Below are 144,179 nucleotides of genomic sequence, written 5' to 3' on the forward strand. Positions count from 1 at the left end.
TATGGACCTCAGCTGGGCAGTGAGGGTCAGGAGGGGAAGACAGGAGTGGCCCTGTGTTCCCCTCCTGTGACGACAGGACCTGTCACAGAGCAGCTTCTGCCTAAGACCTCGGAGGCCGCAGGAATGGCTATAAGTCAAGTGCAGCCAACCCGGGAGTTCAAAGTTCCCCTTCCTAAGATCTGGGGCCAAGCTTCCACCTGAGCTGTGGACAGGGCTTACAGCTAATGGCAGGTGTGGGTGGGTGGCCATGGCTGTGGGCAGGAGAGAGAGAAGAAGGAAGCCCAAGATCACTGTCCTTTGGAGATGGTGCCGCACCGCCCACACCGGCAGCAATGGAAGTGACTGGGGACCTTCAGTTTCAGGGCTTCCATGGCGTCACCAGCCCCTAATACCCTTAGTCTCAGAAAATGGTTGGGGCAGGAAAGGGGACAGGGACAGGGGAGAGAAAGCACAGAATACTGGGCTAGAAGCAAGAGAAGGAGACTTCTGGGTGTTCCCCGACGGTGAGCTGGAGTGGACTCTGGGCATGTCATGCCTGGTCTTGGCCTCTGTCTGGGTCCCTAGATGGTACCCCCCAAATGAGGAAATCCTACACCCTGACACATACATAATCCCAACTGCACCCTCATCCAGGAAAAAATCCTTTCTCCCAAACCAAACTCCAGCTCTATTCCCTAACCTGACGTCTCTCCTAAGCTCCCGTGGAAGCCTCTCTTGACCCCTGACCTGAATCCAGCCTTACGTCCAGCCTACCCTGACTGAGCACAGACCCAACTGGAAACCTCACTCTTGCTCTGCCCCGACCTTGAACATCCTCCACGAGCCTACGACCTCGGTCCTGACAGCTCCACGCTTGCCTTGGCCTGTGCACGTCCAGGGACGCAGCTTTGTTACGGTAAGCCCCCTACATACGAAAGAGTTCCATTCCATTCTGAGAGCGCATTTGTAAGTCCAATTTGTTCGTAAGTCCAACAAAGTTAGCCTAGGTACCCAACCAACACAACTGGCTATACTGTCCTGTACTGTAATAAGTTTATAACACTTTTCACACGCATAATACATAAAAAAGAAACACAAAAAATAAAGAAAACATTTTCAATCTTACATACAGTACCTTGAAAAGTACAGTACAACAGGTGGCATCCAGGGGCTGGCATCGAGTGAACGGGCAAGAGGAGTTACTGACTGGAGGAGGGAGAGGAAGTGGGAGATGGTAGAGCTGAAGGATCATCCGTAGGGGACTTACTGTAGTTTAAAAGGACCGTGCCCGGCACCTGGCGGCTGCCAGCCTCTGCCCGCCCCACCCTGAGCGCCGCAGGGAACCACCTTAGAGTGGTCGGGGCTCTGAATTTTTCCGGCCATGCCTGCGCGTGATGGATGAGCCCTGGCATCACCAGCACCACGGGAGGGATTCACCCATTTCCCCGCCTGTCACCTCGTCATACTTTCTAAAGCACAGTAAGCTGACGCCATCTCTCAACATCACTTGACTCCGTCCCTGCCCCAGAGGGCTTCCTTGGGGCCAGGACCTAGAAGGGATAGCCTGGTGCGATTATTTCGCAGACACGGACAGGCAGGCTGCATCAGCTGTCACACATTCTGCTGGCCTCCTGGACGGATGTCACTCCAGGCCCCCTCTGCCTCAGCCCCAGCACTCCCGGCTCATCTGAGGCCTCCGTGTCACCATGAGCATCCCCATTGCCTTGGAGCGTGAAGGAGGCAGGTGAAGCAGAGACCTTTGTGGCCCCTCTCCCATCGCCTTCCCCACCTGCAACTGTCCCAACAGACTGACGTGAGCTGCCCCTACCGCTGTCACGGGACCCCACAGGCAGTGGGTGGTTAGTGGCTGCATGACCCATTGCAGAGTTGGGTGCTGGTGTGGCGGAAAGTGGTTCAGGAAGAAGCCTGCAGGTAACAGGGAGGAGGGATGCTGTGGCAGAGCCTGATAGGATCACCCCCTGGGACCTGAAAATGTTGAAGGCACAGCCCCCCGGAAGATTGGTGTTAACCACAGACAGAACGCTAGGGTTGCAGCCCAGGGCTCAGAGGCAGAACCCTCCCAGGGGGAGACGGAGAAGCATTTCCAGACCTGGGGCCCCAGCCTGTGGGGTTGTCCGGTGGTGTAACCCCCAAGGTGCAAGGTAGGTGCTAGGGTGCCCCCCCAGCCGCACTGGGTCCACAGGCTCTCACAGGGCCCTGTGCCTGACCGGACCACGTGCCCCAGCCTGGCATAGTGGGAGGAAAGTAGGGTGTTGACGGGAAGGTTTCTCCTCAATATAAGAAATGACTTCCTAACCATCACAGTATCCAATTTAAAAGAAAATCTAAAAAGAAGACATGACATCAACTCTCTGATTGTTTGTGGGCTTTGAAGACTGACTGTAAAACCTCCTCGGTAATTAAGTAGAATGACTCCATTTTGCCACATAAGTATGGTTATTGCTCCTGGGTGGCTGCAGTTAATATAAAAGCAGCTTAAGGAAGCCATCATCAAGGCATAATGAGTTTTAAAATATTAATTCATATGTTAATAACCATTCTAGGTTAAGGGTGCGGTTTTGTGCTGTTAGCTTACTGCCAGGGACCCAGGAATGCCTGCATCCTACCCTACGGTAACCTCCACTTCCTGGCGGGACTCCTGGGGGAGCGAGAGCACAGCACAGATCAGAGCCCTGCTTTGTTCATAGCTACGTGACGTGTGATGCCTAATGCCCAGCACAGCGCTCTGAGTGGCCAGAACCCGGAACATGGAGCATCGGCTTCAGTGGGCCCGAGCACTTCCCCAAAACTAAATGTGGCATCAACACCTCCCAAGGAAAGAGAGTGAGTCCCCGGGAGAGGTTCTCAGTCCACTTCTCCTCCCAGGATGTACAATCAGAGGGGATGCTGAGGAGGGGTGGTCGCAGGACCCAGGGCTCATGCCCTGCCTGGGTCAGCGAGATGCCGTGAACTTAAATCAGGGTCCACTAAGGCCATGACCTTGGCCCAGCCGACGTCCTGAGTTCTGACCATGCAAGTTGGCAGAGCCCTCCTTCGGTGGGAGGTCAGTAGTCAGAGGAAGGTCTAGGAAGGGGAAAGTGGAGGGGTGAAGCACCCTGTTTTTATTCTCTCTTGACTTTCTGGTCTACCTAGTGGAGGGCATGACTGCCTCCTAAGGGAGGGGGCCACAACCAGTAGCCCATTGGTACAGTTCCATTCCCAGCTCACGAAGGCCCCTTGGTCAATACCTACTGGAGGGATTTCCCTGGCGGTCCAGTGGTTAAGACTCTGCGCTTCCACTGCAGGGGGCACGGGTTCGATCCCTGATCTCACATGCCGTGAGGCACAGTGTGGCCAAAAAAAAAAAAAAACCTACGGGAGAGCTGCAGGTCCAGAGGTCTCTGAATAGGTTAGAACAGGACATTAATTGATAATTGAATAACCCAAGGTTGTCCCACACACTTAAGTCAAAAATTCACACACCCTTCTATTTCCCTACCTTAAGTTCTGACCAGACCCACTGCCCCAGCTAGTTCAACAAAGGGGGCGCCACAGACAGCACAGGCGGCAGAAGTCTAAGAGGCAGCAGAAAAGTCCCCCCAAGTCTGAGCCTCACCTCCTCATTAAGTTCTTACAGAGAAACTAACGCCCAAAATGAAATCCCTTTCTATGTGTTAATCCATATTCAAAATTCTCCCTTCCTATCGTTTTCCGGCTGTCTCAGAGAGAGGGGGCCTTCCTCGGAGGCCTGGGGGGTGTTGAGGGTACCTCTTTACCGTTGCAGCCTTGACCAAATTTCTTGGGAGTGGTTTTCAAAGTTATGTAGAGCGAATTCAAACTCTCTCATCTGTGCCATTTTTCCTAAAACTCCTAAAAAACTTCAGCCACAGCCCCAATTCCAGGCCATCTGGAAACAAATGCAGCCACTTCAGCAATAAATAACATTCCCCAAGGTAAGTGAAGTGAAGGTCTGACATTTCTATAGTCAGCCATGGACCACAGCCCACATTGGAGCCCTGGGCTGGGGAGTGAGAGGACAAAGGTCAGCTTTCAACTCCAGCTCTGACCCTGTGTGGCCTTGAGCAAATCAATTCCCCACTGTGGGCCTCAGTTTTCCCCTTCTGCAGAATGGGAATGACAGTCCCACCTCACTTCTTTCCCAGAGCTGTGGGGATAAACCAAGAGGAAGCATTTTGGAACTGTAAAAGGAGATGCAAGATGAGGATGGTCTGTAAATGTATCCCCTCCTCCCTTCCTTGGCTTTCCTCCATGTGGATCAGCTCCAAGGACATGGTGGCATCAGTGAGGAAAAACCCCTGCCAGGCCCAGCCTGAGCCAACTCCCAGAGGCTTCCCACCCCTGCCCCCATCTCCACTCTCACCCTCAGGCCTTATCTCCCTTCCTAATCCACCCCCACCCCCCATCTTTGCTTTCCCTGATAGAGTATCCTAAGGCACAGGCCTAAGGATACCTAGTTGTCAGGGTCTGAACTCAAACACAGAAGCACACCCCTCAGATGCCCACATCGAACCCAGCCCCGCCCAGGGCAGTGCAGGTTACATCTTGTCAAGGAGCTTTCTCTCCCAGCAATCTGCCCGGGGGCGTGAAGAAGTCCTGAATGCTGTGAACACGGGTCTCCCACCTTCTGTCCAGATGGTTTCAAACTTGCTGGGACAGAGGGCTGAGCCCCTTTCTGGGGAGGAGCGGCAGCTGGGCCCACGGAGCAAGGGGAGCACTGCCGAGCAACCCCTGCGTCAATTAGGACCTGATTAGCTGGGAGGGGGCCAGGTGGGCTGCTGGCTGGGCGCCGGCCCCTCTGTGGCCGCAGCCTAGCTTCCCTAATTAGAAGCGGAGCCTGGCAGGGCTGGGCAGGCTTCACGCCGAGAGAGAGGAGAGCGCCAGGCAAGGCCTGAATGCTTCTGTTTCTGATCTCTTCTTGCAGGTAAAAGAGCAAAGCTGCTGCAAGCTGCTTGCCTTTGGGAGGAGGGGAACGAATGGCAGGTTTAAGCAGGGGCCCCTGTCTGCTAATTGCAGCTCCTGATGCTTGCCTGGGGGCTGCAGAGGCAGGTGTAAGGGTAGGGCTCTCATGCTTTCCCACACAGCCCATTCCCACTCTGTCCCTGCCAGGTGTTCATGCTCTGAGTCCCTGACGGGCACCCGGGAGAAGATTCCTGAAGGTTGCTGACTCTGAGTTCTACCCCCAAGCTAGGAAGGCCACTGGCATTCTGTATGGGGTGACTGATAACAGGGGAGGTTAATATTCCACATCTGACTACTGAACACCGAAATGCGGCTGGCATGACTGAGGAACCCAATTTGTAATTTTATTTGAGTTCATTTAAATAGCCACATGGGGTTAGAGGCTACAGCACTGGACAGCACAGATCTAGACTGAAGAGAGGAAAATGTTGCCCAAATTCCTCCCAGGTTGCTTGGGGAACCTGAGGAATGGCATGACTGTCCCCCGACCCCATCTTCTCCACCCGCCAAAGGACTTTCTTTTCTCTCCACGTCAGCCTGGGTCCCTGCCCCAGGAGCTCCAGGCCCTGCTGGCTGGGCTTCCAGGAGCAGTTGAGGATTGAGGTTAGAAGCACAGGCTTTGGGGCCAAACAGACTGGAGTTCAAATCCATCCCTGCTCTGCCACTTACGAACAAACCACCAAGCTTTCCTGAACCTCGATTTCCTCATCTGTAAAATGGGTATCATAAACAATACTAATATCCACTTCGGTTACTGTGAGGATTGAATGAGTTAATACATGTGAAGCACCGAGACTAGTGCCTAGCACACAGGAAGCACTCAAACAAGTGGGAGTTTTTGTTGCTATTACCACCACCACAATCATCACTAGTTAGCATGCAAAGCAGCAGCTGGAATTAGAAGGAAGTACGGACAACGACCTTCTGGAGGGAGACCACAGACCTTAAAAACGCAGCTTGTGGGCTTCCCTGGTGGCGCAGTGGTTGAGGGTCCGCCTGCCGATGCGGGGGACATGGGTTCGTGTCACGGTCCGGGAGGATTCCACATGCCGTGGAGCGGCTGGGCCCATGAGATATGGCCGCTGAGCCTGCGGGTCCGGAGCCTGTGTTCCGCAGCGAGAGAGGCCACAGCGGTGAGAGGCCCGCATACTACAAAAAAAGAAAAAGAAAAACGCAGCTTGAGTCACAAGCTTCTCCTTGAGCAACAGAGAGTAAAGGCCGTCCGGAAAAAAACCCAAACACCCAATAATGGGGAGAGGGGCCAACACCTCTTGCTAGTTGAGGAAGTGGTCAGAGTATGGATTCAGACCTAACAATTGCTACCACCTGGGTGGGGCTGGGGGCGGGATGCACCAGCTGAATGGGATCTGTCAGATGTTATAGGTACAGTCAGGCCTGAAGCTCACCCTGGTGGGGACAGAGACAGGACAATGCTCCCAGAGCTCCCACGGCCACTTTTAACCATGGGCCTAGCGCTCTTCCTGCCCACAGCTGTCCTGGGAGACCTGGGTGGCACTGGACCTTAAAGGGGAGGGTGGGGGTGGAGGAGTGTCTCTTCCCCCTCCCCCGCAGGTGCTCTGAAATGCATGACTGATGTGAGACTCTGCCCCGGGCCACAAGGACAGACGCCAGCTGGTAGTGGTGAGGCTTCCCTGAGAGAGGTGGGTGGGATTTCAGGCAGAGGTTTGCAGAAGACCCCTGGTGGCGCCGTGGCCTTGGAGCTGGGGGAGGCAGATGAGGACTGAAGGGCACCCAGGCATCAACGCCTCCTCTTAGGGTCTGAGGCCTGCGGTGACACGCCTGGGAAATTCTGGAGGAAGTCCTGTTGGCAAGGGCTCTAAACCGCGGCCCCCCCACCTCCATGTGGCACAGCTCCTGTCAGTGCCAGGCCGGGTGTCTGGGGGAGCCTGAAGCCCTCCATCTCCTCTGGCTCCGGGAAAGAGCGACAACAGCTGTCAGGTGGCTGGATCGTTGACCCACCGTTCTGGGCTGGCTGTCGGGGAGAGCCAAGGCCCTGGGTGGCGCTGGGAGCGCCCAGGGACGACCCGCCAGGCCAGGGGAGCACTCTGGAGAGACAGGAGCCCGAGCCCAAGGTGACCCCGAGGGAGAGGAAGCTGTCCCGGGAGGGGGAGGGCGAGCGCGCACAGCTTGATTGCGTTGAACAAAATGAGGGCGGCGCCCCGCCTCCTGGGCACTGCGGAGGTTTGGGCCAGCGGCTCGCTTCTCCCTCCCTCCCACCCCCGCCGCCCCCGCCCGCCTCCGGGCAGGGCTGTCATCAGACTCATTGGCTCCCAAGTTCTGAAATGAACTCTGCTCCAAGTAATTACAGCTCTTCAAGTTTCCCGTCCTCTGTTTAAAGAATTCGTCCTCTCGCCCTCAATGCCCCATCGGCTCCCTAATTAGCAGCGCGCGGCGCGATTACACATTCTCCGCAGCTCGCTGGGTCCGGCCCCTAATGAGTGTTTGTGGACAGCTGGGAGCCGGGCCGCCACCGCCGCCCCGCCGAGCCAGGAGTCAGGGCCCAGGAGTGCGAGCTGTCAGCTCCGTGATGGGGCTGGAGCTGGTCGCAGCCCCGCGGGCCTCCGGGAGGAAAGGCCTTGAAATATAAATGAAGATGAATATTCATATTTGGTTCAATAAGTGCCAACTATTAATATACATGTCTGTCGGGAAGAGGCGGCAGCGCGGAGCCAATTCTGCCGGGCATAATTGGGCTCCTAATTCACAATTAGCCTGGAGCTCCAGGCCTGTGCACCGCGGGAGCCCGGGCTCTAACGGTGACAGGGGCAGGGACCGGCCTGCAGGGAAGACCCTGCACACTCCAGGGTGCTTCTGCCCCGAGACCCCTCCCCGCTAGAAGAAGGCAGCCTGCAATCCCCTCCAGGAATCCCACAGGAATTAACGCGAACTGCGATCTTCAGGTGGACCCCAGAGTCACATTTGAACCACACACACTGCTCCTCTGTGAGGCTGTCAGCCCAGAGGGCTCACGCCCAGTCTGTAACCAGAGCTCCACACCAGGAAATGTCTAGAGATGCATGAGAATTGAAGCCAGAAAATTGTAGGGACTCAGCCCAGCATGGCTGTTGTTCACCCTAAAGGCTGGCTTTCTGGGGGTCCAGCCTATGTAGCCAGAGGGACTCCAGGCACCGCCCCACCCAGGCTCCTGGTGTCACTCAGCCTCTCTTCTTCACCCTCTCTCGTTTCCCCAGACTCTGCTCAGATGTCCTCCATTATGACACAGTTGCCACCAGGCCTTCTCTGCATCCTAAAAAATCATAGACCGCCTGCAGGTGGCCGCAGAGCCATGCTGAGCATTACCCTCGCCTGCAAAGTATCCTCAACTCGGAGACAACAGGGAAGAAGACCTCAGGGCCAGGGACTGGGCGGAGTCACAGCCCAGGAGGAGGGCATGTCTGAGCCCTGGGAATGAGCCCACACCAGCGGCAGCTGTGCAGAACCCCTTTGAGCCAATAGCCCATCCTGCCTCCAGCACACTGGTGGGTGGGGTGCCAGGAGGTCCCTGGCTCAGCCCCAGATCTGCTTCAGCCAGGGTCAGGGGCTGAGGTCTGCCACCGGGCTAAGGGCCTGCCTCTGCCCTCCAGCCAAGATCCAAACCTGCCCAGATTCAGCTCCAGTGGGGGTGAAAGATGGGCGCTCATCATGCCAGCCTGGGAGTGAATGCAGGAGGGCGGAAGCTTGGGCTTCAAGCTTGTCCAGGGACATCCTGGGCAACAGCCAGGAACAGGTTGGAACAGTGAGGGGGAGGTGGGAGCTGTGACAAGGCCCTGGGGCAGGCCCCCCAGAAGGTCCGGTGTGATCAGGGCCTGGAGCATTGCATCCTCTCAACAGCGTGTGAGGTGGATGCTGCTGTAATCTGCATTCTCCGCGTGAGAAGGCTGAGGCCCAGAGAAGTTAAATAGAGGGAGTAGAGAGGAAGGCTGAGCACAAGCAAAGCCGCTCACCAGTCTGATTCCCAAGGTCTGCAAAATGGCAACGCCACATGGAGCCTGCGGGGAAGGGGGTGGTTTCCCGTGGCAGGCAAAGGAGAATGATTTTAAATGGATTTTCTACTCTTTCTCTTCTTCCTCTTCCTCTTTCCTCCCTTCCCCTCCCTCCCCTGCCCACCCCTTCCCTTTCCTTCCTTTTATGAACAACTCTGCCCCAAAGCCATTAGGTGAGGCCAAGCAAGGTCACTGTCTGCACCGAAGGCCAGGGGAGGCCACAGTGGCCCAGAGCAGGATGTCATGTTGGAGCCTGAGCAGATGAGCCGGACTCCCATGTGAAGGGGAGTGTCTACCTCGGTGGGTCAGAACACAGGGTGAGGAAGTCACCTGGGAGAGTGGTGCAACAGGGGGAGCCTGACTACATACAGGGTATCAAATGCATAAATATACGGAGGCTAATGGGATCCATGTTTCACGCTATGGGGGAAGGGAGTTACAAATAAGGAAAGAGAGAAAACTAGAATGATCCTGGGTCGGAGTTGGAGTTGGCAATGGGAACTCACAGTTCTCGGTAAAAACAGATGAGACAGATAGATGATAGATAGATTGATAGATAGAAGCAAAAACATAGACATAAACATGATCTGTCAATCAATTGACCTATATTCATCTATTCCTCTGCTCAGTCCACCAGGAGGACCTGCGAACAGTGACACACCAATAGCAAAGAGCATACCTTGCACCCAGTTGTTGCATTCTAAATATACTTGTCCCCTAAAATGAACCAGGATTTCTTGGAGGAATGCCCGACTCCAGGGTGAGAGCAGGGAAAGTACCAGATGAACCTAGGACATCTTATTGTGCCAAAAAGCCAGTGTACTCAAATCCTGATGTGCATATATCAAAAGGAAACAGAAATCAGCTTGAAGGGGCTCCCATGGGCCAAATCTGGGGCAATTTGAACATCAAAATAAATAATGATGGTAGCAGTTTACAGCCCATTGAATAAAATAGGAAACCATGAATCCATACTGACATGAATAAATGAATAAATGGAAAATTTAATGCGGAATGGGATATTTACATAGTCTCAAAGTACCTTCCCACATAGTTATTAATTACAAAGGGAAAAAGAGTGATTTTGCAATGGAGGAGTCCAGCAGACACCATCTTAAACAAGTGATCAAAGTGAATGTCAGTAATGGAACAAATCAAAACTAGGCACCACCTGACTGGAGACAATGAGAAGAACCTTACATCACGTCTGTCGTATTTCTGCCAAAAATGCTCCGTCTGAACTGAATCTTGAAAAACGTTGTACAAACCCAAACTGAGGGACATTCTACCAAAGAACTAGCCTGTAGTCTCAAAAGTGACAATGCAAGCAGAGGTTGAGGAACTGTTTCTAGATTGAAGTAGACAAAAGAAATATGACAACTAAATGAGACGTGATCCCCAAAACCTGGATCCTTTTGCTATAAAGAGCATTACTGGGACAACTGGTGAAGCTTGAGTGGGATCTGAAGACTAAATGGTAGTTAGGTGTTGATGTTAACTTACCGATTTTGCTGGCTGGCTGGTGGTTATGTAGGAGAATGTCCCTCTTGGTAGGAAATGTACTGTAACCCATGGGGATGGGAGGTGATGGGGCATAATGTAAGGAACTTATTTTCAAATGGTTCAGGGAAAAAGACAGTCATGTGTTCTGTAGTTGCCACTTTTCTGTAAAGTTGAGGTTATTTCAAAATAAGAATTAAACTTTATAACAAATGCTGGAGAGGGTGTGGAGAAAAGGGAACCCTCCCACACTGTTGGTGGGAATGTAAATCGGTGCAGCCACTAGGAAAAACAGTATGGACTTTCCTTAAAAAAAGCAAAAACAAAAAATAGAGCTACCATATGATACAGCAATCCCACTCCTGGGCATATATCTGGAGAAAACCATACTTTGAAAATATACTTGCACCCCTATGTTCATAGCAGCACTGTTCACAACAGCCAAGACATGGAAACAACCTAAGTGTCCACTGACAGAGGAATGGATAAAGAAGATGTGGAATATACATACAATGGAATACTACTCAGCCATAAAAAAGAATGAAATAATGCCGTTTGCAGCAACATGGATGGACCTAGAGATTATCATACTAAGTGAAGTAAGTCAGAAAGAGAAAGACAAATACCGTATGATATCACTTATATGTGGAATCTAAAAAATAGGACACAAATGAACTTATCTACAAAACAGAAATAGACTCACAGATAGAACAAACTTGTGGCTGCTGGGTGGGCATGTTGCAGAAGGGAAGGTCTGGGAGTGCGGACTTAGCAGATGCAAACTAGTATATATAGGATGGATAAACAACAAGGTCCTACTGTATAGCACAGGGAACTATATTCAATCTCCTGTGATACACCATAATGGAAAAGAATATGAAAAAGAATATATATGCATGTATAACTGAATCACTTTGCTGTACAGCAGAAATAAACGCAACATTGTAAATCAACTATACTTTGGTAAAATAAATTTTTTTAAAAAGAATTAAATTTGAAAAATGTGGGGGAGGTCCTGCTCTGGGCTGAGGCCCAAAGCTGGACGAAACAAGACCACAGTTGCCCATGTTCTAGGGGAGGTGCTAGATGCTCCAGGCAAGGCTTGCCAAGGGGAGGCCCAAATCGGCCCAGGTGCCTCACCCAGTCACTTGCTTCCAGATGGTCGGAGGGAGAAGCCAGAGACCAAAGAATGATTTGGGAGCCAGGAATTCTCTGGAGAGATCGCGTATTGCTGCTTACCTTCCACCCGCCCCAACGGTGGGAAAGGGCTGCCAGGCCATCGAGGGGGTTCTTGAGGGAACATGGCCTGTCCCCTGAGTTTGAGGGCAGGTTTCTGACATCTTCCAGGAAAGTTTGAAGGTCAGAGGTCAGCTGCAGCCATCTGTGCTGCAGAGAGAAGAGAACTCACCACCCCGGGTGGTCCAGGCACGCTGGTGGAGTTTGGCTGGACGAAGGTGAGGGTGTCCCTAGGAGCAAGGGAAAGGTCACAGGGCTCAGCTTTCTTGGAAGAATCCTCCCCAAGGAGACTGTCTGGCAGGGCACAGCACGGTGACTTCAGGAGGTGACTCCAACAGGAAGGGCACACAGAAGCCCAGGGTGGTTGAAAGGACACAGTGAGCTGAGTTCTGAGTGCCCTAAGTCCATGGGTCAAAGTGAGCGCTTACTCAGCACCGGTCCGCAGCCTCCAGGGCTCATTTTGCATGAGAGTCCTGCTCCAGAACCTTAACACAGCCCCTGCCTCCTACCCCAGCTTGTTCCAGCTGCTGCTCAGATACAGATGCTTGTAACAGCCAACAACTGCTGTGACATCACTGTGACAAACCCCTCCAGAAGTGCACGGAGACAGCAGCATTTCTTTCCTCTCTCTCAGGTCGACAGGTGAGGTGGGTGGCTACTTCAGGATGCAGACTGGCTGGGTTGGCTGCAGGTCGTTGTTGGCTTTAAGCCTGCTCCTTGGGCCCAGCAGAAGGGGTAATAGCTCCCTAGGCATGTGCTTGTTACCCCATCAAAGGAAACAGGAGGCTGAGCAGAAACACAGGGCCCTGTCCCAGAGCCCACACACTGTCGCTTCCACTGTCCAGACAACTCACAGGATGTGTTAGTCTTCTACTGCTGTGTAACAAACTACCATAAACCCAGCCACCTAAAACAACATCCGTTTATTAGCTCGCAGCCTGTAGGTCAGAAGCCAGGCTTGGCGTGACGGGTTCTCTGCTCAGGCTGATATCAGGGTGTGAGCTGACTGTGTTCTCATCTAGAGCCCGGGATCCTCTTCCAAGCTCATTCCTGCTATTGTGGTTGTAGGATGGTTCCTTGAGCCTATTGAAGTCCCCACCTCCTTGCTGGCTGGCAGCCAGAGCTGTTCTCTGTTTCTGGAGGCCGCCCACATTCCTTGTCACATGGCCTTCTCCATCCTCAATATAGCAACGTTGCAGCAAATTCATCTCGCGCTTTGAACCTTTCTGACTTCCCTTTCTGCTGCTGACCAGAGAAACTGCTCTGCTTTTAAAGGGCTCACTTGACTGGGTCAGGCCCACCTGCATAATCTCTGCCTTGTAAGATCAGCTGACCTGGGACTTTAATTACATCTGCAAAATCCCTCCATAGCAGCACCTAGATTCATGTTTCATTGCATAACTCGTGGTCAGGGAACTCGGGGGTTGGAGGGCATCTTTAGAATCCTGCTTAGCACACGTGGCCAAGTCCAGCATCTATGGGTGGGAGAACATGCACCTCCCCAGAGAGGCAAGTGAAATGTTACTGAACCATTCTCATCTATCACGTGTTCCGGAAAAACCTTCTCCAAATCCACTCATCTGACCACTAGACAATCTTCAGCAGTACCTGGGCAGAACCCCACAGAAAGGGAGGGCCCCAGGCCTGTCCCCAAGATGCTCCATCACTGTTCTCTTCCCAGGATGGACTTGGGTGTCTGAGCCCCACGCAGGCCCCGGGACCCTTCTGAACCCCCTTCCTCTGGCCCCCTATCCTGTCTCACTGCGGGCAGTTGTCCAGCCTTCACTTCACCTGGGTGAGCCAGGCCCTCCAGTCCTGACTAGGCCCCTTGATCTCCCAAGACACTCCCCCCATGCTGGGACAGAGGCTGAGGTCCAGTCCCTTCCTCCTGGTCCCCAGGCCATCTGCCTCTCTCCAGCCTTTGCTCTCTGCAGTGCCCTTGTGCACCAGGCTCGTGCAACCTCCAGGCCTTTCATCACGCTGGCTGCCCCTCCTGCTGAGTTTCAGGGCTTTTCCTCTTTGATCCCTTTACCCACATCCTTCCAATCCTTCAAGGCCTAGTTTACTCACTCTTTCAGGAAGCCCTACCAGACTACCCCCTGGACCCTGTCTTACTCTGCTCCAGGGCTGGGTGGAACTCCTTCTGGAAGGGTCAGGACAGGGTAGGGGGAGCCCTGCCCAGTGGTAGCACAGTTACATATGGGGGTTGTTCCTTGGAAGGGAGTAAGCACCCTAAAATGCCGGTGTTGCCCTACGTGATACTCTGCCCTTCACGAGGGGGTGTCCAGCAGGGGCAGCTGCCCCCAAGCCCACACGGCCCCATAACCACCCCCCTCCAGTGTCCCACACCACCCTCTCACATGCCTGCCCGGGCTGCTGTGCTCTCTGTCACACACTCTGGGACCCCCGCCCAGAATGGTTCAGTATTTGGGCTGCCTCTGTTTCCCTAGGTGTGACGTGTTTTTGAAGAGTGTCTATACCTCCTGGGACTCAGGACCTGGACTCAGTTTGAACAGAGAGGGTGAGCTAGCTCCCTGGGCTCTGGCTCTGACCATTCTCTGGCTGGCAGAGTCTTGGGAAGGGAGGGCCTGGTGGAGCGGCTGAGGGGCCTTGAGCACAAGGTCACAACTTGGCAACCGAAAGCCAGTCGAGCGCCTTCCATCAAGTTTTTAACTAGAAAAATAGTGTGCCCATTTCTCTGTAATACACCTCTGGGCCTTTTTATTATGACTTCATTTCCCCTTGTAATATTGGAACGTCTCTATAATTGTAAAAGTGTAATAGAATCTAATAGAATTTCATTTGGCGCCCGGAATGCTCTGTGCCATGGCCGCTCATTCAGAGTGAAATAATGATGTCTAATGCCCACACATGGCTCCCCGTGACCTTATTCAATCTTGGGGCTGATCGGGAAATACATTGATTCAATTATACACTCATGACAAATGAACTCAAAGAAAGAGGAAAAAAAGGTCAGCATATATTTGAAAATGTAAATCTTAGCAATGTCTTTGGGGTTCGCCCCCAAAAAAGAAAAAAGCCATTTCAAAATGCCATTTGTGGCTAATAGTGTGGAGTTCCAGGCTCAATCAGTGAGACGCATTGGGTGGCTGAAAAGGCATTAAGGGGGTGCTGCTTCTTTAGAGCAGGGATCAGGCCCAAATCCACCTTGAGCAGCTCTGCCTGCACAACCTCTCCCGGCACTCCCTCTTCCCCCAGAGCCAGACCTCCCTTCCTCCCTCCCTCCTCCCTCCCTTCCTCCCTCCTCCCTCTCTCCTCCCTCTCTCCTCCCTCCTCCCTACTCCCTCTCTCCTCCCTCTCTCCTTCCTCCCTCCTCCCTCCCTTCCTCCCTCCTCCCACCCTTCTTCCCTCCTCCCTTCCTCCTTCCTCCCTCTCTCCCCCCTCCTTCCTCCCTCCTCCCTCCCTCCCTCCCTCCTCCTGCCCTTTCTCCCTCCTCCCTCCCTCCCTCCTTTCCTCCTCCCTCCTCCCTCCCTCCTTTCCTCCTCCCTCCCTCCTCCCTCCCTTCCTCCCTCCCTCTGGGGAGAGGGTGAGGAGGCAGGGTGGCAGGGTCAAACCACCGGCCATCTGGACAGAGTGAGGGCAGGGAGGGTTCTGGGTGTGCTTGGGCTCCAAGGTGGAGGGTGGTGCCCCCCAGCAGGGCAGCACAGCAGACGAAGAACAACACCCACAGCCAGGTAGTGGTGGACAAGGAGTGCCCAGAGGAAGGAGGAACACCAGGAGAGCTGGATCACACGAGTCAGGCAAGGGAAGAGTTTGAAGCAGGAGAAAAAGACCAGTCATGTCAAATACTGTCAAATTCTAGAAGATGGAGACACATAAAACTCCAAGGCTTTCACAGAATTTCTCCAATCAAAAAAATTTTAAATTACGACTGTCTTACAGCAAAGTACATAAATATGAAGTGTGCAGCTCGATGAGAGTTTTAGAAATTTATATATGCCTGTAACCACCACCCAGATGGACATATGGAATACAGTTGGCCCTCCGTATCCATGGCTTCTGCATCCGCAGATTCAGAATATTTGTGCATTGACAATATTTGGAAAAAATAATTCCAGAAAGTTTCAAAGAGCAAAATTTGAATTTGCCACATGCTGACAACTATTTATATAGCATTTACATTGTATTTGCAACTGCTTACATAGCATTTACATTGTATTAGGTATTATAAGTAATCTAGAGACAATTTAAAGTATACGGGAGAATGTACATAGGTTTTATACAAATACTGCACCATTTTATATAAGGGACTTGAGCACCCTCGGATTTTGGTGTCCAAGGGAGGGCCCTGGAACAAATCCCCCACGGATACCGAAGGACGACCGTATTTCCAGCACCCCAGCGGCCTTCCTCATGACTCCTCAGAATTAATAACCCTGCATCCCCCTAGGTAAACACCATTCTGGCTTCTATCCCCATATGTTAGTTTTGCCTGCCTTTGCACTTCTTATAAATGGAATCATAAAGTATGTACTTTTCTGCCACTGGCTTCTTTCCTTCAACGTTGTATCTGTGAGATTCATCCACGCTGTACGTACCAGCAGTCCTTGCTTTGCACAGCAGGACTGTGAAATGAATATGCAGGCTGAAACCATGCAAAGCAATCTTGATGATCAATGGGGAATATTATGATTGCTCTGTGACTTTTAAAAATTTTCATCAAAACATTAAAAACTCTCTTCCTGTTGGTTATAAATGTATAGGGAAATGAAAAAATAGGAACACTAATATTTAGTAACCTGTCGTTTAAAGCATTAAAAATTAAAGTGTTGTATTTCTTTGTAAAAAAACTTATCAAGAGCCGTTTGAACAGTCCTCGCCTCCTTCTGCTCGCGTTATGTAACTTACAATACAGAGCGAGCGTCTTTTCTGTGCCTTGGCAGACTGTCCTGCTGTTTTCTAAGTCTGGATCAGCTTCCAACGTTGTGCCTTTGTGCTTTCAGTGTGGTGAAATATCTCTGAAAGTTCCTTTAATTCGAAGTTTTGTGTGAGCTTCACTTTCTCTGGGCCATCTTCATCCTTTCAGTCACAATCAGGTTCCAACAGTGGCTATGTCAGCATTCTCATGATCAGCTATTTCTTCTGTAGCTCCACTTAACATCTGATTCAAATTTCAATTCCATCATTATCGATTTTCGTTTCTTTGTTGCACTTTCATCTTTGTGACTAATTCCTTCTTTCACTTAACGAGTTTTGTAAAGTGTTGCATGTATTTATAACTTGGAGATGAGGAGGCAACACAATGGCACACTTTGCTGTCTGTTCGTGAAATAAACAGCAGATGCCCAGTGGCTAGTCACCCGCAGACGCCCAAAGAAGTGACATGGCTGGTCACAGATCGTGATTTGCAGACTGAAGACCAGGTAGGGAAGTTTGTATTCTACGCGGTTACAGTTAATATACCATGGTAACTAAAATTTGAACTGTGTTATTGGGAAACTGGTATTATCTAACTAAACTGTGGCAACTGAAATTTGTGCATATTGGAACCGTGTCAAAGGAAACCTGCTTGTATAAATAGCTGGTTCTTTTTCACTGCTGTGTACTACTCCATTGTATGACTATGTCCCAATTTATTTGTTCCTCTCGCTGTTGATGGACACTTGGGTTGTTTCCAGTTTGCCTCTATTATGAATAAAGCTGCTATGAATATCCTTGCACCTGTCTCTGTCAACATATGAACTCATTTTGGTTGGTTAAAGATTTTTCTACCCAATTATTTCATGTGTCCCCAGGCAAGTCCCCATCCCCACAGAGCTGGGGCATCTGAGCAACATCTGTAAAGAAAGAGGAATCACAGGGTCATAATTGCACTGAGATGGGAGGTCCTTCCCCTCTTCCAGACCCATTTTACAGATAGGAAGATAGACTCTAGATCCAGAGGGACTTGCTTGAGGTCACACAGAGTCAGATCTATGGGGCCCCATTCAACCTGCCCTCCAGGAGGCCGGCCTGCCTGCCCTGCCGAGGGCTGCCCTTGAGGGTCAGCCGTCCCAGCTGTGGAGCTAGAGTTTGCCTTATTCTGGGGCTAGTGGGACTCTCTCTATCTCAATGGGAAAATACCTTCATCCCATCCGCATGGGGCTGATGTCAAATCAGGTGTATGGGGCCGGGAGGCCCAAAACGGGAACCTTACCTTCTCCTGATACCCCAGAAGCTCTCAGTAAAAGCTCAGCCGGCCTGGCTGCCCCATTTAATTTTCATAATTAGCTGACAGCTCATTAGCAGCTCATTAGAAGCCCTGAATGCAGTGACAGTAACAAATTCGGTGCAACCAGGCAGTCCGGGGGGTGTCCCCAGGGGCGTGACCCAGGCTGGGCTTCAGAGTGGGGGGCCACTGGGAATGAGCTCAGCCACTGTGCCCATGTCTGAATCCTCAGTCTGAATCCTAGTCCTTGGATACCATTAAAATATTCCCTCCCCCAACCACCTGCCCACTGACACTTTCCAGCCCTGCCCCCAGCTTCAGGACCCTTAGCTACCCTCCCCTGCGCTCCTCTCCTGTGAGGACCACATAGGAGAAGGCAGTCTGGCTCCAAGATAGGAAGGGGGACCCCAAAGCTGTGAGGGACCCCAGAGAGCCCAGACTCTCTGCCCAACACTGGGCACCAGGCCAAGCCTGGGAGACTCAAGTGCCCCCCGTCCACTCACTGAGTCCTGGGGCGCATGCTCTCTAAACCCTTCTCCACTCGTCCCTCCAGCTCCGGTCGCAGCTCTGTCTGTTGGTCTGTCTCAGTCTATCTCCATTCATTCAACATTCACTAGGCACCTATGATTTGCCTGTTCTGGGCTAAGTCTGAAGCAGCTACAAAGCTAGGTTACGTCAAGTCCCTAATAAAGGACTCATGACACAGCGGGAAGGAGAGGAGTAAACAGACATTACAATCCTGTGAGGTAAAGGCTGGATAAAGGCTGGAGTAAAAACTGCAGACGCATCAGAAGAGGGGATTCCAGGACCCCAGGGGTTGGACCTGTCAGGGGAGGCTGCCTGGAGGAGGCAGCATCTGAACCAGGAGCAGGAGTTTGCTGCTTGCTCTTCAGACCACCACCTCTGTGCCTTCACCCTTCTCGCTGCAGCCCAGGCCTCCCCTCCTTACAGCTGAGCCCCTCCACCACAGGGTCTCGGACCCACTGAAGGCTCCAGGGGCAGAGGCCAGAGACTGGGGATGGAGCCAGCCCCATGGGAGACAGCTAGAGCCTGGAAGGGGCAAGGAGAGACAGAGTGACTTTTCCTATGGAGAGCATGGGAGAAAGAGAAGAGAAAACGGGGTGGGAGGGGGCGGGAGGGGGGAGGAAAGTCAGAGGGGAAGAGCCCAGATGGTCCCAGGCTCCCACAGCCCTGTGACCTTGGGCAAGTTGCTTCTCTCCCCTGGATTTCAGTTCTGTCTCCCCACTGCGCTCCAAGGGAACCTTGCAAGGTAGGGCCTCACCATGGCCTGGGTGAGGCCAGGGCTGCCTGGTGTGGCCACCAAAGGTCAGGGCTCTGCACGGCCGGCCTGCCTCCCGATCCTGAGTTCCCAACTCCACCTCAGGGTGGCCATACGTCTGCCACTGGGATCAATGGGAAGCCATTATCATCACCACGTCTTAATGACACCAATTAATTCCCCATCTGTGGGTCCCCTGCAGCCTTCAGTGCTGAAGGTTAAAGGGAGGGGCACTGGCTCAGGGTGGCTCTTCTCCAGGATGAGTTACAGGCTGGTCTGTGTGGCATGTGTGTATAAGCATGTGTGTTCATTATCCTTGCGTTGCCTGTGTATAAAGGCAATGTTCATCTTTTACTGGTTTATGTGTGTACACGTGTGCACTCTGTATGTGTGCATTGTCTGTATACAAAATGTTTATGGGTACAAAGTGTAAATCGTTATATATGTGCAAAGTACGGTATGTTGTTATGTGTACAACGTATGTGCATATAAATTATGCCTCTATATTACGTTTGTACATAATGTAAGGTTTATCTGTGTGCATTGTGTGTGTGTGAAGTTTCTGTGTGTGAGTCCTATGTTGGTGAACACCAAGAACACAAAGGATTTGCACCTCTGTATCCATTCGGATTGTGTGTAAGGGTGCATTCTGTGTCTGCCTGCCTCACTGTACACGTGCCTGTGAATGTGTGCTTGTACATTCGTGTGCTGACTGTGAGGGGCCCTGGCCAGCAGATCCCCCCTCTGCTGCATGGGCGTGGGGTAGGGGGCAGAGGCTCCTCTCTGCTTCTTTGGGGACTGGGGTTCTGCTCTTGAGCCCAGGGTTCTCAAGGGTAGATCTTCTTGCACTCTGACATGGACCTGATGCTGCCTGAGCTTCGTCTGTGTTTTGAAGGATGAATAGGAGTTCACCAAGTAGTAGAGAAGGGAAGGGGGTTCCAGGCTAAATGTTCTAAGTGTGTTACACACACATTCATATAATCTTCACAGCAACCCTATGGAGTGAGCACTATCATTATTTCCATTTTACAGATGTGGAAAATGAGGCAAAGAGATGTTTAGTAGCTTGCCCAAAGACACATAGCTTAAAAGTGGGACAATCAGGATTCGAACAGACACACACTCACACCCACATTGGCACATATACACAATGCTCATGTAGACAAGACAATGGACACACACTCATGATCACACACACATGCTGGGCACACACTTATGCACCTACACACATTGCACACGCCCATATCCAGGCCGTGTCCAGTGTCCCCAGCTGTCCAGAGTGACCCAGACCAGAGCAGAGCTCTAGCTCAGCCCTGGCTTTGCTGGGGTGGGCATCTGGGGGGAGGAAGGCAGTGAGCATGAGATGAAGGAGGACCAGAGGGAGGTGCCTGGGGGTTTTCTCTGCCTTGTAACCCTACCCATGCAGCCCAAGAATGGAGGGCAGGGTCCTCGCCACGCAGCACACCCGAACAAACACACCTGCTTTGCAGATCTCAGCATGGCCTCACTTTCTCCAGCAGCCATGGGGGAAGAACGCTGCCCACCCTGTCCCTGCCCAAGCCTGTGGAAAGGACTCTCTGGGAAATGGGAACCCCCATCCCACCCAAGCCTCACATGTCCCCAGTCCCCTCAAGGGCCAGCAGCCACCTAGGTTCAAAAAGATAAAAACTAAAGCTGCTGCCTGCCCCGTGCACGATGCTTTCTCTGGCCCAAGGAGGCTCCCTGAGGGCCAGGCTGTCCCTAGCCTGTGCCCTCAAGGTCAAGCAGTGCCCCGGCTGCACCCTCACACCCAGAAGGCCCCGGACAGCTTGCCCTGCCTGCCTGTGCCAGAAAGCCGGCTTGCCATCCCTCCCCTGGGCTCTCTCTCTTCTTAATTAACAGGAAGCCATTGTGAATACTAAAGAAGAAATTAGCACCTGTCAGTCATTTCTGGGTGTTTTTAGATTTCTCAAGCCCTCTTTAATTAACCCCTCCAGTTCCAAAGCCCTGCCCCCCCTTGGATGGGAGCCAGGCCCCTGCCCTTAAGGACCCCAGGCTAGCTGGTCTTGACTCCCTGTTTAACAGCAGCTTCCCATTCATCTCAGGCCCCCAGTGGGGGCCCGAGCCACCCCAAGATGTCGGGCAGTCAGATCAAGACGTGAAATATACATGACCTTTCACCTTCCACTCCACATCCGGGAATTTATGGAAAGGAGCTGATCACACAAATGAGCAACATGTAGAAGGAGCTCCATCACAGAGCTGATTGTCACAACCCAAAGTCACAACTACGTCCATGGGTATGGGATGGCTTCTTATGGGCAAACAGTCCTGTAGACAGTGACACAATAACAGTGACATAAATCCGTAGTTACTGCCATGGAAACTGTCCTTTATACACTGTTTTGGCAAAGCTGTAGGTTACTAAAGTGCGTTGATAATATGACATTTACAGAAAATCTTATTCTTTGAGAGAGAGTGAGAGAAAGGAAGAAGGCTCAAGAGATGGATGTTTTGAAGTTCCCAAAATGTTAACAGATATTATCTCTCAGTGGTGAAATCAGGTTGTTTTTTTTTTAATTTCCTTTTTTTCCATTTCTTTGTGGTGAAATATATATTTGAACATGTCTATTTCTATATATACATATATATATTCAAATCATAAAGTCCCGCAGAGGTGCACTGATTTGATGGAGGGCGCTGACTGAAAGGCTGCATGCAGACAGGCAGGCACTCGGGGCCCCAGGGGCGGTTGGTGGGATCTGCTAACTGAAGAGGGCCCGGGAGGAGCCTCCAGAGGGCAGGGGAGCTGAGCAAGTCCTGCCAGAAGAAACTTCTTCATTTGCGTGGAAAGCAAGACTATTTGGGACAGAGGGTGGGGTGGGGGACGGGAGGGGCCTGGAGGAGAGGTCTGGAGCTGGCAAATAGGCCCAGCCTCTCTTTTCCTGTCCCTCCTCTCCCCCACTCCAGCAGGGGAGAGAGTACTGCTGGCTTGTGCAGGGAGGGAAAGCCCCGGGGCTGGAGCTCGCAGGCCTTGGTTCCCATTCTGTTGACCTCAGTTTCTTAATTGGAAAATTCTGAACTCTCAGAGCGTGGAGACTCCTTAGAGGCTGGCCTAGCAAGGCCCCAGGACTTGGGGAGAAGCAGACGGCCCCCTGAACAGCTGAGGGTTTGGGTCAAGCCTGGTCCACCTTGCTCTGGAGGCCTCAAGGGTCATTTAGGCCTGAGAGGCTGGAGCTTTATTTAACCTCAAGGCCAAGCCCGAGGAATGCCATGGGCAGACTTGCAGACCAAGCACCCAATCCTGTGTGTCTGTTTTCTTCAATGAGGACTCAGAGCCCTGGGTGGGTGGGGGGGGGGGACCCCAAGCAGAGGCAGGTGTCTGTTATCTCTGAATTTCTGACTGGGGTCCTTCAGCTTTAGGAACAGAATAGCCCACGGGCTCCAGCTGCAGCTGTGGCCAGTGAAGGCAGGAGGAGGCCAGCCCAGGCCACCTGCCCCTCCCATAGGCCAGGTCTGAGTTTGGACTGGCTTGGGGATGCCTGGAGCAGAGTTAAGGGTCCGGAGGGGAGAAAAAACAGCCTATTCAGGCCCAAGGCATGAAAAGCTGAGCGTTTAGACAACTCTCCTCAGTGCTTTCCCCAAGCGAGGCCTTAAGGGAGAAGCACAGGGCAACACCAGGCCAAAATTCTCCATTCTTGAGGCCGAAGTACCACATCCAGACCTTCAAGATGGGACCTCACAGGGGCAAATGCAACATCCTGAATTTCTGGTCAAAAAATTAACTGCTGGAGGCACATGAAAAGATGCTCAACATAGCTAATCATCAGGGAAATGCAGTTCAAAGCCACAATGAGATATCACTTCACACCGGTCAGAATGGCTACCATCAAAAAGAACACAAAAAGTGTTGGCGAGGATGTGGAGAAAAGGGAAACCTAGTACACTGTTGGTAGAAATGTAAACTGGTGCAGTCACTGTGGAAAACAGTATGGAAGTTCCTCAAAAAACTAAAAATAGGACTAGCATATGACCCAGCAATTCCACTCCTGGGTATTAAAAAAAAAACAACAACCCAAAACACTAATTCCAAAAGATACGTGCACCCCAATGTTCATAGCAGCATTATTTATAATTCCCAAGATATAGAAGAAACCTAAGCATCCATGAACAGATGAATGAATAAAGAAGATATATATACACACACACAATGGAATACTACTCAGCCACAAAAAAGAATGACATTTTGCCATTGGCAGCAACATGGATGGACTTGGAGGGCATTATGCTAAGTGAAAGAAGTCAGACAGAGAAAGACAAATACTGTATGATATCACATATGTGGAATCTAAAATATACAACAAACTAATGAATAACAAAAAGGAAGCAGACTCACGGATATAGAGGACAAACTCGTGGTTACCAGTGGGGAGAGGGAAGGAGGGAGGGATAAAGTAGGGGGAGGGGATTAAGAGGTACAAACTATTAGGTATAAAATAAGCTACAAGGATATATTGCACAACATGGGGAATGTAGCTGATATTTCATAATAACTATAAATGGAGTATAACCTTTAAAAATTGTGAGTCATTATATTGTATACCTGTAACTCATAATATTGTAGAGCAACGATACTTCAATTAAAAAAAATGAACTGCTGGAGTTGAAGACGGAGGAGACCAGGCAGCTCACGTGAAAAACGGGGCTGGAGAAAGACCCTAGAAGCCCCGGGCAAGTGTGCCGTGGCCACAGGCATCCAGTGCCAGAGTGCGCCCAGCCACGAGGAGTGGCCAGGAGGTTTGCTTCGGTCCCACTGTTCAGCCGTGGCTTCAATGATGGGCTCAGTTTCAAGGACCATATTTTCAAAGGCTTTGACACCCTGGGTGGTCCAGAGTGGGATGAACAGGAGAGTGATGGGTCTGGAGACCATGAACTGGGATGAGGAGAGGAGACAGTGAGAGAAGCAGTGGGGCAGCTTGTTGTGAAACAAAGCCAGGGGCATGGCTGATGTTGTCAGATCTCTGTTGGGCTGACAGGGGCAGAGGATGGACCACGGGGTTGAATTGTGCCCCCCCCACCCCTGAAATTCATGTCCACCTGGAACCTTAGAATGTGACCATATTTGGAAATAGGGAGGGTCTTTGCAATGTAATTAATGAAGGCTCTCTAGATTAAACCATAGCCCTCAATCCTATAAGAAAAGGAGAGGACACACAGAGTCTCAGGGAGGAGGCCAAGTGAAGAGGGAGGCAGAGATTGGAGTGATGCTGCCACAAGCCAAGAAGCACCAGGAGCCACCAGAAGCCAGAGGGCGCAAGGAAGCATCCTCCTCTAGAGACAGCATGGCCCTACCAACACCTTGATTTGGACTCCTGGCCTCCTGAACCGTGAGAATTCTGTCGTTTTAAGCTACCGACTTTGTGGTCATTTGCTTCGGCCGCCCTAGGAAACTGATACAGGAAGAATGGATGGGAGGAAGATTTTAGAGTAATAAGGCGGCTTTTCTGCCCTGCAAACCGGTTCATCTGTACCAGTTTTCTGGGTTCCACATATATGCATTAGTATATGATATTTGTTTTTCTCTTTCTGACTTACTTCACTCTGTATGACAGTCTCTAGAAATAGAGACACAGATGTAGAGAACAAACGTATGGACACCAAGGGGAAAGTGGCAGGGGAGGTGGTGGTGGTGGGATGAATTGGGAGATTGGGATTGACATGTATACACTAATATGGATAAAATAGATAAGTAATAAGAACCTGCTGTATAGAAAAATAAATTAAATTAAATTAAAAAAAAAAAGTCTTTTCTAACAGCTGGAATCACACAGAAAAGCAGATTGTCCTGTAAGGTAATGAGCTCCCTGTTGCCGTAAGGGCTCAGGCCAAGTTCTGTGAACACCATCAGGCCATTGTAGGGGTGGAGGAGCCCACTCTGGAAAGGGTGGGGGCTTCTGGTGACCCACATAGGTTAATTAGACCAAGATCCGGTATTTCTGACCTGGGCTGATGCTTGGCCTGGGAAGGAGTGGGTGGGAGTGGGGCAGGGGAAGCTTGCCCATACTTTGCATTCTCACTACGCCTGGGCTCCAACGCGAGCAGTAGACACCACGGTCTGTCAGGAAGACCCTTGCCACCCAGTTAGAAACTAGTAGAAATGCAGGCACTCAGAAGAGGGGCCTGGAGACAGTGTGCCTTTCTTTGGTGCCGGGCATTGGGGTTTGAGGCCTGCTCCTCACGCAGCCCGGTCGCTGGCAACCCCACAGGCCTGGGCGAAGGTCAGCCGGTCTTGCGCCCACGGTCTGCACGACTCAGACAGGCGCCATCTCCCCCACTGCCCTAAGCTGCACTCAGGGTCACCCACTGCAGGCTCTTACGATGGCCTCTCACAGCCAAGAGCACCTCTTCACTTTTAACACCTTCCTCTGGAAAAGGCGCACCAAGATCACATCTAACTGAGCTTGCTCTGGTAACTGCAGAGAGCGTGCAGGCCAACCGGCCAGAGAGGCGGAGACCGTGCCAGACCAGCCTGGGTGCCGGCCCCTCCACATGCTCTGGGACCCTCTCACCGGCCAGTCACTCTGGGAAGCCCTGCATGGCCCTTGGGAAGATGAGGGCCGGCATGGAGGCAGCCAGGAGGGCTCACCAGGAAACTGAAGGTCAGCGGGAAAGATGGCCCCAGAGCAGGGGGTTTGCACAACAAGTGCTCTGACAGCGGCAGAGTCTGTGTGTCACTCCCCCCGCCAAGAGCCCCATAGGCAGGCCCAAGTCTGAGGGCCTCCACTGACCTTGACTGGGCCCTCGGCTTAGATGACTGGGCTCCATGCCGCGTGGTCTCTCATCCTCCAGGAGGCTGATCTGGGCTCGTTCTGATGGGAAGGCAGGGGAGCAAGAGTGTGAATGGAAGCACACGAGGCCTCTGGAAGCTTCAGCTCAGAAATGACAGGAGTCACTTCCAGCCACATTCGACTGGCTGAAGCACGTCACAGGCCAGCCCGGGCTCAGGGGCGGGGAGATAGACAGTAAAGCCACGCTGCGAGGGTGCGGCTACACGTGGAGAGCCCAGCCACACATGGATGCTGAGAAAGCTTCCCAGGTGATGTTGGTAAGACATCCCTGCTGCCACCCTCCCGGGAACCCCGGGGATAAAGGCACAGGGATGGAGGGGGGGCAGTGCCTGGCAGAGGATGGCAGTGACAGTGTGAGGGCCGGGCTGAGGCCAGGCATGGCTGGGAAGAATACGAGGGAAGAAAGGTAGGGAACGGGCGGGGGGTGGGCTTGCCACAAGGAGCCTAGGATGGCCTCAGGTCCGATGGCTCAAAGCATCACCAGGTCACACTGGCTCCACTGCCACTGGGACAGACCCTCTTCGCAGGTGGCTCATCCCAACGGCAGAGGCCCAGGCAGAAGGAAGTGGGGCCTGGAGCCCCTGGAAAAGCACAACTGTCCTGAGCTGGAAGAGCCCAAGCTGCTTCCCTCCTAGGTACATCCCGGGACTCCTACCTTCCAGCCGTGGTTGTCAAGCGGGGCTGTGACTGCAGCCTCGGGAGCTCACGGTCCTCCTCTTGCCACCAGTCCAAGCGCGCAGGCCCTTTTCTGGCTCTTAGCCACGAATCACATGCATTCCCCTCCTCCCTGTCTTCCTTCACCCCAGGCTTCTTTACCAATGCGAAGCGTTGTAAGCCTTCGAGGTTGTTAATGCTAATACTTATGTGTGCCTCCTGGCTCCCACCTGAGCTCCCAGCTGCCTCACATTTCAGTTACATGGCCTGTGGGAGGGATTCCAGAGCCCTCTCCAAGTTCCCATGCCTCTCTCTGCCTCTGGGCTCCCATCACCTCTCACTCTGCTCTTGGGTCTACCTGAGCCCACCTCAGGGGCGCTCAGAGCACAGAGCCCAGCCCATCTGGCTCCATCCCCACCCCTTGCACTAAGGCACTTTGCAAGTTGAGAGGAGGGAGAGATGAATAGAGGCAGGGGATTGAATTAGTCTGCTTGGGCTACCATAATGAAATAACACAGACCATGTAACCCAAACAACAGAAATTTATTTTCTCACCGTTCTGGAGGCTGGGAAGTCTAAGATCAAGGCCCAGCAGGGTTGGTTCCCAGTGAGGGCCCTCTTCCTGGCTTGCAGACTGTGCCTTCTCACTGTGGCCTCATACAGCAGGGAGAGACAGGGAGTTCTCCTATGTCTCCTCTTATAAGGACCTCCATCCCATTGGATCAGGGCCCACCCGTATGACCTCATTTAACCTAATTACCTCCCTCCAGACCCCACAACCACATACAGTCGCATTAGGGATTGGGGCTTCAATATATGAATTGGGAGGGGGGATACAATTCAGTCCATAACAGGGATGTTGACGCAGAGGTCACGTTACAAATGGAGGGTTTCGACCATCTCGTGCTCCTCTCACTTCCTTTCTCAGAGCGATGGGCACGCCTCCCCGACCTCATATCTCCCTCAACACTTCCCCCTGATTCAGGCCTGTCGCTCTCTTCTAGTCAAGGACCCACCAAGCAGTGTTTTGCAAACAAGTGGAGGACTTTCAGTGAATAACATCTTCCCCATCACGTAGCCTAAATGAAATTTCTTAGTGTGTTTCCAGAGTCTGTGAAAGATCCTGATGCCCAGCCCCGCTGAGAGTCCACGGCACCTGAGTGCACTTGCAGGGTCCGAGCTTTCCTGAGTGGTTGTGGTTTTAATTAGCTACAGGCTACTCTTAATTTAGCTTCATCATTATCCATTCAGTTGCTTGTTGGTTAACCCTGCAATGTGTAGGGATATACAGTTGCAAAAACAGGGTTCCCGGCATAAAACTTCCCACTGCCGAGGGCTGGAGGTGGGCATTCACGCTGGTGCAAACATGGAACATTTCCGTCCTGTTCCTACCTTGGAGGTACATGTTACTCACCATCCCTCGCCACATTGCTGCACAGAAAGAAACTCATCACTGGTAATGAACCCCTAGAATCTGTATTAGTTGAATAACTAGCAGTGCACCATCAAGGTAAGAATAATAGAACTACCGCATGATTTTCAAGTTCACAGAGAATTGTTTTATAATCTGTTTAAGCTTATATTCATTAATAGTAAATATGCAGTTCATACATGCTGCCAGCAGCCAGTTGTCTGCAACTTACTTACTTGAGAATTCTCTTTGCCTACAAAATGGAAGCAGGTGGGTGAGCCTTGGAGGGAAATTCAGCTTGGAGAACACAGTCCACTGCCTGGGCACTCGGGCTACTGAAATTTCCAGACTTCCATCAGGACACGTGCACCCCCTTGCTTCCTTCCCAAGCCAGCCACCCATAAAAGTGTCCAGAGAGGCCCCAGGGGGATGAGCAGGGTCAGTGCTGTGGTTCCAGCCCAGGCATCACTGAGTGATACCCAGCTGGGGCAGGGCTCTTGGGAACGGGAGTCTCGGCTGAGCCTCGGGCACCTGGGTCCTGGGCAGGTGGGGCAGACAGTGAATGTGAGCCATCTGTGTCTAAGCCTGTCATGTGAGCAGCTCAAACCCGTTCCCCGAGGCAGTGAGGGTCAGAGATCGCACACGAGTGTGTGTGTTTGTGGGGTGTTAGGTAAAACCCTTAGCCCGGGCCAGGAGAAGGCAGGAAGTTGAGGCACAGTTGGGAGCTCCTTCCTCCCACCTGGGTGCTTACGTCATCAGCTGGGATCTCTGCAAGTGGACGAGGTCTGCCCTAACGCCTTGTCTGGCAGCCTTGCTTTTCATCTCTTTTAAATGAGCCACATCACGTCTTCTGGCTGCCACACACTGGCTCCTACAGTCCTTGAAGTTCCCAACACTCTGCCCGGGTAGGAAAGGCCCCTCCGTGGCAGAATCTGAAGCTGTTCTGCTAGCGTCTGTTCTCTCCTCCTTGGTGTCCCATATCCCTCGGAAGGTGGTCCATTCATCAAAATTAGTGACCTGACTGTGCCCTTTCACACCCTGTAAAATCCTCCATTTTCCTTTAAACATGTCAAAGCCAAAGCAAAACCTGGAAGGTAGAAGTGGTGTCCTCCTTAACCCAGAATGACCAGTAAATACCCCACAGCCCTGGATTGATGCAGTTGTCCTGCTGCCAAGGTGGGAGCACTGCAGACCCCTCAATCTTCACAAATCCTCTCTAAAACACATTCAATCTCATTTTAAATCTCTTAACCCCCAAAGGCAGTGATGAGGACCCATGCATGATTGATAAAGGGTATTCCAAGAAACCCAGGTCAGCTGAGAGTCTCCTGCTGGTCCCGCCCCCTGAGGGTTAGGCTCCTGCTGCAGCCTCGTAGGGAAGGAGGAGGGAAGCTGCTGGCTGAGGAGATGCTGGAGCCTCTGCCTGCTCTGGATCTGGAAGGTTCGTCCCATGGGAGACATCCTGAATATAGAGTCCTGAGAGAGCACCCAGCTCCCAGCTCCCACTTCCAACTGGGACACCTGCCTGGCTTCTAATCCAGTGGCCGCCGAGCAGCCAGAGCAGCCCTTTCACTGAGCCTTGCTGTACAGAGAGGGGCTGGACCACATCCTACCCTTTTCACCCCAAAGATGCCTTTTATTATTTCTTTTATGGACTCTGTGTTTTGAAAGATTTTGTCACCCAAAAACTTCAGGTATGAGTGTGGCCAGAGCCGTTCATCACAGACAGAGATGCTCTCTCCATGACGTTCCTTGACATTTGAAAATAGCCTGCAAATCCCATTACCTGCTTTGGGGCCCAGATAGGAAGCGGAGCTGTTGTGTGTCAGGATTACCTGGGGCGCCCTGAGGCCTGGGAGCGGGGAAGGCCTGAGAGGTCTCTGAGGGCTCTCCCACCGAGTCCCTCTGTGCACAGTGACCCTCCTCCCACAAACTCCACCCTCTCCCCGCCCAGCAGCTCACATCCCACATCCCAGGCACCTCGGCACTCATCACCACCCACATCCACCATCATACAGGCTGAGTCCGCAGCAGGGGCTACATAAGGAGGTGCCCAGGCTGCTCCGTCCCACCATGTCTCGGTGGGACACCTGCGATTTGGGCCTGGCTCTCATCACTTTGGACACATAGCATCTTGCTGGGCAGCTGCTACCACAGCCCCTGGCTCCCCAGGAGCTGCACAGAAGCTGGGGAAGCAAAAGCCCTGGAGAGAAAAGTGAGGGGCAAGGGCCTCAGAAGTTATGCCCTGGTTTCGAGGGTCACGTCTGAGCCTCTGCTTCAGGCAAAGAGCAGCACGTGAACAAGAACACACGTGAGCAGCCCCAGGAATTTTCACGGAGGTCTGGGGAGGCAATCCTCGGACAAAGACTCAGATTCCTGCTGGTACCAGGGGGGACGGCTCAGAGCCATTTAATTTAGGCATAGATGTCCCTGTGGCCAGGGAGGGTTGGGGACATTCGGTTACGCAGACACAGAGGACGCCCTGTGCTCATCCGGTTGGGAGGGCCCGGGACAGGTCCCGTCTGAGGCTGCAAGCCTCTCCTGCCCCACAGTGCCACCCAGTAGTAGGAAGCCACTAATGCATCCTCGGGCAAGCAGCCTTATGATTCAGTTTGCGCCTTCTCCCCTCTCCGTATAACTCAGTGGGTAAATAGACAGACACTTGAGGAAAGTGAGTCTGTCTTCCCGGCTAATCTCAGGGCTCCGTGCCGCGGACTCAACCCAGGTGCACTCTCTGTCGCCCCCTGCTGGCATCCCGCTGGGAAGGGGCTCTTTCGTGGTCACCGAGTGTCTGCCACAAGGACATCGATAGGAAAATAAAATGCTTCAGGGACACATCGTCATTAAAGCCTGTCCTAGTAAACTCAAACCAGACTGCCCACAAATCCTTGCTAATAGGAACATGACGGGCCCCAGGGATGGGGGCCCCGTGTCCAGAGGACTGGGGGTGGCAGCCACACTTGGAGGCCTGGGTTCATTTTGGATGGGCCAGAATGAAGGGCCAAGACACACGTCATCTGAGGAGGAGTCCAAGAGAAGTGGAGACATTTAGACTAGAGAAGGCTCACAGGGCTATGGGGATACCTTCAATTCCTAAGGGGCCGTTACGTGGCAGAAGGAAGAGACTTTAAATAGTTCCCAGGGGGCAACTAAGGAGCAGGTGTCAGTTAATATGAAGACTCTTCTAGCACTTGTGTGTTTCCACGGTGGAATTCATCTGCCTTGAGACACAGGGAGCCCGTCCATCCCAGGGGGCGTGTCCCCTGAGGCTGCAGTCGGGACCCCTCCCCCGGGGAGAGTTGGGCAGAATAAATGGTGCAGATAGCCCATGATTCTGCAAGTTGGGCTTCAGGAAAGTCTCTGGTCCATCACCTTCTCATTTACTGCTGGTGGGAGGCTACCGAATGATGATTTAGCTATTGAGGGTGTTACCTATCACCATCCAGATCCGCTTAATCAACCTATAAGGAGGTGTGGCCACATCCCCTAGGGATACTTCTCCAAATGGCATTCATGTCATCCCATTCCATTCTCATCCTTGTTCTTGTCAAAGCACAGTCACTGCCCAGTTCCTGAGTGAGGGACACAGGCTGCTGGGTAGCCAAGATGGTGCCTTGATGCCTGGGTCTCCCTTGGGCCCTGGGTTCTGTGACCCCTGCCCAGTGTCCAGAAGCCCTTGTGCAAAAACTCACGATTAACTCTGGGTCTCTCTTCACATGCTTTCTCTCCTCTAGGCCACTTTCCCCTCTCTCCATCCACCTTGATTCACTCCAGACTTTAAGTCCATCTCAAGCAGCCATCTCCACTTCAAGGTCTGATGGCATCTCAGCTTAGCCCTCTTCGGTCCACTGCCCAGCTTAGCCCTCTTTGGTCCTCCTCAGTGAGGGAAACCACCATCAGTCTGGTTACTGAAGCCAGAAGTCATTCTTGACCCCCTGCCCCCTTTTCTTCACACTTCACATCTACTCATCATTTGATCCCATCAATTCTATCTCCAAAACATATTTCATATCCACCTACTTCTCTCCATCTTCTCTGCCACCATCTTACTCCATGTCCTCTAACCAATCTCCCACCTCTTGCTCCACTTGCGTCATTTGTTACAGAGAAGGCACAGAGATCCTTTAATCAGATGCCATTCCCCAGCTGAAAACTTGTTGATGGTTTTCTGCTGTGTTGAGAATAAACAGGTTCCTTCCCGTGGCCCCTGAAGTCATGCAGCACCTGGCCTCTGCCTCTCCCTCACCCGTGTTGTTCTGGCCTTTGGACCAAGTCCTAGAACCCAACAAGCTCTTTCCCCTTTCCTTCTGCCTAAAGCATTCTTCCCTTTAGCCTTCAAGCATCCTCAGAATTGCTCTCAGATAAGGTTTCTATTCTGTTATTCTCTTACATTACTCTTTCCTTTACTGCTCTAATCACAATACACAGCTATTCTACTATTTGTATAGGTCTCCATCATCTTTCCCTCCCTCTTCCAAGACTGCAAGCTCGTTAAGGGCAATGACCTTGACAGTCTTTTCCATCATTTTCTGTCCAGTGCCTGTCACAGTGCCCGGCCCATAGTAGATGGTCAATAAACACTTCTTGGATGAAGGACTGAGTCTCTCAATCCAATTCTACTGAGTTCTTTGTGCTGGTGCTGCAGAGCGCGGTGCTGGTCAACATGGAGGAAAAAGGAGACGTGGGCAGTGCTCAGACTGCTCTTCCCCTCCAGGCAAGCAGAGTGTACTGCGGGCAAGACATCCCTGCTGAGATTGAACACGGGGGTGGGGGACCCAACAACGGTTCGTGGTCAGGGACTGTGTTAAAAAAAAGAGTCAGCTGAAAGTTGCTACAAAATTCAAGTGGCTGAACGACTAAGTTCTCTACTGATGGGAGGAAGGATGTCAAGCTACAACCAGGTAACTGCTTCTAGAGGGAAAACAACTCTTGTAAAAAAATTACCCATTTCAATGGGCTTTGGGATCTTTTCCATTAGAAGCCCTTTCTATCAAAGTTCCAAAACAGCAATGAGGATCTTGTGTAAGAACTCCCTCTCTCCTCCGGGGACCAGCGCCGGCAGCAGACTCAGAGATGGGCGGCGGCTGGCAGGTGGCACCATCCTTAGCTGCTGGGCTTCATTCCAGAGCAGATGTTTGCCTCATCCTGTACCACAGAAGGGGTCCGAGGCTTCAGAAACAGTCTGTGCTCCCTGAAGCAGGGAGCTGTCCGTATGACGAGGAAAATCATCACTCCACCTGGCATTATCTTAAAGTGGTAAGTGATGGCAAATGCTAGAGATACTGGAGAAGGGCGAGGTGGAGAAATGGTCCAGCAGCTGACTTGTGAACTCCATATTTTCACAGCTACACACACTACCTGATGAAGAAATATGGGAAATCAAAACATTTATAGTGATTCTTAACCCCCACTGCCCTGCGATGGGAATTACAGCACTTGGTGCCTGGTAAGCATCAATCTATCATGTTTGCACAGACAGGGCGGCTTGCGTGAATTCCTGAGGAGGCAATGGAGCCCCTTTTCTTTCTTCTGTCAAAAACATATTCAAAGGCTTCTAAAGACTGCTCCTGACAATGACCTGTTAGAGCATTTAGAACTTATTTGTATTATGCAAAGTCCTGCAGAATGCAGCTCTCCCTGGGTGTGGCTGGGTCTTACTCAAATTTATTAGCATGCAAAATAATCCTACTCTGTTCCGAAACCTCAAGGCCCAAACTTCACAAAATTACCTCGACTTTTGCTGGAAGACAGAACGTTCAGGAACCACTTGGCCTTTTGGAACTCTGAGATTGAACTTTACAGCAGTCTCAGGCCTGAACTACAAATGCCTGGAGACACACTTGAGCCTGCTGCCTACGTTCAAACCTTGGTTCTGCTACTTCTTAGCTGTGTGACCTTGGACAAATTTCTCAACCTCTCCGTGCCTTAATTTATTCCTCTTTCGAGATTGTTATAAGGATTAGAAGAATACGTGTAAAGGGCTCAGGATGGTGTCTGGCATGTGGCAAGTGCTCTGTAGATGTTGCTGCTATTATTACATTACGACCCTGAAGAAGGGCTTTAGTTAAGAGACAGTGATTGCTTCCACTAATACAGCTCAAAGTCCAGCTAACAAGGGGACTCTGATCTCTAGTGAACTCAGTGTGAACCAGTGCCTGGACCAGGAAATACTGGCTGCTGCCTTGCCCCTGGTCAGCCTGGAGGTGCTGACTCCTGGGACGGCACAGTTGCCCTGGGGGTGGAGACAGCTTTCTGTGCTGAGGAGAAGAGTCTCTCCCAGACAACAGGGTGATGTCAGGATCTTGTCTGCAGACCCCGCCGTGGGTGAGAGGGTCAAAGCTGTCTCAGCCCCCCAAGGGCAGGGAGATTTATGTAACCTCCGTATCAATGCCAAGGATATGCCTGCTCTGGAGATGCTACAGAGTCCACTTAGGAGAAGCTCATACCGGGCGGAGGGGTCCGCACTGCATCTGTGGGTCTGTCCTCTGTGCCAGGCCAGGAACCACTGCATGTTTCGCGGAGAAGGGCCTCTGAGGTCTTCACCTTGAGTTCACTGGGTCCCTCAAAGATGTCTGGGGTGGCACCAGGCAGCCAAGAGGGGAAGGCTCTAAGAGAGCCAGTGGTGACACTGCCATAGCCCTATTAACCTTCCCAGTGTTCCACTGCCTCCTGTGTGTTGCTGCTTGAAGTGAGGCCGCTGGGGCAGTGGTGGGGATCCGCGTGGCTCCGGCTGAGGGCTGCCCCGGACAACTTAGGGAACAGAGAGAGCTGGTTATACCAGCAACTGAGGAAGGCAGCCACAAAAAAGCAAGACAGACACTGCTTACGGTCTTCCTTTGAAGAACAAAAGCAAAGAAAATTGGCTCACCCATGAGAGAATGAAGTGATAACCATGTACTGAGCAGAAATCACAAGCCTGAGCCTGCTCACACAGGAAAGTACAGGATCCTGAAGAATAAAAGTGAACTATGTGAGACCTCTGAATAGCGAAAATTTTTACTTTAAAATGCTTTGTAAAGTGACGTTAGCACTTGTAGAGAAGAAACAAATGCACAGCCCAGGGAGACGTCTTGTCTTCAGGCTGCCTGTGCTTGCCCTGGAAGCCTCTGCCGAGCCCTGAGTCCACAGCCAGGAGACGGCGAGGGTAGCTCCCGTCCCAGCCTGTAGGTCCTCTTGGCTGTTACAAGTCAAGTGTGGCTTTCTTTTAGGCTCCCAGAGGCCACGGTTGGAATTTAAGACCTAAATTTCAGCCTTCTGGGTCCACACAATCTCAGATCCACCTGGGCAATGCTAGATTTATCTCACTGGGTCTAGGTTCCAAGCTCAGGAATATCTCCCCTGTCACCCCCTCGCTCAAGCCCCAGTGACCACCCAAGGGCATCAGTTTGTTTCAGGAAGAACCCATTTATGCTCTCTGCTCTTCACTTTACTGTCATTTGGTAGGAGATTGGCAACCATAGACAAAGCTGCCCCAGGTCAAAACAATGCAAAACTGACAAGGGTCTGGATCACCTTGGGTGTCAGGAGGAGACAGATGGTACTCACTCAAACGGGGTAGTTGAGAATCTAACAAAGAGGCTACTTGTAAAGGTACCAGAGAGTTTAGGGAACCCCATGAAGGAAGACACAGTCCCCAGGGCAACAGCCCTGGTCTTAGCCTGAAGGGGCGGGGAACACAGCTGTGAGGGAGCGCTGCCGGCAGGAGCTGAGGTCTATAGAAAGAGAATGCAGTGACTTCCCAGTGGCCCAGCACTGGGGGAATCAAGGCCTAGACCTCTCCGCTCCCTGAGTGCCTGTTGGTGTCCCCCACTGACAGAAGCCCAGCGAAGCCAGAGGCCAAGGGAGCCTGTTAATTCACTCCTGAAAGATCACTTCTCTGAGTGGAGAGGGCAGAGCAGGGCAGAGTGGTTCTGGAGGGGCAGATGGAAAATATCCAGCCCAGGGTCATTTCCCAGAGGCCACAGCTTCTTGGTCTCCAGCCAAGTGCAGCCATTATGGAACACAACTTCCCTGGCCAATTTCAAAGCTCTGCTTACTGCTGGGAATGCATGTTTGAACAAAGCCTTTATTCTCTATTCCAACAGCAGGGCTGGAATTTAAAAAGCTTCATTTTCAAGACTGGCTGCTTTCAATCTTTCTAACCTGGAACTTACATTTTGGAGTCAAATAGAATTATTTAAACAAAGCATTTCAGTGATAAGCACAAAGTGTTTTGAATTTTTTCTCCTTTCCCCTCCCTACGCCACATAACGTTCCTACTCAAAATGTCAGGACCATTCTGTGGCCACCTCTTACAACCGGCCTCTCTCAGCTTCCATTTCCCCAGGTCTTTGTTCTTCAGCCTGTGTCCTCACCCAGGTGTGCTGCTGTCCAGGCCACGAGAGGCCAGTCCTAATGCAGACTGGCCTAGGACAGGGACCTCTCTAATTACCCCAGGAGCACTTTCGTCCTCTGACTCCTGCTTCCGGGTTTGGCAGAACCATGTGTTGTTATCCAACCAGTCTTCCTTATTAATTACACTTTGTTCTCTTTTTGCTCCCCTGACCCCAACCCATTTTCCTGTCTTCTGTGATTTAAGTCCATCTCTGCCATCCTCTTGTTCTCCTCGGCTGAACTTCTCCCCAGCCCCCGGCTGGCATATATCTTTTATCATATTCCTACTGCCTTGACCTGTCTGTTACTCAAGTCAGAGTGTTGACTGGCATTTGCATTCCTTGGAAATGACACCTGCTCTGCACTGTCCTGGGCAGACTGTGTCCCTGTGGGTCATAACGAAGCCCAGCCCTCCATGCCGTGGTGCACAGGAGGTGTCAGAGTGATTATCAGTGCCTTGGAGTGGGCCTAGCAGTCACTGAAAACACATCTGAAACAGAAGAGTAACTATTTTCACAGCCATGAAAGTAAATGGAGAAATCAAGGCCACAGATCCCCAGACAGTAAAGAGGTACACAGTTGGAAAACAAAGCTCAGATATGGCCTGGCCCAAGTGTGTTCCATACAAATAAATAACAAATAGAAATAATACGAAAATTCTCTTTAGAAAGAGTGAGCTAAGTCCCGGGCAAAATGATTCTATGTAAATCAAGTGAAGGTCTGCACAGAGGACAGCTAATAGAACGCATTTTCTGGTAGATGGACAGCTGGCCTGGCCTGGTGCTGGGGTGGGAAAAGGTACAGATGTACTAAAAGCTTATAAAATGACTTCACCTTTCACTTAGTGCTTAGTTCTGGACCTTTGCTCAAGTTTACTGAGCAGAATCACTAATTTAAGACTGAAGAGAATGGTACAGATGAACCGGTTTGCAAGGCAGAAATAGACACAGATGTAGAGAACAAACGTATGGACACCAAGGGGGGAAAGTGGGGGGTGTGATGAACTGGGAGATGGAGATTGACATACACACTCTAATAAGTGTAAAAGAGATAACTAATGAGAACCTGCTGTATAGCACAGGGAACTCTTCTTCGCTGTACAGTAGAAACTAACACAACACTGTAAAACAACTATACCCCAAATAAAAAAAACAAAAAGACTGAAGAGAAATGTGGATAGAAATTTGGATACTATTCAATTTAACAAGAGTTCTCCAGTACATGATAGAGAAGAAGGTATCACCATGAAAGTAAGAGCAGTTTTGAACACAGGAACTACCCCATTTTCGGGCCCAGGGGAAGGACAGAATCCAAGCCACTGTCTCGGTTGGCTTTTCTGCCGGGAGACCAGTCACCTCACCTCTGCCTCTGCCTCTGGGAGCACCTCTGGGCAACGTAAATCTCCACTCAGCTGAGGCTGGCTTCTCTGTAGGTGAACAGAATACGCTCCTCAAAGATGGCTCACTAATCCCGGAGAGATGGTTTACGGGCTCCTGGCAGGATTGGAAGTAATAGTCAGGAAGCAGAAAGACCCTGAAGAAGCTTCAACTCCAGTTTTAAAGTAAAGCTGGCAGATTCCCCCGGGGAAGCACCTTGAAGGCACTGAGAAAATACTGGCCAAACTACTCAGCCAGGGGCAACATACGTCAGTGTTATCGCTGACCCATTTGGAGGCTGGACGGTGTCTTCCAAATTTATCACTAGAAGCACGTCTACTGCCTTCAGCCATTGAGGGGATTTATGTGCAACTAGTACCTGCTCAGCTGGCCAGGTGTGGGGCATTTTGGAGGCTTAAGTGACAATCCCACGAGGAGCTGGCATTAACCTAGGTTACTTACTTTATAAAGGCAAAAGCAGATGCAAATTGCTTCCTCAGAGTTTGTCTGTGAGGCCAAGGGAAGCATCTCTTCACCCAGTGTGACCTAGAATGACGAAACTATTTGTCCAGCTGCAAAGGAGAGACCTATAATACTAAGAGGAATGATGTACCTTCCCCTGTGTCCAGCCTCATGACCATCCCCAAAGATGTGTGCCTACCTTTGCAGCAGCAGGCCAAGCTCAAAATTTGCTTTTTAGGGCTTAGAGGACCTGATTATAGTCACCTCTTGTTCACGTAAAAATTAACATGCATGGGTGACATCTGGTTTTTTATTGATTCGATCGATACGTTGGGAATTTAGCAGCGTGTTAATGGCAAACAGTTACAAAATCTATTTTTCTACATTTAAAATAAGCTGTCTTAAACAATCTACAGCAACCTAAAATCACAAGAACACACGTGAATGGCTGAAGCACTTCTGCTGTTACGCTTATAGACAAGTTTATTAGTCATTTCCTAACAAATCTTCTAGTGCAAAGTGCACATAATCATTTGGAACCTCCATTGAGGTTCTGGCTCTCAGTTTCCCCTACAAATAATTGCGCCTAAATGTAAGAATCTGAAGTACAACTGGACAAGTGTGCCCACAGCCTTGCTTTGAGGGCATCCACTCCTCTGAACAACTCTCAAAAACACCTTGAGTTGATTTCAGCTGCACAAGCCATCAAGCCTGTTGCTGGCTGTCCTTTAACCCCACTTTGGAGTTGACTGCTTCAATTTTAAAACTGGTGCAAACACTTGGCAGGGCTCAGAGCGGCTGAAACGCTGAAACCTTGGCACACTATTGTCCTTTTCCCCTCCTAAACCCTCACTGCACTAGAAAGAGCAGCTCTGTTTCTGTACTGTTCAGTGTTGTTTGAGTTTCTTTTTGGTTCTAGGCAGGGCAATGGATTTAGCAGTGCCTTTGGGTGCTGTTCCTTGCCCTGAAGTCGTGGGGGGTTTCTCTATTTCTCCCTTGAGTTCAACTGAAGGGAGTCTGCTAGATATGTAACTTGAGTAACTCATGTCCAAGTCATCCATGTTTTCCTTCTTACTGGGCACAGAAGTCTTTTCATAAGCAGTGGGCTAGAAAAAAAAAAAAAAAAGGCCTGGATTAATTTTGCAGACACGAAGCAATCTACATCAATTCAAAGAAGCAAGGGGCTACAAAGTTGTCTAGGATGTGCAAGTTGGAGCTCTATTCGGATGTGAGATATAAACTAATCACACTGTGAAACTGTTATTGAATGCCAAAGAAAGCTCCTTTAGCATCTTCAAGAAAACGGAATTGTTTAGTGTCTGGGGTAGAGCAAACTACAGGCACAACTTCAAATCCACTGCCCTGCAAAATGAAAGTAAATACCTGGTACCATTCACACAGGCAAGTCCATCTGGACACAGTTGTAATCATTCACCTTTCCGGGTTTCTCGATGAGCTTTGACATGTGTATGGGTTCCCTGACAAGCACATCATGATTATTCTTTCTAACCTGGGTATAAAGTTGCTGCATGTGGCCCGCTCCTCACATGCTCACCATTCTCGGCATCCATTCCAGGGACTGGCTTCTAACCCCAGTCACACCACTTGGGCGGGTCTGAAGACCTTTTGTAGTCTTGATGCCTCACTGTTAAATGAGGAAAATGGTATTTGCACATTTACTACATGGGCTTATTATGAGAATGAACTAAGGTGGTGGCCATGAAAGTACTCTGTGAGCTTTAAAGCACGAAACAAGTAGAAGGAATTTTAACAGGCAATTGTGTTTTCTCAGGTCACTGCACCCCACAGTGGAGGAAACGGTCTCTAATCCTGCTGTTGTGAGGGAAGCAGAGTCCATTTTGCCCTTAGACCCATTTTAGAAATGCTCACTTCCCATTAAATGAAGCTGGGCATAGAGTTCTAAAACAGCAGAGAACGTCTCAGGAGACCGGCACAAGCAGGATGGGGGATGAGACACGGAGCTATAGATGCAGCCAGTTCTCACTTACACAGAATGAGCTGGGAAAGGACTCGTAAGTTTAATACTCTGGTTGACTGAAAGCATACACGAGTTAATAATCCGGTTAACAATTTTCAAAGAATGTGAAAAGATTACATGTAACACAAAACAAATAAACCTGGTGTGTGCGTGTGTTGTTGTTTTTTGATCACTCTTGTGATACAAGTGACCATGTTTTATACACAGTAGCAGTACACATTTGTCCAATGAATAAATGAACTCCCAGGGCTGCAGCAAAACCTCAGGTCATTTATGGATTTTTGGTACCTATATTTCGAGAAAAGAGAAAGTTTACCAGATGTTTGCTTACTGCAGACAGTCCTTAAATATGTGCCTCTTCAAACTATCATTCTTGCATGACCTTATAACAGTATATACGCTAATTCTTGAGCTGGTAACTTTGCACGTTGAAAAATTAATTTGTATAAATTTGGAAATGTAAAAAGGTCCTTTTCTTTATAGATTCATTTTCTCAGGAAAATTTCTGGGTTGTTTCTCTGTGTATTCTTTCAAGAAACAGAAAACAAAATGTGTTAGCCTTCAGTAATACAGGTTGTGTCTTCTCCTTGAAAACTCCTTACGTTTAGCAACAGGGTGAGAGTACAACACCCCTGATGTTCCAGTGTCTGGCTAAAGACAAGCTGCTTTGTTTAGTACAGAACTGGTCCCTAGCTTGGACATTTCAATTCATAAAAATTTAAGTCACTTGACATACAAATCCTTTTAAAAGGTGAATCTTAAGTTTAACCTTCTCTCTTTTGACATTTCCACCTCTGGAGTTATCACCTGAGTAGTTGAGGAAATGGTTTTCATCATGTCCACTACAACAAATAATCTATAGAATAGGAATAGAGACGCAGTCATTTTCTTTTTAATGTGTTCATATTCATATCTGGTTTAACATTTCCATTCTTCTTCACTGTTCCACTTGCTAATTAATGTACTTGAGTCATTAAAGTAGACTCAGAAGTTGAAGTCACTGGGAAGAAATACTCAGAAAGTCTCTATGGGCAGGATTAGTGATATAGATATTGTCTTCTTTTTTTCAAAAACACTGAAGGCTCTGATTTCTTCCTGGATAAGATATCTTAAGATAATTTGCAGAATCTTCTGGCGCAGTGGAAGGAAAAAGGAAACTAAACTAAACTGTTTGGTTGCTTCAGTGTAGGAACATATTTCTCAGTTTCATTCTAGAGCAAGATGAGAAGATGATATTACTCAGCCACATTTATCTATTTTATTGACTCATATGTAATTTTCAAGTGAATCAGTTTTTAAATAGGTAGTACATCCCCATGACTTAATATTCACAGTGTTCAAAATCTCCTCCTTGCCCCCTAGTTAACTCAGCTCTGCTTCCCATCCAAGACAACGAATACTATCAGTTTACAGTGCACATTTCTGAAGAGATTTTATGTAACTTCAAGCAAATATTAGGTGGAACCAAATGGAAGTCGTCATCATTTTTGCAGGTCAAACCAGCCTAATAATGGCAATTTCATATGGTTCAATCTAATCCATATATTGACGCACTTTACTCTCACTTTTTTACACAAATGGTAGCCCACTGTAAACACTCTTTTACACCTTGTTTTTTTTTTTTTTTTTGCGGTACGCGGGCCTCTCACTGTTGTGGCCTCTCCCGTTGCGGAGCACAGGCTCCGGACGTGCAGGCTCAGTGGCCATGGCTCACGGGCCCAGCCGCTCCGCGGCATGTGGGATCTTCCCGGACCGGGGCACGAACCCGCGTCCCCTGCATCGGCAGGTGGACTCTCAACCACTGCGCCACCAGGGAAGCCCCTTTGATCTTTTTAAACTAACAATTATCTTGAACATCATTCCATGTCAATACATAAAAGAGTTCTCATTCTTCTTTCAGCTATGCAGTGTTCTCTTGTTTGAATGTACCATAATTTATGTAGCCAGTTCCTTGAGAATGGACATTCAGGTTGTTTCCAGTCTTAACTAGTAAAAATAATGCTGCTGTGAATAACCTTGTACTTGTGTCATTGTGTACATGTGTAAATAATATATCTACAGGATATACATTTTAGAAGTAGAACTTCTGAGTTAAAAGTTGTATGGATTTGTGATTTTGCAAGACATCACCGTATTGCCTTCTACTGCAGTTGTACCAACTTATACTCTTACCAGCAACATTATGAGTACCTATTTTCTTATTTCTTTTTCAGTTTGGTATTTAATACATATTAAAACTAATATAGTCAACCACTTTTTTGTTATTATGAATCTATTTTTTTAATTGAAGTATAGTTAATTTACAATGTGTTACTTTCACGTGTATAGCAAAGTGATTCAGTTATACATATATTCTTTTTCAGATTCTTTTCCATTATAGGTTATTACAAGATATGAGTATGGTTCCTTGTGCTATACAGTAGGTCCTGTTGTTTACCTATTTTATACATAGTAGCATGTATGTGTTAATCCAAAACTCCTAATTTGTCTCTCCCCCTGCTCCGAGTATCCCCTTTGGTAACCCTAAGTTTGTTTTCTATGTCTGTGAGTCTAATTCTGCTTTGTAAATAAGTTCACTTGTATCATTTTTTTAGATTCCACATATAAGTGATATTACATATTTGTCTTTCTCTGTCTGACTTACTTCACTTAATATGATAATCTGTAGGTCCATCCATGTTGCTGCAAATGGCATTATTTCATTCTTTTTTTATGGCTGAGTAATATTCCAGTGTGTGTGTGTGTGTGTGTGTGTGTGTGTGTGTGTGTGAACCACATCTTCTTTATCCATTCATCTGCTGATGGACATTTAGGTTGCTTCCACGTCTTGGCTATTTTAAATAGTGCTGCTATGAACATAGGGGTGCATGCATCTCTTCGAATTATGGTTTTCTCTGGATATATGCCCAGCAGTGGGATTGCTGGATCATATGATAGCTGTATTTTTAGTTTTTTAAGGAACCTCCATACTGTTCTCCATAATGGCTGCACCAATTTACATTCCCACAGTGTGGGAGGGTTCCTTTTTATCCACACCCTCTCCAGCATTTATTATTTGTACACTTTTTAATGATGGCCATTCTGACTGGTATGAGGTGATGTCTCATTGTAGTTTTGATTTGCATTTCTCTAATAATTATTAGTGATACTGAGTATCTTTTCATGTGTCTTTGGCCATCTATATGTCTTCTTTGGAGAAATGTCTATTTAGGTCTTCTGCCCATTTTTTGATTGGGTTCTTTGGGGTTCTTTTTGTATTAAGCTGTATGAGCTGTTTGTATATTTTGGAAATTAATCCCTTGTTGGTAGCATTGTTTGCAAATATTTTTAGTCAACCATATTTTAACTGAGGTTCAAAATCAGCCTAAAACTGGCTGCATGGAAACAAATCACAATGTTCGTTCCTTAACTCCCTGGTAACATCAATGCAAGCCTATTTACCTAAATGCAAATATTTACTGCAAATGCTTAAAAGCTTCTGTGTATATGTGTGTACCTTGTAAAATATTATGTGTGTATGTACTTCACCATTTCTCTTTGCTAATTTGCAGTTTCATTAAGTTTAGGGTGCCATTATTTAGGAATCAGAATCCTAAGAGCTTTCCTAAAGACTGAGTCTCCCTTCTTAAATAGCCCCTCACTAAAACCGTTCTCTGATGCTAATAAGACACGGATGAAGGCTGGCCCACATGATGCCCTTCAGGCCAAGTTACAGCTTTCTTCACCAAGAGCCAAGCCTCTCATCTCCTTGGGATATAAACAGCCAAGGCGAATTCCAACTTCCAGGCTTTTCTCTAGGATTTTTAAAAGGATTTCTTCTGTAAGTGTTAGGCTACCTAAATTTTAAGTTTCTATTTTTCTTCTCTCATAGCTGATGGGATTCTTCAGGGATCTATGCTGTAACTGATGCAATTTTACAGTTTTGTAAGAAATGGAAAGTGAAATTTCCAGAGAAATAGAAAGTGAAATTGCCAAGGCTATAGACGTTACTAAGATCTTCCAGGTCATGAAAGGCGTATAGAAGGTGATGAGCTCCCATAAGATTGTACAAAGCGGGAGAAAGATGAGAGAGGAATTTCAATATTCAGTTCTAGGGGGAAAGAGTCTATCTAAATGATCATTATCAGACTGTTGGTCATAATTATCAGTCCAAAAGAGGATCTAAAGAACACTGTAGACTGTTTTCCAAGAGAGGATTTAAAAATCATTGTAAACTGTTCTCTAAAGATACTGTTGTAATATACCATTTCACAGTGAGCAAGAGAACCTGGCTATCATCAGAAAGCATCTTAGAAATCAAAGAAAAAAATTCTTCTATCCTTATTTATCATGAAGAATTCATATCTGAAATACTGCAACCAGTCTGAATAGATATAAAGGGACCAGAGAAGGTTTACAGACAGGCTACTGATGTGCTAATGGGTGGAGGTTCTTTATGAGAGAGTTCTTCAACCTAAAAATATAAAGAATAAGAGGATATATATACATATATATTTATACACACACACACACATATATATATATAATCACAATTTTTAAATGCAGAAGGGTAAGATTTCAGCACTGTGAAGCTAGACAGCATCTCTGAGTGCTGCAGTCAGGATGGTTACACCAGGGGTTCCCCCAAGCAGCATTTCAGCTGTTCCTCATCTTTGACAGACTCTTACCATGTGGGACTGCTGAAGAAGAGTCATTCCTACTAGAGGCACAATGATAGAAAAGGTGACCTTACAAGGTTCCCTCTGGTTCCATCTTTTTGTAGTTCAGCACCCTGGGCCTGATTTCTCCAGATGATATTATTAATCTTGAAAAGGGGGTTCCATGTGTGCAAGGGGAGATATATAACCAGAAAAAATGGGCTAAATACACATATTTCATTATTCACTGGCATAACTTTAACTTGATGAACTCATCTGGTGATAATGGATGCAAAACCTGTAAGCTCTAGGCATATCCCTGCAAGTTAATACCAGTGCACCATTACTAGAAACTGTTACCATTTCTCTAAATTTTGAGTAAAATACATGCTATTTAAGTCAAGTGGTTTATCACCATAGCAACCATTTCTAGAGTCACACATTCAAATTATAGGCCTGCACAAGGTCCAAGTGACAGAATATTCGTATATAAGTTTTCAGCTATAGTTTTACTTGCAATGGTCACCCACTTTCTTTCACATTCCTGTGGTTTTCGGAAGGAAGAGGAAGGGGGAAAAAAAAGCAAAGGGAAGATGAGAAATTGACTTCCAAACATAGATTTCTTATATAAGCCTACCCATATAAAGAGCAGGGCCTTCTATGGCGTTAATGAAAACAAAATCTAACTTGTAAATTAGAGAAAGATATAAATATCTCTCTTTTCTTTTTAATTAAAGTATAATTTACATACAGTAGAATGTGCAAATCTCAAAAGTATAGTTTGATGAGTTTTGATAATGCATAGAGCTATATAACCAACACCCCAATCAAGAAATAGAACAATTACCCAAGAAGTTCCCTCATGCCACATTCCAGTCAACTCCCTCCCATCCTGGGGCTATAAGTGTTCTGACATTTTTCAACATAAATTACTTTTGTTTTTTCTAAAACTTCATATAAACAAAATAACATATAGTATGTACTCTTTCGTGCCTTGTTTCTTTTGCTTAACATGCTTTTTAAGTTTTGTTTTGTTCTGTTTTGTTTTTTGCGGTACGCGGGCCTCTCACTGTTGTGGCCTCTCCCGTTGCGGAGCACAGGCTCCGGACGCGCGGGCTCAGCGGCCATGGCTCACGGGCCCAGCCGCTCCGCGGCATGCGGGATCTTCCCGGACCGGGGCACGAACCTGTGTCCCCCGCATCGGCAGGCGGACTCTCAACCACTGTGCCACCAGGGAAGCCCCAACATGCTTTTTTTAATTGAAATTTTTATTGAGATAGTTATAGATTCTCATAGTATTATACCATTTATGAGATTCATCTGTGTATTAGCAGTTCATTCCTTTTTACTGTCAAGCAGTATTCCATTGTATGAATATGTCACAATTTGTTTATCCGTTCTTCTATTAATGAATATTTGGGCTGTTCCCAGTTTGGGGCTTTTTTTATATAAAGCTGCTATAAACATATTCTACTAATCCTTTTTTGAACTTACATTTGGGATTGCTGGGTAAATGCTAAGTAAATGCTTAACTTTATAAGCAGCTGCCCAACTGTAGGCCAAGAGGACCGCACCATTTTGTATTCCCCCCAGCAATGTAGGAAAATTCCGGTGGCTCCAATATTTGCTAAAATTTCGAGTTGTCAGTCCTTTTAAATTTTGGGCATTCTAGAAAGATTGTAGTGATATGTCATTGTAACTTCTCCTGATATCATTTGCATTTTCCTGATAACTAATGATGTTGCACTTTTTTTTATATGCTTATTGACTACTTATATATCTTTCTATCTGAAGTGTCTGTTCAAGTCTTATGGCCATTTAAAAAAATTAGTTGTCTTTTTATTATTGAGTTGTAGGAATTGTCTTTATATTCTGGATACAAGTCCTTTGTCAGATATGTTTATTGCAAATATTTTTTCCCTGTCTGTGGCTTGCCTATTTCTTTTCTTAATATGCTTTAGATGAGCTAATATGTTTACTTTTGCTGAAGTCTATTTTATCCATTTTTAAAGGGCTTTCTGTGTTTTAAGAAATCTTTGACTACTCTCTGGTTGGAAGATATTATCCTATGTTTTCTCATAAGAGCTTTATAGTTTAGCTTTTAAACTAATTTCTGTATACAGTGTAAGCTGGGGGGGGGGGTCAAAGTTATTATTTTCCCATATAGATGTACTATTATTCTAGCACCATTTATTGAAAAAACTATCCTTTCTCCATTGAATGGCTTTGAAATATCTGTAAAAAATCAACTGCCCTCATAAGTGTAGGTCTCTTTCTAGACTCTCCATTTTGTTTCATTGATCTATTTATCTACTCTTAAACCAATACCACACTGTATTGATTACTGAAGCTACACAGTAAATGTTGAAATCAGATCATATAAGTTCTCCAACTTTGTTCTTTTCATGTTATTTCGGCTGTTCTAGGTCTTACATATTCCCAAATAAATTTTAGAATCAACTTGTCAATTTCTATCAGAAAAGCAAAAGCCCTAGATTTCACTTGGGGTTGCTTTAAAGTTATAAATCAGTTTGGGGAGACATCTTAATAGTATCAAATCTTCCAATCCATGAACATGGTATATCTCTCCATATATGTCAGCCTTCTTCAATTTCACTCAGCAATATGGTGTGGGGGTTGGTATATATATTTCACATATATTTTGTTAGATCTATCACTAATATTTTATGTTTTACAGTAATATGTTAAGTGGTTTAAAAAGCTTTTGTTTTCCAATTGTTCATTGCTAGTATATAAAAATACAATTCATTGTTTTGTATACAAATCTTGCATCTTGCACTTTAAGTTCAATTTCTGAAGATTCCTGGGGATTTTCTATGTACACAACCATGGCATTTGCAGGTAGCCACAGTTTTATTCTTCCTTTCCAATCTATATAATTTTATTTCTTTTACTTGCCTTGTTGCATTGGCTAAGACCTGTAGTACAATGTTAAAAAAAAGTAGAAAGGACATCCTTGTCTATCTCCTATCTTCAGTGGAAAAGTGTTCAATATTTCACCATTAAGAATTATATTAGCTTTAGAGGGGTTTTCTTTTCTTTTGGTAAAAATCCCTTAGTATGTAAAAGAAAGTTCCCATCTGTCCCTAATCTGCTGAGGGTTTTTCTCATGCTTGAGTGTTGAATTTTATCAAATGGTTTTTTCAAAATTATTGAGATAACTATATGGCTTTTCTCCTTCACTTATTAATATGGTGAATTACATTGATGGACTTTTGGATGTTAATCCAAACTTACATTCCTGGAATATACTTATACACTTGATCATAATGTTATGCCTTCCTTATAAATGAGTTGGGAAATACTTTCTCCTCTTTCCTTCTTAAATATTTGGAAGAACTAACCAGTGAAATCATTTGGGACTGGAGTTTTCTACACCAGCAAGTTCTCAATTACAAATTCAGTTTTTAAAAAATAAGAATAGAACTATTTAAATTTTCTATTTTTGTGTATCTGTTTTGGTGTATTTTAAAGGAATTTGACCATTTCATATAAGTTTTCCAATGTATTAGCATTAAATGATTCATAATATGTTCTTTTAAAAATTATTTCCTTCCTACTATTTTTGTTAGGAGGGTGCTTAATTTGATGTTCTTTTTCTAGCTTATTGAGATGAAAGCTTAGTTCTTATTATTATTGCTACTGTTTTAAACAGTCAACATTATTTTATATTTACTTTTGCCAATGCCCTTCATATTTTCCTACAGTTACTTTCATCTGGGATCATTTTCTTTCACCTTGAAACTTTTCTTTTAGTATTTCTTATAGTAAGATAGGCTGGTAAAAATTCTCTTGTGTTTTACATATTTGAAAACCTTTTTATTTTTATCTTTGAAGGAAATTATCACCAGATACAGAATTCCAAGTTGGCAGGTTTTTTGTTTTGTATTGTTTTCCATTTAGCAGTTTAACAATATAATTCCTTTGTCTTCTGGCTTCCATTATTTCTGTTGGGCTGTCAAAAGTTGCTCCTTTGATGACAACGTGCGCCCACCCTCTACCCCAGATGCTTTCACAATTCTCTCTCTCTGATCTAAAGAACTAAAGGATGGAATTCAAAGCAACCACAGACACCAAAGAATAGTGAGGGAATTCCTAAAAGGAGATAGCCAGAAAGGGGGAATCCTAAATTCTGCTCAGCTAAAGATAAATGAACCAACCTAAGATTTGAACTGCTGGCTAAGAGGCAATTTTCAGTTTTTATCCAATCAACTAATTGCCTGCTAAAACAGAAAGGTCAACACTTTTTGGAGGAACATAGTCAAATCAAGAGCCGGTACAACACAACATTTCCAATGTCTAGGATACAATCCAAAATTCCTCAAATTCCTCAACAGAAATAACAATCAATAGAGACAGACCCTGAGATGACCCAGATATTGGAATTAGCAAACAAGGATTTTAAAGCAGTTATCATCACTATTATCAATGATGTAAAGTGAAAATTTATTTGGTGAATAAAGCAGCACTCCATAAAGAAATAGAAATAACAAAAAAGAACCAAATGAAAATTTTAGAATAAAATATAATATCTGAAATTAAATATTCACCAGATAGGTTTAACAGGAACATGGAGACAACAGAGCAAACAGTAAAACTGAAGACAGATTAATAGAATGTATCCAATTTAAAGAACAGATTGAAAAAAATCAATACAGCCTCAGGGACTTATTCAACAATATCAAATGGTCTAACATACAAGTAATTAAGACTCTCAGAAAAAAATAAGGAAAAAGTAATCACAAGATTTCCTAAACTTAGCAAAAGACAGAAATACAGATTCAAGAAGTTCAGCAAATCCCAAGCAAGATAAATGTGAAGCACATTGCTAGCAACATGATTGTCAAACTGCTGAAAACCAAAGACAGAGAATCTCGAAAACATTCAGAGAAAAGTGACACATTACATATACGAAAAGAACATTTCAAATGACCAGTGACCTCTTATCAGAGAATCTGGATTCCAGAAGGCAGAAGAATAACACCTTTAAAGTGTGGACTAAAATTACCTGTCAAACCAGAACTCTGTAAACAGAGAAAGCGTCCTTCAAAAATTAAGACAACCATGAACATGGAATTTTAGCAATATTTTATGCAAGTTCAACAGAGAAAACGTCCTTCAAAACTTAAGACAAAATAAAGACATTTTTAGATAAAAGAAAACTGAGCGAATTCATCACTAGCAGACATGCAATACAAGAAATGCAAAGGAAGTTCATCAGGCTGAAGGGAGAGGATACTAAATGGAAGCTTAGATTTTCAGAAAGGAAAGAAGAGCATCAGAAATGGTAAATATCTGGGTAAATATAAAAGACAATTTTCCTTTTAATGTCTTGGAAATACAACTATTTAGGGCAAAAATTAAAACATTGTTTTGTAGGGTTTATAATTACATAGATGTAATACATGTGACAATTATAGCATAAAGGCAGGATAAGAGATGAGTGGAACCAAATTAATACATTTGAAATTGAAGCAATATTTTTTATAACCCAACCCAATGGGTTGGTTCTCCACAGGGGAAAATATACATAGCATATACTAGAAGCTATAATCTCTAAGGGGAGCTGAGCAGAAGCCAGGCTTGGGAGAGCAGGGAAATGATTTGAAAGGATTCACTAATATATCCCTTCAACCATAGACGTCTGGCTAAACCCGTGGTGAAACCTAAGCCTTACACAGGAGATTCTACTGGGAATAGAAGTACAGACAAAAGCCTTATTGTTTACGGAAGCCTATGAATCCAAACTAGCAACGGGAATTGCCAATAGCATTAGATCAAACAACAACAGGTCAAAATTCATGTTAGCACAATGAATAACTAGTACCTGTATTAGTCAGCTATTGCTGCAGCTATGCTACTGTGTTTGGGAGGTCCCCAGGTTCCATTATTCACTAGGAGGACTCACAGAACTCAGCATATAGTTGTACTCATTGCTATGATTTATTATAGTGAAAGGATGCAGAGCACAATTAGCAAAGTGAAAAGACACTTGAGGAGAAGTCCAGTGGAAACCATGTTTAAGCTCCTAAGAGTCCTCTCCCAGGAGTCACATAGGATGCACTTAATTACCCCAGCAACAAGTTATGACAACACATGTGAAATGTTGTCAACCAGGGAAGCTCTAAGAGACTCAGCACCCACGGCTTTTATTGGGAGCTGGTCATGTAGGCAACCTCTGCCTAGCACCTAGCAAAATGCCAGACTCCCAGAAGAAAAGCAGGTGTTCAGCATAAACCATATTGTTTGCACAGTTTAGGCACAATTAATCATTCTTATCAGTTAATGGTAGCCACTGTTCCAAAATCTAAGTTCCCAAAAGCCAGCCAAGGGCCAACCTGGCAAGCAGGCCTTTTCAAGGATAGCAGTTTAGGCCTGCTATGTTAACTCTTTTCTGTACAACTACCTAACAAAGAACTGTAAGAGTCTCAGTATGTTGTAACAATAAACATTAATTTTTGCTTGGTGGTGCTAGGCTAGACTTCAGGCTTTGTACTGGGTTCAAGTCTGTTCACAGATCTTCATAATTCCAGGAACTGTGGCTCCCGCAGTCATGTTCTTCTCACGGCAGGTGGCAGAAATACAAGAGAGCAAGCTAAATCATGCAAACAATTTTAAGGTCTCTGCTTACATCACACCTCTTAACATTTCATTTGCTAAAGTCAGTCATATAGCTAAGATCAACATTAGTGAGGTGAGAAAATATACATCTACTCTAATAGGGAGAAAAACCACATGGCAAAGGGTATGAATGTACAGATCCCTTACAGAGGTTTTAAATAATTGGGAAAAATAATCCAATCTACCACAGTGCCCTAGGGATCTCACCAAACTCAGAGGGCAAACGAGGTTGGAAGCATCATCTTACCACTTTTGAAAATGATATTTCTTAGTTTGTTCATTAGTTTATTCCCACACCTATGCCCAAAGGAGCCTTAAAGCAGAGAAGAAAGAACATGGAATTTTTAGCAATATTCTATGCAAGTTCTTTAGCAATATAATAATAAAATTAATAATAGCTAACATTAATGAGTGCTTACTATATGTCAAGAGTGTTACATGCATGATTTCATTTAGTCCTTGGTTGATGTCATTATTTTTCCCATTTTAGATATGAGGAAACAGAGGCCTAGAGACTTGCCCAAGGTCCTAAAGCTAATAAATGGTGAAGCCAGGATTTGAATCCAGGCAGCCTAGATCTGGAGCTTTTGCTTTTAACCAGTAGGATATTTTAAATGGAATGCTTGGGCATATATGCTAGATTACAATGCTTCAATATTGGAGTATAAAAGTATGTCAGAAACATGGAAGCACCACCAAATTTTCGCATGGGCTCGGGGAACTAAGATTTAATATGTTAAGAAAAGAAAATTTTTATCTTACTCAACTAAAATACTAAGAAAACTTGACTTTTTCCTTACAGCAACAGGTCAATATACCACATAGTTCAACCGTTTAATCTCAATCTTATTTAAATTCAAATATTCCTTGACTTTGAAGAACTGCTAATGAATACACTTCATTGATCAAAATAATCTTCAAAGTTTCTAAGCCAGCTTGCCTTTCTACTTTCTAGACTAGATAAAGTATCTGCTACATATACCATCGCCTATGATTCTGTAAAGGCCATGTTTTTTCAGTCAAGAAAAATGATCACAAAAATCTTCCATTTTCACTAAACAAGTATATTCAAGACTGTGTTCAATAAACAATTTAACTACTAAGAAGTTTATCCTTTATGAAGCAAGAATTCTGTAATGCAAATATACTTCTATCACATCCAGAGTTGCTAGTCCCTCCCTCTATGGTTATGGGGGGGTGCATTTTAATTACAGACACTCATTTCTCTTCAATTGTTTTCTGAGCTTAATGAACAATGAAAGTACTGTACTACTTATCGGAAATCACTAAGAATCGAACGTCGAAAGGCATGTTCCTGCAATAAGCAATGGTCTGCTAAGTGTCTCATTTGAAGATGAGTAAATGCTGCTGTAGGAATTAAGTCTAGGGTCTGTCTGACAGAATAGATTAAGAACCCATTGTAGGGAATTCAGAGGGTTACCAAGAACACAAAACGTTATCTAGATGTACTCAGCCTGTAAAAAACAAGATATATAAGAGAGAACACTTCTATCTTCAAAAAACACAATTACCTAAAACAGACTAAAGGTTGAAAATGAAAAGAAAAAAAAGGACATTAACAAATGTCAACTAGTCAAAAATAAGTTTGAAAAAGTGAAGTGTGATACCTTAGTCCAAACATGAAAAATGAGGAGATACACACTGTATTTTTCCATAATGCCCAGGGCATTTGGAACTAAGGAACAGTTACTCAGAGAAAGAGGAAGGTACTTAGTTCAACTGTTTTGGTTTTTAATAATTCCTCACTTTCTCTGCTGGTTTTTCAAGTGTTTTGCCACTTATCTAAAAAATATGATGACACTGGCTTGTGAGAAATACAAAATCAGGAGCTCTAAATGGATTTATGAGATTCTTCAGAAGAGAGAACAATGATACAATGGAAAGCAGGAACTGCTGGCAGATTTCCATTTAAAGTAAAGCCAAATTTCAAATATTTTAGTGGAAAAAGAGTCATATACACCTCTTTAATTTCGTAAGTATAAATTATCTATCATATCAAATTATCCATATAATCTAACTTTAACAAATAAATTTTTCCCGTGGGAAATATTTCAATATTCATAGAGTGATTTTTTTCTCTTTTTAAAAAATTAATTAATTAATTTTTATATGTGTTGGGTCTTTGCTGCTGTGCTCGGACTTTCTCTAGTTGCAGCGAGCGGGGGCTACTCTTCATTGCGGTGAGTCGGCTTCTCACTGCGGTGGCTTCTCTTGTTGCAGAGCACGGGCTCTAGGCGCAGGGGCTCAGTAGTTGTGGCTTGCAGGCTCTAGAGGACAGGCCCAGTAGTTGTGCCACACGGGCTTAGTTGCTCCGCGGCATGTGGGATCTTCCCGGACCAGGGCTCGAACCCATGTCCCCTACATTGGCAGGTGGATTCTTAACCACTGAACCACCAGGGAAGCCCTTCATTGAATGATTTTTAATAAAATTAAAATTTCACTCTTAAGAATATTAGTTACTATATGAATCCTGTGTGGACTCAAGACTAAATGGCCTACGCTATTTTCAGTTATCACGTTAGGCCTTATACTCTACTATTTACTGTTAATGAAGATTTGAAAAAAATAAAAGAAGTAATTTCTTAACATAAACTCAAGTTCAATATAATTAACAAAGTAACATATTCATTCATAAAAATCAGTGAAAAATTTAATATGGATGAGAAGTCTTTCTTTTAAGGGGTAACACTTTTCAGAAAAATTCCCAAATAAGGTAAGGCATTCCTCCCAAGATATCACAGCCAAAACCTAAGCATAGGAAAGTCCCTTAGAGGACATCCAGGGCAAACTCCTACCCATCTTGGAGAAATTCCTGCTACAGCATTTATAACAAGTAGCTTTCCAGAGTCTGCATGAATGCTTCCAATGATTGAAAGGTAGGGTTTACTATCCATGGCCCAGCCTGTGCTATTGCAGGTGAGCTCTGATTGTGGAAAAGTTCTGCTTATTGATGAGTAGAAATCTATATTCTTAAATTTTCAATCCACTGAGTATAGTTCTAGCATCCACAAGAACCTCAAATTCCAATTCTTCTGTTCCCTAATTGGAAGTAGCTGAGAACAGCATGGCAAGTCCCATCACGCCGTGACTTGCAGGGGGAAGAGGAGGAGGATGGTGGAGACAAGTGACAGAGCAATGAAAAAGGAGATGGAAGACAACCAAACATTTGGTTCACAAGGATATCTTATGTCAGATTCAGTGCCAAACAGAATCCAAGACTACAAAAGACAATGGGCATATGCATGTGTATGTATGGATTTGTGTTTGTGTATATGTGAGTATACAGTAGATGCATGTATGTAATACGTGTAATGTATGTGTATGCATGTGAGTATATATACATGTGTGTATGTATGTGAGTATGTGTACGTATGTGTGCGTGTGCACATGTATATGTGTGTATAAAATGCCAAGTCAGCTAACAGGAAAATTTTCAAACTATATATGAGGAAATGCAAACATCGGGTTTTTAGGATATTTTTAACAAGAATATAAAATACACACATCTGCTAAGCACTGCAGGAGTTGTTAACAGACTAGAGAGGATGAAAGGGAGTCAATAAACCTATGTTTATATTATGGTAAAAATATGGTTATTTCAAAATATCTGAATAATTAAATGTCAAGCTTATTATCTAGACATTTGCTATCAAGTAGACAAAGAAGTTCCCAATGAGTAAATAAAAATCAACCAGAGCACTCTACTGGGTCTGTTTCTGCAAATTTCTGACAGGATTCTTAGCATGGCACAGTGTGGACCAGCCACGCTGCACCTTCCTGGCTGTGGGTCAGGATTTACCCTCTCAGTTCCTTTCTCCACTTGCCCGTCTCTAGGCCTCGGAGAACTGAAAGGCAGCAACTCCTCACAAGAAGTCTGGGCTCTCCGGAGGTAAATACAGCCCCCACTGGCAGCATGTTCAATCATTAAAGAAGAGCGAAAATATGCTGATTAGATCTCAAGACAAGAAAGAGAACAAACATACAGACAATTTTCCCTCAAACACAGAAATGAAAGAAAAAAAAGGGTTTGGGTAAATTGTCAGGATATCAATTTAGCAGAACACAATCTAGAATTAATCAAAATGTTACTAAATTTTATTCACCCAAAATGATAAAACTATATTCAGATCTAATAAGGTAAAATAATAAAACTATACAAACAGTTTTAGCTACCATAAAATTGGAAACGACTAACTGGATAATTTAGTAAGTCTTTTTCTAGGTAATACATAAACCCATTCCAAATTGTGTAGCCTGGTAAAATACAAAAATTATTCATCGTGACTCATTAGGCAAAACTGGCACACCACCTGTCTTTGTAAATAAAGTTTCACTGGAACATGGCCATGCTCATTCATTTGTTGCCTATGCCTATTTTCATGCTATAACATCAGAGTTGAGAAGCTGTGACAAAGACTATTACGGCCCACAAAGCCTAAAATATGTACTATCTGTTCCTTTACAGGAAAAATTTGCAGACTCCTGCCCTATATAATCATGGATCCTAAAATAAGCATGTAGGCCACATTGCTCAATCATGATAGTTTCAAGGGAGGAAAGAACTTTACTGTCTTTATCATGCAGGTCTCCTTTGTTACAAGCCATTAAAAACCACCAACAAAAAAGAGTTGCAAAAAAATGTTCCAAGTGTTGTGAAGGTATTTTACAGTTTGGAGAAATGGAACAATTGGTTCTTCCTACTTGTTTTGTTGGTTTTTCCTACCTGTTTTCCTTCCTCTTCATCTGAAGAGTTACTGACATGGATACTTCTCCTGGGTTGGTAACCTTTCAACTTTTCTTGAACGGACCAGTTGTTCTTTTGGTCTGTTGTACTTTCCTCATCACTTCCTGGGTTATCTTTCCATTCTTTCATCATTTCTAACACATTGGTTGGTCTCACCGAAGAAAGTATATTGCCCTAATGTTAACAATAAATTTTTGGTGTTATAAACCGTTTAGAAAACGGAAGACTCTTACATATTTTAGTAATATAGTCTCACAAATTCAGTAAGTCACATGGAAAAATTATAGTGCTGAATAAATAGCAAAACTTTGGATGCCCTTTTGAGCATACTCCTTGTACTGGCACGTCTCAGACCTCTTCACTAATACTTTTACAATATGACAAAATTTAGGGATGGGAGAATATTCTGGTTTAAAAGAATAGTGCAGCATGCTTGTGTGAAAGAACCACTAGATAGGGCAAGTTCCTGGAATCCAAAGACCCCCTTACAGTGCCGTTCCTAGAAAATTAATAGGGAAGCTGAAAGAATGAAAGAAGTTGCCCAAAGTCTACTGGGTCCAACACTAAGGGTAAGCCTATATAACATCAAAATGTCTAGGTAAAAAATCTAAATTCAGTTGATTAGTCCGGTGCCGTGTCCAAGAATACAGATGTTTGACTTGAAAGCTCTTAGTTGACTGGAAGATTTCGATATAATGTGGTCATTTGATTATAATGGATTCCGTGCACTGTTTTAACCCCAGATGTGGCTATACCATACTAAAATTGACCATTTTATATTAACTATATTTTTCTCAAATATAATATTCCATTTAATGCCAAGAAATGCATGAATGCATCCTTAAATGCCTCCTGCTAGACTAGGTATGCCTTAAATAGTTTTGCTCCTAACTCAGACTAGTAGAGAAAGTTTGGACAAGAAGTTTGGATCACGTTTAGATTAAAGCAGGACGTTTAGGTGTGGGCACAACTATGGAGTGATCTAAGTTAATTTGATATGTGGGTGGATTGAAGCATTAAGCAACAGTGATACAGAATAGTACGAGGCCAGGCATCTTAAGGGCAGCCATCTGAGTACACTGCTGAGGATTTGTAGAGTTCAATATGTTCGTGGTTAAAGACACAGACAAATATTAAGCATGGGGAATAATTAAATGAGGCTCATTATGCTATTCGTTCCCTGTGGTTCTTCTACGTCATCCTGTTTTTAAAAGGTCTATGTTCTTACTACTTTCATAGCATCCTACTTTTGGTTGCACTTCTGCAGCCTCTACCCATTTACTCCCGGAATGCCTTTACTATGCCTTCTGCCAACCCGTAGCCGACATTTCCATCAAGGCTCAAGTTGACAGTCATCTCCGTCAAGGATCCCAGAACTTCCAAAGATGTTGTCAACTTAAACGAAGCACAGATGAAGTCTCAGAGAGCAAAAAGGAGTTGAAACTGTTTAGAACGGCAGATAGTCTCAGAGCTCTCATCTGAATGAGTTCTGATCTTCAGGGCTCTGTCAACAGCCCTGCTTGACCCCAGTGACTCATCTAGCCTCTATTACAACTTCCTGGCTTCATCATGACCTTGAACACTAACCCACAGTGTCCAGGCTCCTGGAATACTAGTACGCACAACTTTGCCTCAACTTAATTCTTTCATTAGAAAACAGAGACAATCTGACATCTATGTCTGTAATCCCGGTCCTCAATTGCTCTTCCCTGATAAACTCTCTACAAGTTAACTCTTTGGATCTAGAGTCATTTCTTCTAGGCACATAGTAGAATTTTGCTTCTCCACCTCTTTTGGAACATGATGATATGACTTGTTTTGACCAGTAAAATGTGATTTGAAATAGTGTGTATCACTTCTGCGTAGAAACTTGAAGAGAGAGCATGTAATTTACATGTTCTCAATTTCTGCCTTAGTAACTATAGAAGCACAGAGATGGAGCCTCCCTCAGCCTGGGTCCCTGAGTGAAGACAAACTAAAACAGAGCTTGCTTCCCTCCTCCCAGCCAATGTGCAATGGAAGGCATAAACAGCACTGAGATCTGGGGGTCACTTGTTACCACAGCATAATCTAGCCTGTCCTGATATAGACAGAAGATTAAATATTTACACTCTGTAAGTCACCTCCAAAAAGCTTTATAAAGAGTGAGCCCACTATATAATCAGCATACCCAACAAAGTTGTAATTACTACACAAATCATATGCAATCAGTACCATGTGATAGCCAATTTATTTAGGCAGTCTTTGCTTTGCACAGTCCTGATATGCATGAATTTTACTCAACATGACTTAAATAATATCAGTCCCTCAGCAACACAGTTCAAATTTCAGTCACCATGGTACATCAACTATAATTGCATAAAGTTCAAACTTCACTGCTAGCTCCTCAATCCACGATCACCAGGTAAATTACAGATTTGCATCACAATCAGTGACCAATCACATCACTTCTTTCACAGTCTGTTGGTGATTGGACACTGTGCATCTGCTATTCAGTTCACACACAGACAGCAATGTGTGCAGTTGTGCTGCCTCCTTGTCTCGCAGGGAACTTGCCAACAAAAATGAAACTGCAACAAAGAAATTAAAAGTGATAATACTGGGAGTAAAATTTGAATCAAATGTAAATGGAGTAATAGAAGAAATAGCTGACCATGGGAATGCTGCCACTGCCACTGTGAGAATCTAGATGCGCAACCAAAGGAACTTAGTGAAGTCAAACTTATCAACATAAATGAGGAAGGATGAAGAAGAAAATTTCAGAGAGAATGACACCCACAAAAAAACTTGACATTTAAAGAATTTTCAGAGATATTCAAGACATTGAAAAGACAAAGGATACAATGTTGGAAGTTGATCCAAACTTGTAAAACAGTATGACAATTCACCAAGGCACAAAAAAGATGCTCCCCTCTGTATGATAAGAAGAAGGCAAGCACTGTTTAAAGTAATCTTGATAAGTTTTTAACCCCAAAATAAGATACTTTAACTCTCAATATTAAATTACAGTGCCAAAAATTTAGCTTTACTTTTATTTCATTCTCTCTCTATATTTAGAACCAACAGTTAGGGAGTTTTTAATGTTTAACAAAAAATTTTAAAGGGCATGGAAAAATCACAATTTTTCCCATTGATTATTAAAATCATTTTGCACAGCTTCAGTCTGCACTATTTTTATGGCTCTGCACTCCTGTGCAAAGCAAGGATTACCTGTACTATCTTGAATCTGCATTTCTAGCCAGCTTTCAAGTGCTTGGTTCACATATATCAATATATACACACAAAAGCATGGTGACCGACACGCTACAAATGACTCTATTTCTTATTGCAAAGAGACTGGGGAGAAGAGCAAAAGATCTAGAATAGGGTCATTATCCCATCAAAAACGCTCTACCATTTATAAATTTTTAACTATTTGCTTCCTATATTCCCTTGTGATGTCAAACAGGGCACAAATGTTGGTATAGATTCCAGACTTTCCCTCTTGTCTGAAGTCCAGCCAATAACTTACCAGACTAGCCCCTTCTTGCCTGCTAACAGTTGGAGGAAGAATTGCATCAGATACTTGGACTGACCAATGAATAAGTGGCCCAGAGCTGTGTGTCATGAACCTTCTAGGCTCAAGAGAAATTACACATGAACCAACCAAACAAAAATGGGTGGAATTGTTAGGGTAGACGCTGGAGATTGTGGAGACACCTCACCACCAGAACAGTAACCTCTTAACTCCCTTTACTGGCTGTGTTAAGAGGGGTCACACCCTGAACTCATCAACCATGAAGCAGCAAATGGCAAGAAGGCAGCAGTAATAGGCTGATAATCTGAGGCTATCATAAGTAGAAAACCAACCTTTTTGTTAATAAATTTCCACTTGTTTAACTAACAGTTTGAGATGACTTCATTTTGAAAAACTGGAAAAATGAACACTCACAGAGGAGAAGCATCGGTCAAATACTAAGATTTGGATCTTAGTAGACAGGTCCTGCAAATAGGAACCCAAACATACATCCTCATCTAACAAAATCTGCCTTTTCAAGGACAGTGCCTATCAGTATTCTGTAAACAATAAGTCTTTTACAAGTATTTTTTAATGAACGAATGAATGATATGTATGAGTTGGGATAAGATAGTATGAAACATAAAATCAGCAAAGCGAAAAGGAAACATTCTGGGTCTTTAACTTACGGTCATCACTTTCTACTTTTCGTAAGTAGCTAGAACTCTTTATTTTGTAATGTTCCGAGGAATAAATTTTTTTAATTAGAAAATTTTTTTATATCTTTATAAAAAAGATATAAAAGGATGCTCAACTTCACAAAATTAATAAAATCCAAATCAAAAACAATGAGTTGGCAATTTTCACCTAATAGATGGACATAAATTTAAGTTTGATAAAACTGTGTTGGTGAGGGTATGGGGAAACAGGCTCTCTCATTTACTTGCTTTTTATGGGAGGATAAATCGGCAATAAACTATCAAAATATATAATGCACATTCTCACAAACCAGTAATTCAACTTTTAAGAATTTATTTTATAGATATGCTGACACAGTATGCAAACATATACTTACAAGAACATTTGTTGCACCATTGTTTGTAACAGAAAAGACCTGAAACAATTTAAATATTCCATATTCATAGGGGCAAAATAATAGTGTATCCATAGTTTTGGATACAATACTGTTTTTCAAAAAAAATAAGCGTATCTTCCCAAAATACATTAGATGAAAAAGAACAGTTTGCATAATATAAACCCATTTGTGAAAGTGAATAATAAAAATATTCAGAATGTATTTGAAAGAATACATAAGAGACTTAACAATGGTTATCTTTAGTAATTGGGAATGAGGGAATAGAGGGAGAAAGTTATTTTTCCTGCCTTGTTTACCATTTAAATCATTTACTAAGGGTAATGGCAACTATTATATGACTAAAAATTAATATAAACTATGTAGGAAAAGAAATAATGTAAGTTGCAGATACTCACAAAGGACTGATAGCACCCAGTAAGATCACCAAACATGCTCTCATGGGTCTCAGTGAGGCCAAGGTAGCAGCATAGAAAGGTAGTAAGGGTTGCTGAAGTAAGCAACTCTGCACCACTTTAAAATTTTTCCTCACAAAGTCATCTCAGTGATTTAGTTTTCACAAGTATAGCAAATAATGAGAATAGAGAAAATTGGTGTTGATATTCCTATTCTTTAAGAGGAAACAAACTGAGAAATTTAGTAATTTACCCTTATTCCAGAACTGCATTTCCATTGTTTGCTAAGAATTTCTAGGTAGAGGTGTTGCTGAGCCTTCAATACTGTAATGTATATTTGAAAACTGCTCAATGTATATTTGTAATGTATATTTGAAAACTTTCCCACCACAAGAAAAAAAATTTAAACTATGTGAGGTGATGGATATAGTCACTAAATTTATTGTGGTAATCATTTCACAATATATACATATATTAAATCACTATGTTGCACATCTTAAATTTATACAATGTTATATGTCAAATTATGTCTCAATACAGCTGGAAAAATAAAAACAAAATATATTCCAAACCAACATTCTTCAAACGGTTATGTGTACACCTCGCTGTACACGAAGACTTCTTAAGGGCTGTATGGGCAGGGATGGTTTTCAGGGAGTCAATTTCAAGACCCTCAATTTCCAATGACCTACTCTTTTTCAAAAGTCACCTGCTTGAGCAAGGATCTGCAGTAATTCTTTCCATGTTCTTTTCTTAAGTCAGCTTCTTACAATGCTTGTTATTGTACATATATTTATTTTTATGTGTGTGTGAGAGACAAAAGGCTCATATCTAGAATATACAACAAACTTCTACAAATCAATAAATTTAAAAAAAAACTAATAGAAAAATGGAGGAAAGACTTGAACAGACATTTCATAAAAGAAGATATCCAGAAGGCCAATAAGGATAAGTAAAGTAAAAGTGACCAATTTCATTTGTCATTCGGAAGTGCAGATTAAAACCACAATGAGATACCATTATATATTACCAGAGTGTCTAAATTAAAAATATTAATAACAAGCACTGGAGAGGATGGGGAGCAAAACTAGAACTCTTACACATTGCTGGTGAGTGGCACAAAGTGAACGGTGGAAAAGGGAACAAAGGAACTTTCTTGTAGGGGGTGGAAATGTTCTGTATTTTGTTCTGGGTGGTGGTTACACAAATGTATAAATTCATAAAAATTCATCAAGCTATACACTTAAAATCTGTGTATTTTACATTAAGTAAATTATATCTTAACAAAACTATGATTAATTTAAAATTAAATTTCATAGATTTGTACATATTATTACATGTAGCTTAATCATTTTCACGGCTGTACAATATTCCATTGTTAGACTATACCACAATTTATTCATTCTCTAGTCAGAGGGAATTTGGGTTGATTCTGGGTTTTTGCTCCTATATACACTTCCACAAACATTATTGTGTATATCTCCATGTGTATATGTGTAAGAGTTCCTCGGGTATATTATTAGAAGTGAAATTTCTTGGTTATAAAGTATGTGAATGGTTAACTTTAAAAGATAACGTCAATCCCTTTTTCCAAAGTAGTTGTACCAATTAATACTCTCACCAGCAATGATTAAACTTAAAGGCTTTTGCACAGCAAAGGAACCATAAACAAAACGAAAAGACAACCCACAGAATGGGAGAAAACATTCGCAAATGAAGCGACCAACAAGGGATTAATCTCCAAAATATACAAACAGCTCATGGAGCTCAATATCAAAAAAACAAACAACCCAATCAAAAAATGGGCAGAACAGGCTTCCCTGGTGGTGCAGTGGTTGAGAGTCTGCCTGCCGATGCAGGGGACACGGGTTCATGCCCCGGTCCGGGAAGATCCCACATGCCGTGGAGCAGCTGGGCCCGTGAGCCATGGCCACTGAGCCTGCACGTCTGGAGCCTGTGCTCCGCAACGGGAGAGGCCACAAGAGTGAGAGGCCCGCGTACCGCAAAAAAAAAAAAGGGCAGAGGATCTAAACAGACATTTCTCCAAAGAAGACATACAGACTGCCAAGAGTCACATGAAAAGATGCTCAACATCACTAATTATTAGAGAAATGCAAATCAAAACTATAATGAGATATCACCTCACACTGGTCAGAATGGCCATCATCAAAAAATCTACAAACAATAATGCTTGAGAGGGTGTGGAGAAAACAGAACCCTCCTACACTGTTGGTGGGAATATAAACTGGTATGGCCACTGTGGAGAACGGTATGGAGGTTCCTTAAAAAACTAAAAATAGAACTGCCATATGATCCAGCAATCCAACTCCTGGGCACATATCTGGAGAAAACCATAATCCAAAAAGTACATGCACCTCAATGTTCATTGTAGCACAATTTACAATAGCCAAGACCTGGAAGCAACCTAAATGTCCATCAACGGAGGAATGGATAAAGAAGATGTGGTACGTATATAGAATGGAATATTACTCAGCCATAAAATAGAATGAAATAGTGCCATTTGTAGCAACATGGATGGACCTAGAGATTGTCATACTGAGTGAAGTCAGTCAGACAGAGAAAGACAAATATCATATGATAACACTTATATGTGGAATCTTAAAAAATGGTACAAATGAACTTATTTACAAGACAGAAACAGAGTCACAGATATAGAAAACAAACTCATGGTTACCAAGGGGGAAATGGGGGGGAGGGATAAATTGGGAGACTGCGATTAACAGTACACACTACTATATATAAAATAGATGACTAATAAGGACCTACTATATACCACAGGGAACTCTGCTCAACACTCTATAATGACCTATATTGGAATAGAATCTAAAAAAGAGTGGATATATGTATATGTAAAACTCATTCACTTTGCTGTACAGCAAAACTAACGCAACACTGTAAATCAACTATACTCCAATAAAAATTAATTTAAAAAAAAGATACTATTTACCCACATCTATTCCAACACCGGCTACTGTCAGACGTCTTTTTTGCGGTACGCGGGCTTCTCACTGTTGTGGCCTCTCCCGTTGTGGAGCACAGGCTCCAGATGCGCAGGCTCAGTGGCCATGGCTCATGGGCCTAGCCGCTCCGCGGCATGTGGGATCTTCCCGGACTGGGGCACGAACCCGTGTCCCCTGCACCGGCAGGTGGACTCTCAACCACTGAGCCACCAGGGAAGCCCCAGACTTCTTAGCTTTTGGTTTATCTCACTGAGGTCTTGGTTTGTATTTCCCCAATCACTAATGCGACTGAACATCTTGTCACGTGTTCATCAGCCAAATGTGGGTCCTCTTCTGTAAAAATGCCTGGCCCTAAAGCAACTATACTCCAATAAAAATTAATTTTAAAAAATGCCTGGCCCTGTCTCTTTGTACATTTTCTACTAGGTTGTTTGTCCACTTTGCATTGATTTGTAAGAATTATTGAGATTTCATGATATTAACCCTTTTTTGGTTTTTTGGGTTACAAAAGCCTTCTCCTAGTTTATAACCTATCCCTAAAGTGTTGTTTTATGAACAGAAGTTCTGAAGATTAATATTAAGTCAAGTTTATTCACCATTTCTTTTATGTTAGTGCCTTTGGTATCTTGCTTATAAAATCCTTTTCTACACAGTCCAAGGTCCAAAAGATTTTCACCTATATTTTCTACTAAAAGTTAAATATAAATTTTATTATTTAAGTCCTTGATTGATTTGCAGTTGACTTTTGTCTGCAGTGTGAGATAGGAACCCAATTTCTCTCTTTTTTTCATATGGACAACCATTTATTCCAGCTCCAGTTATTGAACAGTCTCTCCTTTTGCCACTGATCTGCCATACTACCACTGTCATAAAAGTTCCAGATATGCATGGATATGTTTCTGCACCTTCTATTTTATTCTACTGGTCAATTTGCTTATTACTGCAAATGATCACACTATGCTAACTAATACAGCTTCATAAGTCTTAATATCTGGTAGAGCAAAACATTCAGAAATGTTTTGGCTATTTTCCACCCTTAAACTTTGATACAAATTTTAGGGTCAGGAAAGCTTGTGGAATTTTGATTGGATTTGCATCATGTATGTACATCAACATGAGGAAATCAGTTTTTATGATATTAAGTCTCCTGACCTATGATTATGGTATACCTTTACACTTTTCTTCAATGTTTTCCAATAAAGTTTCATAATTTTCCCCAAATCTTACCTTGAATTTATTTCTAGAAATGATATATTCTTGAATATTATTTTACATCTTCCTTTTTTTACATTTTATATTGTTGCTTGCTAGTGAAAAGAAATACAATGTCAATCTCTTTTTTCCAGGTTTACTGAGATATAATTGATATATAACATTGTGTAAGTTTAAAGTGGACAATGTGTTTTGATACACTTATATATCGATGAGTATCAACCTTAAATCCAGCTACCTTACTCACCTCTTCTATTATTTCAAATAGTTTAATAATTTGTCTAATAATTTGTATATTACTGCAAATAATAAAAGTTTTCTTTCTGTTTTCCAATTCTCATGACTTTATTTTCCTTGTCTTAAGTTGACTAAGATCAACAGTGTTGGGAAAAACTCTTGAAAGCTGATTTCCTTGACTAGCTCTTTATTTTAAAGAAATGCTTCTCACGTTTCCCATTTAAAACGATATTTGCTGTAAACTTTTATCAGGTTAAGGAAGTTTTCTTCTTTTCCTAATTAAATTATGAATGTATACTGAGTCTTATTACAAGTGTTTCCATTAAATTATCATATGCTTTTTCTCCTTTAATATATTAATGTGTGAATTTATATTTACAGATTTTTTTTCCAAAATTAAACCATCATTGTATTTTTTAGGGAAAATCCAACTAGATCATGATCTTTTTTATAAACACAGTTGGATCCAACTTGCTAATATGTTGTTTAAGGTTTTACATCTATATTAATAAGTAATATGGATCATTTTCCTTTTTCATAGGTTTGGTTTACAATGGTCTAATTTTGTTATACGAGAGTATACAGAATTAATACTAGACTCAAAATAAATCAGGAAAATTCTCTCTTTGGGGGCACAGGAGGAGAGTTATAAATTTGACATAAAAGTTTGGTAGAACTAATCTGTAAAATCATCTAGGCTTGGTGTTTTCCTGGTGGAAGATTTTAAACTACTGCTTCAATTTCCTTAGTAATTATATAGGACAATTCAAGTTTTCTATTTATTCTTTTTTTAAAAATTTTTTTTTGAGGTGGACCATTTTTTAAAGTCTTTATTGAATTTGTTACAATATTGTTTCTCTTTCATGTTTTGGTTTTTTGGCCGTGAGGCATGTGGGATCTTAGCTCCCCAACCAGGATTGAACCTGCACCCCCTGCATTGCAAGGCAAAGTCTTAACCACTGGCCCGCCAGGGAAGTCCCTTCTATTTATTCTTGAGACAATTTTATGAAGCTGTATTTTTTGAGGAAAATATTTTTTATGAAAAGAAATTCTGTCCATTTTTCCTAAGTTTTCAGATTTATTAGTATACAGTTGTTGGTGGTATTCCCTTACCTTTTAAATATTTATCCTTTTAATTTCTGCTTTATCTGTGCCTGTATTCCCTTTTTCCTATTAATACTATTTTTGTCTTCTCTATTTCTTTCTTATTTTTGCCAAAGATTTATCTATTTGTTGGTCTTTTCAAAGAATCAAATGTTGGTCTCATTGATCTTCTCTTTTCTACCTTTCCTTTCCATTTAATTTATTTTCACTCTTACTTAGTTTTATTTTTCCTACTACTTTATTTGGGTATATTCTGTTGGGATTTTTTCCTGAGATTTTAAGTTGGATATGTAGTTCCTTTTTTAGCCTTTCTTCTTTTTTTTTTTTTTTTTTTTTGCGGTATGCGGGCCTCTCACTGTCGTGGCCTCTCCTGTTGCGGAGCACAGGCTCCGGACGTGCAGGTTCAGCGGCCATGGGTCACGGGCCCAGCCGCTCTGCGGCATGTGGGATCTTCCCAGACCCGGGCACAAACCCGTGTCCCCTGCATCAGCAGGTGGACTCTCAACCACTGCGCCACCAGGGAAGCCCTTTTCTTCTTTTTTAATGTGAATACTCCAGGTGATAAGTTTCTGCTGAAACACACTTTTACTGCATCTCACAGGTTTTGATATGTTGTATTTTTATTACCATTCAGTTCTACAAATTAAAAATTTGTTCTCATTAGTGTTTATTCTTTAACCCATGACTTATCTAGAAGCATGTGATTTAATTTCCAAATATATACAGATATTTAATCTTATTGGCATTGACTTTTAACTTAATTGTGTATTGTTAGATAACATAATCTGTGTGAAATTTATTGAGACTTGCTTTCTTCCTGGCCAGTTCAATTTTGGTAAATGTTCCTTCCACATGTGGTTAAGAAAAATGTATATTCTCTAATTGATGGATGCAGAATTGTATACATGTCCACTAAAATAAGCTTGTTACCTGTGTTGTTAAAATACCCTTGTTTCTGTTTTCATTTGCTTACATATTAATAATTGAGAGAAGTGCATTAAAATCTCCCACTATGATGGTGAATTTTCCATTTTTCCATGTAATTTTGTCATTTTTGATGTATATTTTTGAGGTTATCTTATTAGTTGCATACATGTTTAAACTTATATATTTTGTTTGGATTGAACTTTTATCATTATAAAGTGACCTTCATTATCTCTAACGATGATTTGTTTGTGGCAAGGTATATTTAACTGATATTAATTCAGTTACTCAGGCTTTTTTTGGTTAGTGTTTGCCTGGTATGTTCTTTTCTATTCTTTTTCTTTCAATATTTGTGTCCTTATGCTTCAAATGTGCTTCTTGTAAATAGCACTTAGCTAGATTTTTAAAAAGTCAACCTGACCTTATGTCTTTTAACAGGTATTTCTTTTTTAAAAATATTATTTTTTTCATGTTTATTTATTTTTATTTATTTTTTTATTTATTATTTTTGGCTGTGTTGGATCTTAGTTGTGGCATGCGGGATCTTTTGTTGTGGCACGTGGGCTTCTCTCTAGTTGTGGTGCGCAGGTTTTCTCTCTCTAGTTGTGGCACGTGGGCTCAGTAGTTGCGGGACGTGGGTTTAGATGCCCTGCAGCGTGTGGGATTTTAGTCCCCCAACCAGGGATCAAACCCACATTCCCTGCATTTGAAGGTGGATTCTTTACCACTGCACCACCAGGGAAGTCCCTTAACAGGTATTTCTAACTCATTAACTTATTTGAAACTGTTTCTATCATTTAAGTTTATTACTACAACTGTCTCACTCTTTGTATCTTTGTTAATCCTTTATTACTTTGAAAATCCATTGTCTACATCTTCCATTTTAGCCCCCTCTTGTGTACCCATGTTCTCTCTCCGTTCTCAACACTTGTCATGTGTATATTATCTCACATTTTAAGTCTGGGTTATTATGAATATACTTTCTCCTTTTCTTCTTTGGTCTTTTTCTCTTTTTTTGGACACCAACACACTTTACTAAGGTATTTGAAGACTCTCGGTACACATAGCTCTTTCAGTATCTACTGGATTTCTTTGACCTCCTGTTTAATCACTTTTATCAAGTGTTTTAAATCTAGGACTTGTGTGGCAAACCTGAGGCCTTGTATATTTGAAAATATTTTTATCATTCCCTTTCAGTTGAATGACAATTTGGATGGATATAAAATTCTAAGTTTAAAGTTGTTTCCCCTGTAACACATTTAGAATTATTACTCCATTTACACTTGCATCCAATGTTGCTGCTGAAAAGTAAGATGTCAATGTGACTCTTGTTCTTTTTTATATGATATTGCTCTTTCTCTCTGGGAACATTTAGAATTTCCTCTTTGTTTTTGATGTTCTTGAATCTCATTATGTCTATTTTGTCAGTTTTTCCTTCTCTCTCCTATTTGGTAGTCTATCATCTATTTAGAGCTGAAGTCTTTCTTCTTTCTTTAATTCTGACGAATTATCTCTATTATTTTTTAAAAGATTTCCTTCTCTCTCTTTTTACTTTTTTTCCTGAGACTCCTATTATATGGATTTTGTAACTTTTACTTTCAATTCCTTATAGCTTTTCTTTATTTTTTCAATTTGTTGATCTTCACCTGTTCCCTTCTATAAAGTTCTATTAAAGTTCCATAATCTGATCATCTAGTTTTTTTAATTCATTCTTCAGCTGCACCCATTTCACCACTTATCCTATATAACTGTATCTCTATTTTAACTATTATACCTAAATGGTTCTACCTGGTTTTGCTTTATCATTTCTTGCTTCATATTATTAACATCTTCCCTTATCTCTTGTAGCATGTTCATTTTGTTGACTTCTAAATTCTTGAACTGCCTATTCTAAACTCTCCTAATGGTGTGTGAAATGTGGCCTGTTAGCTCATACTCCACAGGGAGTACTGGCTCCTCAGAAGGACAGACCAGAACCAGGCCTTCAGCCCCAGGAGCTCAAAATCCCTAGGCACCAAAGATCTGCCCCCACCAAGCAACTCCTCAGTTCAGGGTTTCAACCTTTTCAAACTTCTCCTCCAAGGAGGAACAACCCAAGGAGGAGGCACTTCTAAAAGTATAACCCACCTGTCCTAGGGTGTAGAGGCCAACAGGTAAGTCAATGCCTAAATCCAATTCCCACCCATTTTCCTTAGCTTCTCACTCATGCAGGGCCTCAGTGCTGCTCTGATTTTACTTTCTATTCCTGTGAGAGGACAGGCAGGCATCAGCGTCCCAAGGCAAAGGGGAACTTGGGTTGTTTTTGTCTTCCTATTTTACTTCCTTCCCTGGCTGTAACCTCACTCATCATACATGTCAGCTCAGAATATCCCCTTATCTTCCCAGGGATTTTGCACACTATTCTCTGAATCCTGGTATCATGAGGTTTCTCTCTAAAGTTACTCTAGGTTTAATCTTCAGAGAACATGCAGAAGTCTGTGCTAATTCAGTACCTTGTCGGGAACCAGAGCCTCCTCCAGCTGGCCTTTCACTAGGTGGTTTTTGACATATAACCCAAACAGATTTAAAGAAATGAGTGACACTGCTGCATCAAAATTCCTTCTACTTGTTTATAAGGTTCTCAGTGCTTACATCTATGAAAACTGAAAACAATAATACAATTGATGCTGAACACTGTCTCTCTCTAACATTAAGTAACATTCAATCATGGATGGATGGCTATTTGGGGGGAAATGTAGCCCTATCCATCCACTAAACAGATATTTTTCCAATACAATTTGACTTATGTTTGATAATTATTAACAATTATAATTACATTCCCTTGATCAATTATAAACAAATAATTAAAGTCACTCTTAAATAATTTTTAAAAATTTAGAGCCCTAGGGTCACGAGAAATAAAAACAAAAATATAAATATATATTTGAGCTGTTTTTTGCAAAATGAAACAAATGATAGGGTGATTAGTAAAAAGTCTTTCATGCAAAAATATATATTACATTGGGATAAATGCAGTGGAAGAAATGCAATACAAAAACAAATTCAAAGAAATGAATGAATAATCTAAAGTTTCTTTTTTAAAAAAATTTTAAAATTTTATTTATTTTTTTATACAGCAGGTTCTTATTAGTTATCCATTTTATACTTATGAGTGTATATATGTCAATCCCAATCTCCCAATTCATCACACCACCCCCCTCCCCGCCACTTTCCCCCCTTGGTGTCCATATGTTTGTTCTTTATGTCTGTGTCTCTATTTCTGCACCGCAAACTGGTTCATCTGTACCATTTTTCTAGGTTCCACATATATGCGTTAATATACGATATTTGTTTTTCTCTTTCTGACTTACTTCACTCTGTATGACGGTCTCAAGACCCATCCACATCTCTACAAATGACCCAATTTTGCTCCTTTTTATGGCTGAGTAATATTCCATTGCATATATGTGCCACATCTTCTTTATCCATTCATCTGTCAATGGGCATTTAGGTTGCTTCCATGACCTGGCTATTGTAAATAGTGCTGCAATGAACATTGGGGTGCATGTGTCTTTTTGAATTATGGTTTTCTCTGGGTATATGCCCAGTAGTGGGATTGCTGGGTCATATGGTAATTCTATTTTTAGTTTTTTAAGGAACCTCCATACTGTTCTCCATAGAGGCTGTATCAATTTACATTCCCACCAACAGTGCAAGAGGGTTCCCTTTTCTCCACACCCTCTCCAGCATTTGCTGTTTGTAGATTTTCTAATGATGGCCATTCTAATTGGTGATACCTCATCGTAGTTTTGATTTGCATTTCTCTAATAATTAGTGATGTTGAGCAGCATTTCATGTGCTTCCTGGCCATCTGTATGTCTTCTTTGGAGAAATGTCTATTTAGGTCTACTGCCCATTTTTTGATTGGATTGTTTGTTTTTTTGATATTGAGCTGCATGAGCTGCTTATAAATTTTGGAGATTAATCCTTTGTCAGTTGCTTCATTTGCAAATATTTTCTCCCATTCTGAGGGTTGCCTTTTCGTCTTGTTTATGGTTTCCTTTACTGTGCAAAAGCTTTTAAGCTTCATTAGGTCCCATTTGTTTATTTTTGTTTTTATTTCCATTTCTCTAGGAGGTAGGTCAAAAAGGATCTTGCTGTGATTTATGTCATGGAGTGTTCTGCCTATGTTTTCCTCTAAGAGTTTTATAGTGTCTGGCCTTACATTTAGGTCTTCAATCCATTTTGAGTTTATTTTTGTGTATGGTGTTAGGGAGTGTTCTAATTTCATTCCTTTACATGTAGCTGTCCAGTTTTCCCAGCACCACTTATTAAAGAGGCTGTCTTTTCTCCATTGTATATTCCTGCCTCCTTTAAAAAAGATAAGGTGATCATATGTGCGTGGGTTTATCTCTGGGCTTTCTATCCTGTTTCATTGATGTATATTTCTGTTTTTGTGCCAGTACGATACTGTCTTGATTACTGTAGCTTTGTAGTATAGTCTGAAGTCTGGGAGCCTGATTCCTCCAGCTCCATTTTTCTTTCTCAAGACTGCTTTGGCTCTTTGGGGTCTTTTGTGTCTCCATACAAATTTTAAGAGTTTTTGTCCTAGTTCTGTAAAAAATGCCATTGGTAATTTGATAGGGATTGCATTGAATCTGTAGATTGCTTTGGGTAGTACAGTCATTTTCACAATATTGATTCTTCCAATCCAAGAACATGGTATATCTCTCCATCTGTTTGTATCGTCTTTAATTTCTTTCATCTGTGTCTTATAGTTTTCTGCATACAGGTCCTTTGTCTCCCTAGGTAGGTTAATTCCTAGGTATTTTATTCTTTTTGTTGCAATGGTAAATGGGAGTGTTTCCTTAATTTCTCTTTCAGGTTTTTCATCATTAGTATATAGGAATGCAAGATATTTCTGTGCATTAATTCTGTATCCTGCAACTTTACCAAATTCATTGATCAGCTCTAGTAGTTTTCTGGTGACATCTTTAGGATTCTCTATGTACAGTATCATGTCATCTGCAAACAGTGACAGTTTTACTTCTTCTTTTCCAATTTGTATTCCTTTTATTTCTTGTTCTTCTCTGATTGCTGTGGTTAGGACTTCAAAAACTATGTTGGATAATAGTGGCGAGAGTGGACATCCTTGCCTTGTTCCTGATCTTAGAGGAAATGCTTTCAGTTTTTCACCATTGAGAATGATGTTTGCTGAGCATTTGTCGTATATGGCCTTTATTATGTTGAGGTAGGTTCCCTCTACGCCCACTTTCTGGAGATTTTTTATCATAAATCGGTGTTGAATTTTGTCAAAAGCTTTTTCTGCATCTGTTGAGATGATCAAGTATGGTTTTTATCCTTCAATTTGTTAATATGGTGTATCACATTGGTTGATATGCGTATATTGAAGAATCCTTGCATCCCTGGGATAAATCCCACTTGATCATGGTGTATGATCCTTTTAATGTGTTGTTGGATACTGTTTGCTCGTATTTTGTTGAGGATTTTTGCATCTATATTCATCAGTGATATTGGTCTGTAATTTTCTTTTTTCGTAGTATCTTTGTCTGGTTTTGGTATCAGGGTAATGGTGACCTCATAGAATGAATTTGGGAGTGTTCCTTCCTCTGCAATTTTTTGGAAGAGTTTGAGAAGGACGGGTGTTAGCTCTTCTCTAAATGTTTGATAGAATTCACCTGTGAAGCCATCTGATCCCAGACTTTGCTTGCTGGAAGATTTTAAATCACAGTTTCAATTTCATTACTTGTGATTGGTCTGTCCATATTTTCTGTTTCTTCCCAGTTCAGTCTTGGAAGGTTATACCTTTCTAAGAATTTGTCCATTTCTTCCAGGTTGTCCATTTTATTGGCATAGAGTTGCTTGTAGTAGTCTCTTGGGATGCTTTGCATTTCTGTGGTGTCTGTTGTAACCTCTCCTTTTTCACTTCTAATTTTATTGATTTGAGTCCTCTCCCTCCTTTTCTTGATGAGTCTGGCTAATGGTTTATCAATTTTGTTTATCTTCTCAAAGAACCAGCTTTTAGTTTTATTGATCTTTGCTATTGTTTTCTTTGTTTCTATTTCATTTATTTCTGCTCTGATCTTTATGATTTCTTTCCTTCTGCTAACTTTGGGTTTTGTTTGTTCTTCTTTCTCTAGTTCCTTGAGGTGTAAGGTTAGATTGTTTATTTGAGATTTTTATTGTTTCTTGAGGTAGGCTTGTATTGCTATAAACTTCCCTCTTAGAACTGCTTTTGCTGCACACCATAGGTTTTGGATCGTGTTTTCGTTGTCATTTGTCTCTAGGTATTTTTTGATTTCCTCTTTGATTTCTTCAGTGATCTCTTGGTTATTTAGTAACACATTGTTTAGCCTCCATGTGTTTGTATTTTTTACATTTTTTTCCCTGTAACTGATTTCTAATCTCATAGCGTTGTGGTCAGAAAAGATGCTTGATATGATTTCAATTTTCTTAAATTTACTGAGGCTTGATTTGTAACCCAAGATGTGATCTAACCTGGAGAATGTTCCATGTGCACTTGAGAAGAAAGTGTAATCTTCCGTTTCTGGATGCAATGTCCTATAAATATCAATTAAATCTATCTGGTCTATTGTGTCATTTAAAGCTAGTATTTACTTATTAATTTTCTGTTTTGATGATCTGTCCATTGGTGTATGTGAGGTGTCAAAGTCCCCCACTATTACTGTGTTACTGTCGATTTCCTCTTTTATACCTGTTAGCAGTTGCCTTATGTATAGAGGTGCTCCTATGTTGGGTGCATATATATTTATAATTGTTATATCTTCTTCTTGGATTGATCCCTTGATCATTATGTAGTGTCCTTCCTTTTCTCTTGTAACATTCTTTATTTTAAAGTCTATTTTACCTGATATGAGTATTGCTACTCCAGCTTTCTTTTGATTTCCATTTTCCTGGAATATCTTTTTCCATCCCCTCACGTTCAGTCTGCATGTGTCCCTAGGTCTGAAGTGGGTCTCTTGTAGACAGCATATATATGGGTCTTGTTTTTGTATCCATTTAGCGAGCCTGTGGTTTTTAGTTGGAGCATTAAATTCATTCACGTTTAAGGTAATTATCCATATGTATGTTCCTGTTACCATTTTCTTAATTGTTATGGATTTGTTTTTGTTGGCCCTTTTCTTGTGTTTCCCACTGAGGGAAGTTCCTCTAGCATTTGCTGTAGAGCTGGTTTGGTGGTGCTGAATTCTCTTACCTTTTGCTTGTCTGTAAAGCTTTTGATTTCTCTGTCGAATCTGAATGAGATCCTTGCCAGGTAGAGTAATCTTGGTTGTAGGTTCTTCTCTTTCACCACTTTAAATATATCGTGCCTCTCCCTTCTGGCTTGTAGAGTTTCTGCTGAGAAATCAGCTGTTAACCTTATGGGAGTTCCCTTGTATATTATTTGTCATTTTTCCCTTGCTGCTTTCAATGATTTTTCTTTGTCTTTAATTTTTGTCAATTTGATTACTATGGTGTCTCAGCATGTTTCTCCTTGGGTTTATCCTGCCTGGGACTCTCTGTGTTTCCTGGACTTGGGTGGCTATTTCCTTTCCCATGTTAGGGAAGTTTTCAACTATAATCTCTTCAAATATTTTCTCGGGTCCTTTCTCTCTCTCTTCTCCTTCTGGGACCCCTATAATGCGAATGTTGTTGCGTTTAATGTTGTCCCTGAGGTCTCTTAGGCTGTCTTCATTTCTTTTTTCTTTATTCTGTTCTGCAGCAGTGAATTCCACCATTCTGTCTTCCAGGTCACTTATCCGTTCTTCTGCCTCAGTTATTCTGCTATTGATTCCTTCTAGTGTTGTTTTTTTTTTTTTAAGACTAGTCCTTTGTTTTATTAATTAATTAATTTATTTTTGCTGTGTTGGGTCTTCTTTTCTGTGCGAGGGCTTTCTCTAGTTGTGGCAAGCGGGGGCCACTCTTCATCATGGTGCGCGGGCCTCTCACTATCGCGGCCTCTCTTGTTGCAGAGCACAGGCTCCAGATGCACAGGCTCAGTAGTTGTGGCTCAGGGGCCTAGTGGCTCCATGGCATGTGGGATCCTCCCAGACCAGGGCTCAAACCCGTGTCCCCTGCATTAGCAGGCAGATTCTGAACCACTGCGCCACCAGGGAAGCCCCCTTCTAGTGTATTTTTCATTTCAGTTCTTGTATTGGTCATCTCTGTTTGTTTGTTCTTTAATTCTTCTAGTTTTTTGTTAAACATTTCTTGCATCTTCTTGATCTTTGCCTCCATCCTTTTTAGGAGGTCCTGGATCATCTTCACTATCATTATTCTGAATTCTTTTTCTGAAAGGTTGCCTATCTCCACTTCATTTAGTTGTTTTTCTGGGGTTTTATCTTGTTCCTTCATCTGTTACATAGCCCTCTGCCTTTTCATCTTGTCTATGTTTCTGTGAATGTGGTTTTTGTTCTGCGGGCTGCAGGACTGTAGTTCTTCTTGCTTCTGCTGTCTGCCCTATGGTGGATGAGGCTATCTAAGACGCTTGAGCAAGCTTCCTGATGGGAGGGACTGGTGGTGGGTAGAGCTGGCTGTTGCTCTGGTGGGCAGAGCTCAGTAAAACTTTAATCCGCTTGGCTGCTGATGGGTGGGGCTGAGTTCCCTCCCTGTTGGTTGTTTAGCCTGAGGCAATCCAGCACTGGAGGCTACAGGCTCTTTGGTGGGGCAAATGGCGGACTCTGGGAGGGCTCACACCAAGGAGTACTTCCCAGAACTTCTGCTTCCAGTGTCCTTGTCCTCATGGTGAGCCACAGCCACCCCCCGCCTCTGCAGGAGACCCTCCAACACTAGCAGGTAGGTCTGGTTCAGTCTCCTATGGGGTCACTGCTCCTTCCCCTGGGTCCCGATGAGCACACTACTTTGTGTGTGCCCTCCAAGAGTGGAGTCTCTGTTTCCCCCAGGGAAAAGTCCTGCAATCAAATCCCACTAGCCTTCAGAGTCTGATTCTCTATGAATTCCTCCTCCCGTTGCCAGACCTCCAGGTTGGGAAGCCTGACGTGGGGCTCAGAACCTTCACTCCAGTGGGTGGCCTTCTGTGGTATAAGCGTTCTCCAGTTTGTGATTTGATTTTATTGTGATTGCGCCCCTCTTACCGCCTTACTGTGGCTTCTCCTTTGTCTTTGGATGTGGGGTATCTTTTTTGGTGAGTTCCAGTGCCTTCCTGTCGATGATTGTTCAGCAGTTAGTTGTGATTCTGATGCTCTCGCAAGAGGGAGTGAGCACACATCCTTCTATTCTGCCATCTTGAACCTACCTCTCAACTGCATTTCTAAACACTTCAATTCCTGGCTGTGCCTCCCTGGGAGGATCCTGAGCAAACCCAGATCCTGTCCACATGGATGTAGCCCCAGGTTGTCCTGAAGCCCAAATCCCAGCAAGTCCTATGGAGACTGAACTCCTGTTGCAAGGACACTGGCCCTTCGAGTCCCAAAGCAGAGGACCTGGTGGTGCTTGAGGAGACAGAATTCTAAAGTTTCTGTTAAAGGATAATTTGTTCATAAATTTTTTAAATTGGATGAGATGGAGGTGTTATATATGTAAAACAAGTTAGATTTATTTTTAATTACCAACATTTACAATATATAGGAAATTATATCCCTTGTAATTATTTACATTTATGATGAAAAACTTTTAAGCTCAACCTAAAAATATCTGAAGAGATTCGTTACTTTTCAGTCTTTCTGAAATTATTCAAGCACAGACGTTTGAATATACTGTTCCAAAAAGCACCTCATTCTTCTTCCAATCTACAAAACCAGTAAGTCTTCTATACTTTTGTCTTACCCCATTTTCCTAGTCACCTGAAAAAGTTTTTATTCCTTTTACTCTTTTATCTAACATTTCTTCTTAGTTGAAAAATTGTGTTGATTGTCTTTCTAATGTCTATTTCTCTCCTCTCCCCTGTTCCGTTCTCACTGCCCTCGTTCCAATCTTTATTATCTCACCTGAGTCCTATTTCAGTTCTCCAACTTTACTTGCCACTCTGCAAACCATATCACACATACTGTTGCCAGATTATTCTTCCTGAAGTTCTGTCTGCCCTGGCCAGCAATACATCCACCAACCCACTAACTGATAGAGTTGACCTGTGAAGAATCTTAGACACTTGCTACTTGTTCCCAACCTGCTCCAATGCCTATCCTGTTCTATCTCCCCATTAAGATCCTGTTTCTGCCCTTCAGCCATGATCTGTGCATAAGGATCCCTCAAATTTATTCCTAGGGCCCTTCTGGCTTCACACTATTTCAGCCAGGATACTGCATTAGAAGAGGAGCTCCCCCCTCAGAATAGCCCACAGACCCCATCCAAGTCCACTCAAATCACTCCACAAGGGTTGAAGGGACAAAGCAGAAAACAAAACTCACATAAGTTCAGCTATGATCTGGTACTTCAGTGCCTTTCAGTAGCAATCCATTGTCAAACAAGTCAAATACAAAGTCTTCTCTATGTAGGCCAAGGTCTAGAGCAAAATAGCCCTAATCTGCCTTTACAGCTTAATTTCCCACTACTTCCCTACATGTCTTCTATGATTCTAAAAAACCAGAACTACTAATATACTTCATTTTTTCTTTCTCTATATCTTTGTAAAGTTCTTTCTATCTAGAATCCCCTGCCTTACCATGACTCCAACTTTAACTTCTACTTTTACCCATTTATTTAGAGTCAGATCACATATTACCTTCACTTTAAGTGGTTTTTGTAACCCCCTAAAGCGAATAATAGCTCTCTTCTTAAAAACCTAATAGTACTACTACTATACTATATACTATATAAATACATGTTTTATATATTAAATATAATATATATTTAATATACATTAATAAGTACAAATATGATATAAGTATATAATACATATTTTATAGAATATATATTTTATACAGTATATTTTTATATATATATATATATATATATATAAAATATGTATACACACACACACATCATGTACTCATTCTCTGCCTGTGTTTTTGTTTTAAACTTTCCACTATGCTTTGGGCAACCTGTAGGAAGGGACTATGCCAGACTCATCCTTGTGTCCTCCACAGCACATAGTAGTTATTCAATAAATATTTGTTTGAATTATTAAGTATATATCAATCACTGACTTTTGAGTAAATGCCCAAGGTTCCTGGTTCATGAGCTTCCAAACATAATTCTTATTTATTAAAAAACCTTCATTAAAGAGGGCTTTCAAAGCGTATTCATATATGTAAGATAATTCAGAATTTAAGAATAAGTAAATATATCAATAGTAAAATAAAGGTAAGAGACTTAATATATTTAGGAAGAAAATATACAGTAGGAAAAAAAATAGTTAGGTATTAGAAAAATTACCAATAATTAGTTAGGTATCAGAAAATTCCAATTCTTTTACATAGAGTGTACAGGCTAAAGGTTAAAAGCTAATGACCAAAGCCTAAATAACAGTTTGTGAATTAGTGAACAAGGACCCTGTTCACACATAGGAAAGAGTGTTCTGAAGTTAGACCCTACAGTTCATTACAAGAGCATTTGTAAAGTGTGACTAAAAAGCAAAGTATACTGTAATTTGTGGTAAATCACTCAATGGGAGAGACTGTGTTTTATTCATCTTTGTACCCACATAGTGCCCGATGAATTAAAATCAAAAGACAGTTGTTACAATCAACATAGACGTTTAAATGACTGTTGTCCCATTTAAAATAAGCCACCCTGCAAGACTGACGCACTATAATAATAATTTCCTTCCGTCAAAGAGCTTGCAATTGTTCCCCACTATCTATGGCAGGAAGTTAAAACTCTTTAGCCTGGGACTCAAGTGCCCTCACAATTTTCTTTCCTCTTCTAAAGTCTTTTTTCCCACTTCTTTCCTTCAGGCATCTTATTTGTCAGTCAAATTGAACTCCTGATTTCACACTTGCTTGCCTCTGTATCTCTCTGTTCATCTGGTAATTTCTTATGTCATTTATCATTTTCTTCCTTGCTTTGTATCTTATACATAGCTTGTTTTCCTTATTATATTGTAAGTTCCTCATGTCAGAGACCACGTCCTATATGTCTTTAACTACATTTTATTACCTAGCACAGGGCCTGGCACATGGTAGGCACACACACAAAAAATCTGTTGAAGGAATTACTGAATAATACCAGTAGAGCTCAACTCCGGAAACTACTTTTTGACAAGCCGTAAAAGAAAAATGCTTTTGTTTATTTATGGCAGAGTTCTTAAATATAAGCAGGCATTAAAAATACTGGGGAAACTTGTTAAATACGCAAATTCTTGGTGTTAGTTGTTACCAGGGGACTTAATACCAAGGGGCAACTGTAACTATCTTAATAAGGAATGAAGTCCTGAACCACTGCTGAGAATGAAAAGGGGAAAAAAGAAGAAAAGGATAAAGAGGATAACAGGCACACTCTTGGCAGTGGAAGTCATCATCAAACTCTTCCTTTGTAGTGAAGTCATTATTGGCTGTTTTTCCTTGCATCTGATCTTTGACTTTTTTTTTTTAAATACCTGGTTTTTTGTTTTGTTTTTTTATAAATTTATTTATTTTTGGCTGTGGTGGGTCTTTGTTGCTGTGCACAGGCTTTCTCTAGTTGCAGCGAGCGGGGGCTACTCTTCGTTGCGGTGCGTGGGCTTCTCACCGCGGTTGCTCCTCTTGTTGCAGAGCACGGGCTCTAGGCGTGCGGGCTTCAGTAGTTGTGGCACACGGGCTCAGTAGTTGTGGCTCGCGGGCTCTAGAGTGCAGGCTCAGTAGTTGTGGTGCACGGGCTTAGTTGCTCCGCAGCACGTGGGATCTTCCCAGACCAGGGCTCGAACCCGTGTCCCCTGCATTGGCAGGCGGATTCTCAACCACTGCGCCACCAGGGAAGTCCCGATCTTTGACTTTTTAAATCAGGATGACAATATCTGTTTAAGACCCATTCACTTAAATGTACATAGCGAAGCAATGATTATTTTTCTCAGAATACTTTTCAGATATGTACTGTATTTCAAAATGTACAATATATAGGTAAACCATAGAAACTTTTTATCCAATAAAGCTCTTTGAAAAGAATGTTACTATTTGTTCGGTACTGGAAGATCAGTTCTGCTTATAAAGCAGTAAGGCACTGAGAGAACTAACGTGTTCTCTTTAGATTATTTCAAACAGGATATGAATTACAGGAAGCAAGACTTCAAGTGGTTAAGAAGAAAAGAGTTTTGCCTTTCAGAAGTTTACAAAATGCCAGTATTCTAAACTTCATACACTGAACTCCTTAGGATAGTCTGATATAGTACACGCTATCTGTCACTTCTCTATCCATTTGGCAAAGACTAGATAGAGACAAATGTTACAGAGGCTCAAAAATGGAGACTTCTGGAAAAATGACCAAAGCCAGAAATAAAGTTGTACTAATTAGAAAACAAATAATTAAATGGCCAAACCCGAATGTTGTGTGATGCTGAAAAGAGATAGATTTCTAAAGCATACCATCTGTTTTACAGTTTTTATTTTGCTGTACTGCAAATCTACTCAGTAGTTTTGCAATGATCTAGCTGCTAACTCATTTGCACAATTACTTTAGGCCAGAAATACTTATTGCACAGAATCATTTGAGAGTTCAACACATTCACAGAAGAGGGCAGATATAAACCATTTTTGAGTGAAGACAATTTCTTTAGTTCTTAAAGAAAATGTTATTCAAAAAAAATGATTAGAAATTGCCAAAAGAAAATCAGAATGCTATCACTATAAATTTATGGTATCTAAACCTATCTAGGCCTTCAGGGTCACCATCAACCCCTCTGTTGGCCATTCTAATGAAAACTCATTCTCATCTTGACCCCTCGGCAGCATTTACCTGGGAGCTGACTGCTCCTGCTTTCTCGAACACTCTTCTCACTCAACTTCCTTGGCACCACCCTCCTGACTTTCCTTCTTCCTCATCAGCTATTCCTTTTCAGCCTCCACTGCTAGCTTCTCCTCTTCTAAATGTTTTAGTGTTTAAGGCAGGGTGCTGAGGCCTCTTGTCCTTTCTATCTGTATTTTCTTCCTAACTTATCTCTTCAGCCCAATGGCTTTACATGGCATCTATATACTCAGGAATCACAGATTTATATCTCCAGCTCATTCTTCTCGAGTTCCAGGCTCATACATTCAATGATCTATTTGAAATCTCCACTTGAATGCTACATAGGCATCTCAAAGTTAGCATGTCTCATATGGAACTCTTGACTCACCACTCTTCCCCCAGAAAAAAAAAAAATCTATTTCTCCTACAGTCTTCCACATCTCAGCAAATGGCACTACCATCCAACCAGCTGTTAAAGCAAAATCTAAAAATCATCCTGACACCTCCCTTATCCTTATCTCTTATCTGATCCATCACCAAGCCCTATCAAATATACCTAAAAAATATATTACATTTATTTCTCTTCAACTCTATTGCTACCACCCTGTCCAAGCCACCATCATCTCTCAACATTACTACTGCATTACAAGCACATCATGTATCTGCGGTACCTAACACAGTGTCTCGCAAGTCACAGATGTAAAATAACTTTCTGCATAGATAAATATTACTTAGCAACATTCCTACGTCTCTAAGACAATCTCTAATTTCCATTCTCAGACATTTTCTGACATACCTACAGATATTCATTTACTGAATCATCTACTCATCCAGCAATTATTTATTATTGTATTAATTGGTATTAGGTTTAACTGCATATTTCACAGTATCTCAAAGATGACAGACATTTGTCTCCTGCTCATATAAAAACGTCTGGAGGTAGGCAGTCAAGGGCTGGCATAGCAGCTCTATATGCTAAGAGCCCTGGTTCCTTGCATCTTGTTGCTCTGCTATCCCGTTTATAAATTCCACTCTATGATCTAATAATGGCTACTTAAACTCCACCCATCACAGCTGCATTTTAGTCACTAGGGAAGAAGATGGATGTGAGGAAGGCCATACCCCCTCCATTTAAGGACACTTCCCAGAAATTGCTCCTACCTCCACTTAGATCTCATTGACCAGCACCATAACTAGCAACGATGAGGAAGAACTAGCAAAGAAGACAAGATAGCAATGTTACCAGCTAAAAGCCAGGATCCTCATTTCCACAGAAGAAAGAGAAAATAAATACTGAGAGGTAGTAGCATCCTCTTCCAAAGTTCCTGTTGTGACCAGGTAATGTTCTGGGTACAGGGATACAAATCAGTAAGACATAGGGTCACAAGGGCTTCCCTGGTGGCGCAGTGGTTGAGAGTCCGCCTGCCGATGCAGGGGACACCGGTTTGTGCCCCGGTCCGGGAAGATCCCACAGGCCGCGGAGCTGCTGGGCCCGTGAGCCATGGCCGCTGAGCCTGTGCGTCCGGAGCCTGTGCTCCGCAACGGGAGAGGCCACAACAGTGAGAGGCCCGCGTACCGCAAAAAAAAAAAAAAAAAAAGACATAGGGTCACTGCTCAAGGCATTAGTCCAATGGGGGAAAGCAATATGTAAATGAATCATTACTCAAGATTTCAAGCCAGGCAACAGACACTGTTAGAAGACCTTGGCTTTTCTGAATCCCTGAAGATTCCTTGCATCCAAAGAGTTGAAAGAGAAGTAGATGGTTCCAGTGCTTTACATCACTAAACTATACAGACTGCTTCAATATTCCACAGCTTTAATAATGGACATTTCTCAGCTCTATTTTACTGGATTTGATACAAAAGAAAAGTTCATTTAAACCTCTATAAACATATACAAACAACTGTGGTAGTAATTTTAACAGTTTGAAAATACCCATTTCAGAAATGTGGCAACACTCAATAATTTTTTTAACTTGTCAGAAGATGAAACTAAATGACTGTTTTAAGAAGACTATATATAAACTACAAGGCCAGATGAGAAGAAATAAGCAATGACAGCATGCCAAAAAGAAAAAAAAGAAGTAATACTGTAACTTACCGTTAACCACTGGTTATCTAGTAGTTCCTTAGCTGTGATTCTATGAGCAGGATCTACTTTCATAAGTTGTTTCAAAACACTTTTAGCTGCAAATAAGGGAAAAATCCTGAAAGTCTTATTTATCTCAACTATAATTAGTACCACACATTTTCCAGTTTATTTAGGATTAGGTCTGTATGATATGAAGGAAACTTCTCAGTTATAAAATAAATATCATCAGTACCAGTGGCTAGTATTAAATAAAGTTTAAGGCCTAAAGTGAGGTTTTATTGCCTGGATTACCTGGTTTATGGTCTATAGTAAAAAATTAGCTAGATGATCAGCAAATTTCCTCTTCAATTTTTATTATGCATTTTCTGTTTTTGCTGAAAGTTTCAACTATAACAAGCACAGTGAAGATACCACTATTACCACAAGTAAGTAGTGTATTTCTACAAGTAAATTTAATGACTAACCAGAGATCTAAAGTATCTGAATTACTGGCTGCCTTTCTTATATTATGTATACTTGCTTTAGTAAATAATAACAAATCTGTACTTACCAGAATCACTTATGGAATCCCAGACTGAATCTTTAAAACGTAGTTCTCCCTTTCTTATTAACTCAAAAAGCTTCTCTTCTGAGCTTGCCATAAAGGGTGCTTCTCCACATAATCTACAACAAAGACAGTTGTTTTGTTAAGATTTTTAAAAAAATAATCAGAATGAGGCTATTAAAAATTAAGTTTCCACAGGACTTGGAAGTAGTGGTGCTTCATATTTAAGTAAAGGAGAGAAAGAGGTGGGAACTTCTCTGGATGTAGAAATGGAAGCGAAGGGCTTTTGCAAGATCTGTGCTAGGCTCTTGTATACATTGGAACTTCCACATTTGCAAATGACCCAAAGCTCTTCCAGGTGGGGAAACACTAAAGGGTTAAAATACAGAAAGGTGTGTGAGTTTAAGTGCACAGTAATAGTGGTGGATGATAGAGGAGAAACACTTCAATGTGAGCAAAGGTAAGGTAACACCTTAAGGTACATAACTCACATTGGACTTACAGAAAGATAGACAGAGTTATCAGAGTCTAACGAGAGTTATCAGACTCTAATGACCATGTAAGAGTTTTATCTGTGGTAAAATGCTACACGAATGTTAGTGATAGTAAGAATAACCCTGGGGTCTACAGGCTCTGAGTCAAAAGCAAAAATCCATTAAAATGGCCACAACTCTTCAAAAATGATACATAAAATGAAGAAAATCTGAATGAGGAAAATCAGTCTGGAAGGGTGAAAGCTGAGTATATGTAACAACCAATGTCAGTAAAGCCATGTGTATACAGTAAACATGGGCTTATTTGTAAATTCTGTAGTACGGGGACTATAAGTCTTTAGAATCTTTTAAAGGAAGCACCGTGCTATACTTTACAAAGAGCATGGCAAGCCTATGCTTCAATAGGTGATCTAGTCCAAAACTACAAGAACATGCTTAAAAGTTGCAAACGTTGGCCATCATCTTTATCATCAACCCCAACATCTGAGGGCAACCCTGTAGACAACAACCAGATTTTCCCAATGACAACCAGAGAGAAGCTGGACCTGGACTCATCACAGAGGCAACTCTAACTCTGTATGTCTATTCTTCCACTCTCAGGATTATACTTTTCCACTTTATTATGGAAACAGTAAAACGGCAGAATTCCATTACACTTCCCAAATGCTGGTCTATTATGTACATAAGTATAATGTATAATGATCTCCAGGTCTCTTAACAGATTTTTACTGATTTTTGTTTTTAGTCATATTTTTCTTAAAGTTCTTTCAAAACCTCTCCCATGAATATTTTTTGAAGAAGTCTAAATTTGGTAAATATCTTACATGACAATGATTTTCTGGGGGGGGAGGGGGAGAGCTGTTGTCATCCTAGTAATTTATCAAACTAGGCTGGATAACACAGCTTTTCATTCACCAATAGGTTCTTGTTAAGTGATAAATGTTTCTTAAATTGTTCTGCAAACTCTCATTTTAATACTTTTTATTTCTCCAGCTCATTCTGACCCTCCTCTCTCTGATCTTACTTGCCTTACTACTGTTTAGTTTTAAAATGCAATAAAAAAAAGCCCAAAAAAATGGTCTTATGGACAATTACAATCTATTATAGCAAGTACAGGCCAGCAAAAGCCTGGCTCATTGAGTCTGTTAACAACCAGTGATATGCACATTCACCAATTTCTTAGCTGCTCCCACACTGCCTGACTAGCATGCAACCATATAGCTCAAGGGCTACATTTTAAAAATTCCACTTTTTTCTGTCCTTTACAATTTTATTCACACAAAATGTATCTAATGGTTGGTCAATCAGCAGCGTATGAAATTTTATGATAGCAATTTTCTGCACATCCGGAAAAGGGAATCCAAGACATGAAAAATGCCTCTTAAAGCCTTCCGATTATTTTGCTTCATAGGAATCAAAACAGCAAAAGATAGTGCCCATAAAGAGTATTTATGTCAATTTCACCTTGAGAAAGTATGTTATCATTGTCCAATTAAGTAGCAATGAAACAGGGGTAATTGATAAACAAGAAAATAACCCCCCTGGAGAAGGTAGTATGTTTGCGCCCTTGTTGAAGGAAATTATCTGTAGGACCACTGGGCTCAGGCAGATTAATGAACAGGCACTGATTAGCTAAGTAAGAGTCTACTGTAAAGAAAAAAATATGTCATTATTATGATATGCAGTCACACTCAGAAGCAGAAAAATTAAAATTACATCTTTAAGTAGGAGAAAACAATTTAAGGTATGTAATACGCTATCACTTCCCTTAACACCAAATTCAAACTAAGAAGGCAGCAAATACCACATGAATGGTGTAATAATAGTTCACATGTATTATGTTTGACTTGTGTTGTCCAGGAAGTCGTGAGAGTATAAAACACTAATTTTAAATAGCTGTATTTTTAATTTAAAACTAAGGCTCAGAATTTTAATATGATTCTAATCAGCACAGAACAATGATCAAAAACTTTGTGAATACATTTATACTTTATGCAATCTAAGCAGTGATATGTCAGCTATCTGAGTTACAACTACGATCACAACATCCAATTTCTACTGCCCGTGTATTCCATTTCACAGGACTGTGAAAATATAACTACTGTGATGTCAATATTTAGAAACGATCTGGAAGAGGTAGTGCACAGTGAAATCTTCAATATGACCATAAAACTAATGTTGCATCAACATAAAAATGTTCATATTCACCAGCAGGCAGAACAGTGACCACTAACTTTTCAGAACATCTCTTAGACAATTCACTTTAATTCAATTTAACAAACAAATATTGAGCACTGACTACATGTCTACTATTGTACCAGATACCAGGGATGCAAAGATGAATCATATCTCTGTCCTTCATGGAATTTAGAGTAAGAAAAACAGGTACAATACACATAATACAATAATTATATTCCATTATAATCTAGCTTTTAAAAGTGCAATGAGAACACAGAAAAGTGAACAATTTATTCTATCATATTTACACATGTGCAAACTTTCCTAATTAAATATGCTTATTATTTTGTTTTTCTTTCTACATTACTGTTTTACATGCATCTTCGTCTACTGCCTTAAATTCCAAAAAGTATACACATAATGAATGTAGTAACTGCTGGGGTAGAGTAGGACTTAGGGAAATAGAAGTCTTTACTGTGTGAGCTGGACACACCCAGGAAAGAGGTTAGTAGAGAAGAAAAAAGAACATCTAGGCAGAATGAGCTGCATGAGCAAAGACCCAGAAGCATGCAATACAGGGTGCCTGAGTCATAAGGAGTGGCCTAGAGTGTCCACCAGCACAGGGTAAGTGAATGGGAACACATATGCAGACCAAGATTAGAAAGGCACTCTGGAGCCAGGCAGTGGAAGCTTTGTGTTACGCCATGCGGGGATGCTCTGAGATTTTTCTACAGCAAGGGAGAATTACCAGAGGTTGTTAATCAGGAAAGTAGTACAATCAGATTTGTGATTTAGAAAGACAACTCTGACAACTGTGTGAAGGGTGAACCCGAGGCAGGAGAACCGACAGAAAGACACTGTAATCTTCTAGAAAGGGATCGTAAGGAGAAATGATACAAGTGAAGAGAAATGAAATAATAGGTGAGGACACTTGAAAGGAAAAATACAGGCCATGGGGTTTGACTGAATCTTGAGAGTGAGACAGAAGAGAGAGCAAGAAAGGCCAACATTTTCAGTAGCATGAAGAGAAGTAGAAACAACAGAATACTCCCTGGACCCTGGGCTGAACCTTTATCTGGTTACTGCCCGCTCCTCACACGTGCCCTGTCCATCAGGTAGCTCTAGTGCCAGGTCCCAGGACCTCCCTCTACCTGATGCTCTATAAGTGAATCTCTTGAGAAAATACAAAGAAGCTTTTGTTTTGTAGCAAAGGATCAGGGAGGTGCTGAGGCAAGTTTTTCATGTGGCTCAGATCATACAGTGCATTGTAGCATTTATAGATCAATGAAAAGAAAAGGTGAAAGTTATAAATTGATTGTATTAAAAAAATACCTAATGGATGCACCTGACAACTAATAAGACACCTTTTAGAATGACTTCCCAACTGTTTCTTTAGTCGCTTTCTTAAAACTATATTGTTTAGTTTTAATTTAAAGTCTATGTAATTCTACTGTTAGGGATGGATCATCCATTCATTTTAAGTTGTACATTTAGCAGGGTACTTACAAAATGTACATTATGACACCTATGCTCCAAATGTCACACTGCTGGCTATAGTCGTGGGCATTGATAACTTCAGGGGCTGCCAAATAAGCAGAAATAAAATAATATTAATAATACAATAAATGACTTTTAATGCTTAAACACAAAGCATGAAAAATGTGCTGATGTGCTGTAATTTATTCCCCCACAGGGAAAAAGAGAACCAACAGCAGATGTTAAGTGAATAATGTATAGGCTTAACAACTGACGTCGCTGTATCCTCACCCCTGCTATTTAGCTTCTAATGGAACAGTGGCACACACTGTATAGCTAAATGCACAACTCTTCATCTCTTTCAAATTGTTAAGAAATGATTTTGCGAAGATTGTGTAGTTATAGTAGAAGACAACAATATCTCAGTTCTTTGCCAAAAATAGAATTGAAAACATACCTTAAGTAGATACAATTTAAAACAAGCCCAATAGGTAGAAATCTGGATTTACAGAGAAACTAAGATAAACGGTTATAAATCACTTCAGTAAAATAACAGTAGTAATAATAACATCATAGCACTCCTATGGCGGTATGAATTATCTTCCACATTTTCTAAATGAGAAAACTAAGACAGAGGAGCTCCTAGAACATAACTTGATCAAAAAGCCAATTAGTCCCAGGATGATGACTAGGATGCAGGCACCCCTGACTCCCCAGCTCTGGGCTACTTACTTACAATGTGTCCACAGTAGGGTTCCTTTAAACAATCTTCTCAAAGTAGAACTTTTTTTTTTTACTTTGAGGTAGCACATTTTTTAATGATTAGGTTTTTTATAATGGCTGGCTTTCTAAAAAGTCACATATGATATTCCAGGAATATGTCTATTATACTTCTACAGCTAGGTAGCACCACACAGGGCCGACTGTAAGTTATACGTGGATTCACCCCTGCGTCGTTCAAGGGTCAACTGCGTGTATTAGAATAGAACTTTAAAATTTACAAAGTACTTTTGTATAGATGATGTTATTTGTATAAATTATGTTGAGAATCATGTGAGACGGGTATGTAGCGATGACTTACTTTGCCAGCGAGGAAATTAAGGTTCAGGCACACATATGAAGCGACTCACCTAAAGCAACACTGTTATACAGCGCCTCCCATGTAAAAGGTGTTTTTACTTTAGAAAACAGTTTCAATCACCCCCCCCAACATACACACAGCTTTTATAACTACTAAAAGCAAATGAAATTTCATTTCCTCTGCTTATTGTTAAAGGAACTAAAAAGCAACAACAAAGGAGTTAAAAGGTAAACAGAAGAGAACAGGCTCAACCGTAGATAATTAACAAATTGAATAATTCTTCTCTAAATCACTGAAAATTAAAATTAATATTTTCCTTTAAGCAATTACTTGTATTCTTTAACTCTACTTAAACTTTTAAAATATGGAATCATAAAAGCTCAAGTTGCTCTATGGCTGCATGTCTACGACAAGGGCAGATTCCGTGATCCGATTCCCTGACAGATCTCCATGTAGGTGCATCACACAGCAGGGGCCCGGAATTTGGAGCCCTCACTCCCTCTTTCGGAGTCACCTTAATTATCAGGGGCATTTCTACTTGCACTGTCATCGCAGCTCTCACAGGGAGGCAAAGGCCAGACTGGCTGGGCCAAGAAGCCATTTAGGAAGTCAGCAAAGCTCCACAAACCATCTGCCTTCTCTCTTGTTCTCTCACTTGTCTCACAGTGCAGACAACTAATAAGCAGGCATAAAACTCAGGGTGCTTGGATATATTTTCCCCATGTAACTACAGACCAGATGTCTTTTGCCAACAGGAGGATATGAACAGAATCTAAAGTAGCCTCTTCCCAAATAAGATAAAACAATTTAGAAGCTTTATGCATCAAGTAGACAAAGAAACAATGAACTAGGTATACTGCTCAGCCATAAAAATGAATAAACTGCTGATATAACAACACGGGTAAGTCTCAAAACCATTACATGGAACAGAAGAAGACAGACACAAAAGAATATATGCTTATGATTCAATTTATATAAATTCTAGACAAGCAAAACTAAACTAAGGTAATGGAAGTCATCAGTGGTTGCTGGGGTCTGGGTGAGGAATCGACTGAGAGGGACACAAAGGAAATTTCTGGGGTGATGGAAATGTTCTATATATTCACTGGGGTGGTAATTGTACAAGTATAGGTATTTGTCAAAACTCATTAAACTTAAAATCTGTGCATTTTATTATATGTAAATTATGTTTCAATAAAGTATATTTTAAAGAAAACTACTAAAAGTACAAAAAGAATCTATCAAAGCCCTGCGCTGGTGAGTGACTTTAATAATTCTCTTAGAAATCAACAGAGGAAGCAAGCAAGATTAAATTAACAATATTGACTGGGTGGCCGAGATGGCAGAGCAGGAAGACCGTGAACTTCCACAGACACACCAAAATTACCACCACTTACAGAGCAACTGTCTATAGGAATGACCTGAAAACCAGCAGAAAACAATTTCCACAACTAAAGACATAAGTAGGAACTACAAGAAGATGGATAGGAGGGGCGCAGACACAGTAGAGTTAGGACCTACGCTCTCAGATCGGCGAGCCACAGACAGGAGGAATGTCACGGTCTTGAGGTCCTCCCCAGGGAGTGAGGGCTCTTGGTCCCACATCAGGCTCCCCAGCCCAGGGGGTCCTGCACCAGGAATACAAAGCACCCAGAACGTCTCCCTCTGAAAACCAGCAGGGCTTATGTCTGGGAGAGCTGGAGCGCTAGAGCAAACAAGAGACTCCACTCTAAAAGGGTGCACGCAAAATCTCATCCACTCTGAATCCCAGCTCAGAGGCAGCACTTTGAAAATGAGTCAGACCCACTTGCTGATCTTGGAAAACCTCCCAGAGAGGGAGGGAGCAACTAGGACTCCCCCTGGGGACTGGCAGCAGCCATTTTGGGGAGTTCATTGTAACACGTGGACACTGGTGCTGGTAAGCACCATTTTGGATGCCTCCCCCTAGCTTATTAGCGCCGGGACCTGCCCCACCCACCAGCGGGCACACACCAGCCCCACACCCCCTGGTAGACAGCTGCCAAGACCTGGCCCGCCCACCAGCAGACTTACACCAGCACTAAGGCCCCCATACCATTCAGACGCCATGTGGGAACCCAGCCTTGCCCACCAGCAGGCCAGCAGCAGCCCCATGCAGTTAACCCTGCAGTAAGCCTACCCCACCTTCTAGCAGGCCCAGAGCCACTGGACATGACACAGCCTCAAAGCCAACCAGGCTGGGGGCCAGTCCCACCTACCAGTGTGCTCAGAGCAGTCAGCCCCACCATAGCAGAAGGGTGCATGCAGCCCACATAGGAGTTGCCCCGAGAACATATAGCTCCAGTGACCAGAGAGGAGCATGCTGCTGGGCCCCACAGGACATCTCCTATATAAGGCCACTTCTCCAAGATCAGAAAACACAACCAACATACCTAATACATAGAAATAGACACAGAGAATTGGGCAAAATGAAAAATAAAAATGCAAAAAGCACAAACACATGAAGTTTAAATAATATACTACTAAACAACCAGTGGGCCATTGAATAAGTCAAAGAGGAAATCAAAAATACCTAAACAGAAATAAAAATGGGAATACAATGATCTAAAATCTGTGGGACACAGCAAAAGTAGTTCTAAGAGGGAAGTTTATGGAGACACAAGCCTTACCTCAGGAAACAAGAAAAACCTCAAATAAACAATCTAGCCTTACCCCTAAAGGAACTAGAAAAAGAAGAACAAACAAAACCCAAAATTAGTAGAAGGAAGAAAAAATAAAGATCAGATCGGAAATAAAAGAAATAGAGACTAAAAAGATATAGAAAAGAACAATGAAACTAAGAGCTAGTTCTTCAGAAAGATAAAATTGATAAACCTGTAGCAAGACTCATCAAGAAACAAGATAGAAGACACAAATAAAATCAGAATGAAAGAGAAGTTACAACCAACACCACAGAAATACAAAGTATCGTAAGAGATTATATATGAACAATTATATAACAATCAAATGGACAATTTAGAAAGAACAGATAAATTCCTTGAAATGTACACTCTCCCAAGACTGAATCAGGAAGAAATAGAAAATATTAAGAGACCAATCACCAGTAATAAAATTGGATCAGTAATTTAAAAACTCCCAACAAACAAAAGTCCAAGACCAGATAGCTTCACAGGTAAATTCTATAAAACTCTTAAGAAGAATTAACACCTATCCTTATCAAGCTATTCCAAAAAGCTGAAGAGGAAGGAGGATTTCCAAACTTATTCTACAAGGCCAGTGTCAGCCTGCTATCAAAACCAGGTAAAGATACCACAAAAAAGAAAATTATAGGCCAATATCACTGATGAACCAGATGTAAAAAATCCTCAAAAAAATCTTAGCAAACCAAATTCAATAATACATTAAAAGAATCATATACCATGAGTAAGTGATATTTAGTCCAGGCACTCAGGATGGTTCAACATCTTCAAATCAATCAATGTGATACACCACATTAACAAATTGAAGGGTAAAAATCATATGATCATCCTAATAGATGCAGAAAAAGCTTTTGACAAAATTCAACATCCATTTATGACAAAAACTCTCCAGAAAGTGGGTATGAGGGAACATACCTCAATATAATAAAGGCCATAATGGCAAACCCACAGTGAACATCATACTCAATGGTAAAAAGCTGAAAGCATATCCTCTAAGAGCAGGAACAAGACAAGGATGTCCACTCTCACCACTTTTATTCAACATAGTATTGGAAGTCCTAGCCATGGCCATCAGATAAGAAAAAGAAATAAAAGGAATCCACACTGGAAAGGAAGAATTAAAGCCATCACTGTTTGCAGATGACATGATACTGTATACAGAAAATCCTAAAAATGACAACAAAGAACTATTAGAATAAATGAATTCAGTAAAGTTGCAGGATACAGAATTAATATTTAGATATTTATTGCATTGCTATACACTAACAACAAATTATCAGAAAGAGAAATTAAGAAAACAATCCCACATATGGATCAATGGAACAGAATAGTGAGCCCAGAAATAAACCTACACACCTAAAGTCAATTAATCTTTGACAAAGGAGGTAAGAATGTACAATGGAAAGAAGACAGTCTCTTCAACAAGTGGTGTTGGGAAAGTTGGACAGCCACATGTAAACCAACGAAGTTAGAACACACCCTCTCAACATACACAAAAAATAAACTCAAAATGGCTTAAAGACTCAAATATGAGACATGATACCATAAAACTCCTTGAAGAGAACATAGGCAAGACATTCTCTAACATAAATCATACCAAACTGTTCTTAAGTCAGTCTGCCAAGGCAATAGAAATAAAAGCAAAAATAAACAAATGGGACCTAATCAAACTTACAAGCTTCTGTACAGCAAAGGAAACCATAAACAAAATGAAAAGATAACCTACAGACTGGGAGAAAATATTTGCAAATGATGCGACCAACAAGGGCTTAATTTCCAAAATATACAAACAGCTCATACAACACAACAACAAAAAAACAAACAACCCAATAAAAAAGTGGACAGAAGACCTAAATAGACATTTCTCCAAAGAAGAGAGACAGACGGCCAACAGGCACATGAAAAGATGCTCAACATTCCTGATTATTAGAGAAATGCAAATCAAAACTACAATGAGGTACCACCTCACACAGGTCAGAATGACCATCATCAAAAAGTCTACAAATACAAATAACAAATGCTGGAGAGGGTGTGGAGAAAAAGGAACCCTCCTACACTGTTAATGGGAGTGTAAATTGGTGCAGCCGCTATGGAAAACAGTATGTAGGTTTCTCAAAAAACTAAAAATAGAGCTGCCATATGATCCAGCAATCCTACTGCCAGGCATATATCTGGACAAAACTCTAATTCAAAAGCCTACATGTACCCCTATGTTCATACTAGCACTATTCACAATAGCAAAGACATGGAAACAACCTAATGTCCATTGACAGATGAATACATAAAGAAGATGTCATACATATATACAATGGAATACTTTGCAGCAGTAAAAAAAAGAATGAAATAATGCCACTTGCAGCAATATGGATGGACTTAGAGACTAACATACTAAGTGAAGTGAGTCAGAAAGAGAAAGACAAATACAATAGGATATCACCTATATGTGGAATCTAAAGTATGACACAAATGAACCTATCTACAAAACAGAAACAGACTCACAGCCATAGAGAAGAGACTTGTGGTTTCCAAGAGGGAAGGGGAGTAGGAGAGGGGTGGATTGGGAGCTTGGGGTTAGCAGATGCAAACTATTATATATAGAATGAATAAACAACAAGGTCCTACTGCATAGCACAGGGAACTATATTCAATATCCCATGGTAAACTATAAAGGAAACAATATAAAAAAGAATGTATACATATGTATAACTGAATCACTTTGCTGTACAGCAGAAATTAACACAACACTGTAAATCAACTATACGTCAATTAGAAAAAAAGACAACAATCTCATTTACAATTGCATCAAAAAGAATAAAATACCTAGGAATAAATCTAACTAAACAGGTAAAAGACCTGTGCTCAGAAAACTACAAGACAATGATGAAAGAAATTGAAGATGACACAAATGGAAAGATATACCATGCTCATGGACTGGAAGAATTAATATTATTTAAATAACCATACTGCTCAAGGCAATCTAGAGATTCAGTGCAACCCCTATCAAAATAACAATGGTATTTTTCACAGACTAGAACAAATAATTCTAAAATTTGTATGGAAACACAAAAGACCCTCCTGAATAGCCAAAATAATATTGAGAAAGAACAGAGCTGGAGATATCATGCTGCTCAATTTCAAACTATAATACAAAGTGACAGTAATCAAAACAGTATGGTACTGGCACAAAAATAGACACATAGATCAATGGAGCACAATAGAGAGCCAGAAATGAACCCACACTTATATGGTCAATTAATCTATGACAAAGGAGGCGAGAATATACAATGGAGAAATGATAGCCTCTTCAATAAATGATGTTGGGAAAACTGGACAGCTGCATGGAAAAGACTCAAAATGGACTAGTTTCTCATACCATATACAATTTAAATAATCTCAAAATTGATAAAAGACTTAAATGTAAGACCTGAAACCATAAACCCCCTAGAAGAAAACATAGGCAGTACGCTCTTTGACACAGGTCTTAGCAATATTTTTTGGATGTGTCTCCTCAGGCAAGGGAAACAAAAGCAAAAGTAAGCAAATCAGACTACAACAAATTAAAAAGCTTTTGCACAGAGAAGGAAACTATCAACAAAGTGAAAAGGCCACCTGCTAAATGGGAAAAGATATTTGCAAATGATATATCTGATAATGGTTAATAACCAAAATATACCAAGAATCATACAACTCAACATCAAAAAACCAAACAACCCGATTTAAAAATGGGCAGAGGACCTGAATAGACATCTTCCAAAGAAGGCATACAGAGGGCCAACAGGCACGTGAAAAGGTGCTCAACATCTCTAACCATCAGGGAAATGCAAATTAAAGCTACAATGAGATACCACCTCCCACCTGTCAGAATGGCTACCACCAAAAAGACAACAAGTAGCAGATGTTGGTGAGGATGTGGAGAAAAGCAAACCCTCATGCACTGGTTGGTAGGAATGGAAATTGGTGCAGCCATTCTGGAAGACAGTATGAAGATTCTGCAAACAGTTAAAAATAAAACTGCCATACGATCCAGCAATTCCACTTCTGGGTATTTTTCTGGAAAAAAACCCAAAAAAACAAAAAACCAAGAAATTGAAAAGATGTCTGCACCCCTATGTTCAATGCAGCATTATGTACAATAGCCAAGATATGGAAGCAACCTAAGTGCCCATTGATAGACGAATGGATAAAGAAGATGTGGTTTACATATACAATAGAATACTACTCAGCCATAAAAAATTCAACCTTGCCATTTGCAACAACATGGATGGTTCTTGAGGTTATTGTGCCAAGTGAAATAAGCTAGAAAGAGAAAGACAAATACTGTATGATCTTACTTATATGTGGAATCTAAAAAACAAAACAAACGAACAATATAATACAAAATGGACACAGGTTCATAGATTAGGAGAACAAATGGGTGGTGGGGGGGGGGGGGGGGGGGTTAAATTTTCTAGGTGGTTGGGATGTGTTTGATGCTCGTGTGAATGTGTGTTAATTTATCTAGCCTTTTGGTTTTTCTGTCTAGCTTTCTTCATTATACTAGGTAATTGTGACTTAAAGGTTTCCAACTTTTAGGAGTGTTCTCTGTGATTGAACACAGGATTCATTTTTGCAAATGTTACACTGGATATTTTGCAATTTTCTGAAAAACATAAATTATCAAAATAACTCAAGAAGATGTGAAAGACTTGAATAACCTAATATAAATTAATAATAGAAACTTTATCCCCCAAAGGGTATCAGGACCAAAAAATGTTAAGGGGAAATTTCATCAAGTAATTAATGAACAGGTAATTTCTATTGCTTAAGTGGTTCATGAGCATACAAAAAGTGAAAATATTTTATTTTTAAAATGAGGATATTATAACCCTAACATCAAAAAAGACAAGGGCAGCTGAAAGAAAGAAAGCTACATTCAAAGTTCCTAAATAAAGTGGTGACAAATTGAATATGGCAGTACATTAAACCAAGTGGGGTTTAATCCAAAAGTACAAGGATGGTTCAACATTTTAAAAATCTATTAATGTAATTATTTCATTAATAAATTTAAAGAGAAAAAATATATGATCATCTCAATAGGTACAGACTTGAATAGACATTTCATCAGAGAAGATATACGAATGACTAATAAGTACATGAAAAGATACTCAACATCATTGGTCATTAAGGTAATGCAAATTAAAAATCACAATGAGATACTACTCCATAACCACTAGAATGGCTATAATTAAAAAGATAGATAATATAAAGAGTTAGCAAGGATGTGAAGAAACTGGAACTCTCATACATTGCTAGTGCAAAGGAAAATATTAGAGCCACTCTGGAAAATCGTTTGGCAGTTTCTTACAAAGTATAAACATAAATAATATACGACCCAGCAATTTCACTCCTTGGTAGCTACCCAAGGAAAATGAAACCACATGTCCACAAAAAAAACTTGTACACGAGGGACTTCCCTGGTGGCGCAGTGGTTAAGAATCTGCCTGCCAATGCAGGGGTCATGGGTTCGAGCCCTGGTCCGGGAAAATCCCACATGCCATGGAGCAACTAAGCCCATGCGCCACAACTACTGAGCCTGTTCTCTAGAGCCTGCGAGCCACAACTATTGAGTCCACGAGCCACAACTACTGAAGCCCGCACGCCTAGAGCCCGTGCCCTGCAACAAGAGAAGACAACGCAATGAGAAGCCTGCGCACCACAACGAAGAGAAGCCCCCCTCGCCGCAACTAGAGAAAGCCTGTGCACAGCAACAAAGACCCAACATAGCCAAAAATAAATAAAATAAAATAAATAAATTTTACGAAAAGCTTAAAAAAAAAACAAACTTGTACACGAATGTCCATAGCAGGATTATTCATAATAGCTCCAAACTGGAAACAATCCACATGCCCATCAGCTAATAAATATATAAACAACATACAACGGACAACTGTTCAGTAATATAAAGAAACAGACTGCAACAGGGATGTACCTCAAAAACATCATGCTATGTGAAAGAAGCCAGGCGTATAAGCCTACATATTGCATGATCCTATGTATATGAAATGTCCAGAAACAGCCAATCTAGAGAGATAAGGATTAGTGGTTACCTGGGGTTGGGATAGGAATGAGATTGAGTGCAAACAGGCATGAGGCAACTTTTGGGGGTAGAACTGTTCTAAAACTGGATTGTGGTGATGTTGCACAACTCTGTGAATGTATGAAAAAAATCACTGAATGGTACATTTTTATGGTATTTAAATTATACTTCAGGAAAGCTGTTAAAAATCACATTTAGAAAAATGGGCAACTTTGTTTATAAAATATATTTAATCAGTACTCTATGAAAAACCACTGGATGGCAATGAAATTGGATAAAAAATGGAAAGAAGCAAAACATACTCATGATTTTAGCATGAATTAATAAAACAATAATTAAGTTTGGGTGTATGATTACCTAAGAGACATAAACAGCTATAAGAAGAGCCCAGAGAAATAATGAAAACTATAATCTTTGAAGATAAGAACTATGAGAAATCTGCTAAAACAACTAAAATTATTTGACCTAAGAAAAGGTTAGCTTGCTCAGGGCCATTAAGTCATGACGTGAAATTGAACTGCTCAAGTTTTAATCCATACTAGTTGTTCTACTTTTTCATATAGAAAAAAAATCATTTTAAGTCTACTAACTTACCCATATAGATAGGTGTCCCACATGTGGTCTGCAGCATGGCTTCACTCCTTCCTTGCTTCTTCACCGCTAAACCAAAATCAGTCACCTACAAGAAGAAACTCATATGGAGTTATTCTCATTCTGCAAATAGGACTTTCACCGCATTGTATTGCATTTAATTCAGGGATTCTTGAGGACGGAGGGGCTTTACTTGTGTTACTAATAAGGACCTTGCTTCCCCTCCCCACCCACCCGTCCTTTTGAAGAAGAAACTTGGTAAAGAGAAGCTTGGTTTGTCGAATCTTGAGAAAACACCCATGACGTTGATTGTTCATTCCTTCTAATTAAATTCACCAGTTCAACATAGGAAGTTGTTCTTGCAAGAAGGCATTTAACTTTTTTTCAAATAAAAAAGTTATTTTTATAAAGTTCTTTCACTGTAAAATACATTCTGGCCTTAGTAAGTTTATCATCTATTTTTCTGATGCTCAAGCTATGTTCCAGTTTAAAGCGCTGTTATAAATGCAAATCATTATCCTTGTCAGCACTCAAGGAAACTCCCCCCTTTAATAATTATTTACAAAACATTATCTCTAGTAAATGCTGTCTTTTCTTTACTATTATTTCCTTTGTGTTTCTAGAGTATACTAATTTAAAAAATTATTACACTATTAAAAACTACGAGAAGCAAATTAACAGGAAGAAAACCACAATATAGCTACAAATACACAGGAGGCCTACTGCTGCAACTGCAGGCTTTCTGCTCAGTCCTAAATCTTGGTCATTAAACATTTGGTTATTAAATATTCAGTACGTGCCCTTGGTCTTGTCTCCCAAGTTGGAACAGCCTTGGGCTGAAAGCAGAAAAACAGGCACATTTATTGATCACACAATCAAAGATAGGCTTTTGGTCCACAGACACTGAATGGAAAGTTTCCAGTACCGCATGGAGTAAGAAAATATTCCTATCAACAATGTAATATCACTATTTTTCTAAAGAGATTAATAAATTTATCCAGGAGTGTTCACAATGATCCTACTTGGAGCATTAAGATACATATCTTCCTCCACAGAAAATTTATACAGATATCAAATATATAAAAGCTTTCATGATCCAATTCAGTTCTTTGGAGAGCATTTATTCCTTTATGCACCAAATATTAATTGAGCACATACTATGCTTCAGGCACTACTCCAGGTACCAACAGTGAATGAGACACACAGAATTCCTGTTCTCGTAGAGTTTACAGTGGAAATATTTAAGAACATTTACTTTACTTGGGTAAAACAACAATGCTGTTAAACCTGTTTAAATGCAACAGAGCAAGTTATTCACAGACAACATTTTATTCCTAAATTAACACATTCATATATTTTGAAAGCAGCCACTTTTAAAGTGCTAAGTAATAAATAATGTATCCTATCATTTATTTGACATTAAGGGACACTTAATTTGAATAAAGTCTTCAAGAATAAATACTTGGCACATTAATTTTTCTTAGGACATAAATATTAATACCCAAATTATTAAGTTTGGGTATTTTTAAATGAGAAATACAGACTTTATTTTTAAATGAGAAATACAGACTTTAGCATTAATTTAGTATCAAAGGCACAGCCAAGGTGCACTTTTTCTCTAGATCTGTAACACATTTACATCAAATTACCAGGCATAATTTTGAAATTAATTAGAATTCAGAGCATCTGTTTGTTTGCTATTAACTAATGATTTAGAACTATCAAAATGAATATGTACTTTAGAAAAATTCAAGAGCACCACTTAACTTGTAAAATTATTCTTGTCAGTCACAACCTCTTTTGTGAAATTTTAATTTTTTTAGCACAAGCACTTAGTTTTGGCCGTTTAAAAGCTTTCAAAATGTATCTAAAAAGAGGATGTACTTTGCCACTTCGCTATCAAACTGTTTATAGGCAAATAATTACGACCATTTCTAATATCTTACCTTTATGTTTAAGTTCATTTCATCATTAGCATCAATAAAGCTGCTTTTAACCATTATGTTTTCCAGTTTTAGATCTCTATGTACTATATCTACCAAGAAAATAAACAACAAATCAAATGAAATGGATAATGAAAAAATAGAGAGGACACAAATAGAACAAATAAATATACTTGACCAGTTAACATCCACTGTTGAAAAATTTGAGGAGGGCCAGGTGTAACCCTGCCCTCTTCTATTCCCTGATATTCAGATCCCTTTTCTCCATGTTTCTAACCTTAAGGAGCCATTTTCTTTGGCTCCCTCACCTCTCCCCAATCCCCTGCTGCTCCAACTGGCTGCTCTTCATGACAAGTGGCCTGGTAAGTGTGGAAGAGGATCCTGTCCAAGGTTAGGTATTCCCTGGAGGAGGGAGACACGTGTACTTACAAGCCTGGGAAGGTTTCCCATGTCCTTCGCTCTTCAAATAGAGGATTACTTCTTTACTTCTATGCATATGTTATTGCCAGTATAAACAGTTAACATACTGCAACCTGGCAACACGTATACAAACTACACTTATTTCAGTATATTTTTCTACAACATCAGTACCACTTTCCTACTCTATACATCAAAATTAAAAACAAAAACCCCTGAGACACAAAATCTCCAGTTGAACATGTCAGAGCTCAGGTAGGACTTTTACGTACATGCAAATACTCTCATGTACCAAATATTTCCTTTGCAAATAACTGATTCAGTTCATATCCATAGCAATCATTTCCCTAAACTTAAAAAGTTATAGGCATAATTTCTGGAAAAATGAAGCTGAATGAGCCCTGGACTGGCAATTATACCTAATTATTTACTGTTCCCTTACACAGTTCCAGCCTGTGTTGGAATTTTTATTGTTTCCTTTGTTCTCCTTATCTCTTCTTACATAAATACCACAAAATTTTAATATTAATTTATCTTTATGTTTTAGTAGTTGGCAGGGCAAGTCTCTCTGCTGCCTCCGCTGTTTTTCTTTTTCATTGTTTTCTTTACTAGTCTCACCCATTTCAAAATAATTTTATCAAGTTCCATGAAAAATCCTGTTAAGATTTAGTTTGAAATTATACTGAATTTACAGCTTAATGTGGGAGAATCGACATTAGCATAATATTAAGCCTTTGGTTTCCTGCCCTTGCAAAAATTGTTGCCCTCTGCCTGGAAAGCCCTCCCTTTTTCGTCTGAGTTTGTATTCCTCAGCTCAAGTTTTGCTTCCTCTGTGAATTCTTCCCTGACTTTCCAAATCAAATGAGGCACTTAATATACCTGTGCTCCTTGCACTTTATATGGCTTTCAGAAATTATCATGTTGCATTACAGTTTGTTTTCTGTACTCCATCTCCCATCTGCCTCTCAATTTCCTTGAGGGGCAGGTGCCTTGTCTTTTAACTTCTGTAACTCTAGAACTAACCACAATGCTGTAGGTGCTCAAGAAATATCTGCTGAATGAACCCCTGGGTTCCAGTACCGGCTCTGCCACACCTAACCATGTCACTTCACCTCTCTGGAACAAAGCTTTTTCTCACCTATAAAATGAGAAGTTTCTAAAGTCACATATAAGCCAAACTAACACTGAAGGAAAAAAAGCAGGAGCACGAGGAAAAACAGTAGCAATAACACCAAAGAACAGTAAAGCAATTAGAAGAATTATGGATTTAAATGGATTTAAAATGTGGATTTTAAAGTAGTGAAACGATTCCCATATGGTACTATACTGGGGGATATGTATCTTTATACATTTGTCAAAATCCATAGAATTTTGGATTCTATGGATCCAAACTATGGATTTTGGGTGATAATGATGTGTCAATGTAGGTTCATCAACTGTGGTAAATGTACCACTCTGATGGGGGATGCTGATAACGGGGCAGGATGTGCATGCACGGGCAGAGGTATCTGGGACTCTCTGTAACTTCTCAATTTTGCTGTGAACCTAAAACTGCTCTAATAATTAATCTAAAAATTTTTAAATGCCTAGAATATATAGATTTTAAACATTATTAATATGTGTTTTTAGAAATTTCACTTTTATTATTGATTTTCTATTTTTGATTTGATAATATTAGCTTCTTTTCAAACTGTTCTGTAGAAACATTCATAATTTCATCTTGTCTGTGTACAATGTAATTGCATACCTGCCTTGCTTCTAATTAAAATATATCTATAAAGTTAAAAAGGAAAAATTTTTTTAAAAGAAAATCTTCCATATTAGTAGGCATTATTTCTGTGACTATGAACCCTGAATACAATTGCCCTTAAACAAAAGTGGTATCTGCGCTCATGGAGTCAGTGAGCTGGATCCTCTTCTTACCCTTATTGTGAAGATAGGCTATAGCTGAGGCGAGACTTCGAATGATCCACCTGGTCTCATTCTCTGAGAAATGACCTTTCCTATCCAGAATTTCTTTGAGTTCTCCATCCTCACAAAGCTCCATCACAAGGTACATTTTCTGACATTATAAATTTAAAAAGAGAGACAGAGAGCACAAATTATTTAGCTGAGGATCTTTAAAATGTTATATATGGTATATGTATAGCAGAAATATGGTTACAATCGATCTTTTCATTCAAAACTATTTGTTATCTATCATGTACAAGATACTATGCAGGATACTAGAGGAAAAAGGAAGCATAAGACACATAGTCTTTACCTTCAAGGAGTTCAGAGTTTAGCTATAATCACAATACCATGGGGTAATGGCTAACAGAAGAGGAATGTCCGAAATGTGATGAGGTCACAGAGGAGGGGAGCCTTTGCCTAAAGAATGCTCACCGAAGAGGCAACATACAGGCACGTCTGGATGACTGAACAGGGATTTATGGGTAGAGAATATGGGCAAGAACAGGCATAGCACATGGCATTTGCAGACTCCAAAGCTCAAAACAGCACTGGTGGGACTTCCCTGGTGGTCCAGTGGTTAAGACTCCGCCCTTCCACTGCAGGGGGCGCGGGTTCTATCCCTGGTCGGGAACTAAGATCCCGCATGCCAGCGCTGCAAGGCTAGAAAAAAAAACAGAAAGAAAGAAAGAAAGAAACCAGTGCTGGCAGTTAAAGAATAACAAGTATCTCACTGTTAATAGCACTGGGAGTTTGGTAAGTCAGAGAAGACTGAGATGGTGAGGGGTGAGGCCAGAAAGAACACGTTGGTGTCAGGCTGTAAGGAGTCTTGGATGTCACACAAAGGAGCTGGGATTTTTTTTTTTTCCCCATGTGCAATAAGGAGCCACTGAAGATTTTTTTTTTTTTTTTTTTTTTTGCGGTACGCGGGCCTCTCACTGTTGTGGCCTGTCCCGTTGCGGAGCACAGGCTCCGGACGCGCAGGCTCAGCGGCCATGGCTCACGGGCCCAGCCGCTCCGCGGCATGAGCGATCTTCCCGGACCAGGGCACGAACCCGCGTCCCCTGCATCGGCAGGCAGACTCTCAACCACTGCGCCACCAGGGAAGCCCGCCACTGAAGATTTTTAAGCTGATGTCTGGAGTGGGGGGAAAGGTATGTGCTACTATCAATTCTGCATTTCTAAATGAACACTCTAACAGTAAAGAGGAGCAGAGCTCAACAAACTTTTTTCTGTAAAGGCCAGATCCAGGCAGTAAATATTTTTGGCTTTGAGGAACATACAATCTCTTGCAACCACTCAACTCTGCTGTTACAGCATAAAAGCATCCATAAACAATACAACAAAACTTTATTTATGGACTTTGAAATTTAGCTTCATATAATTTTAACATGTCATGAAATTTTACTCTTTTACGTTTTTTCCAACCATTTAAAAATGTAAAAAACCTGGCTTATGGGCCATAAAAAAACAGGCCACATGCCACTGGCTCACATGCTGTGTAAGCTGACCTCTGATTATAAGAGGGTAGATGTGAGGCACAGAATGGAGAAAAGAAGGAAGAAGAAAAAGATGTGAAAATACCCGGAGGGAGAAATAGTGGGACTTAGTGACTAATTGGGTATAAATCGTAAAAAGCCACAAATGAAATGCCTCTTCCACATTTGCTGTTTCTGTGCATACATATTAAGATCACCTTAGGTATTCCGATAGCCAAGTCATCTATTAAGTCAAAAAGATTCACAGTCAACTAAAATGCGTGTCTTTTTCATACCTATGCTATTCAGACACAGACTACCCTCCATGTCTCCATTCTATCCTATACCACATTTTCACTGCTGTTTTTAAGATTCTGGAATCTGATCCTATTCTATTACCACTACTAGTGCAACTTCTGTGTTCAGTCAGCAAGCACGAATACAGGAGGACAAGGCTAACAACCTTTCTTCCTATAGTCAAAATTCTGACTCACTCAATCTCAAGATGTTTAGAACTTCAAAAGTAACTACAGAATGCTGCAAAGTCTAACACATAAATAAGCTTTTGAACTAGGCCGTAGTTTTTCCACTGACAACACCGTAGGATCATGAAATGAAATGGTAAGTGAACTATTTGGAAGGCAAAGTTATACTAGCAGAGCTTACAATATAAATTGATGTCATTTTAAAATATGTACGTTGATAAAAGTTATATCAACAGAAGTTTTTTACAACTCTTTATACAATTATTAAAAGTAATTGTGTAGAACATTTGGACTCACAAGAAACCATACATAGTCAAACTGCATGATCAGCATTACTATCTTAGCCTAACCCTTCAGGTAGCAATTTCCATTCATCCTTAAGATGGCTTCAACGGAAGGTCTAGGCATTTGTGTGAGTTGGGAAGATGGGGAGTCAGATGTGACCTGTGTGAATCAAGGGCAAACAATACATAAAAAAGACAATCACAGATGATGGTTTCTTTGGCCTTCAAATTATTCTAGATTTGGACTCCCACTTGTGCCCAACATGAAGTAACAGATCAGACTTACCCTCCCTCCTGAAACAACTTAAGAAATGGACAAAGTACATAAAATAACAATTTTCAGACATTAGACATCAGACAGCCTAGGGCAGTGATTCCTGAGAGAAGGGAAACCTATGAGACCAGCCCCGTGATTATCCTAGCTTACTGTCTGGAGAGTTTCCAAGCCACAGAGAAGGGAAAAGGAATCCAAACAGAGCCCAGCAGTCTACATGAACTGAGGAGATGGTGCTGGGAGTCCCTGAAGGCCAAGACAACTGAAGTTCACAGAGAAGATTACCAAAGAGGAGAAATCTATGGAGAGAAGGCTCCATAGATTTGCAGACAGCCCCCCTCGACTCTTCAGCAAAGTACCAACTAGCACATATGTATGAGGAAACTACCCAAAGTTGGGAGAAGAACCATGTGAAAAGATCAGAAGAAACAATCACTGGCGCTTACACATGGCCAGGAAGGGTTTGTATTCCCATTAGCCAGAGTGGAAAATCTCATTATTCATGGGGTAGAATACTCAAAAGGGTCTTCCCTCATTAGTCTGGAAAAATTAGCCCTAGACCAAAGGCTGCTCTGGTGCCACCTAACAAAGCTTAAAGCAAGCTTGGAAAGTATCAAACTATTTCCGATAACTTAACTATGTCCCAGAATAAAGCTCAAAAATAGTTGTAAGAGTATTAAAAATAGCCAGCACCCAATCAAAAATTAACAGGCATCTAAAGAAGCAGGCATATAATGAAGGGGAAAAAATCAATCAATTAAAACTGACCTAGAAATGGCACATATGATAGAATTAAGAGAAAAGGATATTAAAGGTTATTGTAACTATATTTAAGGAGGAGGAAATAGTGAGCATGTTAAGTAGAAACATGGAAGATAGAAAAATGATCCAAAGCAAATTTCCATTGGAAGGAATAAACAGCGCATACGATGTTACAGAAAAAGAGATTACTTAATCTGAAGATATCACAATAGAAACTCTGCGAAACTAAACAGGGAGAGAAAAAAGATTGGAAAAAAAATGAATAGAGCATCAGTGAGCTTTGTACAATGTCAGGCAATCTCATGTGTACTTGAGGTCCTAAAAGTAGGAGAAGGCAGAAAAAATATTTGAAGAAATAATGGCCAAGATGTTCCTTAATTTGATGAAAGCCATAAGCTCACAGATTCAAGAAGCTCCATGAACCCCAAGCCAGGATACATGAAGACAACTATACCAAGGCACAACATAATGAAACTGGTTAAAACTGATGATAAAGAGCAAAACTATTCTAAGCAGATTTGAGGATAAAATAAGTCACAACTCTAAAACTGAAAAGGTAGAGAAGGCTTCTGGCACCACTGCCATATACTGCTCCCATAAAAGGTAACTGTGGTCTCTAACATTTATCAAGCACTTCTAATGAATCAAGCATAACGCATAACGCAAGCTGACTATTGCTGCCTTAGAGACTGTCAAAGGAAACAAAGAACAATAGCTAACAGTCGATGAGATGTATGCTTTATATTCGCTTTCCCGTTTAATCCTTCAACAACCAAGTGAGTTTGATACTATCATTAAACCAATCTTACAGATGAGGAAACTTAAGTATAGAGAGGTTGAGTAACTTGTCCATGGTCTCAGAGCTAACAAGTGTTGGAGCCAGGATTATACTGCACAGGCAATCTGATCCCAGAGTCCACGTGCGTAACCACTGTATCATACTGCCTCCGAGCAGAGAAATACCCAAGCCCACGTACATAAACAACTTGAAGGCAGAATGGCAAATAACCCAGGCTTCAGAACAACTCTAAATGGAAATTACAAGCATTGAAAGACAAGAATGAAAACATCTAGGAAAGAAGGAAGATTAAACATATTAGCTTAAGACACAGATGACAAAATATCTTCTACATAGTGCCAAATATGCCCATACCAACTCTACTATGAAGCTAGACTTGCAAAATTATGACAATATTCCAAGAGACTCTAATGGAGAACCAAGGACCAAAGCAAAAAGAAAGACACTTCTAAGGAAGCTCTGGTCACAAATGGGTTATATCTGAGGTTGTTTCAATTTTAAACATTTGTTTTCAACATGCCACCAGAAATTTCACTAAAAACGTCAATCTAATCGTCAAGACACCTAACTATAAAATCAACAATAAAAAGTCCCCCAGAATGCTCTCATCAATCTCCAGTGACAGACTCATGCCAAGGACATGAGCCACTGTGTCCCAAAAGGATTACTTCCCAAGGGAATGATGTTCATTTTGTAATAATAACAATTTTCAAAATGCAGCACCTGACAAAGCTTTACCTTAGGCGTCTCAAATACTTGTTCTAGATGTATAATGTGTTCGTGTTTCACACTTTTTAGGATGGTCACTTCCCGTTCAAGTAACTTCACAGCAGAGCTTCCAGCCTTCAATGATGAGGAAACATAGATTTCACATATGAATTTCATTACTGCATACCTCAATATAAAAGTTAAAGTTATTTAATATTTTTCCTACATTTTCTTTAGAAGTTCCTTTTTCAAAAGATAACATGCAACTAACTTATGTGTTAAGATTAAAGTATGCCCCATCTTATCCTTTGTCCAATTTTAAGAGATATATAATTTGGCCTCAAACCACATGTTTCTTGGACTGTTTCTATAAATTAGCTACAACATGGTCTCTGTCATGTCACAAAATTATTGCAATTTTTAATAGCCTTTTTGGAATTTCCTTCAAAATCGTATTGATCCTTTGATGTTAGCATAATAAAAACAAAATCTACTTTCCCGGGACATCAATTAGAAAACGGATATAAAGCATCTGTCTCATTAAATGTTACAATTGTTAAAATAAAATGTTTTTGTTTTATTGTTGTTTTGTTTTGATTATATTTATATACATATCAAAAGAAACAACAGGCAGTGAGACTCTACACTTAGCCCTGCATTATATTACTTCCTAGTCCCCCAGCCTCAAAAATTTGACAGAGAGAGAAAGAGGAGAGAGAGCACGCTCGATCAAGATGGAGATGGAGATTTTGCCTTCAGACCAACCTAACTCCAATTTATCTCCTTACATGTAACCCTTAACCACACCTGACCAGGCCTTCATTCAGGATATAAGTAACTGTCTACAATGTCATCTAAGAAATTCCAGAAGGGCTTTCTCCACCCTAAGCACCACTACTACCATCCCAGTCATCACCCCTCTTGATATCTAAATTACCATCATTATTCAAGGATAAACATTGTCCTCATTCACATGAAAATATCCCTGAAAGGGATAATAAAGTTCTTATTCCTCCCTCCTTACCCCTAACCCCTGCCCCCGCCAAGTTTGGGAGAGACATAATAGTTCCTGAAGGACTGGAAAGGGATTGATCATAAGGCAAATTTTACCTAGTTAAAATTTTTCCTAGTGTCATCCCTGCTTCCAATTACCTTTACCCTTCAACCATTACCATCTCAGGAGGGACAGGAAACTGCCCACCCTCTGTGCCTCACCCATGGAGGATGAAAGTCACAGTTTAAGGTTATCCTAGAGGGTCAAGAGAAATAGTGATTGTGAGGAGTGAATTCCTATACAGACTAGATATGGAGAGTTATCACAATATCCATCTCAATCCTCTTCCTACCTCCCTCCACAAATGATTTGACCTGTATATAATGCAGTAATATACTGTCCAATTCATATATTGACTATATAACTTTTACTTAGTGTCCTGAAAACTCTCAGCATCAATAGGTATGTGCAAGATTATGAACTCCTAAAGTTGCAAGCAGGCATCCTGACTACATAACCCTAAAACCTAACCCCTAACCCAATCTGGGATAGGAGCAAAGCAAAGGAAATAACATCCCATTTAGTTTTTTTTTTTTTATATATAAATGTATTTATTTAATTCATTTATTTTTGGCTGGGTTGGGTCTTCATTGCTGTGCGCAGGCTTTCTCTAGTAGTGGCGAGCAGGGGCTACTCTTTGTTGTGGTGCGTGGGCTTCTCATTGCGGTGGCTTCTCTTGTTGTGGAGCACGGGCTCTAGGCGTGTGGGCTTCAGTAGTTGCGGCACGTGGGCTCAGTGGTCGTGGCTCATGGGCTCTAGAGCATAGGCTCCGTAGTTGTGGCGCACGGGCTTAGTTTCTCTGCGGCATGTGGGATCTTCCCCGACCAGGGATAGAACCCGTGTCCCCTGCATTGGCAGGCGGATTCTCAACCACTGTGCCACCAGGGAAGCCCCGACAATTCATTTAGTTAATTCTAAAGATTTCTAGAAGGGCTCTGGATCTCCCTTTATTAAGATTTAATGTTACTGTATTAAACTTTAGGGGGAAATGGTATATAATTTCCTATGGCTTGTTTTAAAGAATACATAAAACCTACTATTTCCTTTTGTAAGTGTAATATTTATCATCGCAAATCCAAGGGGAAAACACCTAATGTTGTCTTTTGTTTTTCCTCGGGCATAGAAAGTGTTTTAAAGTTGATGAAACGATCAGATATAAAGCTTGAGGACTTAGATTCTCCCTTAAAAAGAAGCCCAGTTGTTCTTCACTCCAATGAAATCTTGTGAGACATACAGTGATTACAAGTAAACAGTACAGAAGAGAGTTGGGAGAAAAGTGGTTCAAACTGAAAGAGTAGGTAGGATGAATAAACAGAGTTAGCTACCAATGAGGAAATAGGGAATCAAAGGAAAGGCAAAGATAGGGACAAAGTATATCAGAACCACATCAGGAGAGACTACCGAGACCCATTTCTCACTAAGACATCGCTAGCCCACAGCCCTACATCTACACATACTGATGATCAGCCCTCACCTTCAGCTCACTCTGGTAAACTTTACCTATATTTGGTTATGCTGGTTATGTTAGGTAATCCTTTCACTTGCTTTTTAGTACCTGTCTACTTGAGTTTAAGAACTGGTCCCGTCCCAGAAGGCTAGAGAAATATCCACATTTCTCCAAGGGAACAGCCTAGGCCCTGGCCCTCAGGGTCAGCTGTGTTAGTGTGAAAAACTGTACTGCCTACCCCACCCTGCACTGGCACTGTGCCCTCAGTAGGACGCTGCCGATATGCCTTACCTTTTCTTTGCTCACTTTTTTAATTGCCCACTTAGTTTCTGTCTCCTTGTCAATAGCTTCAATGACCATTCCAAAGCTCCCTTTTCCCAGTATTCTTCCAAAGGTATAGATTTCCTGGATAAAAAACATGAGTTCCTTTGTCTCTCTCTGCCATTCATCAGGATTACAAATAAACATATAATACTGACAGATATCCACCCAAGGGAAGAGTGATTCTGCTCCAGGGTAAAATCAAATAGAAGACACCCCATATTTGCTTCAATATTAATAAACGCATCTTAATTAAACAAAAATAAGTTTTGATGAATTTTATTAAATATCCTTTAGAGGAAAACCATAAAAATCCTTACAAAGAAATGTAAAAAACTTCAAAAGCATAAAAAATGAACCTCTTATAAACTACAATATTAATGAAATGTCTTCATAAGAAAAAGGAGGAATGGAACATTCATACATGCAAATATATATGCGTGTGTATAAGATACATTCAACCAAAAAATTATCACCAAACTCTGAGAGCTACACTATAAAATCAGCACATATTAACCACTGAACAACTGCTCTCCTGTTTACCAAGTAACACTTTTTCTTTATCTTCACTGTTTCTATTAAAAAAATCACTTTTGTTGTTTTAGGAAAAGGAATATATGACCAAAATATTAATATAAATCAGCACTGTAAAAAAAATAAAAACCTTCCACAGTAACACTATCCAGACCAAGGATCCTTCTGCTTATCGTTTTACTCCTGCTTACAAAGACAGAATGCGTGGGTCTTGACAATACGAGCATTCCACTTCATGTCGTAAAATAACAAGCGGGTAACTCATTTACACTTTCATTTCTTGTGAATTTGGTTGCAGGGAGTCAGTCTCCTTGATCTGAATCAACTCCAGGGCAGTAGCAAGAGTTTCTCGACCCATGATGCACAGGGACTAGAACAGGAGAGAACACCTGAGCTAATGCTGCTCGGGGGAGCCTCTGTTGGGTTAGTCAGCCAAAGCCTGCCTTAGAGATGCCACGTTCCCTCTGCGTGACTACTTTCATCTTCACCATGCAACAGGTAAGTTACTGCTAGACTTTATGTTTTCTACTGCTTACATTCCTTTCTTAACTTTTGTAAAAGAAGATCCGTATCCAACTAATTACTTACCTCCTTATGAAGGGCTTCTCTGCCTAACTCTGCACAATGGTAATTGTTCGTTTGACTTCCTTCAACATGTATGCATTGGTCCTCAAACACTATTATTACTCTTGCTTACAAACATTTTGGCTCATTCTTTTCCTTCCAAGATGGTCTAGAAACACCTTATGAAGCTGTTTCTTTTGTATCCTTTAAAAAGCCTGCCTGAAACCTTGTAGGCAAAATATTCATGCTTAGTGCATGGGAGGAAAAGGGAGAAGGAAGAAGGGAAGGGAGGGGAGAGAAGGGGAAGGGAGGAAGAAAGGAAAGAAGGAAAGGGAAAGAAAAAAGAGACAGAGGGAAGGGGAGAGACAGAAAGGAAAAGAAAGAAGAGAAGAGAAGAGAAGAAAAGGAAAAGAAAAGAAAAATGTTCAGCTTCAACATGTTAGATTTTCCTTGGATATTTCCTTGTGATACATACTTTGGGGGCTACAAAGATGAATAAAACATAACTACTGTTTTCTCATAATTTGTAGTCTACTCAAAAAGACAAGATTATTACTTAAGTCATAAAATCTTAAGTTAAAAAAAAATACAAAATGACACTGGGGCCAGAGACCAGAGCTAAAATACTGGGAGAATAAGGGAAAACGTTATGAAAGATATGGCTTCTGAGGTAGGCATGTGAGGGAACAAAGGCAAAAAAAAATAACTGAGAATATTTTTCTATAATCCAATCACAGCAAGGAAGGCATTTCAAAGGAACAGCAGTGCAAATGTGGAATGAATGAGTGAGCTGATAAATGAACTGAATCAATAAATCAATCTAGTCAGCAAGCCAGCCAGTCAGGAACCTTCTACACATATGCATATTTGAGAGAAGTGAGAGACTGGGTACACGGAGTTGAACCCTGGAGAAGGAGCTCCAGATCTGAGGTCTTGAATGTTGTGAATGGTGACTCCCACTCAGGCAGGGCACATCCTGTCCAGGCGATTGTCCTCAGGACACTGCCTTCTGATGACTTACAATTACTTTGGCTTTTCCCTCTTCCCATTACCACTTGATAGTGAGAATCAAAGTCAAAAAACTGAGATGATTAAAATAAGACAAAACATTTTATTATATGTACCTGCAACTCCCAACTATACACTATGTAAAATGAGTTAAATCTCCACTTAAACCTTTTATTCCCACAGAACAAAATAATCTCAATAATCCCTAACCACTTCCCCAACTTTTCTTGTCCTTTAAAAATTAACCTCTCATTTCATCTCTAGACATATAGAACCACAATTTGGACAAGGTATTTTAATACTGTTTATAGGATTTTTTAAATGAAGAATGGATAGAAAAGTAGTCCAACTGCCCAACTAGTTGTTTATAAATTAATCTTTTTCTTCAACTAACTGCTTTGGCATCATTACATAGTGATGACAATAAGGAGAAAATGACTTCTTGTTTGTAATAATTTTAAGAGGATGCTATTACAATAGTAACGTAGATCTCTTTTTATTGACATATAAGAAGTCCATGATATAGTATAGAGTGTGAAAGCATGCATGATATGATCTCATTACGAAAAATCTGTATATGTGGAGGTGCTTACATTGATGTCTGGAAAGTTGTTCATCTAAATATTAAGAATAGTTATCATTAGGTAGTAGAACTTTGGATGACTGTAGCTTCCTTTTTTATACTCTTCTGAAATGTTTGATATCTTTAAAATGAGCCTGTCTATTTAATAGGGGAAGAGAAACTTCCACTATACCATTTAATGTTATTTCTTAAAAATATGTGTATATTTGAAATATTTTACAATTTAAACCAGGAAAAAAACAAAAACAAAAAATAGGGTAAGACTTATACATGCCTAGAAAAATGAAGTAAAGACAATAAATGTTAAAACTGGTTATGTCTGGCTCATGATTTTTATCTTCTTCACTTTTCTATCTATGTTTTCCTAATTTTTCAAAACACATACATTTTGCTTTTATAAAAGCTCTTATGGTTAAATTTAAAACTCAGTAAATTTGTGGATTTTTAAAAAATTCAGGTCTTTTGTTTACAGGGGAAGATTTAAACTTTTCAGGTCAGAAGTTCTCAGAAAGTTTTTCTGATTTCTTCAAGTAAATTGCCAAATATTTCTTAAAGTAATTTTTTAAAGTTATTTAACATTAACACAATTTTCTTCTTGTTGTTCTTGTTGCAGTTCCTTTAATCTGGCGTTAAAGGAACACATTTTAATTTCTAAAATGGTACTAAAATTTAAGTCATATTTGTATATAAGAATTAGAATCCTGGGAAGAATAATATTGGTATTCACTCAGTCACAGGCTGGAAAAATATGGAGGGGTCCATGAGGGAAATTCTAGCCTCACTACTGGTCATCAAAGAAGTGAACAGCCAAACCATCCAAGTCACCTCGTCTCTGTCTGCATCTTGAATAGGTCTATACAAAGACTCCACAACTGCCCTCAGCAATGGGCAAGACCTGGAGACCAAAATGTTCTCATTTTGTCTAATAAAAATGCTCTCCACTTTAATCATTAAAGTCCATTTGCACCTCTATGAACAGAAAAAATAATTAATCTGCATTTTCTTTAGTAAAGACTTTGACATACTTAAAAATGGTAAGTTTCCTCTTTCCTTTCCTTAGAGACTTACTTTTAAATCATTTTTGCCATTAACACTGACTTAGAAGAAACTGGAAAATTTCTAGTAGCTTCAGTTTCCTCTCTATATACCTGAATAGCAGCTCCATTGTCCATCCTTATGTGAGGAACTTTTCCTTCTGTAAAGTTGCCTCGACCCCACTGTTGTTGAGATGATTTTCTCTCTACATTTGAGGTTTTTGAGGGCTTGGACCAAAAAGAAATTTTAACATTAACTTTAAGATATAATAATCTGACAAATCTTTAATGTGTGTCAAGATATTTATTGTGTACAAGATAGTTTACTGTTTTTTACAAATTCTAAGGCCTATATAATTCATTCACTCATTAGGCTAAAAGAGGCCTTAAGAAATTATTCAATCTAATCTCCTCTATCCAGGCAAGTCTACATGATGGCTTGCATAGAAGATAAATCAGGACTTAAAATCTTTAACATCACAAAAGAAGGCAACTTCACAGCTTTCTCAGTCACCCTTGTTTCAAGACATAACAGTCATCTCAAATAGGTTATACACAAAAAATTACTGGCCAGACATTCACAAAATATGCTTTGAATGAAGACAACATAGCAATAATTCACTCAGAGACACCTATATGGCAAAAACTATACCATAATACAAATCAGAAATAACAGTTTCGGGTGAAAATGTGAAAAAGGTACAAACTTGAGGGCTGAGAACCTAACTTTTCTTAAACTTACTGCTCTCTGTCTCCAAAGTTCTGCTATATCAATGACAATCTTCCATAGTGCCTCTCCTCTATAAAGGCGAATATACCAAAACCTGTCCAACTGGGTAGTCATAGATTGTAACTAATGCAAGTCAATTTTGTAAGGTATACTTGATATTCCATCTAGATAACCAGGAACTGTCTTAAGTAATAACCACCCTATATTTAACCACAACCATAAATCTCATTCTGCATCAGTTGAAGAAAATGCCCCCAAATCCAGATTGAATTCAATTTGAAAACCAATTCATTTCCATATAAACCATTTTTAAAAAAAGAAGCTGGAATAACATTCTGAATTATTCATAATCCTGAGAAATCATTAATTTGGGCAGTCGTTGGAAAGAGCGTAAAAGAAATTACCAACCAACTTTTCTCACCTCTTATGTAAGAAAGAAATGTTACTTTAATAGTTAAGAAGGCAATGAATTGGCTGACAAGGGTCCATGGGATATGGATGAATCTAGGGATGGGATCAGGGAATGGGACACCCACTTGTGTTGAGATGTACAATCTTCAATATTTACCAAATCTTTTCCAGAGGTAGTATCTTTGCTGGCTTGTCTTTCTTTTTTTCTCTCTGGTGAAACTGTAAATTCTGAACTACCAATGCTCGATGTCTGTGACATTTCCACCACTGACACTGGAGAAAGCTTTGTTTTACAAGAACATACACAAAGCACATTTTTCTGAGAAGCAGATGAACAGTTGGGGCATTTTGTGGATTTTTTACCACAGCTGCTATTAGCCATTTGCTTAACTCTTCAACAAAAGCAACTTGAAAGAAAGATGTTTCCACTGTTTGAGGAAAACAACCAGACCAAAAAGGATAAGGTAAGCTGATGACGAAAACTGTAACTTCCAAGTGGTGAGGTCCTTAGGTTAATGATGCACTAGACTTACAGTCACACATGAGAGCTGCAGGAAGAAAAGAAATCACCATTTAGATAATTCTTTCTTATCCAATCACCCTCCTAGAAATCAAAGAAAAACTAGCAACTAGCACCAAAAGCATCCTGCCTATACATGAAAGTTAATATTTACAACAAAATTAGAACATATTTCTAAAAACCAATACATTCTCACCTTCCAAAATTGAATTCTTGAACTCCAGACATTTTATTTACTTAAGAGTCAAAAGAATCATCCTCTGTACAGAATCATAAAACTGTTAAAAAAGCATGGTCTAAGGAAATTTGGTGGGTTGATATCAATTTTCTTAATGAATTAGAATAGAATAGATATATATGAGAGTATTTTGCATAGATCCTTGGTAAGTTTTGTGAAACTTAAAAAAAATTATAGATATGAATGTACGGAATGTGCGTGTGTGCGTGTGTGTACACTTGGTCACAGCTTAAAATGTATTTCTTAGTGTGGGTTGTGGTGAAAAGAAAAAAGACTTTAAAATACTGATATAAAACGTACACTACTGTGGTTTCAGAAGTTAATAAGCCTTAGTCTACTTATTACCAGAGCAAAGCCATATCACACACTTTACAAAGGAGTAGATAATTTGATTTTATAAAACTATCTAATTCTAAAAGTTCAAAGGCAATATTAGAAGTATCCTCATTTTTATTCTCAAACAGAAAAATAGGAACGAGTGGGTACTATTTTCCCCTGAGTGAAGAACAGGTACACCCATCATTCTACCTAACTAGAGTTACTGCAGCTGTATGGTGGCAAGTCAGAGAGATGTGAGCTGAGGAGGGAGGGGGATGTGTTCTGCAGCACATGAAAGAGAATACTTTGAGAAACTTCCAGAAGGAACTGGGAGTACATCGTTATGGTTTTGTGCCACCCTACTTCAGGTATTACTTAAAAGTGTATTTTGAAGTCATAGATTGATAAGGCTGGGGTATATGGACTATACCTTTGTTCTTTGTACTGGAATAAACTTGACCAGAATAGGAGTTAGATATCTTTATTTCATTAAAGAAACATATTTCTAGTTTTAATTGTCTAAGACTGATTTTCTAATCAGAAACAAGGGCTAACGTTGATCAAATCTTTATCTATTGCGATTACCATATTTTTTATTAGATCTTTTGATATGCTGTATTGTATTAAAAGCTTTCCTAATATTAAAGCATTCTTACATTTATAGCATGAACCCTACATGATCATGATGGATGATTCTTTCAATGTGCTGAAAAGTTGAAATGTTTGTATCTTGACTTTTCACAGTTATATTCATAAGTTAAACTGGTCTATAATTTTCCTTTTCACTCATCTTTGTCAGGTTTTGATACAAGATCCTGGCAGCTTTATAAAATAAATTGGGTATCTTTCCATCTCGCAATGCTTTGTAACAATCTGTATAGCATGGGAATCTACAGGAAAATCTCCCAGGCCCTTAGGACTTTATGAAAGATATTGCTAGCAGTTTATCCAATGTTTATTCCCCCATTCTTCCTTATTAACAGAATCCTGATTTTTGTCTGGGACAGCAGTATGCTAATTAAAATCCTCCATTTCCTAGCATCCCTTGCAGCTTGCAGATGGCCATGTGACTTTTGACCATGAACCTTACAGAATGAAACCAAAGTTGTACTTAAAAGAAAACTTTATTAAAAACAGAAAAAAACTTTATTAAAAACATCAAAAAATAGTTATCTTTTTCTTAGCTCTGTTCAGAAAGCATTTCCTTTAGTTTTTCTCTCAATTTCTCACTAAGTCATATTGTCACTGTATCACTGACATTGACAGACTGCCGAGTACTTTTTTTAATACTGTCCATTTTATTATTTTTTAACATCTTTATTGGAGTATAATTGCTTCACAATGTTGTGCTACTTTCCACTGCACAACAAAGTCAATCAGCCATATGTATGCATACATCCCCACATCCCCTCCCCCTTGCGTCTCCCTCCCACCCTCCCTATCCCACCCCTCCAGGTGGCCACAAAGCACCGAGCTGATATCCCTGTGCTATGCAGCTGCTTCCCACTAGATATCTATTTTACATTTGGTAGTGTATATATATCAATGCTACTTTCTCACTTCGTCCCAACTTAAACTTCCCCTTCCCCATGTCCTCAAGTCCATTCGCTACATCAGCATCTTTATCCCTGGCCTGCGCCCCTGGATTCATCAGAACTTTTTTTTTTTTCTGATTCCATATATATGTGTTAGCATATGGTATTTGTTTTTCTATTTCTGACTTACTTCACTCTGTATGACAGACTCTACGTCCATCTACCTCACTACAAATAACTCAATTTTGTTTATTTTTATGGCTGAATAATATTCCATTGTATATATGTGCCCCATCTTCTTCATCCATTCATCTGTTGATGGACACTTAAGTTGCTTCCACGTCCTGGTTATTGTAAATAGTGCTGCAATGAACACTGTGGTAAATGACTCTTTTTCAATTATGCCCAGGGTATATGCCCAGGGTATATGCCCAGTAGTGGGATTGCTAGGTCATATGGTAGTTCTATTTTTAGTTTTTTAAGGAACCTCCATATTGTTCTCCATAGCAGCTGTATCAATTTACATTCCCACCAACACTGCAAGAGGGTTCCCTTTTCTCCACACCCTCTCCATCATTTATTGTTTGTAAATTTTGGGATAATGGCCATTCTGACTGGTGTGAGGTGATACTTCATTGTAGTTTTCATTTGCATTTCTCTAATGATTGGTGATGTTGAGCATCCTTTCATGTGTTTGCTGGCAATCTGTATATCTTCTTTAGAGAAACGTCTAATTAGGGCTTCTGCCCATTTTTGGATTGGGTTGCTTGTTTTTTGATACTGAGCTGCATGAGCTGCTTGTATATTTTGGAGATTAATCCTTTGTCAGTTGCTTCATCTGCAAATATTTTCTCCCATTCTGAGGGTTGTCTTTTGGTCTTGTTTATGGTTTCCTTTGCTGTGCAAAAGCTTTTAAGTTTCATTAGATCCCATTTGTTATTTTTGCTTTTATTTCCATTTCTCTAGGAGGTGGGTCAAAAAGGATCTTGCTGTGATTTATGTCATAGAGTGTTCTGCCTATGCTTTCCTATAAGAGTTTTAGAGTGTCTGGCCTTACATTTAGGTCTTTAACCCATTTTGAGTTTATTTATTTTACACCCCCCATCCCCACCGCTTCCCCCCTTGGTGACCATATGTTTGTTCTCTACATCTGTGTCTCAATTTCTGCCCTGCAAACCAGTTCATCTGTACCATTCTTCTGGGTTCCACATATATGCGTTAATATACGATATTTGTTTTTCTATTTCTGACTTACTTCACTCTGTATGACAGTCTCTACATTCATCCACGTCTCTACAAATGACGCAATTTTGTTCCTTTATATGGCTGAGTAATACTCCATTGTATATATGTGCCATATCTTCTTTATACATTTGTCTGTTGATGGGCATTTAGGTTGCTTCCATAACCTATATTGTAAATAGTGCTGCAGTGAACACTGGGGTGCATGTGTCTTTTTGAATTGTGGTTTTCTCTGGGTATATGCCCAGTAGTGGGATTGCTGGGTCATGTGGTAATTCTATTTTTAGTTTTTTAAGGAACCTCCATACTGTTCTCCATAGTGACTGTATCAATTTACATTCCCACCAACAGTGCAAGAGGGTTCCCTTTTCTCCACACCCTCTCCAGCATTTGTTGTTTGTAGATTATCTGATGATGCCCATTCTAACTGATGTGAGGTGATACCTCATTGTAGTTTTGATTTGCATTTCTCTAATGATTAGTGATGTTGAGCAGCTTTTCATGTGCTTCTTGGCCATCTGTATGTCTTCTTTGGAGAAATGTCTATTTAGGTCTTCTACCCATTTTTGGATTGGGTTGTTTGTTTTATTAATATTGAGCTGCATTAGCTGTTTATATATTTTGGAGATTAATCCTTTGTCTGTTGATTTCTTTGCAAATATTTTCTCCCATTCTGAGGGTTGTCTTTTCGTCTTGTTTGTAGTTTCCTTTGCTTTGCAAAAGCTTTTAAGTTTCATTAGGTCCCATTTGTTTATTTTTGTTTTTACTTCCATTAGTCTAGGAGGTGGATCAAAAAAGATCTTGCTGTGATTTATGTCAAAAAGTATTCTTCCCATGTTTTCCTCTAAGAGTTTTATAGTGTCTGGCCTTACATTTAGGTCTTCAATCCATTTTGAGTTTATTTTTGTGTATGGTGTTAGGGAGTGTTCTAATTTCATTCTTTTACATGTAGCTGTCCAGTTTTCCCAGCACCACTTGAAAGACTGTCTTTTCTCCATTGTATAACCTTGACTCCTTTGTCATAGATTAGTTGACCACAGGTGCATGGGTTTATCTCTGGGCTTTCTATCCTGTTCCATCAATCTATATTTCTGTTTTTGCACCAGCACCTTGTCTTGATTACTGTAGCTTTATAGTATAGTCTGAAGTCAGGGAGCCTGATTCCTCTAGCTGTTTATTTCCCTGGTTTGGCTATGTGGGGTCTTTTGTGTCTCCATACAAATTTTAAGATTTTTTGTTCTAGTTCTGTAAAAAATGCCATTGGTAATATGATAGGGATTACATTGAATCTGTAGATTGCTTTGGGTAGTATAGTCATTTTCACAATATTGATTCTTCCAATCCAAGAACATGGTATATCTCTCCATCTGTTTGTATCATCTTCAATTTCTTTCATCAGTGTCTTATAGTTTCCTGCATACAGGTCTTTTGTCTCCCTAGGTAGGTTAATTCCTAGGTATTTTATTCTTTTTGTTGCAATGGTAAATGGGAGTGTTTCCTTAATTTCTCTTTCAAATTTTTCATCATTAGTGTATAGGAATGCAAGAGATTTCTGTGCATTAATTTTGTATGCTGAAACTTCACCGAATTCATTGATTAGCTCTAGTAGTTTTCTGGTGGCATCTTTAGGATTCTCTATGCATACTATCATGTCATCTGCAAACGGTGACAGTTTTACTTCTTTTCTGATTTGGATTCCTTTTATTTCTTTTTCTTCTCTGATTGCTGTGGCTAAAACTTCCAAAACTATGTTGAATAATAGTGGTGAGAGTGGGCAACCTTGTCTTGTTGCTGGTCTAAGAAGAAATGGTTTCAGTTTTTCACCATTGAGAATGATGTTGGCTGTGGGTGTGTCATATATGGCCTTTATTATGTTCAGGTAGGTTCCCTCTGTGCCTACTTTCTGGAGAGTTTTTATCATAAATGGGTGTTGAATTTTGTCAAAAGCTTTTTCTGCATCTATTGAGATGATCATATGGTTTTTATCCTTCAATTTGTTAATACGGAGTATCACATTGATTGATTTGTATACACTGAAGAATCCTTGCATTCCTGGGATAAACTCCACCTGGTCATGTGTATGATCCTTTTAATGTGCTGTTGGATTCTGTTTGCTACTATTTTGTTCAGGATTTTCGCAGCTATGTTCATCAGTGATATTGGCCTGAGGTTTTGTTTTCTTGTGACATCTTTGTCTGGTTTTGGTATCAGGGTGATGGTGGTCTCATAGAATGAGTTTGGGATTTTTCCTCCCTCTACTATATTTTGGAAGTGTTTGAGAAGGATAGGTGTTAGTTCTTCTCTAAATGTTTGATAGAATTCGCCTGTGAAGCCATCTGGTCCTGGGCTTTTGTTTGTTGGAAGATTTTTAATCACAGTCTCAATTTCAGTGCTTGTGATTGTTTATATTTTCTATTTCTTCCTGGTTCAGTCTCGGAAGGTTGTGCTTTTCTAAGAATTTGTCCATTTCTTCCAGGTTGTCCATTTTATTGGCATATAGTTGCTTGTAGTAATCTCTCATGATCCTTTGTATTTCTGCAGCGTCAGCTGTTACTTCTCCTTTTTCATTTCTAATTCTGTTGATTTGATTCTTCTCCCTTTTTTTCTTGGTGAGTCAGGGTAATGGTTTATCAATTTTGTTTATATTCTCAAAGAACCAGCTTTTAGTTTTATTGATCCTTGCTATTGTTTCCTTCATTTCTTTTTCATTTATTTCTGATCTGATGTTTAAGATTTCTTTCCTTCTGCTAATTTTGGGGGATTTTGTTCTTCTTTCTCTAATTGCTTTAGGTGTAAAGTTAGGTTGTTTATTTGAGATTTTTCTTGTTTCTTGAGGTAGGCTTGTATTGCTATAAACTTCCCTCTTAGAACAGCTTTTGCTGCATCCCACAGGTTTTGGGTCGTCGTGTTTTCATTGTCATTTGTTTCTAGGTATTTTTTTATTTCTTCAGTGATCTCTTGGTTATTTAGTAGTGTATTGTTTAGCTTCCATGTGTTTGTATGGTTTACAGATTTTTTCCTGTAATTGATATCCAGTCTCATAGCATTGTGGTCGGAAAAGATACTTGATACAATTTCAATTTTCTTAAATTTACCAAGGCTTGATTTGTGACGCAAGATATTATCTTCCCTGGAGAATGTTCCATGAGCACTTGAGAAGAAAGTGTATTCTGTTGTTTTTGGACGGAATGTCCTATAAATATGAATTAAGTCCATCTTGTTTAACGTGTCATTTAAAGTTTGTGTTTCCTTATTTATTTTCATTTTGGATGATCTGTCTATTGGTGAAAGTGGGGTGTTAAACTCCCCTACTATGATTGTGTTACTGTCAATTTCCCCTTTTACGGCTGTTAACATTTGCCTTATATATTGAGGTGTTCCTATGTTGGGTGGATAAATATTTACAATTGTTATACCTTCTTCTTGGATTGATCCCTTGATCATTATGTAGTGTCCTTCTTTGTCTCTTGTAACTTTTTTTTTTTTTTTTTTTTTTGCGGTACGCGGGCCTCTCACGTTACGGAGCACAGGCTCCGGACGCACAGGCCCAGTGGCCATGACTCATGGGCCCAGCCACTCCACAGCACGCGGGAACCTCCCAGACAAGGGCATGAACCCGCGTCCCCCGCATCAGCAGGCAGACCCTCAACCACTGTGCCACCAGGGAAGCCCTCTTGTAACATTCTTTACTTTAAAGTCTATTTTATCAGATATGAGTATTGCTACTCAAGCTTTCTTTTTTTTTTTTTTTGCGGTACACAGGCCTCTCACTGTCGTGGCCTCTCCTGTTGTGGAGCACAGGCTCCGGACGCGCAGGCTCAGCAGCCATGGGTCACGGGCCTAGCTGCTCCACGGCATGCAGGATCTTCCCGGACCGGGGAACGAACCCGTGTCCCATGCATCGGCAGGCAGACTGTCAACCACTGCGCCACCAGGGAAGCCCTAGAGCTTTCTTTTGATTTCCATTTGCATGGAATATCTTTTTCCATCCCCTCACTTTCAGTCTGTATGTGTCCCTACAGTCTGTATGTGTCCCTAGGTCTGAAGTGGGTCTCTTGTAGACAGCATATATATGGGTCTTGTTTTTGTATCCATTCAGCCAGTCTATGTCTTTTGGTTGGAGCATTTAATCCATCTACATTTAAGGTAATTATCGATATGTATGTTGCTATTACCATTTTCTGAATTGTTTTGGGTTTGTTTTTGTAGGTCCTTTCCTTCTCTTGTGTTTCCTGCCTAGAGAAGTTCCTTTAGCATTTGTTGTAGAGCTGGTTTGGTGGTGCTGAATTCTCTTAACTTTTGCTTGTTTGTAAAGGTTTTACTTTCTCCATCAAATCTGAATGAGATCCTTGCTGGGTAGAGTAATCTTGATTGTAGGTTCTTCCCTTTCCTCACTTTAAATATGTCCTGCCACTCCCTTCTGGCTTGCAGAGTTTTTGCTGAAAAATCAGCTGTTAATCTTATGGGGTTTCCCTTGTATGTTATTTATTGCTTTTCCTTTGCTGCTTTTAATATTTTTTCTGGTATTTAATTTTTGATAGTTTGATTATATGTATCTCGGCATGTTTCTCTTTGGGTTTACCCTGTATGGGACTTTCTGCACTTCCTGGACTTCACTGAGTATTTCCTTTCCCATGTTAAGGCAGTTTTCGACTATAATCTCTTCAAATATTTTCTCAGACTCTTTCTTTTTCTCTTCTTCTCCTGGGACCCCTATAATTCGAATTATGGTGTGTTTAATGTCATCTCAGAGGTCTCTGAGACTGTCCTCAATTCTTTTCATTCTTTTTTCTTTATTCTGCTCCCTGGCAGTTATTTCTACCATTTTATCTTCCAGCTCACTTATCCATTCTTCTGCCTCAGTTTTTCTGTTATTGATTCCTTCTAGAATTTTTTTTTTTCGGTACGCGGGCCTCTCAGTGTTGTGGCCTCTCCCGTCGTGGAGCACAGGCTCCGGATGTGCAGGCCCAGCGGCCATGGCTCACGGGCCCAGCTGCTCCACGGCATGTGGGATCCTTCCGGACCAGGGCACGAACCCATGTCCCCTGAATCGGCAGGCGGACTCTCAACCACTGCGCCACCAGGGAAGCCCCCTTCTAGAATATTTTTAATTTCAGTTACTGTGCTGTTCATCACTGTTTGTTTGCTCTTTAGTTCTTCTAGATCCTTGTTAAATGTTTCTTTTATTTTCTCCACTGTTTCCAAGATTTTGGATCACCTTTACTATCATTATTCTGAATTCTTTTTCAGGTAGGCTGCCTCTTTCATCTTCATTTATTTGGTCTTGTAGGCATTACCTTGCTCCTTCATCTGTAACATATTTTTTTGTCATTTATTTATTTATTTTTTTTGATGGGTGGGCCTGTATCCCTGCCTTACTGGTTGTTTGGCCTGAGCCGCCCAGAACTGGAGTTTGCAGGCAGTTGGATAGAGCTGGGTCTTGGTGCTGAGATTAGGACCTCTGGGAGGCCTCACTCCAATTAATATTCCCTGGGGTCTGAGGTTCTCTGTTAGTCCAGCAGTTTGGACTCAGAGCCCCCACCATAGGAGCTCGGGTCCAACCTCCGGCCCGGGAACCAAGACCCCGCAAGCTGCGTGGCGCGGAGAAAAAAGAAAAAAAAAAAAGAAAAGAAAAGAAAAAAAGGAGCAGTACAATATCAAAGAGTAAAAAACAAAATAAAAGTTGAAAGATAAAGAATATATTAAGAAAAGTAAAAGTATAATCGAAACAACTGCAACAAGGTAAAATAAAACCACAACAGAAAAAAGAAAAGAAAAAGGGGGGCGGGGAGTGGGGGAACAAGCCAAAAGGAGAGAACAATAACAAAGTATAATGAATAAAATAAAATTATAAAAATAAAAATTTATTAGGAAAAATAAAAATATAAATGAATCAACAACAATGAATCAAGATAAAACAGAACCCCAATCTAAGAGGAAAATAGAAAGAAAAACAAAGTCTTGGCTACGGGGGTGGAGTTTAGGCCGGGGGGTGGAACTTAGGCAGGGGCAGGGTTTAGGGTGGGGTGGGACCTAGGCCGGGGTGGGGTGGGGGGGGTTGATATATGAGCTTGGGGCGGGGCCTAGGCTCAGGACCCACGCAGCCAAAAAGGCCTTGGGGGCAGCGCCTAGGCGGGGCAACATTGAAGCATGGAGCCGGGCCTCTGCCTTGGACCTGCGAGGAAGGGGAGAGGCAGCCTGTGGAAAGGAGGGCCTCTGGAGTGTGGAGTTCCGGAGTTTGGAGGTAGGGCCCTGGGTGAGGGCGTAGGGGCGGGGCTTGGGCTCTGCACGGCAGGAGGGAGGCTCTGAGGGCAGAGGATTGGGCCCGGGAGCCCAACAGGCTCCCCGGTGCCTAAGTGGACAGGGAAAGCACTGGCCCGTCCCCTTCCGTTCCTCTGCGCCCCTCCTGCACCATCTCCCCCTGGGTCTCCCCCTACTTCACTGGGCCCCTAACCGTGGGTGGGTCCCGCTGGCCATAGGAACTCCTCCCCTCCCCCAGCCGCCCCTCAGGGGTGCTGTCCCAGAGGTCCGCCCTTTACTTTTGCTCCTCCTTCACTCCCTCCCACTCCCTCAGGACGCGTGTGGCTGAAAGGGGCCTAGGTGGTCAGGGGAAACCTGGCCACGCTCCCTTTTGATCCTCTGCCCTCCCAGTGGTTACCCAATTTCCCCCTTCGGGCATGGGATCCCTTCCCCTCCCCCAGCCGCCCCTCAGGGGCGCCAGTCCCATCCCGCCCCCACTTCTCCTCCCCCTTCACTCCCCCCACACCCCACATCCTACCCGGTCACTGGGGTTTCCTCCTGTCCCCTTAGGTGTCCGTGGTACCCCACTGGTGCCTGGTAGGTGCCCTAGTTGTGAGGAGACGCAAATTCCGCATCCTCCTAATATGCCATCTTGACTCCGCCCTCTGACGAGTACTTTCTTGCTTCAGTTTCTGACATATCCATTGCCCTAGAAGTATTTGGTAGCTATATTCAGAAAGCATAGGAGTTCCTGGTACTCACTGACAAGCTACATTTCTACTCTCCAACTTACTATTACATTTGCCAACATAATGTTCTACTCTCTTACCCCAGCAGTTCTAAAACAACAGGTTGAATAGCTGCATGCAAAATTTCTTGACAAGGATTGGATTTCGAATTTAATTTCTTTTTGGCTGGCTGAATTCCAATTATTTTAGCTTAAAAACCAAAATAGAACAAACGTTTACTCACATTTCTTTCTTTTTCATTTATGAATTTATCTGAAAGATTTGTTACTAAAATAAATCTACCATCTAGCAGGCCAAATGATGTCATTCATGTTTTAGGGGCATAAAATGAATCAGGTATTTCAAACCTAGCATATCTTTATGTAAACACAAAGATGAATAGCTCTTCTTCTATAGAATCGTGGAATTACATTTAAACAGGACTTTTGATATAAAAAATATATCAGAAAACCAAAGAAACTTCTAACATAATAGTGTTTCTTTGTGTCTCCAAAGACTGGACATGCATAGGTATTAAACATATGCAAATAAATAAAATAAGGTCAAATCATGTCAATGCTTGACTAACATGTGAGCTCTCCTTTGGCTAAGGTTTTCATTTTATTTTCAGGAGTAAGACAAGTCAATGGAACAACTCTGATATGGAAACTCCCTGAGCTTTCATTTAAGCATAAAAAGGTCTCTTATGCACTGGCCCTCTAAGATACACTTACAGTAATTTCTTCAAGAAAATGAACACAAGAATGGTTTTATGAGATATAACTAGCTACAATTTTCTTCCCCAAAAGCAATTTTTTAGTTTTCTTTGCTAAGACTGTGTCTACAAGGAACCTAACGGTCAGTCAATTCAGTAAAAAATGTGTTCTATTCAAGTGAAGAAAAAAACTTTATGGATTGTCTGACAATGCAGACCAAGCAGAATGACTGTATATTCACTTTTCAACTACTTGTTTTCATAACATGCTTACAGAACCTAAAGAGGGCCCAAATGAGCTTTCTAGATCATAGTGTTATTAATTTCAAATGAGACCAGCACTTGTTTACTATTTCCATTAAGGTCATGATTAGGGAAACTGGTCTGTGTTGTCTTATGAAAGGATCTACAGTATGTTTAAATTTTACATTATTTCAGACATTTAAAAAATGTTTAACAGCTAATGCATGCTATCAGTTTTTAAATTTTAATTTGCATAAGGCTCCTCACTGATTAAGCTCTAATCTGAAGGGACAATCTTAAATGTGGTCCCCACGCTGACAGCTTAAGAACAGAGATTTTACCAAGAAAGTTTGGCTTAAAGAGGCTGGAGAGGGCTTCCCTGGTGGCGCAGTGGTTGAGAGTACGCCTGCCGATGCAGGGGACATGGGTTCGTGCCCCGGTCTGGGAAGATCCCACATGCCACGGAGCGGCTGGGCCCGTGAGCCATGGCCGTTGAGCCTGCGCGTCCGGAGCCTGTGCTCCACAACGGGAGAGGCCACAACAGTGACAGGCCCACATACCGCAAAAAAAAAAAAAAGGAGGCTGGAGAGACCCTCTCCCTGATTCTTTCCTGTTATTATCCAGTGTCTTTTCCCAATGTATTGATACATTATAAGCAACCTGAAGTCAGGGACATTTATGCCAGCTCAAAATTATCCTTGTACATAATAGGCACTCAACGAAAATTTCTGAGTGTTCATTTTGTGGGGAAGAGGCAGAATCACAAATCACTTAGGCAGAAAAATAGGCAGGTGTACAGAAGAGTTATCAAAGAAAGGAGGGGGTCATGTGGAGGAGGAAAAACTCAAAGGGAATGTCAAGGCTCCCTTCATAGATGTGAAGAGGGTTAGGCACAGGAATTAAGAGTTCTGCATGATTCAAAGAGCCTGCATGCGAATTTAAGGCTGATACAAAGGACTTCCTAACATTTAGAACTGTCAAAGATAAAAGGAAAGACTATCTCCATCACTACAAGTGTCCAGGTAGAGGTTGGAAGGTCAGCTAGCAAGAAACCATAGATGATATTTAAGCATAGACTAGGATGTCTTGAGGTTCCTAGTCCTAAAAATCTACGAAGATGAATCACTCCTTCTAATGATCAACTGAGGTGGATGGAGCAGACATTTAAAGGAACCGAAGTGATAGTTGACCTCACCTCCACTGCGGAGGTTTCAATTTTATAATGGGGATCCCGCTTTCCTACCGCAGAGCAGGCCAAACTGGTTACAGCCCCAAAACCCACCTCGGCCAATCTGAATTTCACCTTTAACAGAGCAGCGCAGCCAAGCTCTACCACAGGCGCAGGGTAATAGTGAGGAAGAGGAAGGGAATGAGGCGCCAGGCTGGAGGAGTAGTGCTCGGCTAGAAAGGAAAAAGCTAAACTAAGTGAGAAAGAAAAGACACTGTAAGAAAACAGAAGTAAGTCTATCTTCCCACTCATTAAATCAGAGGATAATAGGTGAAGAGTGAGTAAATGGGCCCACATGTAGCTAAGGCAGCCAGAAAACACAACATTGCCAAGAAACTCTAGGAGAGAAGAACCACTCAGAGAACTGTGGCATGAACACTCAGCAGTGCTCCATCCAGGATGCTTAAAAGAAAATACTCCTCTTTTCCCACTTTACTGAGGAAAAATTGATAAATAAAAATTTAAGGTACTTAAAATACACAACATGATAATCTGATAAACGTATATACTATGAAAGGATTCCCCCTCATCAAATTAATTAACACATTCACCATCTCATGTATCAGATACAAACTTTCAGTTATAAGATGAAAAAGGTCCAAGGATCTAATATATAACATGGTGACTACTGTTAACACTGTATTTATTACATAACTGAAATTTTCTAAGAGACTAGAATTTAAATGTTCTCACACACAAAAGGAATCTTAATCCAATTAGCAACAGATCAATAAGTTTAAGAATTTGATGGCAAATCTGAAAGTTATGCTAGCTTCATTTATCAAGCACCAATTAATAATTCTGGATTAATAAGATCTATTAATGTAAAACCGTGTGGCCAGAGATCTTTCTTGTATGTCAAATATTCGCAGGAGTATTGAAAGAGAGGAACTGTCCAAAGCCAGCAACTTCCATGAAACTAGTTAGTTAGCTCAGCAAAGTGTGATATAATGCTCCAACCCAGATGTTTCATACCATATGAGAAAAGGCATTCTGACCCCCAAGGTCATTGCAAATACTGGGAACACAATTTAGAGGTATCCAGGCAACCTTCGTCTTGTGGCCAGATGTCTGAAAACTTGACAACTCCAAAGAGTCGGCAACAAAACACCAACAACAGATTCCATGATCCCCGTTTTGAAGTTTCTGTGTAAGTAATATTAATTTAAGAAAACAGAAAACAAGAAAAGATACTTCTCTTAACTGTGAGCCCCTCCAGGGCAGGAAGTATGTTCTATTCACCTTGTCGTCTTGTATCCAGTAAAGGCCTCCATTATTAAATAAGGATTACTGATTGAAAATCATTCACTGATTGATAGAAACAGTATTTTCGAACCTACAAACATAATATGCAATATAATTGCCTAGAGTAAGAGAGCCAGTGGTTTATCATTTAAATAAATAATATCCTTGAGGAAGTCTCCTGGCCAAAAAACTGCACTACAACCCAACCCTCACTCTATCTTGAAGCTCTCATTCTAGAGCAAAACACCAAAACCCCCATAACCAAGCCTGACCCCAATCCTGTACTCTAAATTTCCACCTACTTCTGAAAGTTTCCCTATCAGACAAGATGTTATAACTACACTCCCAAACTTATGTTCTATTCCAGACTTTTGGTTTTCAGGAATCTCAAAGGATGCATAGACACAAATATTTATTTCAGTGATAAACCATATTGTCAAACTCTAAGGGTTTCTGCTCAGTCTCCAACAACTACAGGCCTTGGTCATAAACCTTATTATTACTCAGATCCTCATATTCAACAAAAGGTCACTATCTTTGGCAGATTATGTAACCAGCAATAACTGGTTCATGTTTCTTTCATGTAAAACATGCATGTCATAGCCAAGACCAAAAAAATTCACGTGATATATATGTTAACTTTCTCAGGCTCCCTAGTCAAACCACCTCAAGTAAGGATACTTATTTTTGGAAAGAGCCTGTTTTCTTCACTCCTAATGATGAGCCATTTATCTGCAGCACACAAACCCCAGACTTATAGCCAGAACAAAAGCATTTAGAGTGTCATACCTCAGGCGTCAATGTGGCATGCCTGTTAATTACAGCAAGACAGGAAAGACAGGGGAAATAAGACCTAAAAGGCACTTACTGGCAAGAGTTCTGTACGACTGGCCAAGAAGAGTGTCCAGAGGGCAGTAATGAGTTAAGCAAAGAGCACAAGAGGTCGAAGTAGAACAGACCAACTAAGAATCCGGCCATCTAACCGTGTATGTATGTATCCAGCAAACATTTTCTGAATACCTGTTATATACCAAGGATTGTATTGGGTGCTGGGAATAAAGAGATTATCAAGACATGGGCCTTACTAATAATGATTATGATAAAGATAATGATCAGCATATACAAAGTACAAAAGTGATATAAAAGAGGAAGTAACCAGGGAAGTAATATAATCAGGTGGGAAACAAAATTTTAGAATGATAGAGATTAGGATTCAAATCCCACCTCTACTAACTAGCTCTGTACAAATCGGGATATGTAAAGAGGAGCTAATAGTAACTATCTTAAATGATAATTGTGAGGACTAACTACAAAACATTTGTAAAGTGCCTAGAACTTTGCCTGGTACATATTATTGCTTTAAAAATCATTATCCCTCACTTGCTGAGGGAACGGTCACAAGTTTCATGGGATAAGTGATATTCAAACTAAGTCTCTTTTTTCGTTCTTTTTTTATTGAGGTATAGTTGACTTACAATTACTATAATTAGTTTTTATAATTATATTAGTTTCAGGTACATAATGATTCAAAATTTTTATAGATTACACTCCACTTACACTTAAGATAAAATAGTGCCTATATTTCCTGTGCACTACAATATATCCTTGTAGCTTATTTTATACATAGTAGTTTGAACCTCTTAATACCCTAACTATATCTTGTCCCTCCCCTCTTCCTTCTATATCTGTGAGTCTCTTTGTTTTGTTATATTCATTCATTTGTTTTATTTTTTAGATTCCACATATAAGTGATAAAATACTGTATTTGTCTTTCTCTGTCTGACTTTTTTCACTAAGCATAATACCCTCCAGGTCCATCCATGTTGTTGCAAATGGCAAAATTTTCATTTTTTTATGGATGAGTAGTATTCCATTGTATATATGTGTCACATCTTCTTTATCCATTCATCTGTTGATGGACACTTAGTTTGCCTCCATACTTTGGCTATTATAAATAATGCTGCTACAAACATTGGGGTACATATATCTTTTCAAATTAGTATTTTCATTTTCTTTGGATATATACCCAAGAGTGGAATCACTGGATCATATGGTAGCTCTAGTTTTAGTTTTCTGAGGAACTTCCATACTGTTTTTCATAGTGGCTGCACCAATTTACATTCCCACCATCAATGTACAAGGATTTGCTTTTCTCCAAAACCTCATCAGCATTTATTATTTGTGGCTTTTTTGATGACAGCCATTCCGACAGGTGTAAGGTGATACCTGATTTTTTGAAGACAGCCATTCTGACAGGTGTAAGCCATTCTGACAGGTGTAAGGTGATACCTGATTTGCATTTCCCTGATGATTAGTGATGCTGAGCATCTTTTCATGTATCTGTTGGTCATCTGTATGTCTTCTTTAGATAACTGTCTATTCAGGCCTTCTGCCCATCTTTTAATCAGATTCTTTTTTAAAAAAATTTATTTATTTTTGGCTGCGTTGGGTCTTCATTGCTGCGTGTGGGCTTTCTCTAGTTGCGACGAGCAGGCGCTACTCTTTGTTGCGGTGCTCAGGCTTCTCATTGCGGTGGCTTCTCTTGTTATGAAGCACAGGCTCTAGGCACGCGGGCTTCAGTAGTTGTGGCACACAGGTTCAGTAGCTGTGGCTCGTGGGCTCTAGAGTGCAGGCTCAGTAGTTGTGGCACACAGGTCCAGTTGCTCCATGGCATGTGGGATCTTCCCGGGCCAGGACTCGAACCCATGTCCCCTGCATTGGCAGGATTCCTAACCACTGCGCCACCAGCGAAGCCCTGTTTTTTAGATATTGAGTTGTATGAGCTGCTTGTATATTTTGGATATTAACCCATTATTAGTCATATCATTTACAAATATTTTCTCCCATTCAGTAGATTGTCTTTTTGTTTTGTCAGTGGTTTCCTTTGCTGTGCAAAAGCTTTTAAATTTAATTAGGTCCCATTTGTTTATTTTTGCTTTTGTTTTCTTTGTCTTAGCAGACAGATTTAAAAAAAATGTTGCTACAATTTATGTCAGAGTGTTCTGCCTATGTTTTCTTCTAGGAGTTTTATGGTTTCCAGTCTTAACATTTAGATTTTTAATCCATTTTGAATTTATTTTTGTATATGGTGTGAGAAAATGTTCTCACTTCATTATTTTCCATGTAGCTGTCCTGTTATCTGAGCACCACTTATTGAAGAGACTGTCTTTTCTCTATTGTATATTCTTGCCTCCTTTGTCACAGATTAATTGACCATAGCGTGTGGGTTTATTTCTGGGCTGTTTATTCTGTTCCGTTGATCTGTGTGTTTGTTTTTGTGCCAGTACCATACTGTTTTGATGACTATAGCTTTGTAGTATAGTCTGAAGTCAGAGAGCATGATACTTCCACCTCTATTCTTCTTTCTCAAGATTATTTTGGCTACTTGGGGTCTTTTTTGTTTCCACATAAATTTTTTAATTATTTGTTTTAGTTCTGTGAAAAATGTCATTGGTATTTTGATAGGGATTGCACTGGATCTCTAGATTGTCTTGGGTAGTATGGTCATTTTAACAAAATTAATTCTTCCAATCCATGAGCATAATATTTCTTTCCATCTATTTGTGTTGTTTTCAATTTTTCATCAGTGTCTCATAATTTTCCAAGAGCAGCTCTTTTACCTCTTTAGATAGGTTGATTCCTAGGTATTTTATTATTTTTGATGTGATGGTAAAGGGAACTGTTTCCCTAATTTCTCTTTCTGATAGTTCGTTCTTAGTGTATAGAAATGCAACAGATTTCTATATATTAATTTTGGATCCTACAACTTTACCAAATTCATTGATGAGCTCTAGTAATTCTTTTGGTGGCATCTTCAGGGTTTTCTGTGTATAGTATCATGACATCTGCAAACAGTGGCAGCTTTACTTCTTCCTTTCCAATTTGGATTCCTTTTATGTCTTTTTCTTGTCTGATTGCTATGACTAGGACTACCAATACTATGTTGAATAAAAGTAGCAAGAGTAGACATCCTTGCCTTGTTCCCAACTTTACAGGAAATGCTTTCAGGTTTTCACCATTGAGTATGATGTTAGCTGTGGACTTATCCTACATGGCCTTTATTATGTTGAAGTATGTTCCCTCTACACCCACTTTCTGGAGAATTTTTATCATAAATGAATGTTGAATTTTGTCCTTTTTCTTCATCTATTAAACTAAGTCTTAAAGAATGAGTTGGAGTTCACTTGGTGAACAAGTCAAGGAAAGGCTCTCTAGACAGGGACACCAGCACATGCAAGGGCCCAGAACCTATGGTTCAAGAAGAGTGGAAGAAGGTGATTTCCATTTAAAGGCAAGAACAATGGGAGAGAGAAAGCCAGGTCTGTGCTAAGATAAGAAGAGGGAAGAAGCACTTCCAGGAAGTATCAGGGTTAACAAGAGCGTCTTCACTGAAGAATAGTGGCTCCACTAGGCACAAAAGACAGATGAAGGAGCGTGAAACATGAGGTTCTCGTTCTGAGAGAGCTGCCAGAAAGAAAGGGCTGCTGCAAGTAGTTTTAGGTGAGACTTCCAACCCTGACACTAATTAGCCACAGATTTGGAGTGAAGAGAGAGTAGCCACCAAACTGCCAATACTAAGTCCTCCAGCAAGCATTTGCAGCTTAGGCATGGAAGGGACAGAGGGCTTCAACGTATGCTGAAAATATAAACTGTAAAGTTCTAAAGTATGCAGAATAAGACCTAGACAGTACAATCAATCCAAATCTACTGCCGTATGAACAAATTAGAATTTAGTGACAAATTAACTACAGTCAGTGTTTCAATGTGATGGAAATACATGGCTTATTTCTAATTAGTTCCAGAATAACAAAAAATACCAAGGGAACCTTCCCACTATAACTTCCACAGAAAAAGAAAAATATTAAGTTATTTATTTTATACACACACGCATACATCCCTACTCCAAATTCAGCACTACTGCAAACAAAGCTACATCAGTCCCAAAAAACAGAACAGCAGTGTTCTACCATTTGGGTATAAAGACCCCAAATTTCTAAACAATTTATGAGCATTTAAATCTCAGAAGTCTTCTCAGACAATGGTTCCATTTTACACGTACAGAATATTTTAAATGAAATTTGTTTGCCCTTGGTAGTCAGAAAGAGCCTGAGCTTTACCATTAGACCAAGGTTCAGATTCCTCATCAGTGACTTAACCTATGTGGTCTCACCTTCCTTATATGCAAAGTATATAGACGGTGTCTATATACCTACATGGCAGAATCGTTATAAGGATAGGATATAATGTATGTAAAATCCTGATACATTGTAAGCTTTTAATAAGTGGAGGTTTTTATGATTATTATGAAACTCTGCCAAAACCCAATAGCAATAGATGGTAGCATCAGAAAATTATTTTATCAGCCATAATCTCTCAATCTAATGCTCCAAATATTGTTCTACATGGTTTCCAAGATACAAATTGCCATCAAATCAGCTCATAGCTAGCTTAGAATATAACCTCATGGAAGCCTGCTCTAGATATATGCAGTTGAGTTGTAGAGGGAATGGCTTGCTAGATTAGCCTACAGGCAGCTTGTTAAATGTTAAATTCTGAATGCTACAGGCACTCAAATATCACATTTATAAGAATTTTATTTTTAAAATATGTAGTGCTGAATATCAAGAACGTTTTAGCCTAGCCAAGACCACAGCCTCTCAAAATATTACTACTCTGTGTTATACCTTAGCAACTGATCAAGAAGGAATAATATATAATTGGTTAGGTTTTCAGAGAAAAAAAGAGGTGTCTGTATCCACAGATTTATTTACTTGGTGAGTTTCCCAAACACTGCAATGGAACTGTAAAAACAATGTGATTAAAATCGATAGAGCACATCATTTGCTGATACTGTTGCCCAAGAAAAGGCAATAAGCCTTAGGCATGTTATTACTCGATTACACAATTTCACTGACAGGTTCAAGATTTTTAAAAGCAACTGAGAATACAGAGTATTTCTTTTTTGGAGCCAAGGGATTTTTTGTCTTCAATTAAAAGAAAATCATCATTTCTCTCTTTTTTTATCATGAAGATTTTAAATGTCCTCTATAACATTTAAAAAATAATATTAATATTAAATTTTCATTTATTTCCAAAAATAAAAATAGATTGATGATCCTGATTAAAATTAAACTGAAAGCTACTTTTATTTAACAATACCATATCCAACCACACATCCATTTCACAAATATTAGAATAGTTCAGGGAATAGTGGTTATAGGAGGATTATTATTTCTTCAAAGTCCATGCAGAAGAATATGAACGCCCAAATATATGAATTTCCAAACCTCTTCTACAAAAATGATCAATGACTCTTTTTTCAGGTCTTAGTGATGAAATGACAAACTTTAAAACAGGCCTTCAAATTCAAAGAATGCTACATTTCAAAGTATGCTTTTTAATCAGATAGCAAAAGTTAGTCATGTAGACATAAATTCATTTGGTAAAAAGTGACCAAATAAAACTGAACCTAAAATCAGTAAGACTTTTACTCTAGTCAGATGTTCTACTATACTACAAACAGAAAGTTGCAAAAGTTTTTGATTGCTTTATACTGAAAATTCCAAAGTAGAAACATTCTTCTGTAGCATGGGAAAGCTGATGGTATCAACTATGTAATTTTATCCTTATGATTAAAAAAAAAAAAAGTTGACCTGAAATGTTGAGATAATTTTAATCATGAATCCTGATAGGATATACAGTGCTAGGCTCACAGAAATAAATTGACCAGGCATTAGGTCTACATTTACTAGCTTTTACCAAGTGAACAGTAAAGTCTATTCAGGGGAGCTTAGGTCTTAGACTTATACCAGATGTAGATAATTTTAAGAAGAAAATCTACAAAACACCACATACTTTCTTGTCACTGAAGTGCATACATATATAAAAGCTTTATGTTCTAAGGTACATTAAAAGATGCTCAGTATTGCTAATTATTAAGAAATGCAAATCAAAACTACAATAAGGTATCACCTCACTCTGGTCCAAATGGCCATCATCAAAAACTCTACAAATAACAAATGCTGGAGAGGGTGTGGAGAAAAGGGATCCCTTGTACACTGCTGGTGGGAATGTAAATTGGTGCAGCCACTATGAAAAACAGTATGGTGGTTCCTTAAAAAATTAAAAATAGAGCTACTATATGATCCAGCTATCCCACTCCTGGGCATATATCCAGAAAAGATGAAAACTCTAATTCAAAAAGATATATATACTCCAATATTCATAGCAGCACTAGTTACAATAGCCAAGACATGGAAGTAACCTAATGTCCATCGACAGGTGAATGAGTAAAGAAGATGTGGTATATATATAATGGAATATTACTCAGCCATAAAAAGAATGAAATATTGCCATTTGCAGCAACATGGATGGACCTAGAGAAAATATCATACTGAGTGAAGTCAGACAGAGAAAGACAAATATTATACCACTTAAATGTGGAATCTAAAAAATAATACAAATGAATTTATTTACAAAACAGAATCAGACTCAAAGACATAGAAAACAAACTTATGTTTACTTAAGGGGAAAGAGGGTGGGGAGGAATAAATTAGGAATATGGGATTAACAGACACACACTTCCATATAAAGAATTGATAAAAAAATACAAGAATTTACTGTATAACACAGGGAACTATACTCAGTATCTTGTATTAACCTATTATGGAAAAGAATCTGAATATATACATATATATATATATATATTCATATCAGAATCACTTTGCTGTACACCTGAAACTAATACAATATTGTACGTCAACTATATTTCAATTTTTTAAAAAAGCTCTATGTTCTAAATAGCTATTGGAATAGATAGCTTTATTAACTGAATAATACAATTTTCCTTAGTTCCTCTCTCTCCCTTGGTCTCCACATTCAACAATTCTATTTCCAAAACACTTCTCAAATCGACCTGACTTTCTCCATTCCAAATGTCTACATCAATATTATCTCTTGCCTGGAATAATGCAAGAGTTTCCTAACTGGTCACTCTGATTCCAAGTCAACCCTCTCATGCAAAGCATTCTCCATACTCTAGCCAAGATGCTTTTTCTAATATGCAAAACTCATCATGTTTCTTCCCAACAAAAATCGCTTCAGTGTGATATGGCCCCAGTTTACCTCTTCAGGCTTAACTGATTCTACTTCCTCAATGTAAAGTTTTCCAACATACAGAACTTCTTTCATTTCCTGCAATTCTATGCTTTCTCTAGGCCTTCCTACATGCACTCTCAGCCTGGAATACTCTTTCCCATTCTTCCCTTCATTGTTAAAATTTCTGCTCTACCTGCAGATCTCAGCTTAGACATCATCTCCTTTGAAATTTTCTTGATGTCTTGAGTCTCGGTTGAGTGTATGCCTCTCCTTTGTGCATGTACTTGCTCTAGCATACTCGGAACTGTATGTGTCTGTGTCCCTCCCTATACCCAAAGTTCCCTGAAAGCAGGGATGGTGTCTATATTGCTAGCTGTTGTCTCCCCAGTGAAGGAGTGACAAAAAGAAATGCGCTTTTTAGAAAGCATGTTCTACCTGCAGTAATAGAAAATGTATGAAAGGCGGAACAAGACTGGAGACATAGAGACAAGAAAGTATTACAATAGTTTAAGCAAGACAGAAATGTGGTCCTAATTAGGAAAGCAGCATCAGGGATGGGGAAAATAGATTCTACAGATATTCAGGAAGTAGAGTGATCGAACTTGGTAACTGATCACCTATGACCATGCTAAGAGACAAAGTCAAAGAGGACACTGAAGCGGAGATGTCTAAGAGGCAGTGGTTACATAAGTCCAAAGATAAAAGGGAATCTGGATTTAAAACTTGGAGTTAAGAGTTATGTCATAGAAGAGGCAACTGAAATCACAGGTATAGGTGAGATCACCCAGGAAGGATGTGTGGAATGGAAACATAAGAGAGTCAAGGACAGAACTTTCAGAAACATCAAATTCTAAAGGATAATCAGAGGAAGAGAGTCCACTGAACAATGGAAAAGAGTATCCACAGAGGCAGAAAAGAGGGTATTTAATGAAGGAAAGACTGGCAAAAGCCAGGTGGCTCAAAACTTTCAAGGAAGATGAGGGCTGGAAAGTTTTATTTTAAAATTAAGTTATGGGGTATTGTTGGCAAAAATGGCAGATTAGGGACCTCCAAAATTTTGTTCATCCATAAAAGCAATGAAAAAGCTGACAAAATTATTAGAATAAACTATTCCAGAGCTCTGGAAATTAACCAAAGCCTTGCAGCAACACAGGAAGCATTTATTTTTAAGTCAATAAATAGTTGTATCTCAGGAAGAACAAGAAGCTTTGTGACATCTTAACTTCCCTTACTCCCATCCCCCATTCTCATCTCTGCAATAGTCTTGAAATAATAATAGCCCACATTCCTGGTACAGCCTAGTAGTCACTGGGTAGAGCAGAATGGAGCTGGAGCCCTTTCAAATCCTCATTCCCAAAGAACTGTCATTATTTGACCTTTCTGATGGTTCCCTGGAAGACCCCACTTATAAGTCAGTCTGTAATTGACCTGACTCAGAACTCACCTAGTATAAAAAAGCCTTCTCCCAAGGGGCATTTGTTGAAAACAGTTACAAGCAAGTGTTCTAACTTCACAGCTGCCTGAGGAAGTAGTTACTACTTGGAGCAACAATAGACTAACCAAAAAGCTTAAAAGAAACAGCTGAGAAATATTCACCCATAGGGGCTTTGAAAAGCTTCAACACAGAAGAGGGTGTGGAGAAAAGGGAACCCTCTTGCACCATTGGTGGGAATGTAAATCGATATAGCCACTATGGAGAACAGTATGGAGGTTCCTTAAGAAACTAAAAATAGAACTACCCTATGACCCAGCAATCCCACTACTGAGCATATACCCAGAGAAAACCATAATTCAAAAAGATACACGCGGGCTTCCCTGGTGGCACAGTGGTTGAGAGTCCGCCTGCCGATGCAGGGGACACAGGTTCGTGCCCCGGTCTGGGAAGATCCCACATGCCGCGGAGCGGCTAGGCCTGTGAACCATGGCCGCTGAGCCTGCACGTCCGGAGCCTGTGCTCTGCAACTGGAGAGGCCACAACTGTGAGAGGCCCGCATACCGCAAAAAAAAAAAAAAAAAAAAAAAAAGATACATGCACCCCAATGTTCACTGCAGCACTATTTACGATAGCCAGGACATGGAAGCCACCTAAGTGTCCATCGACAGAGGAATGGATAAAGAAGATATGGTACGTATATACAATGGAATATTACCCAGCCATAAACGGAACAAAATTAGGTCATTTGTAGAGACATGGATGAACCCAGAGACTGTCATACAGAGTGAAGTAAGTCATAAAGAGAAAAACAAATACCATATATTCCACAGATATATGTGGAATCTAGAAAAATGGTATAGATGATCCTATCTGCAAAGCAGAAACAGAGACACAGACATTCAAAGGTATGGATACCAAGGGGGAAGGGGAGTGGGATGAATTGGGATGAATTCATTTTGCTGTACAGTAGAAACTAACACAACATTGTAAAGCAACTATACTCCAATAAAAATTAATTTGAAAAAGAGAAAAGAAAAGCTCCAACATAGTCTTGGGAATCTAGGAGACCACACACACACATAGGTCTGTACACATGGAAAAGGAAAACTTGAGAAGCCCCTAAGCTCTCATCTCTGTCTGACCTTGAGGCTCTGCACAAGCAGGAAGTGAAGGTTAAGACAGAGCTGTCATACACCTTGCTAAGTGTTGAAGGTGCACCCCAACACGCACATAGAGCTCCTCAGCAAAGACTGGTGATTTGTTGGTCACTCTACCAATCACTAGCTCACCACTAAGCTAAACAAGTAGAGACATCAGTGGCCACACAAAGCAAACAATACAGACTTCACATAATTAGTTCAGAAAAGTCACTAAACAAACAACTACTACAACAACAACCAACAGAAAAAAAAAAAAACCCTGGGGATGGGAGAGTATCTGATTTCCAAAGTTGCCACATTATTTAAAATGTCCAGTTTTCAACAAAAAATTATGAGCCATGCAAAAACAAACAAACACACAAAAAACCCAAGAAAGTATGGCCATATAGAAGAACAAAAGCACTTAATAGAAACTGGCCCTGAGGAGGCCCAGATGCTACTACACAAAGACTTTAAATGAGCTAATTTAAATATGTTCAGGGCTTCCCTGGTGGCGCAATGGTTAAGAATCTGCCTGCCAATGCAGGGCATACGGGTTCGAGCCCTGGTCCGGGAAGATCCCACATGCCGCAGAGCAACTAAGCCCATGCGCCACAACTACTGAGGTTGTGCTCTAGAGCCCACAAGCCACAACTACCGAAGCCCACGTGTCACAACTACTGAAGCCCACGTGCCTAGAGCCCATGATCCTCAACAAGAGAGGCCCCAGCGCGCTGCAACTAGAGAAAGCGCATGTGTGGCAACGAAGACCCAATGCAGCCAAAAATAAATAAATAAAATAAATAAATAAATATGTTCAAAGAGCTGCAAGAAACCATGTCTAATGAACTAAAAGAAAGTATGTGGTTATCTCCCCAAATAGCGATTATCAATAGAGATATATAAATTATTTTTTAAAAAATCAAACAAATTCTGGAATTGAAAAGTACAATAATTGAAATGAATATTTCATGAGAGATGCTCAATAGCAGATTTGAGCAGTCAGAAGAAAAACAATAAACTTGAAGATACATGTCAATGAAGATTATCTAGTTTGGGAAACAAAAGTAAAAACAATAAAGAAAAATAAACACAGTCTCAAAAACCTGTGGAGATACCATCAACTGTACTAATATAAGCATAACGGGAGTCTCAGAAGAAGGGGAGAAACAGAAATGGGAAGAAAGAATACTTGAGGAAACAATGGCCAGAAACTTCCAATTTGATGAAAAACATTAATCACCACATCTAGAAGCTCAAAAAACTCCAAGGAGGATAAACTCAAAGAGATCCACACCTTGACATATATTAGCCAAACTGTCAAAAGACAAAGAGAATTTTGAAAGCAGCAAAAGAGAAGTGACTTATCACATTCAAGAAATGTTCAGTAAGATTAACAGCTGTATTCTCATTAGAAACAGAATGAAGGAAATGGAATGACATATTCAAAGCTCTGAAGAAAAAAAAAACCTGTCAATCAAAAATTCTAAATCCAGCAAAAACTACCCTTCAAAAATGAAGTGAGTAGCCTAAGGCCAGAATTATATTGATAACAAAACAGTCAGAGACATCACGTAAGTGCGCACACACACACACAACTAGAGATCAATATTCCTTATGATTGATGATAAATGCAAAAACCCTCAACAGAATACCAGCAGCATGTACCACCAAAATACTGAATCAAACAGCATATGAAAAGGATCACACAATACTATGAGAGGAGGTTGATCTCAGGAACACAAGGTTGGTTCAACATATAAAGTCAATGTAATACACCATATTTATAAAATCCAGGGAAAATAAACACATGATCTTCTCAATACCTGCAGCAAAAACATTTAACAAAATCCAACACTCTCTCAAGATAAAAACATTCAACAAACTAGGAACAGAAGGGAACTTTTTCAAACTGACAAAGGGCATCTACAAAAAACCCATAGCTAACATCATAGTTACTGGTGAAAGACTGAAAGCTTTTCCCCCAAGATGAGAAACAAGTCAAGGACGCCTACTCTCACCACTTCTATTTAACACTGTACTGGAGGTTCTAGCCTGGAGAGCACTAAACATGAAAATAAAATAAAAAGCATCTAGATTGGAAGGGAAACTGGAAAAGATTACCTCTATTTGCAAATGACATGATCCTGTATATAGAACATTCTAAGGAATACACACACACACACACGCACACACAAGCTAATAAACAAGGTTAGCAAGGCTGCAGGATACAAGATCAATATACATAAATCAGTTGTATTTTTATACACTAGAAATGAAAAATTAGAAAATAAAATTAAGAAAATGATTTAATCCAATAATATCAAAAAACAAGAGTAGGGGCTTCCCTGGTGGCGCAGTGGTTGAGAATCTGCCTGCTAATGCAGGGGACACGGGTTCGAGCCCTGGTCTGGGAAGATCCCACATGCTGTGGAGCAACTGGGCCCATGAGCCACAATTACTGAGCCTGCGCGTCTGGAGCCTGTGCTCCACAACAAGAAAGGCCACGATAGTGAGAAGCCCGCGCACCGCGATGAAGAGTGGCCCCCACTTGCCACAACTAGAGAAAACCCTCGCACAGAAATGAAGACCCAACACAGCCATAAATTAATTAATTAATTAATTTAAAAAAAACAAGAGTAAATAACAAAATAAGTACAAGACCTGTACACTGAAAACATAAAACTCTAAGAACTTAAAGAAAAAAATGAAAAGACACTTTGACTTCATGTGTTGGAAAACCTAGTATTGTTAAGATGGCAATACTCCTCAAATTGATCTACCAATTCAATGCAATCACTATCCATTTCCAAGTGTCTTTTTTTCCTGCAGAAATTGACAATCCTAAAATTCATATAGAAATGCAAGGGACCCAGAATAGACATAATAATATTGGAAAAAAGATCCCTTCAATATAAAAGGAAATAACATGGAATATTTACATATAATTTCAATGCAAGGCAGAAAACAAACGTATAAAGCACAAGATGGAAAGAACAAGCTCTTCCAACTTGGGTAATCAAAAACTAATTTATCAAAGAAGATATACAAATGCCGATAAGCACATGAACAGATGCTCAATTTCTTTAGTCATTATTGTAATGCAAGTGAAAACCACAATGAGGGACTTCCCTGGCAGTCCAGTGGTTAAAGCTCCGTGCTTCCAATGCAGTGGCTGCGGGTTCAATCCCTGGTTGGGGAACTAAGATCCTGCATGCTGTGTGGCACAGCCACATAAAAAAAATAAAAGCCAAATAAAAAAAAAAGGAAAAAGAAAACCACAGTAAGATACTAACTCACACTCACCAGGATGGCTACAGTTAAACAAATAAACAAAACCAGAAAATAAGTGTTGGAGAGAATGTGGAGTAACTGGAATGCAAAATGGCATCGCTGGTGGGAATGTACAATGGTGTAGCCATGGAAAACAATTTGGTAGTTCCTCCGAAGTTAAATAAAGGGTTACCATAAGACCCAGCAATTCCTAGGTATAGACCCAAGAGAATATGAAAACATATTACACAAAAACATATACACAACTGAATAGAGCAGCATTATTCACAGCACCAAAAAAGTTAGAAACAATCCAAATGTCTATCAACTGATGAACGGATAAACAAAATGTGGTATGTGATATACATATAATTTATATATATTTATAAATATAAAATTCAGCCACTAATATATGTACAATGTGGGTTAACCTT

General features: G+C 41.2%; 1 protein-coding gene across 5 annotated transcripts; it reads right to left on the bottom strand.

Annotated features, from left to right (window-relative positions):
- Positions 1-38,558: 38,558 nt before the first annotated feature.
- STK33 (serine/threonine kinase 33) lies at positions 38,559-116,279 on the bottom strand. 5 transcript variants are annotated; one of them, XR_003791545.1, is made up of 13 exons: positions 115,707-116,097; positions 114,523-114,636; positions 110,656-110,769; positions 107,894-107,998; positions 103,047-103,185; positions 100,710-100,798; positions 98,767-98,851; positions 88,368-88,443; positions 84,196-84,308; positions 83,655-83,740; positions 56,273-56,467; positions 39,761-39,895; positions 39,268-39,356 (listed from the first exon to the last, which is right to left on the bottom strand). XR_003791545.1 is itself a non-coding variant. In XM_029209103.1 (12 exons), the coding sequence occupies exons 1-12, from the start codon at positions 115,929-115,931 to the stop codon at positions 39,138-39,140; spliced, it is 1,560 nt and encodes a 519-aa protein (XP_029064936.1). In that variant the 5' UTR covers positions 115,932-116,279; the 3' UTR covers positions 38,559-39,137. The 5 variants fall into 5 exon arrangements, 4 of the variants coding, with proteins under 4 accessions (XP_029064936.1, XP_029064937.1, XP_029064938.1 ...); XM_029209103.1 differs by lacking the exon at positions 39,761-39,895 and having other exon boundaries at positions 38,559-39,356; positions 115,707-116,279; XM_029209106.1 differs by lacking the exon at positions 39,268-39,356 and having other exon boundaries at positions 39,385-39,895.
- Positions 116,280-144,179: the final 27,900 nt, after the last annotated feature.

Source organism: Monodon monoceros, unplaced genomic scaffold (assembly GCF_005190385.1).
Source record: "Monodon monoceros isolate NGI ecotype Baffin Bay Population unplaced genomic scaffold, NGI_Narwhal_1 Super_Scaffold_7, whole genome shotgun sequence".
NCBI classification, from domain to species: Eukaryota; Metazoa; Chordata; class Mammalia; order Artiodactyla; family Monodontidae; genus Monodon; species Monodon monoceros.

Excerpts from the sequence above, each read along its gene's own strand:
- STK33 (XM_029209103.1), bottom strand. The coding sequence starts at position 115,931 with ATGGCTAATAGCAGCTGTGGTAAAAAATCCACAAAATGCCCCAACTGT. Across the intron at positions 100,799-103,046 it reads AGCCTATCTTCACAATAAGG|ATATAGTACATAGAGATCTA; the intron begins GTAAGAAGAGGA and ends TTTTCTTGGTAG. Across the intron at positions 39,357-56,272 it reads ATGAAGAGGAAGGAAAACAG|CCCACTGCTTATGAAAAGAC; the intron begins GTAGGAAAAACC and ends TTTTTTTTCTAG.